General features: G+C 36.2%; 5 protein-coding genes, 1 long non-coding RNA gene and 2 pseudogenes across 6 annotated transcripts in view; 4 read left to right on the forward strand and 4 right to left on the reverse strand.

The window, feature by feature from the left end:
• The first annotated feature begins 17,624 nt into the window (after positions 1 to 17,624).
• On the forward strand, positions 17,625 to 19,960 carry LOC125204211 (heavy metal-associated isoprenylated plant protein 6-like). The gene is made up of 5 exons (XM_048102804.2): positions 17,625 to 17,838; positions 17,959 to 18,100; positions 18,673 to 18,884; positions 19,002 to 19,092; positions 19,188 to 19,960. Exons 1-5 carry the CDS (start codon positions 17,830 to 17,832, stop codon positions 19,688 to 19,690), a joined length of 957 nt encoding a protein of 318 aa, XP_047958761.1. The 5' UTR covers positions 17,625 to 17,829; the 3' UTR covers positions 19,691 to 19,960.
• Positions 19,961 to 33,061: 13,101 nt separating this feature from the next.
• Positions 33,062 to 51,510, reverse strand: LOC148923232 (uncharacterized; annotated as a pseudogene).
• Positions 51,511 to 57,981: 6,471 nt separating this feature from the next.
• LOC148923233 (uncharacterized) lies at positions 57,982 to 58,930 on the forward strand. Its single transcript, XR_016132405.1, has 3 exons — positions 57,982 to 58,186; positions 58,285 to 58,371; positions 58,742 to 58,930. It is a non-coding gene; the product is annotated as an uncharacterized LOC148923233 (long non-coding RNA).
• A 12,227-nt stretch (positions 58,931 to 71,157) lies between these two features.
• LOC125203086 (protein SMALL AUXIN UP-REGULATED RNA 16-like) lies at positions 71,158 to 71,659 on the forward strand. Its single transcript, XM_048101370.2, has one exon. It carries the CDS (start codon positions 71,199 to 71,201, stop codon positions 71,514 to 71,516), a length of 318 nt encoding a protein of 105 aa, XP_047957327.1. The 5' UTR covers positions 71,158 to 71,198; the 3' UTR covers positions 71,517 to 71,659.
• A 1,621-nt stretch (positions 71,660 to 73,280) lies between these two features.
• Positions 73,281 to 75,130, reverse strand: LOC125204534 (UDP-glycosyltransferase 86A1-like). Its single transcript, XM_048103220.2, has 2 exons — positions 74,599 to 75,130; positions 73,281 to 74,254 (listed from the first exon to the last, which is right to left on the reverse strand). Exons 1-2 carry the CDS (start codon positions 75,098 to 75,100, stop codon positions 73,365 to 73,367), a joined length of 1,392 nt encoding a protein of 463 aa, XP_047959177.1. The 5' UTR covers positions 75,101 to 75,130; the 3' UTR covers positions 73,281 to 73,364.
• A 20,019-nt stretch (positions 75,131 to 95,149) lies between these two features.
• On the reverse strand, positions 95,150 to 97,843 carry LOC125206207 (UDP-glycosyltransferase 86A1-like). The gene is made up of 2 exons (XM_048105493.2): positions 97,324 to 97,843; positions 95,150 to 96,256 (listed from the first exon to the last, which is right to left on the reverse strand). The coding sequence occupies exons 1-2, from the start codon at positions 97,838 to 97,840 to the stop codon at positions 95,340 to 95,342; spliced, it is 1,434 nt and encodes a 477-aa protein (XP_047961450.2). The 5' UTR covers positions 97,841 to 97,843; the 3' UTR covers positions 95,150 to 95,339.
• A 9,104-nt stretch (positions 97,844 to 106,947) lies between these two features.
• On the forward strand, positions 106,948 to 108,159 carry LOC125206208 (uncharacterized; annotated as a pseudogene).
• Positions 108,160 to 112,222: 4,063 nt separating this feature from the next.
• LOC125208117 (UDP-glycosyltransferase 86A1-like) overlaps positions 112,223 to 114,402 on the reverse strand; it is a 2,604-nt gene continuing 424 nt past the window's right edge. Inside the window, exons 1-2 of the mRNA XM_048107675.2 lie at positions 114,274 to 114,402; positions 112,223 to 113,279 (exon numbers count right to left, since the gene is read on the reverse strand). The exon at positions 114,274 to 114,402 is cut by the window's right edge and continues 424 nt beyond it. Of these exons, the coding sequence (XP_047963632.1) occupies positions 112,360 to 113,279; positions 114,274 to 114,402 (1,049 nt within the window). The 3' untranslated portion in view covers positions 112,223 to 112,359. The remainder of the gene's footprint in view (positions 113,280 to 114,273) is intronic.

Below are 114,402 nucleotides of genomic sequence, written 5' to 3' on the forward strand. Positions count from 1 at the left end.
TTAAAACTCTAATACTCCTCTATAAAGAAAAGGAGAAAATAAAATTTTATTATGATAGAGTTAGTTTGAAAGATATATCCTGGACTAATTAATACAATAATTTTGATTTAAAAAAATCTGTGTATGACTTTATTAATTTATTTCATTTTACATGGTATATCTTCAATTAACTTATTATTAAATGTTTGTTATTTAGTTTGTATTTATATTTTTTTATATTAGTACTGGTTTTATTAATTATACTAAACCAAAATTAATCAATTTAACTTATCAACATTTTCGAATTTTAAATGAATTATAATCAACTTTTAACCAATAAAATTAGTATTAAATAGAGATTTGTTGTAACTAATTAGTTAATTTAGAAAGTATTAGTAGAATTCCATAAATATATGAACAGCAAATCTCATTCATCTTAATTAAAAGAGATAACGGTTATAGACTTATAGGGATAAGAATGTATATTTACAAAATATTAATTTAATAAGAAATGAAATCCTATTTAAAATGACTATTTTAACATCTTTATGGCATTATGGCTTGGAGACATTATGTCTCTAAAACATTTTTCATTTAATATTTATATTCAATCTTTCTCTATCCAATTAACTACATTAATCAACTACTCTTAAAATTTCATGCCGCCTAAGAAATATGTCATCTTAACCAAGAATGAGGAGTAAAAGTTAAGAACCTATGTATGGTAGTTTAAAAAATAATATCCTTACAAAAAAATCTGTATTTATTAATATAATCACATTTCAGGTACTTTTTTACTAGTTGGAGTCTTTTATACCCTTTTGCCCTATTTTTAATGGTTAACAAAAAAAAACAAAAAGACATAAAAAACTCAAAATAGTTTAAAAGTATCTGAAATGTAATTATACCAAATGCATAGATCCTTGTGAGGATATTTTTAAAACTTAGGTGCATGGCATTCGAACTACCGTACTAGATCCTTGCTTTGCAGTTCAATCATAAATCTTTCCAAAAAAATAATCTTACTTTTAGCAATTCATCAAAACTAGTATTTATCTATTTATTATAAATATTTTGTCTATATCAAAAATATAATTTTCACTAATAATATTTCAATCACTTTTTTTCAATATCTCTCAAACTTTATCAATTTTGCATTAAAACTCATTATTTTAAATGAACCCTACCATCATTATTGTTATTTCCTTGTTTATTATCAGGGGACCGTTACAATTAAACTTTAGCAGTACAAAATTTTAAACTTTAGTAATTAACAATGCAAGTAATTTAATTCTGTAAAATGTCAACAGTTGCCTTACTTTGTCATAGTGGACTAGTAATTAACTTAGTCGTAGGATTTAAAAATTATTACTCCATTCGTTTCAAATTACTCAATGTTTTAAAAACCGGACCGGACCGATCGGTTCGACCGGTTTGGCCACGAACCGGTAGGCAGTCCGATCAGGTTTGCCCCTAAAAATCATTTGTAGGCTGACCGCACAGAATCGGTAAAACCGGCCGGCCAAACCGGTTAAACCGCTAACTGGAAACCGGTTTACTATATTTAAATGTTTATTATAATATTATTTTGCACCATTCATTCAACCATGAGAGCAGATCTAATAATTTGGGAACAGAATAGCTGAAAGAAGAAGGGTTTGAGAAGTAAAATGAGATAGAAAGGGAATGAGAAGTAAACCGAGAAAGAGAAATGGAGGGATTGAGAAAGTGAGAAACTGTATTGAGGTGAGAAGTAAAACAAGATAGAGAGGGAATGAGAAGCAAAACGAGAATGAGAAAGGGAGGGAATGAGAGAGAAAGAAACTGTATTGAGGACTTGAGGGAGTAAAATTAGGGTTAGGGGATTTAAATATATGGGTGTGTCGTGTGGGGTTAGGTGGAGTACTCCCTCCGTCCCACATTTGTAGTAACATTTAGTTATGACCAGTGTTTTAAAAATCGGTTTGGATCGGCCGGTCGGATCAGTTCAGCCGCAAACCGGTGACCTCTCCGGTCCGATTCACCATATAAAATCAGTGGAGCATTGAACCTTTTTGGACCGAGTGAACCGGCCTGTTGAATTGGAAACCGGGAACCGATCGAACCGATTACCAAATTTTTTGATTTTTAAAAATGAATTAAAAATCAATTTAAAAAAAATTTACACTAAACTTTCATTTCATATTAACCCATACTTGTATTGGGCCTATAAATTTATAAAAACTAGCTTAAAAAATCATTTGTGTCTTTCTTTTATGGAAGTATTCCACAAGATTGTTCTTTCATTTTTCAATGTGGGAGGAAAAGCTTATTTTATAGTCATCTTTTACAATCTTTTTGCCTTTACTTTTTCAATGTGGGATATAGTTTGTTTTGTTAATATGTACTACTTCATATTATATCAACTATCAACTATATACTAATTGTATATTTATAATTAAAAGCTATATACATATTTTATATCATAACTAAAATTAATAAATCTTAATTAACTTTCAAATAAAGTTTTAATTACTAATGCTTAGATTGGAAATAAAATAACAAGAATATATAATGGGAGAAGTGTTCATTACATGAAAATTAATACATAGTATAATAAACATATGAATATGTATTTTTACATTACTAGTATTACTCGTTAAGAATTGGTATATATATGCTTTATCTATACTTATATATATCTCTATATTATTTAAAATTAATTTATATATTGCATTAATGCTTGTTTATTTACATGTTTTGAAACCAAGTGTTTTATATAATAAATATGTATTTAATTATATACTCATTATATATAAATGCTACAATAAAACGGTTCGACCGATGGTTCGACCGGTTGGACCAGTTGAACCGTGAACCAGTAGCCTCGCCGGTTCGCTCGCCGGTCCGGTTTTTAAAACATTGGTTATGACACAGGTTTTAAGGAATTGGTGGAGTGTGCAATTAATGAAGTGAGGGGTGGATTGTGTAATAAATGAAGTGGGTTGGTAGAGTGAGATGATGGAGTGTGTAATAAATGAAGTGAGATGATGGAGTGTGTAATAAATTAAGTGAGTTGGTGGGTCCCTTTTTGACTTTTTGGTTTGTTATTTTTATTTTGATTTATTTTAATGTAGATAATGGCATTTGGGTGTAATTTTAGTGAATAATGAGGTAAAATTTTATGTGCGAATATGGTAAATTCTAAATGTTACTCCAAATGTGGGACGGACTTTTATGGCAAAATGTTACTACAAATCTGGGACGGAGGGGGTATATGGGAAGACAATTTTTATTTTATTAAATTTTGTTAAACTGGACATTGTGGTGCTTGCATTAAGAAAAAGATTTTACTTATTTTATTATATATTTAAATTACTTATATATTATACTTTTAAGTTATAATTAATAATGATGTAAATAATTATTGAATATTATGATTTGTATTTATTATTTTAATTTGTTGTTAAGTTTTCGTATTTTGTTTAAGAAAATTTGGTTATTAACAATGAATTTATATGTAAATGTGTAAATTTAATAACTAGTTTAACACCCGTGCTATGCACGGGCCATTAAATTATTTTTATATTATTTTAAATTTTAAAAATTATGTAAATTAATATAAATATGTATTCCAATATATTAACATCCCAATTCACCAACAAATTTAGTAAATTTTACCATATTAACATCCCAATTCAATTCATAATTAAGATAGAAAATCCAAATATAATTTTCACTTTATGCATTAAAAATCAAAACAAAAGTTATAACATGATTTTATAGCAAATATATGTTATTTATAATAAAACTCCCTTATTTTATATAACCATACATGCATGAGTTTCGACAGGTGAGAACTAAGGGGTTGTGAAATAAAGTGAATCTTCTAACATGGAGAAATTATTAGAGAAGAGTATTTACCGGCACTGATACTAAACTTTAATATTTACACATTGATGTGCACAATGCCACCCACTTTAAGACAATAGATATCCATATAATTTGGCCACTCTATCCAAACATCTAGAGAAGGTATTAAGTGGTAGCATCAAAATGAAAGTAGAAGAAAAAATTACTCCTAGAAAAAAGCTAGAGACAATACATGGATAATTTATTAAAGAAAAGTATTTGCCAGCACTGATACTAAACTTTAATATTCACACATTATATTGATACGCACAATGCCACCCTCAAGGGTCAAAATATACTAATTTAACAATCTAAAGAAGCTAATCAAAATAAGGTAAAGACGTTTAATGGTAAATTGGAAAATGAGATATCAAAATTAAGCAACGGACAAAATAGGAGTTTATATTTTACAATCTAAAGAAGCTAAATCTTCATCAACTGAAATCCCACAAACTGGACCATAACTGTATTAGCACCCCTTTGTATTTCTATTCATCAACTGTGTTATTTCCTCATCAATTGTATGCACCCATGACCCATTCGTCTCTCTCTTAGCTCTTGCCATAGTCTCTAACATACAAATACAGAAAGTAATACCTAAAATATGAGATGACTGAAATTAAATCTTTATCAATCCTTGAAATCAATGAAATAAAACATTCCATTTTTATTTTCTATCCTTACACTTAAACAACATAGGCCTTGCATGATCTGCCTTTCTTGAAGTCATAGGAAATCCAATATGAAAATCTGAGATCACAATATTCAAAATTTAGAGAGAGAAAGAGAGAGATTGAGGGATGGGGTTGGTAATTGTTATCATAAGAATCAAGAATCAAGAATCAAGAATCAAGAATCAAGAAAATTAGTCAAATTGTGAATAAAACAACACACAAGCATTATATAGACTGATTGAAAATGAAACAATAAATGAAAATTTCGCAGTATTAACAATAGTTCATATCTCATGTTTGTTGTAGAGTGAAGAATGCAATAGGGAGTATTTTTAGTGCAAGAAAGACAATTAACATCATATTCCAAAACCTTTCATTTGCTCCAATTATGATAATTTTTAAAATCTGTTTAACTTCTATAAGTTTAAAAAAACAGATTATATTCCAAAACCTTTCATTTGTCCCATGTAAGATTTAAAAGCCAAATTTTAATGCATTGAAACTAAAAACTTTTCACATCATTATGCATTAAGACCATCTCCAAGGGTACACTAAAACCTAAAATGGAATAGATATTTTGCTCCAATAGTACTCAAAAACCTATCCTATTTTTGGTTTTTGAGAAAAAAATACCTATCTTTAGGTTTACACTAAACTAATACCTAAAAGTTTTTCAAATTTTGTGAGTAAAAAAAGCATAATATAGAGAATATTCTTTTAAGTTTGAGTTTAGTGTAAATGGTTGGAGTAAAATCAATATTTAGTGTGAGATTTACACTAAAATGAGTTTGAGTTTAGAGCATCTCCAATGCCGGCTAGCCAACCGGCTAGCCGATTCGCGTCGCTAGCCGGTCGGCTAGTCGAACCATTGCAGCAGGCCAGCCCGAAATCGGCGAAAAACCGGTGTGGGCTAGCCAATCGCGTAGCGCTGGCCGCCATTGTGGCGTGCCGATCGGCCAGCGATCGGCCAGCGCCCAATTTCGAATTTTTTTTTGAAAACCTATATAAACGCGATTTTAGTTTCATTTTCATTTGCACCACTTGTTTTAACGAGTTTTCTCTCTCTCTAAATTTCTGTACAAGAGCATCATCGAGCGATGGATCACAACAACGAGTCCAGTCCAGCGACGAGTGGATCTCAGACTCCCACGGTACCCGTGGGTTCTGGATGGGGCCAGATGGGCGGGCAGATGGGCCCAGGGTTTAACGTCCCTTGGAATCAGCTGATGGGGATGATGGCCGGAGCGCAGGGGGGTGGGAACCAGGGGGGGATGCCGTGGGGTATGCCGGGCGGCGGACAGGCCAGCGGCGGGCAGGGGTGGGGAGGTATGCCCCCGATGCAGCAGCAGATGATGCATCAGATGATGGGGATGATGCCTCTCTGGCAGGGAGGGATGCATCCTGGGATGCAGGGGTCACCGGGGGGGACACGGTCTATCGTCCCACTCTGGATTTTTTGACGGCTTCGTCTCACACGTCGACCCAGGTGGAGACGCAGTTCACTGGCGATGACCTTTTGTCATTGCATGACATGGGGATCGATCTCGGGGATCCGGACACTCCCGTTCCAACAGGGCGGGCCACGGCGAAGAAGAAGAAGAAGACGAAAGGGAAGGCCAAGGCGGTTGGCGAGTCGCTGAAGATGCTAATGTTTTGGTTATGATAACGTGTTGGTTAACGAAAGAGTGTTCTTAAGAAAATACTGAAGAAAACCTTCGGTCCAGAGGATTCGCTAGACATTGGGTCTAGGAATTCAGAGAACCTCAAGCTACCTGTCGTTGGGCACACAATCGCAACCTTAATTCCCTCTTCAAAAACCCCCAACCCGTTTAACTAAAAGAAACTAGTACGTGGAAGTAGGGATCGAATCCACAGAGATAAATGCGCAAGTAAGCATGTTCAAGGATTTGGGTTGGTATAGCTATTTTTGGTTGGCTGCTGCCACACAATTTTAAGGTTGAGCTTTTAATCCTAGACTTGGTAATTGAGATATGCTATTCTAACAACTGGATCGAAAGAACTACTTCCTAAATTTACCTAGACCTGGGAAAACAACTGACGGTGGGGACCATTTACTGAAAAAGTAAAATACGGATGAAAAGCTGGAAAACAACTAACTAAAGTACTAACTAACAGCGACATCATCTTCTCCAACGATTGGATGAAACATCCAGTAAAAGTAACAGAGTGAGAACGTAATTAGAAACGAAGCAACAGAAATATAAGCGACAAAATCGAAGAACAATCAAAACTAAGGCAGATCTACGGCTATTAGACGAAGTAAAGTAAAAAGAAAGAAGAAAGTTCAAAATCCATGCACAACTCGGTTTCCCCTGTTCAGATCCACTCTTCGGATGCTAAATCCACTCCAGATCCAAGCATCCGAAACAAACTCCGTCCAAACTTATATCCATAACTACAGATTCGCCGATTCACCACAGATCAACAACAACAGCACAGATCCACAACCTATTTCCCAGATTAAGGACAGAAACATCCAAAACAGAGAATAACATTCAACCTTTGAGATAAAACCTCAAAACACAGAATCAACGTAAATCAACACAAAATGAACACCATCGTGACGTAAACTAAATGCATAGATAAACGGTAAGTAGCAAACAACCAATCGACTTCGGAAACGTTGAAGTTCGACGGAATAAAAGTGCAAAAACTGAATGTAAATGATCGTATCTTCGCCCTTCGTGAGGACGGTGTTGCAACAGAATTTTTTCCGAAGATGAAACCTCTAACTACCCCAGAATCCCCATTTTCCCAAGTGTGTGTGAGTGTGTGAGCTGAGAGCTAAATCATCTATGTTTCGTGTGTTGCATGCTCCTCTATATATAGGCGTGGAAGTGGGTCCAGCAGGGGCTCTCTTGTGTGAATAGTCTTCTTTGCCCTTAGCTTTTGACTCCCTTCGTCCAGCCATTTTCTCCTCGAATTCGCTCACTTTTTCGCCTTTTTTCTTCGCTGGTCCTCTGCCCTTCAGTTCTTCCTGGACCTAGCGACTTCCTTCACACACCTGGCTTAAATAATGCGTTAGACCCAGTAAATGGTGACTTTTCATCACATAACCGATGCATGAAATTAGCCTTATCAAACTGGAATTGAATGTAAAATTTCATTCAATTCTGATAGTACTCGGTAAACACAAGAAATATGGAATGGGATTATTTTTTCTTGATTGATTTCATTTCATTTGATTGGTAACTACAAATAATATAGAAATGAAATAAAATATGAATAATTAAGTTTAATTAATTGTTAATTACTAGAATCAATTTTTCCAGACATCTGATATTCAATTGGAATTCGCATGGAATTGAATTCCAAATTTGTTGTTTGGTAATGCGAATTCCAAATTTGTTGTTTGGTAAATAACCGATACTCCGTGAAATTGATTTTTAAAAAATTGTACTTATTCACAATAACTAAATACACACATTGCGCATACACACATAACATACACTTACTAGATATACACACTACGCACACAAACAGTCACATACATACATAACTCGTTATACATATACATACACATGCACATTACACCACGCATAATACACACGCTACATGTAGTGTACTATGTGTATGTATGTGTGTGTGTGTGTGTGTGAGAGAGAGAGAGAGAGAGAGAGAGAGAGAGAATATCTATGTGTATTCGTGTAACGTGTGTATTGCGACTGTGCTGTGTGGGAAGTACGTGTATATGTGTGAATCATTGTGTGCAATGTGTGAGTGAGTGCGTGTGTATTGTATGGAATTTTGTTCAATTATTAAAAAATTTAAAATATTACTCCCTCCGTCCACGAAAATAGGGCACATTTGCTATTTTTGGCTGTCCACGAAAAATAGTCCACATTCATAACAGAAAAGTTTTCAACAACTTCTCTCTTACTAATAATATAGACCCCACATTCTACTAACACTACTTCTCTCTTACTTTTTTTCCTTCTATCTTACTTAACCAAATCTACATTAAAATCCGTGTTATTCACAAAGTCTTCTATCTTACTTAACCAAATCTACATTAAAATCCGTGTCATTCACAAAGTCTTCTATCTTACTTAACCAAATCTACATTAAAACCCGTGTCATTCATAAAGTGCCCTATTTTTCGTGGACGGAGGGAGTATTTTTTGTTATAAAGTTTAAAATTATAAAATTGAGATGATATTGAATTGAAATATAAGTATAATATAATATGTTGTGTAATTTTATTGAAAACTAAAATAAGAAGAAAAGATAATGGAATGGAATGCCCGTTCCTTATCTAAATGAATGGAATGGATATTCACGTGGGGAATGAAATAATGATTCCTAAAGACAAAATATATTAAGTAAAGGAATAGAATGAAAGTAGGAATATCGTTGCATTCTCTTATTCCATTTCATCATACCAACTACCAAGATGCCCCTAAGACCAAGCCTGGTATGATGGAATGGAATGATGAAGGAATGAAATGAACATGATAATGTAACGGAGATGAGAACGAAATGCTATTTCCTTTCATTTCATTCTATTGCTTGGTAGAGATAAGGAATACAAAAGGAATGTAATTGTTATCCATTGATTGATTTCATCTCTATACTTGACGACTACAAATAATTAGAACTAAAATAAAATTCAATGAAATCTACATAATTAATATGTTGATTCCACCAATAGAACGTAATAAAATATAAAAATAATAAATATATTAGTACTTAATTCTATAAAAAAATTGATTCATTGAAATCTCTTTTTTCAAATATTTTGAATTATACTCCTCCTGTCCCACAATAAGAGTTACATTTTATCAATTCGGTCTGTCCCACAATAAGAGTCACATTTCACTTTTATCATAAATGGTAAGTAAGTCTCACATTCCATTAACTCACTTCACTTAATCACATTCTATTATAAAACTAATATAAAAAAGTGGACATCATATTCATTTCACTTTTCTAATCCACTATTCTTTACTATATTTTTTGAAACCCATTCTCATATCAAATGTGACCTGTATTGTGGGGGAGTATGATATACGCACAACAAAGATATCGTGGTTGGTGGGGGCGGGATAGCACCGGCAATAGGCAGCGAGTCGGGTCGGGAATCCATGGTGTGAGGTGGTGGACAGTCAGCAGGGGGTGGTTGATCATATGCAGCAGGCAGCGGCGTCATTGTTACGATTTTAGGCTCATCGGAGCTGCACGGTGGATATAATTCCTCAAAAGATGGAACTCGGTGGCCTTCGGAGCTTGCATCTCTATCGTCCTCAACTCCATGAATATCACAAAGCAAGGCAATGGGCGGATTTGATACACCAGCTGCATCTGAACCAGGAGCATCATAATCAAGTGCGTAATCCACTTTTGTCCCACATCTAGAGTCCATTGAAAGCGTACTTCTCGGATTGTCAAAATGCTCCTCCTCCATCATCTCATGGCTAGAAGAACATTGGATGTCCCAGGCATTATCACAAGAAAATTTAGTACGAGCATCTACACTCGATGGAGTAGACATTTCTTTCTCTCGTTCTCTCAAGCCATGCTCTCTTCCACTCAAAGAACTATCCGGCCTGACCTCAGTAGTTGGCGATTGTGTGTGAGTAAACTCTCCATAGCATCTATTCCCATTAGTCTCCCAACATAAACCTTCATTTACAAACTTCCCAAATGATATCGATCCCGAAAGAAAAGAGTCGCCCCTTCTCATTGAGCTTGGGACAGCCGCGACAGGCAGCGGTGGTTCCAAACGGAGTTGACTCGGCAGCCAGTCGATTGGTGATGATTGCTAATATTCCGGGTATCCCTGCTGGCCTGCTGGTTCCCAACAGGTAGGGTGGTGCATGTGCATCGGCGACGACAATGGCTGATGCTGGTCAAATTGTGGGTGTCCGAAGGGATCGCCTTGCCGCGGTGGACCCCAGCATGATGTCGGCTTGATTATTGGAAGCGGTGGAGGCTCGGGCAATGCAGCTGGTAGCTCCACACACGGCCTTGTTACCATGGTTGGTTGTACGGGGATGGGGTGTGTTGTTGGTAGAATTACGGATCAAAAGTCGACGCTGATCCATAGCCATATGGCGGTTGATGTTGGTCAGTGTGGTAGTGTTGCGGCCGGGGGGATGACTGATACCCGGCTAGCCAAGGCTGATGATCATCCTGGAAATACCTTGACTAACCGAATGGGTCTGGCCTTGTCAGCCCATAGGGTGGATTTAGCTATGGGTCAGGCCGTGCAGTAATCAGAGTTCACTCACACGACGATCTGTATCATCCACCTGTGCACCATGGCTGATCTCGGATGGTTGCGGCAAGCCAAGGTTCTCCTTTCGCCCTACTCCCTGGATGGGTTGAGGGAACGATAAGACGGGAATAGTAGGGGTGTCCAACTGTCCATATCCCACCGATACTTGGGAGACTAGATTTCCTCGAATATCTGCATATCGTCGATCAGCTAGGGGTTCGATTGGGGTTAATGGATGTAGGGTGAGCACGAAATGAAAGCACCAAATGATACGAGCGAACTCGTATGCCACCGAGATGAAGTATTCTGTCGCGGAGGATTGCTCCGTCGAATTCACGATATTCACATGCCAACGATTTGGCGGTGGAAGAAAGTTGCGGAAAAATAAAGAAGAAAAGATAAAAGAAGGATAAAAGATAAATTGATTTGATATTTCTTGAATGAATAATATGAGAGACTCCACACATATTTTTGATATTTCTTGAATGAATAATACGAGAGACTCCACACATATTTAAAATATATGGGGATATAATGATATCCTACCAAAATATAGCGAATCAAATATAATAATATCCTAATCAAAAAAATATGTTGAATCAATAAACTATGGAAAGAAAGTAATAATTCAATATTAAATAAATAAAAGGATATTGAAGATATTTCCGAAGATATGCTCATATCAAAGACTCCTATTTACTGAGAAAGTAGTTCATATTTTTAATATTTGAGTGAAAGCCAATTATTAACTGCTAAAAGTATCTTTGTTTAAAAGTCAATGATTAAATTTTCATAAATTATGTGTAAGTGAAGAGCTATATGTGTACATCTTTAATAAAGATAAGACACAGTTAATATTCCACATGTATATTTGGACGAATATCCACAGTTAATATGTTGATAATTGATTCCACTAAAAAAATTAATTCGTTCAAAAATATCTGGATTATATTATTATAATGTGTAGGTATGCATAGTGACACAGTGTGTGTGTGTGTTGCACTGTGTGCTGGTGTGTATATGTGTCCAATGGTGGTGGTTGCAGCGTGTGTTGGTGTGTGTATATGTGCAACAGTGTGTGTGCATAATGTGAGTGCATACATGGTGGTGTGAGCAACCGTTTGTGTTTGTGTGCTTGTGGGTGTTGGTGTGTGTATGTGCAATAGTGTGCGTGTTGCAGTGTGCGTGTTCGTTAAAAATTCTAAAACTTCAATTTATTTATAAAATTAAAAAATGATACTCCCTCCGTTTCTTCATAGTTGAGTCATTTTTCCATTTCGAGAAGTTTCTTCATAGTTGAGTCGTTTCCATATATAAAAACTTTTTTCTCTTTCTTACTTTACTCTCTCCTACTTTATTCTCTCTACTTTATTCACTTTATACTTTATTCTCTCTACTTTTTCCTATCTCTTATTTTTTATCTATTTATTTAACACACCCAACATTCATTTCTAAAACTCCGTGCCGAAAAGTTTCACCTCAACTATGAAGAAACGGAGGGAGTACTACTTAAAATTGAGATAACAATAAATTAAAATATAATATAATATGTTATACTCCTTAATTTGTTAAAATCTAAAATAAGCTTAGCTAAATAATGGTGATAAAAGAAATGGTGATTCCTAAAGAAAGATATATACTTCTCAAACAAAGAAATACTAAAATGAAAGTAGAAATACTATTCAATTCCATCAAATCAAGCATGACCTAAGAATTTAGGCACTTACTTGATAACTTCTTACTAGTTCAACCCCTGGATTTGATTTATTTACAGTACTCCCTCCAACAGTCATTAGGAGTCTCACTCCTTGGTGATACGATTTTTAAGAAATGTTAAAAAAGTTGATGGAAAAAAGTTAGTGGAATGTGAGACCTATTATCATTTATGGCAAAAGTGAACCGGGACTCCTATTCGCCTACAGACTAAAACAAAAGAACGAGACTTCTATTCGCAGACAGACAGAGGGAGTAACACATTTCAAAGAACCCCTGAATCTGATTTGTTTACAGTAGTAACACATTTCAGTAGTACATTTATTTTACAAGTCTAATGAGTGGAGTAGTAATAATTAAATAACATGTGTGCTAGCAAACTTAGACCAAACTTAGGTCATTCGTATCTATGTCTCTTAATCATCTTAATACCGTCTCATCCCTTCACTTTTAATGGACCTCACTGTACTTTTCACCCCATCTCTTAATTAAGAGAGAAGAGACAACACCTGCATCCCTCCATCTTTTAACATTCTCATCCCTTGACTATTCATTCAATTTCATTTTTTATTTTTATTTCCAATAAATTCAATTAATAAAAACACACTTTATTAAATAAAAGAAAATTACAATTTAAAATCCTAAAAAAATAAAAAGACATAATTTAAAATACTAGAAATTAAAAATTGCACACTTAAATTCAAAATCTCAAAACTCAAATCATAAAAAAAAATGGAGGCAAAGAAGCAGAAGAAGGAGTTTTCTAGTGACGATCATGTGCGTCTACTGAAAATTACAACATCCGAAAATACGAAAAATACATAATTGAAATCCTAATATTACAATTTATTTTTTGGGATTTTTTTTTAATTTTCAATTTATTTGGAATTAAAAAAAATAAGTAAAAAATACATTTTCAACGGATATAAACAACGCCCACTCGCGGGCCGGCGAGTGGGCGTCACGGACGAACGGGAGCTCGCCAGCTTGCTCTCCGCGGCGAGCTACGGGACGAGACGGAGACGAGATGGGAGCTTGCATCGTTGTCTTGATGCGGTCTCGTCTTGGAGAGACGAGATCGAGCCCGTATCGAGACGCGATGCAGATGCTCTTACTATCATTTGTAAATTGTACTACCTCCGTCCCCTAAAATTTGTCCCACTTTGACTCGACATGGGTTTTAGGAAATGTAATGAAAAGTGAGTTGAAAAAGTTAGTGAATTGTGAGTCCTACATTTATATATTAGTTTTATAATAAAATGTGAGTAGGAATGAATTAGTGGAATATGAGGTCTACTACCAAAAATGGTAAAAATGAAATAGGACAAATTTTGAGGGATGGATGGAAATAGAAAATAGGACAAATTTTCAGGGACCGAGATAGTAATACTTACGCTCTAATGATGTGGATAACTTTTATTATAGTAGTAATATATGTTCTCAAAAGTTACACAGATAAAGAGGATTCTTAAATAATTATTCCCTCCGTTTCATAAAAATATGTACACTTTTCATTTTTGTCTGTCCAATAAAAATATGCGCATCCATTTTTGAAAAGTTATACTTCCTCTGTCCCATAAAATTATGTACACTTTCCATTTTCGTTCGTCCCACAATAATAAGTGCATTCCATTTTTTAAAGTTAAATCGATTTAATAATGTAGGTCTCACTATACTACTTTAACTATCATTCTTCCATTCTCTCTTACTTTACCAATTTTTTCTTAATTTTGTGTCATACCCATTGCTCATATTTTTATTGGACAGAGGGAGTATCGATTTAATAATGTAGATCCAACTATTCATTAACATTACTTTAACTACTCCCTCCGTCCCAAGGTATTAGACCAACTTTCCTTTTTGGGATGTCCCAACATATTAGACTCATTTCATTTTTTAGCAAAAAGCATCTATCTTATTTTATTCTCCACCTACTTTTTTCTCTCTTCTCTCCCCTACTTTTTCCCCCTCTCATACTTTACTCTCTCCAATTTAACTATTTAAATATCAATTCCTTAAATCATGTGCCCAAAAGAAGTGAGTCTAATACTCCGGGACGGAGGGAGTATCATTTTTCTCTTACTTTACCAATTTTGTCTTAATTCTCATCTCTATCCATCGCATATAATTTTTATAGGACGGAAGAAGTATAGGTATATTCATTAGTTTTTAAACTACATAACCGCGAAAATAATTTTAATTAAAAATTTAGTATTACATGGAACAAATTAAAGAAAACGAATAAAATGGCCACGTTTTAGGCTATAAATTAATTTGATTATATGTCACGTCACGGGTTACCTACCTAAAGTCCTAAACCAATAAGCATACGCGCTACAAATTTGACCTTTAAAGTATTGCTTCCTCAATTACTCCCTCAGTCCCGAATAAAAGTTACTAATTTTCGTTTTGGTCCGTTCTCAATTAAGAGTAGCACTTTATTTTTACCATAACTGGTAAGTAGGTCTCATATTCCATTAACTCATTTCACTCACATTTTATTATAAAACTAATATAAAAAAGTGGGTCCCACATTCCACTAACTTTTTCAACTAACTTTTCTTTATATTTCTTAAAATCCGTACCCAGTTAAAATATTACTCCTAATAGGGAACGAAGGGAGTAATGAATTATTGTTCCGAACTAGGAGAAATTCAAGGTAACTATTCGTAGGGATGGACACAAGCAAATTTATAGCTACATATAATAATCAAGAAAATAGACCCAAGGGGATCAATTATTGAAATTTTGTAGTAGTAGTACTTTTTTTTTGTACGTGTAACATAGCCCGCTAATTTTTAGTAGTAGTACGTTATTGTATTCCTAACTCTCAGCAAATTATTTTGAGTACACAAATTTGTGAATGTGGTCAATGAAGTACATCTAATTATTAAAAAGATTTGTGTAGTACGATTACAACATAGATGAAATAGAAGATTCTATTTATTTGAATATGATTATTGATAACAACCAAATTAAAAGGTCACCAAACGCACGCTTAAGTGGCAATAATCCTCTAATCACATTTCCTTTTGTTAATTTTTCTACATCTAATTGTTGAAAGTTAATGCAATATAGTGGAGTATTGTTTATGAAGGACAAAAGGACGAAAGAATCGTTCTCATTCTCTTTTGTCTTATGCAATAATTTTTTTAAATATACTTGTTCTTTATATTTTATAATATAAATTGTGTATCCATATGGCATTAATCATGTGTGTTTATAATTAAAATACGTTAGTGAAAAAGACGAAGCCGGATATGATTTATATGCCGTCTTTTAGTACGAAGATTAACAAAAATGCAAGATGCTAGAGTAGAAAACTGAAAAAAGTAACCGGTTATTGTTATTTATTCAATATTTGAATTAAATTAAGTATGTCAATTAATTGTTATTTATTAGGAAAAAACTCACCGGTTACCGTCACCAAATGCACACTTAAGCGAGGCTCATTACTATAAATACTACTCCTTCCGTCCCATTTAAGATGTCCAACTTTTATTTTTTTTATTTGTTCCAATTAAAATAACCATTTTCTAATTTTGGAAATAACCTCCTCTCTCCTATCTTCTTATTAAAATATTCAACTATTTTTTTTTCTCCTATTTTATTCCACCTAACAACTCCTCCTAAAATCTCGTGCCACTTAAGAATGTGGTCATCTTAAATTGGACGGAGAGAGTAAAAAATAAGGGTGTCAATTTATTGAAAACTAATGAAAAAGAAAATTGATGCCACTTGATTGGGGTGGAACGATTATGACGAAAATTACTACAACCATGTCACATTAATTTGAGTATATGCCACGGTTCACATCAAATTCAGAAATAGTAGTCCTTGTCAATCATAATTCACTACACTGAGTAAGAATTCCCAAGATCTTTTGGTTAATAGACAACTAAAATATTTAATGAAATACAGTGTGTTCCTCTGTTACAATGCAAAGTGACGTAAATTGTAATCTTACGGCATCAAACTATTTCATGAAAAAGATGAAGGCACGTATGAGCACACGTCTTGTATTAAGCTTAAATAATTACTCATAAATATAGTAAATAATTCTAACCATTGTGGTTTAGCTTATACAAAAAAAATCACCTTACTAATGAAATACAGTGTGTTCCTCTGTTACAATGCAAAGTGACGTAAATTGTAATCTTACGACATCAAACTATTTCATGAAAAAGATGAAGGCACGTATGAGCACACGTCTTGTATTAAGCTTAAATAATTACTCATAAATATAGTAAATAATTCTAACCATTGTGGTTTAGCTTATACAAAAAAAATCACCTTACTTTTGTGCCTTTGGAAGCATGTGCAAAGTAATTAGTACCAAGTCCACCCTATTTCGTTGCAAAGGCTCGTTTGATAAGAAAGATGAGATATAAAAAGATTTGCAAAGTAAGATAACAAATGCAGACTTCGTGTCAAGATAAGTTAAAATACGGGTTTTTTCGTTGTTGTTTGGTGAGGCAGAAATGCTATCCAACAAATTTGTGAGATACATATCCTTATATTTTGAGAAAAAAACTGCGGGCTTGGATGAGCCATAGAGAAATAACACAAGCTTACATGATAGGTTAACTATGATATCAAACATTTAAAAATAATCATATAAGTATCTATATCTAGCTATTACCAATTTATCAAACATGCACTGGGTAGAAAGATATATTCCCTATGTCCCACTTAAGATGACATGTTTTCCTTTTTAGTTTATCCCAACTAAGATGACACATTTTTTTTTCGGTAATTTTCTTTCTTTAATTAATACATCCAACTACTTTTTTTCATCCCTATTTAAATATTCATCTTTCTTTCTCTCTCTATTTTAATACTTAAACCCATTTTTTATATTTCTAATTAAATACATTAATTAATAACTCATAAAATTCCGTGGCAGTTAAGAAATGTGTCATCTTAGCCAGGATGGAGAGAATAGTAATTAAAGGGGTCGTGGTCATTAGTAATCAGTGATTATAGTGAAAAACGGCTGATTTGCCACGTAAGCAGATTACAATCCAGTCTAATCCGGCGGGCGTTGCATTCCCAATCCAACATACGCTTATACCATGACTCCCACACACACATACATGATCCCACACAAAACACATTTTCAATCTCTATTCGCTCCAGATATTTTTTTTTCGCTTCGTTTTAATTTTGGTGGGCCTAGAAGTGGGCCCGCACCTACCAGTTACGCTGTTCCGGGTTTCTTTATATACCGCAGCGGTTGCCTCCATTTTTCCCTCTTCAAACCAATCCCCAGTTTCGTATTCACACTAATTTCTAATTTTCCCCAAATTAACTAAACAGAGGAGATTCTGTGAAATGGGAGAGGTAATTGATTGTAAATTCGAAATCTAAATCATAGTAATTTTATCAATTCGTGAATTCTACTCTACCTCTGATTGTTTGGAGAATTGGTGGTTTTGCTCACTTTTCTGTTCCCCTTTTCAGAAGGTAGCGGCTCCGGAGAAGAAGGCGGCGGAAGGCGGCGGAAGGAAGGAGGAAGCCGGGCCGATCGAGGTTCTGTTGAAGCTTGACTTGCATTGCGAAGGTTGCGCGAAAAAGGTCAAACGAGCCGTTAGCCATTTCGAAGGTACTCAAATTTCCTAAATTTTTAATTCATTCAATTTTTTTCCGTGTAAATTTGGAAAGAAATTCAGTTCAATAATTTTATATTGGTAGATTAATAACTTTAATTAGTAGTGCCGTAGCTACAAGTAAATTACCTGGAAAAAAATTGACCTTTTGTTTTCTTTGTAGATGTTTGAGAGATGAAATTGAACACGCTTTTCTTGATAATTTAGATGTATGAATGAAGTTTCCCAATTAATTTCAGTATCTCTTTCTGAGTTACTATTTGTTTTTCCGACCACACCTAATTTTCTGGGTTCAGAGGTAGTGCAACATTTTATTGTTATACGGTAATTATAATTAAAAAATTCGTACTATTACAATTACAAAAACTGTGAGCTACTACTATTTTTATGAGTTCGTTGCAACTAACATAGAACTTTCCGGAGATCTCAGGGTAAAAACTTTCAATGTATATCATTATTCAACGGCTCTTTTTCAATTCCCTACATTTATTGAAAACGTGTATTTTAAATATCAGCGTTATCAATTTAATTATATTTGATTAATAAATAGCATTGCACGTTTGTGAAGGTGTTGAGAAAGTGAAGACTGACTGTGAGGCTAAGAAGTTGACCGTCTCCGGCAATGTTGACCCGGCGGCACTGCGCGAGAGGGTTGAGTACAAGACCAAAAAGAAGGTTGAGCTAATCTCTCCTCAGCCAAAAAAGCCCGCCGCTGCTGATAAGAAGGCCGACGAGAAGAAGGCAGAGGAGAAGAAAGGAGATGAAAAGAAATCTAAAGAGGTGAATTATAGAACTAATTAATAATCTTTTTAAGTGACCATTTAATTTTATTTGTACTAGTTTGTTAGCAAACTTCATTAATCAATTACTAACTCTTTTGTATATTTGCTACTCCAGCTTGCGGTTAGTACAGTGGTGGTGAAAGTCAGGCTGCACTGCGACGGGTGCGCGCATAAGATGAAGCGAGTCATAACGAAGCACATTGATGGTGAGTTTGGTCACACTTAATAATCAATTAATTTTAATCTTGCTGTCTTTCATGAATGTGTATGTGACTTGTGAGTTGGTTTGATTTAATTATAGGGGTGCACTCGGTAAAAACTGACCTAGCAAAGGACCTGGTCACGGTAACTGGGACGATGAACGAGAAGGAACTCACATCATACTTGAAAGAAAAACTCAATCGAGGTGTAGAAATCGTTCCTCCTCCAAAGAAAGACGACGCCAGTGGTGACAAGAAAGGAAAAGAAGCCGGAGGAGACAAAAAGGAGGGCGGCAGCGACAAGAAGGGAGCAGAGTCGAAGGCAGGGGACGAAAGCAAAGACACTAAGGTAGAAGTGAACAAGATGGAGTATCGTGGTTCGAATTTACAAACGCACTACGCCATGCCTATCTACAATCAAAATTATTACAATCAAGATTATGGCCTCCCAGTTAACCACTATCAAGATTACCCACCTAGCCAGGGCTACGGTAACACGGGCTACGTCGTGCAATATGCTCAGGGACCTCCACCTCCACCGCCAACGTACATGAACGATCAAATGTTCAGCGACGAAAATCCGAATGGATGCTCCATGATGTGAACGTGAAGATGACACTCCATGATAACGTATATATGAGAACAAATTAATTAGAAAAAAAATACTCCATATTGTTACGGTATAGTAGATGAATGCAGACCCGGGCGGTTGCCGGTGTTTGGGAGGTTGATTTATTGTTTAAATGTTGCTATCGATCAGTTGTTAGTTAAGTAAAATAAATTCAAATTTTGCTTCGCTAATGATGTTTTTTTAGCTTATCTTCGGACTGATTATTTTGTTCAATTAATAGTGTGATGTGAGCCTTCCTCAGCATGCGTGAATAATTTGTTTATTACTCTATCAATTATTCAATTTTTTAACAAATAACAAGATTATGTCTTATTCAAGCTATTTCTTTTATTAATTAATAAAAGATAACTTGTTCCTAAATAGGATTATGTGCTATTGAATTAATTAATGTAGAGCAACCGGTCTTTGGACGCTTTCAGTCTTTCACCCTCAGATGCTAAACTCCTATATTAGTACTACTCAATTTCATAAAAGATAGGAGTACATTCTTTCCATTTTGACACGATCAAATAAAATAGTCTCACTTCTATTTTTGATATATTTTTTTCTCTTTAATAAGAGGTAGATCTATTCTATATTAATATATTTTCACTTTTTTTTTTTTATCTTGCTCCTGCTTTATCAGTTACTCCGTTCCTTAAAACTAGACCGCATTTTTCATTTTAGAATATCCTCAAAAATAGATCAATTCTATTTAAGCAAACTTTTTTTCTTTCTTATGGGGTGGGTGTCATTCTCCACTAACAATACTCCAATAACATTTTCCTTTCAATTTCTCTCTAACTTCACCAGTTGCACATTAAAATATATACCGTTTCCAATGTTGAAGAAATAATTATATGAAAAATAATAAACATATTTATAAGAAAATTTAACCCGACAATATATTAATTATATCATCATAACGTGAAGAAAATATATTGATATACATACAACATATCAATATTATGGAATATGGATATAAGCATATCAATACAAAGGGATTTGCGTTTGATTAGAGTTTAGGGTGGAAAACTATACGAGATATGAGATCCATTTGCCAACAATAATAAACGTGAAATGAGATTTGTAATGAGGATCAGACAAAAATGATAAATGAAAGTGGTGAAAAAAGTTATTGAAATATGAATCATACTTTAATGTATTGATTTTATAATAAAATGTGAATTAAATGATTAAGTGAAATATCAGATCTATTTATCAAAAATAATAAAAATGAAATAAGATTTTTAACTAGAACGAATGAAAAAGACAAAATGGGACTTTACAATATTCCAAATATTTCGTCATGTAACCGGTTATTCTCGTGTATATTATTATACTATCTCACAAACTATATTCGTTGATTGTAGCCTTTTTTTATGACTCTGAGTCCTATCACATATCTACTCTGTTGAAAAATGTTTATGGTCGAATTTCTCATTTTTTGTTGTTGACATTATAGTGCGTTACCTTCCGGGTTGCATGAAGAATCGAGTGAAAGGGAAATAGTACTCCCTACGTTCCAAGGTATCAGACTAACTTTCCTTTTTGGGATGTCCCAACATATTAGACTCATTTCCTTTTCTAGTAAAAAACATTTTTCTTATTTTATTCTCCATCTACTTTTTTCTCTCTTCTCTCCCCTACATTTCCCTCTCTCATACTTTACTCTCTCCACTTTAACTATTTAAATATCAATTCCTTAAATAATGTGCCCAAAAGAAGTGAGTGTAATACTCCGGGACGGAGGAAGTACTATGTTTCAAGGTATTTATTATTTAGCCTTATTCACTTTTTTAATTTTTGTTTTTCGAAACGCCACTTAATCTTATAAATAAAGCTTTTACTTTTCTTACTCTTGTACCTAAAAAACAGAGCAATCCTTGCCACTCGTCAACCACCACGAAAAGTCCTCTTTCGAATGTTTGTTGAAATTAGATCAGGAAAATTAATATATGCTATTAGGGGTGACATTATTTACATTGTAATAGAATGAGGATACATACAAATTCATAATTGTCGGACAACAGAATCAATTAGACAATGAATACATGAGTTGTTTCTTCAAAGAATTATGTTTCTTGCTGACCTTAAATTCCAGCAACTTGCTCATCTCTAATTTGTATTCCATTCACATTTGATGCTCCCGTTTATTAATTTGAAAATTAAATCCAATTATTTAAACTTATCCTAAAATAATCATTTATCCCAATTTTTATCCATATATGTGAATTAATTGTGATTCACACTAAATGGGTCTTACTAAATTATTATCACTATCTTAATGGATAACAACTATCTAATATGAATGGATGGATCCAGGGAATGGAACAAAAAGATTAAAATATATGAATAGCAACATTCTTCGTAAAAATGTCAATCGTAATTAAAATATAAGAATATTAACTCGCTTCATAAAAATGCCAACCAAGTTTAAATGGATATTATATTGACATTATCGGTCATATATGGACGTCAAATTTTAAAATATAATTTCCTAAAATTGGTAAGTTGTTATTATCAAATACTCTCTCCGTCCCACAAGAATATGGATTCTTTCTTTTTAAGTCCGTCCTATAAGAATGTGTATTTTTTAATTTTGAAAAGTCTTTTCTCTCTAATAAAGTGAGACTCACTCTTCACTATTAGTAATACTTTAGTTACTTTTTCTCTCCACCCCTCTCTTACTTTACCAATTTTACATTAAAACTCATATCAAACTCAAAGTGAATATTCTTTGGGGACGGAGGGAGTACATAGTTATATATTACTTCCTTCGTCCCAACTAAGTTGAGTCATTTCCTTTTCTAAATAAAAAACAAAACATCCAACCATTCTTACTTTATTCCACCATGTACTTTACTCTCTCTTTATCTTTTCTATTTTATTCCTCTCTAATACTTTTTCAATATAATTTCTTAATTTCTATGATCAAAAGATTTGTCTCACTTAATTGGAACGGAGGGTGTATTCGATTACATTGCCATACTAAATTTATTATCATGGACTGGCGCTCTGGAATCTAAATACTATTGTTTGATTACATTCCCACACTAAATCTATTATCATGACTATTTTTTCTTGGATGAATGAAGTTAGATACCTCTTAAGTATTATGTCATTGCTTTTATACCTATCCGTTATGTAATTACATTGGATCTGTTATAGAAGTATAATTATGTGATTAATGATTTATATATTTTGTTTGTAACAATAAGCTAAAGGGGATATTTGAAGTTGAACTTCGAATATTACAATTGACATTGGCCCATGAGGTATATGACACATTTGAAATCCAAGAAGACGAAATTACTTAAAGTTGTGAGTTGGATGCCTAGAACGAAACATTATCTCGCTTTACTGGGTTATATTTGAGTGGCGCGAGTATATGAAATTATTTGACTTTGTGAAAAAATTGACTGGTGCGAGTATATGAAATTATTTGACTTTGTGAAAAAAAAATGTAAGAGAAAAAATTAGTAAAGTATGAGTTATAATAATAGTGAGTAGAATGAGTTAATTAGTGAAATATGAGGTCGATTTACTAAAAATAATAAAATGAAATAAAATATTTATTAAAGTCTATTCAAATAAAAAAATATGAGATATTTAATAGGAACCGAATGGAATAGTATAGTTTGTGTACCCATTTTGTAATTGTTTTACCAATAAGTGTAGTAATAGATAATTTTGCCCATAAGATCGAAAAAGGTAAAATGAGAAAGAAACCCTCCCTAAAGTAAAAAGTAGTAGTAACTTAAATATAACAAAATTTTTTGTCCAAAAATCTCTATTGCTATTTATTTCCATGAGGACCACAAATATACTATCTTTATCTAAAGTTTTTATCAAATAACTTTGTTAAATTATCAGACTATTCGATTAGTTGAATTGACAATCCTAACTAAGTATCTTAATAAGGAGGAACTCTTTAAAATATGGACTTCCATTCTCTTGAATTGTTGAATTGACAATACTATTTCCTAACTATCTTAATAAGGAAGAACTCTTTAAAATATAGATTTCCATTCTCTAGAAAGCATGTCATGCTTGTTAGTTGTTTCACACCCGACTTAATGTGAAATTGATTACTACTAGTAAATAAAAAGAAACAAAATTAGTACTATATGAAGTAAATACAGTAGTATCATAGCATGGTCCGGTCATGGGATTGACGATTGAATTTGTGTTTTCAAGTTGATAACGAAGTCTTATTTAAAGCATCAGCCAATAATCAGTAGGCGTAATTCAGAAACTTGTGACGTATGTGCTTACATCATATCCCATGTTTAATAGCAACTGGTGTATTGCCATTAAATTGCTTGCTCGACTCTGAACCTTCGTCCACTTAAAACAACATCTTAACTTCGCATTGTTTTTTATAAAAAAAAGCGAAAGAAGTACAAATAAAATGTGAAGCTTATTTTTAGTACATATTTTATAATAGATTGTAAATAAAAAATTAATAAAATATAAATAAATCTTTAAACGATGGACGTTTAAAAATGACAAAATGAATCTTTAATTTTTACTGCCAAAATGCATTTTTGAGGCATCAAATATCAGTATATCATAAAAATGTTAGTAACTAATTAGCCCACCTAATAATAAATGTCTCATATTTTTTTGTTGGCAATTAAAACAGAAAAAAGTAACATAAAACTGTCCCACATCGGTGTTAAGAGAAAACTGAAACTAGTATATAAGTTTCATGTGCCCCTTCTCCTGTCACCAATTGATATTAGAATGGAACCCATTGATTTCTATGATTTTTATACACTATTCCAATCACATTTGTTTAAAAAATTAAAAATCAACCCGTTACATAGTTTTTTACTCAACTATAGTAGTAGTAAGTATTCCCTCCGTCCCATTGAAGATGACCCACTTTCCTTTTTGGTTTGTCCCGATCAAGATGAGGCATTACTTAAAATGGAAATCTCTTTATCTCTATTTTATTCCCTCTCTCTTACTTTACTCTCTCCACTTAATACATAAAATAAAGTTGTATAAAATCCTGTGCTGCCTAAGGAAGGGGTCATCTTCCTTGAGACGGAGGGAGTACTGAATAGGATGAATGATTCAAATCTAACTTAATTGATAAACTGGACGTGTAGATATCGAAGTCGGCGTTACTAAAATTTTATTTAATTGAATCAATAAATACAGGACATGGTTTCTCGTAGTTAAAGGGCTCTAAGAGCATCCACAATGGATGCCCGATCGCGCGCCCGATCGGCCGAGATCGGGCTCGGGCGCGGTCGGGCATCCATTGCAGCAGTCGGTCGCGCCCGAGCGCGACCGATCGGGCGTGAGCTCGGGCGCCCATTGCAGAGCCGCGCCCGAGCCCGAGCCCGAGCCTTTTTTTTTTTTTTTTAATTATTTAACCCTAATTTAAACCACTATAAATACTCCATTTTCTTCACTTTTCACACACCAAACCTTTCACTTTCTCTTCTATATTCTCTCAATATCCACACTTCCAACAATGGATCCGAGTCAATATCCGAGCCCGTATAATGTCGACGACGATATGCCGATGTTTGGAGGAGGAAGCGGCGGCCGCGGCGCCCGGTGGCCCGGCCACGAAGACTACCAGGTTGAGACGCCTGGATCTGTGGGATCCACTTTCGTCTTCGACTCTGAGTTCGATCCGTTCTTCGGCACCGAGGAGTATCGGGTTGAGGATATGGAGCCTAGTTGTGGGCAACCTCCTGCCCCTGTGCGGCTGCCGCCGAAGAAAGGGAAGAAGAAGATGGCGCGGAAAGAAAAGGCGCCATTGGTCCCAGTCCCACTCCCAGACGATGAGCCGAACGAGGAGTACGCAACAGGGCGTACTGACTACGAGTTGGATGAGTATCTGAAGGTGGCTCAGTGTTGGGTTGATGTATCGGAGGATTCGATAGCCTCCAACAACCAGACTTCGGCCAGGATGTGGGATCGCATTGAGGAACGCTACAACGAGGTGAAACCGAAGTGGGCGTTCAAGCGGACCAAGGTTCAGCTGCGCAAGTGTTGGGATCGGATCAAGCTCCACGTCAACAACTTCTGCTATATCTACAACAGGAACAGGGACGGAAGAGCTAGCGGTGAGAGCATGGAGGATGTCCTCAACAAGTCCTTGTCCGAGTACCAACAGCAGTTCGGGCAGTTCAAGCTGTACAATGTTTGGCTGATCTTGAAGGACAAGGGGAAGTTCAACGGAGGGATACCGGTTGGATCCTCGGCTCCGAAGCGGACGAAGAACACCGCCGCTGGCGATTACACGAGCAGCGGCCCATCTCCTGTGGATCTGAACGCTGAGCCGGAAGGGAGTTCCGGCACGCCTACGTCTACTTTTAGACGTCCCATTGGTACCAAGGCTGCCAAAGCCCAGGCCAAAGGGAAGGCGAAGGCGGGCGCGTCTGGATCAGCGCCCCCCCCGCAGGCTGCGCCTGCTCCATCTGTTCAGCTCATGGACAGGGCGATCGAGGAGTTCGGAGGTTATCGCGAGGTGGTTGAGTATAGGTTTATACTTGACGCCCAAAACAGCCTTCGTGAAGAAACCGATCCGGAAGCCCGACAGAGGACTAAGAATATGATCAAGAATTTGGCGCAGAGGTTGAATTTAGATGGCTAGTTTGCTTTTTCTTTTTTTTAGTATTTTAGTTTTAATGTAGTTTTTTTTTTTTAATCTAAGTATGATGTAGTTCCACTTTTCTATTAAGTAATGTAGTTTTTTTTTTTTTTTTTTTTGTATTTGTGGTGTTTGAAATAATATATTTTGATAATTTATAGTAATTAAAAAAAAATTAAAAAAAATAATGATTTAAAATTGAAATGAAAAGTGGATAAGAGATAGGGCATGCACTAGGGCTCCACCATTGCAGAAAGATAGGGCATGCTGACGTGGCAACCACTAGGGCTCTCACTAGGGCTTCCACTAGGGCATCCATTGTGGATGCGCTAAGTGTATGGATGTAAAATCATGTAGCAGTGCGTTATTACAATTACAATTACAAATCGATTCAGTGTGATTAGATTTAAAAATCGGAAAAACGGTGGTATTGATACCGACTATTTTGTGTGGCTCTTACAAATTCATCTACTTTGTGTGGCTCATACAAATCCATCGTCAATGTTCTCTTGGAGTTATATTATACATGTAGCAAAATTATCAAATCCAAATAATCTTACAGTATAAAATTAAAATAATGTAAGGATTTACATAATTAATTTATTGTATGACTTCCAATACCATTTGTTTACAAATGCATTTTTGCTTTTTTATTTTTTTAAAGTTACCATTTGTACACATTTGGCTCAGACATCTTAGGTTATTCGAACATTTGATCTATTTATTACTCCATAGAAAAAGCATCTTTATAATAAATTTATTACTATTCTATAACGTAACTAGTTCAGTAGTTTTTATTGTGAACTAATTGCAATATATTCGATATTTTTATACAATGAACAGCTAAAAGTAAAAAAACTAAGCAACAGATCGTAGTAACAACTATCAATACACAAACAAAAATAACACAAAGAATTTTGTGAAAACAGTACTGTGCTTAGTTCAGGAACTTCTGGAGTAATGCATTCAACATACTCCTAAATATAAATAAAAATTTCATCTTAACCTACAATGATAGTACAACGTTCAACTTCTAAAAATTTACGGAACTCGTATCAACAGTAAATTGATATAGTACAATAAAACAAAACGATCTAATTAACTAATAAAAAGAATAGGACGGCTATTTCAAAACAATATACTCCTCATTAGCCATTATAGATATATAATGGTTTGGATTGAATCATTGAAATTAAATTATGAAAATTCTGTAAACTCCAAAGATATTGACAAGAAGAAAAAGAGGTTTAAAATCTGATATGGAATGCCTCTGACAATGTATTTGATCATCTTGGGTGGTTCATTAAGCTTTACTTAGATTTTTAATTATCAACGCGATTTTTGCCTACTCCATTCATTTAAATAGTAGGAGTACATTGATTTGATGCCAAAAATATGTCAGTAATTAATGGAAGGTGTCATAAATGCACAAAACAATTACTATGAATATATTGAAATTTGGAACATTGTTTGGACTCCATACCCTCACGCACACGAACTATATACACTCAAACACAATTACACACACAGACAATACACACTACAGTCTACACACACACATATCTTGCACTCACTCCACACACGCTTACGAAAAATAATTCAAAAAAAAATTGATACAAAAAACACAAAATAAAAAAAAGAAGAAAACTATAAAAATATTTTAATTAGTGTGTATAATGTGTGTGAGTGTGCATGTGCTGTGTCTAGTTTGTGCGTAGTGTATGCATAATTGTGTGTGTGTGTAAATAGTGGGGATGTTCGGTTTGCAAAATTGTAACCCGGGATTAAATATGTAGTGTCTTTGGTTCATGAGATTCAATCTCACAACTCAATCCTAGATGGATAATCATGGGATAATTAGTCATAGCTAACCCTCTATGACCAAAATAATCTCACAACTTAATCCTAGATTATATCTTGGTATTGTTTTATCTAAGAAACCAAACACCACCATTGTGTATTGTGCATTGTGTATGTGTAATGTGCGTATTCAGTGGATGTGTGTGGTGTGTGTATTGTGTGTGTGGTTGCATGTGGTATGTGTATTGTGTTGTGTGTGTGTGTGTGTTGCATGTGGTATGTGTATTGTGCATTGTATATTGTGTATTGTGTATGTAGTGAGTGCGTATGTGTGCGCGCTCGCCCATGCAGTATGTGTAGTGTGTATTTAGTGAATGTATTGTGCGTCCAATGTGTGTTGTGAGTGCACAATTCCTTGAAACTCAATTTGATATCAATTTTCATTTTATCAAATAAAGGATTTGAAATTGAATCGTAGATTGATCCATTCTACATATATATTTTCAATTTTCATTTCAATTTTAATTTCATACTCAAACAGATCCTAAATGAATATGAAGGTCACAAGTTCAATCTTGAATAAGAAAAAATTTAAGTTCACTATTATTAGAATGAGTTAAACGAATACAAATACTTTCCATTTCATTCATGCTAAACACGTACTCTAGAACTCAAAACTCCCCTACACTTTCCCCACACTCACACTCGTGAACGAACATCATTTGACTCTCCAGCATTGTTACTCACATCTTTTCTACCTTCTTTACATTTATAGGCTATAGTGTTGGAATAATTGTGTGAACAATTACATAAAACCTCTCTACAATGATTAACCAAGAACCATGGAGCATGAGCACAAACCATAGAGCGGAAGCGTACCTTGATCCATCTAAAATAGAACAACGGAATTGCTTTGCAGCGGCTATGGATCTTCCAAACGATCAGAGACGTTCTTCACAATAGTCTGTAGAAGAAGTACAGAGATATCGAACAATTCTTCTAACGTCTGGGGACAATAACCACAACTTATATTTATAGAAAACATAAGTTCCTTTATTTTCTATTTGGTCCCTCAACAATTAGAAAATCATAAATTGGTATCTACACTTATTTCCATAACAAATAAATACACTTTAGTCCAAACTTTAATCTTTATTGGATCACTTTATATTGAACAACTGAAAGATAGCCATACACATTAAATTAGTCACGTGGAAGCCCAAATTTCTAACAATCTCCCACTTGGGCAACACATGACACCGAATAAATGTGTATAAACCGAATGAGCGCTCAATATGCTATCACATAGTGTATTTCCGAACAATCTTATTATCAACCATATCGGCATAGGACTAAAGAGGCAGTCACCATATTTTTTCATGATTAAACCTATCAGTAATCACATATGCAAATATAATCAACAATAGATCAATTATGGAGTGTAACATGGAAATTTCATGCAAGGTGATCATACTTGCCTATTTTCAACTGGTCCTCCCAAATCTTTAGTGAGATCAAACCAAAACCAAATTACACAAATAATGGACAAAACCATAATACTTTATTTCTGCAGAAAACAACATGAGTTTTATAACATGTTGAAACACATTATAGAGTATTAACAAAATTAAATACTCCCACTAAACGGAAGTATCCTCAAATGACAAAACACCCATATAGGCTACGTGCCCATGAAAGACCTTAGGTGGTAGTCCCTTAGTGAGCGGATCTGCAATCATCAAATCCATTCCTATATGCTAGAAATTTGTCCACTCTGAACCCTTTCTTTTACAACTAGGAATTTTATCTTAATATGTTTTGACTTAGCAGAACTCCTATTGTTGCTGGAGTACTATACTACAGAGTTATTGTCACAATACAACTTAAGTGGTCATTCAACTCCTTGAATAATACGCAGCCCAGTGACAAAATTTCGCAGTAATAACCCATGACAAGATGCCTGATAAGGCTCGTTTCATGCATCGAAAATTCTGTGCATTTGGGGCGCTAATGTGCGTTATTGAGTTCAGGTGCGAAGTAAATCTGCCGGACCCAGGAGTTGCTGTTACCGGACCTGGCAGATGCAAAAGAGATGAAATTGAAGCAAAATCAGAAGTCGTCGTTCGGACCTGGGAGAATCAAAAGTTGGCGACAGGAGCAGAATGGAGCGAGGACAGATTATTTTAAAGAGTCTTACTCAAGGGAAAGGGCGTAAAATCACCAGAGGGATACCCTAGGGATCAGAGCCTCACATATATATAGGGCTCGACCTTGAAGAACAAGACATCCGTGAACAGCCACTTCTACGCTCTCCTAGCTCTAGTTCTAGTTCCATACTTCAAATTTTCATCTTCGACTGCTGTGCACTTGGACATGGAGGATTCTGGCCACCGTGGTTCTCATCATCATCATTGTCATTTTGCTGTGTAACACCGCCTTGTGGAGGCGAAGAAACAATTTTATTTGCTTTCGTTTAGTACCTTGTTGGTTTTTAAGTTTCGCAAACTCTAGTTTCTTGCTTTGATCCACTAGATTCAGACCTATTTCTAGTTATTATGGAAGTTTTTGTTTGCTTTTGTTTGAATATCTCTGAGTTTACGATCATCTCTTTCTTTTAGCCTTTGTTCTTTGCTTGTTGTTGGATGTTTGGAGCTGAGATCTGTCGGTTTGTTGTTGGAGGTTGGGGATTTGCACATGGAGATGTTTGGATTTGTTAAATCTTGGTGTTTCGGAGTTGAAGTTTCGTATATTTGGTGTTTGATGTTCACGTTGTGCATGAGTATGACTATTTATTTTCTGTTCTTTGCATCCTTTAGGTCCAGTAGCGTAGATCTGTTAGTTTAGGCTTTAATTTCTTGTTTTAAGTCTAGATCTAAAGTTTGCTCTGTTTTCATGGTGTTTAAAACTCTGTTTCCTCTGCTATTCTCGTTTGATTCCCGAAGAAGATGAAGTTGTTGGTAGTTAGAACCAAATCTGCTATATGTCAGTACTTTTCAGCATGTACTTTGCTTTTTCTGCATGTCCCCTAGACCTGTCAGTACGATCCACTTTGTCTCTTTTACTTTTCTGCATGCTTTTCCAGACGCTGGTAGTTTAAGGAAACTTGTCTTGCTTTTTGCTTTATGCTTGTCTGTCCAAATTAGGAAAACCTTTCTAGTTAAGTTTACTTCAGCTGTTTGAGAACTTTAAAATATCGCAGTCTCTAAGTCATGTATGTTCCGTACGCTCTCAGTTCTTAGACCCAGTAGGTAGAGTAAAGTTCTCCTGATCTATTAGACCCAGTAGGTAGCGTAAAGTTTTGCTTATCTATTAGAACCAGTAGGTAGAGTTTAGTTTTGCTTATCTCTCAGACCCAGTAGTCTTAAGTTCTCGACCCACAAAATTGCGTGGCAGCAGCCAACCCCTTTTTCCAAAACATCCTCAAATGCAGTTTCGTAGCACCTTCGTCCTCGTGGGATCGATCCTTTAATTCCCTGTGCTAAGTTTTAGTATAGTGGGTTGAGGTTTTTGAAGGAACAGAGTGCACCCAACGACCCCTTTCTGATAAGTTTCATGATCTTCTAGCCTCTGAAGTCTAGTCGAATCCTCTGGACCTGTTAGATCGAGTGACACATATCACACTGCACCTGCACTGCACTCTCGAGCTCTGTCAATGCCTCATAATAGGCTATGAATTCTGCTGCCATGGTGGAAGGTGCCACAAGTGTCTGCTAAGCACTTCTCCATGAAATGGCTCCTCCAGCCAGCAGAAATACATAACCCGAGGTGGATCTCCTACTATCTTGGCATCCAGCAAAATCAGAATCAGAATACCCAATGATCTCCAAATGATCTGATTTTCTGTATTTGAGCATGTAATCTTTTGTTCTCTGTAAATATCTCATAATCCGTTTTGCTGCTTTCCAATGATCCATTCCTGGGTTACTGAGATACCTTCCCAACATGTTAACAATAAAAGCTAAATCGGGTCTAGTACATACTTGGGCATACATGAGACTTCCAATAGCCGAAGCATATGGATACTTTTTCATCTCATTAATCTCAAGACTTGTTTTAGGGCATTGAGCAGGACTAAACTTGTCTCCTTTAGCAACGGGGTGTCTATAGGCTTGTAACCATGCATCTCAAACCTTTTTAGCACTTTTTCAATATATCCCTTTTGTGACAATCGTAGTATATCACGAGAGCGATCTCGATGAATCTCGATTCCTAATACAAAAGAGGCTTCCCCGAGATCTTTCATGTCAAATTTCTTTGAGAGAAAATTCTTGGTATCGTGCAACATTTCCTTATCATTTGTGGCAATCAATATGTCAGCGACATATAGTACTAAGAAGATGCATCTGCTCCCACTGAACATGTGATACACACAATCATCAATAACATTCTTTTCGAAATCGAATGAGAGAACTGCTTCATGAAATTTGTGGTACCATTGACGAGAGGCCAGCTTGAGCCCATAAATGGATTTCTTAAGTCTGCAAACCATTTTCTTTGGGTCTCCGACCACAAAACCTTCTGGTTGCTCCATATAAATCGTTTTCTCAAGTTCACCATTGAGAAACGTTGTCTTAACATCCATCTGATGTAGCTCCAGATTAAAATGTGCTACTAATTCCATGATTATTCTGAATGAGTCTTTCGAAGAAACCGGAGATAAAGTTTCTATATAAATTTATCCACATTACCCTTTGAATCCCTTTTGGTCTTAAAAAATCCATTTGCAACCAATGGGTTTCACACCTTCAGGTAATGGGTAAATATCCCAAAATTCATTAAATAGCATTGACTTATATTCCTCATTGAAGGCTTGGATCCACTTCTCAAATTAAGGATCCTTCATTGCTTGATCAACAGTGACGGGGTCATTGTTTTTCAAACCAATATTATCCTCATTTTCAGCGAGAAAAACCACATAATCATCATGAATGACATTTCTCCTTTCTCTAGTGGACCTCCTTATTGGCATCAGTTCTTGAGGTTGGTTGAGGTTGAACTTGAATAATCTCATCAACATGATGTTGGTCCTCATTGAGATTATCATCTTGGAGTTGTGCATTTATAACATCATTTTCTTGAGGTTCTTGATCTGCTTCTTCTTCAATGTCAGAAATAGAAATCAGAGCATTGTTAGAAGCAGTAGTAGGAATGATTATAGATTCCTCCTCAAAAGTAATGTCCCTTATTTCATTCTTCCCCCCAAACTCAACATCCTCAAAGAACACCGCATTTCCCATCTCAAAAATTGTTCTTGTGGTAGGATCGTAAAATTTGTAACCCCTTGACTTTTCTGGACCAATAAAGTAGCTGCTCACAGTTTTAGAGTCCAATTTCCTTTCATTTGGCTTGTAAGGCCTAGCTTCAGCTTGACATCCCCAAATGTGAGTGTGACTTGAAGGATCTGGCAGCGGAAGCGCATCGATTTCATAATTTAAATAATTAATTGAACAAATAAATCACATAATAATCAGATCTATTTAGCAGATTATTTAGACAAATTCAAATCGCGTAATTCTCACATGTATTATGCTCATAACTTGAATTGATCATGCTTTAAGTATATAGAAACCTAAAACATGCTTTTCTACGGTGCAGAAATAATACATAATTAATTCTCCAAAGAATTGACGATGGCTATCGACTTCTCCACGTGACGCTTTGAATACTAGACCACAGATCTTCTCTCTGGTTCCCGAACTGTACTCCAATACCAGTGTGGGCTGATCTCACCGGAATACTAGGACTTAAATAAAGAAGACAGAAGAAATCCTTCTCCAATTAGGAGAAAATTTCGATCCCTACAGAGAGAGGGGGACGAAAATTTTAAGCAAATAATGAATATTATTTCTGTCTCCTTTATTCTCCTATTTATATTAAGTTCCTTTTGGGCCCAGACAGGGATCTATGGAAGGTTTTGGATATGAGCTCATCCAATTTACTTTTTACTAATTAAATTGAACCCACAATTTAATATAAGCTTTAATTGGAATATTACGAGCAGCCACTACAGAAGTAATATTGAACTCTCCCCATCCAAATCCAAAATTATAAGTAATCCGGGTTTCCGTTTTAACTTTCATTTCCCGCGCTTAAGATAAAAATGTCCATTAATTAATTAATGTCTGCTATGGACTTAATTAATTAATTTCTTATTAATTCCAAGAGCGGACTTAGCATGAAATGCTTATTTATTATTCATAGAGTGATCAAACTCCAACTAGCTAGGTTCCGAATAATAAAACCTTGTTTCGCGCTCCTCTTGGGGACATTATCACAAGAGACTCACCTCGTGCACGATTCAATATAATATCAATCCTAGCACCGCCAGATATTAATCACCACTACCCAATATATCAGGATTATTGGGTTACGAAAAACCCGCACCATTTGATAAGTCAAAGTAATGCATAATCAATACCGTATGCTCAATGCTAACCTACATTGATTAAGAAACAAATATTTATCAAGACCTCACCTTTCAGTAGATATCACAAAGACAAGTCTTGCTGTTAGATCCGTTCAGTGCTTTACCGCACCAATGTCATCTTATTTCAGTAAGGCTTAGAAATATGCGGATTGACATTGCAACCTTTCACGATTGATAGTCTAATTCCATCTAGGTCGTGAAATTCTTCTTTTTCTTTGTTTAGGACTGACCGTGTTACCTTAAAGTGGACGCCGCCCACAACCGGTCTATTAAAACAAAGTCTTAGACTTTGTTAAGTTAACTTATACATTTAAACATACAATTAACATCCATTAAATGTAAAATATAACAACATTATGACAAAAATAATCTGTTTTATTCCTTAGAAAATAAAATAAGAGTAAAATAAGAGTTTTACAGTATTCAATCACTCGAAACGTGATTTCTAGTATACAAACTCTAACAATCTCCCACTTATACTCAAAACACTTTCGAGTATACAAAAAAAATGTGCTAACGTCTAATTCTCTCACTTATACCGAAAGCGGATTGAGGTCTTGTATTAGTCGAACTCCCATTCCTTCAACATGGCTCTCCAATGGTTTGACCGCTAATGCCTTCGTGAAAGGATCTACCAGGTGGTTTTCTGACTCAATCTTGACCTCTTGTATGTCTCCTCTCTGCACTATATCTCTAATGATATCATACTTCCTCTCTATGTGCTTGCTCGCTTTATGAGCCCGTGGTTCCCTCGAATTCTCCATGCTACCAGAATTGTCACAATAAATGGTAATGCTCTTGGGCGTATTCGTAACCACACCTAAGTCCAGAAGGAAGTTCTTAAGCCATATAGCCTCTTTTGCAGCCTCCGAAGAGGCCACATATTCAGCTTCCATGGTAGAGTCTGCAATACACTCTTCCAAATTACAGCTCCACCTCCTAAGTTAAACACATATCCGAAAGTTGATTTTCTCGAATCTACATCAGCTTGAAAGTCTGAATCTGTATATCCTAAGGGACAGAGCTTGGCTGCATTGTAAACTAGAACATAGTCCTTAGTCCGATTAAGGTACTTGAGTAGGTTCCTTACGACAGTCCAATGTCCTTGACCCGGATTTGATTGATATCTTGCTACCATGCCAACAACAAAGCAAATATCAGGTCATGCACAAAGCATAACATACATGAGACTACCAATAGCCGAGGCATATGATATCCTTCTCATCTCTGCTATCTCAGATGCTGTCTTTGGACACATCTCTTGAGATAAATGGATGTTGTGTCTAAAAGGTAAGAAACCTTTCTTGGCATCTTGCATGCTAAATCGTATAAGTACTATATCGATGTAAGACTCTTGATATAAACATAACGTTCTCTTTGCACGGTTGCGAAGACCCTTGATACCGAGAATGTGTCCCGCAACACCCATATCTTTCATCTCGAACTGGCTGGACAACCAAGTTCGTACTGATGACAACATCTTTTAGAATCCAAAATTTTGAACAATTTGATCAAAACACTGGTTCCATGATCTAGATGCTTGCTTGAGGCCATAAATGGCCTTCTTAAGCTTCCAAACCATGTGTTCTTTTCCCTTTACCACATAGCCTTCGGGTTGTTCCATATAGATGGTCTCCTCAAGACTTCCGTTTAAAAACGTAGTCTTAACGTCCATCTGCCATACTTCCCAATCCATGTAAGCTGCTATAGACAAAAGGATACGGATCGATTTGAGCATGGCTACTAGGGAGAAGTTCTCATCGTAATCAATGCCTTCCCTTTGGGTATACCCCTTAGCCACTAGTCTTTTCTTTGTAACTTTCGATGTAGCATTGACTTCTGATTTACTTTGATTAAACTGTGTAGAAGTGATTGTGTACAGATTGTTTTCCATGATACCACGACAGATATAAGAACCGTCTTTCTTAATAACGCAATTGTCATTAAAAGAAATCGAATATCCATCAAAAGACAATTTAGAAACTGAAATTAAATTTCTTCTAAAAGAAGGTATCAACAAAACGTTCTTCAAAATCATAAATCTATTACTACTAAAACGTAAATAAACGTCTCCCACTGCAACGGCCGCCACTTTAGTAGCGTCGCCCAGCTGGACTTCGATCTCACGATCATGTAACCATCTTTTCACCTGCATTAAGTCAGGATTAAAACATATATGATCAATTGCTCCAGTATCAATAGCCCACATATTAGTAGATGCCGAAGCCAAAAATGACTCGACTACTAGAGCATGGTGCATACCTGTAGCCTTGCCATTTTTAGGACAGTCTGGCTTCCAATGATCTTTCTCTCCACACTTGAAGCATTTTCCAGTAGGCTTTTTGTTGGCCTTCTTCTTCTTCTTACCCGTAACATTCTTAGCTGCAACTGGGTTCGACGCCTTTTTCTTTCCAGTGCGAGGCTTAGAGCCAGAGGAATTAGGTGGCAAACTCAGCATAGCTACCTTAGCCTGAACCATGAGGTCCTCCACCGACTTAAGCTCAGTCAGCAGCTCAGCCAAAGTGTAATCCCGCTTGTTCATATCAAAGTTGAGCTTGAACTGCTGGAAGCTAGGGGGAAGACTCTGAAGGATTATAGTAATCTGGGACTCGGGATCAATCGTCCCTCCCAAAACCTCAATCTGGTTGAGGTGCCTCATCATCTCGAGGAAATGTTGCCTCAAAGATGTGCCTTCCTTCATAGTCTTCCCGAAAAGCTTGAGACTTAGCCGTTCGATTTTGAGTACCAAAAAGATTTGCAAGATTTTGCATAATCTCGGCGGCAGTCGCCATGGCAGAATGCTGATGCTTGAGTACTGAAGACATACATGCCAACATGTAGCACTTAGCCATCTCATTCGCCTTATGCCACCGTTTATGCACATTCTGAACTCCCACTGCTGCGTTAGCCGCGGGAACCGGAGGCTGTGGAATAGTGAGCACAAACTTATACTCTTCTGCTGTGAGAACGATATCCAAAATTTATTATTTGTCATTAACTTATGTAAGAAAATTGAGTATATTAACCATAAAACTTTTCAAAATCTTACAATAGCAAAATTAAAATTTTGTCCCTTCCATAAGAGGTTAATACGCATTAAAATTTTGGCAATTTTACTGGTCACAACACCGACGAATAGTCCAGAGACCACATAATGTTCCCTAAGCACGACCATCAGATTTTATTTCTACAACACACTCCCATGACAATGCTCATGTGCTGATAACAAAATCAAGCTATCTCATAAATTCTGATTGAACTCTGAAACTCGCAGTTCCTTAGGATTATTGTCCCCACATAATGGGTGGCGATAATATTAGGAACCACTTTCTAGTCCATTCTATTTATTATGTGAGAAGTCCGCCCTCGTGAACTTACTATTTCGTAGGATTATTGTCCCCACATAACGGGTGGCGATAATATTAGAAACAAGCTTCATAAAATTTGGCAGACCAACCGATGGAGATCATATATAAACTTTAAGTTCAAAATTATCGCTTAGATATTTGGGTTATGGTTTTTCATTAATTATCCTTAGCCTTAAGGCAGATTAAGTCTATTTAAATTCTATTGGCATTTAATTTACTGGATAATTAAATCTTTTATTATCTTTAAGAATCTTAGTTTAAGAATTAATTAATCTAGAATTTAATTCTTATTCATGTCATACTATAAGATGTATCTAAAATAAAGTACATTATTTAAATCTTAATTAGACATGAAAAATTAAATTCAAATTATATCCATGTTCAAGATTAGGAAGAAAAATAATTATATTATTTAATGTAATCTTACATATATATCCTAATTAGGATTATACATACTCCCTCCGTCCACGAATAAGAGTCTCGGTTCATAATTACCATAAGTGGTAAAGAGACCCCACATTCCACTAACTCATTCCACTCACATATCATTTAAAACTAATATATACAAGTGGGATCCCTATTTCACTAACTTTCTTCCACCCACTTTTCTTAACATTTCTTAAAACCCGTGTCATTTAGAAATGAGACTTTTAATCGTGGACGGAGAGAGTACATAATATTTAGGAAACTATTAAATTATTCTTATCTATATCTTCTAGGATATATAAAATTCCATAGATATAGAAAAGAATAAAAAATATTCCTAAAATCTAGGGAAATCTTCCCAAAATATTTTTCCAATAAATAATACTCCCTCCGTCCCATTGAAGATGACCCACTTTCCTTTTTAGTTTGTCCCAACTAAGATGACCCATTACTTAATATGGAAACACCTTTATCTCTACTTTATTCCCTCTCTCTTACTTTACTCTCTCCTCTCAACACACAAAATAAATTTGCATAAAATCCCGTGCCGCCCAAGAAAAGGGTCATCTTCCTTGGGACGGAGGGAGTATTATTTTAATGATATCTTTTAATTATGGAATTAAATAAACATTAAAATATTCTATCATCGATATCTCATCGTACGTGGTTTGCACAACAATGATCGACAAAGATACGCCAATGATTCGCTCAACAGAACGGTGATTTCGCCGTCCAGCGACCGCCGACAGCCCGCGCGAAAAACGCGGCTGCTTCCTCCTTCCTTTCTCCGGCGTTAAAACGCCGGTCACCACGAGGATGCTTACTGCATCGCTCGCTTCCTCCGTCGCCGTCAGCTGATACACAGCCGCCACCGCGCTTCTCCAACTGAACTTCCTCTGCCGTCAGTGACGTTGCCTGAAGCCTGCGACGCTGCTCTCGATTCATCATCACATGAACTCGGGTTCGACTAGGTTTAGGGTTAGGGTTTTCTCGACGGAAGATCAGCCGCTGCTCTTCCTTCTCCGCTGTCGATTTCCGCAGCGCCGGAGTTCCATGAGCGCGCGGTCAGGCGGCGGTGTGGACGAGCCCACGCCCGTTTTCACATCGCCGCAAGACCGCCGCCACATACTCCCACTACGATCGACAACCCTCTCTGATCGTATGTAGCGCGATTCATCCCGGCACAAGCGCCAACGAATCGCACGCCTCGTACGATCAAAAATTCAAGTTCTTTTGATTGGTAGTTCTTTCATCATGGATAAAATAAACAATAAAATACATTAACATGCTTCGTAATCTAAAAACACATGCATACATGAATTTTGCGAAATTTAAATCCATATAATCAGAGCCAAATCCTTCCAGCGGTCACACCGGCGGCACGCACGAGGTCACCCTCGTCTGTGCGTCGCCGTTCAATCGCCCTGTCGCTCCCACTCGCTCGAAAACCCTTCATCGATCGCATGTAGCGCGATTCGTCTCGGCGCAAGCGCCGACGAATCGCACGTCTCGTGCGTTCGAAATATGTGAGTTCTTTGTTTCGATTGTTCTTGAGTTTATCATGCATAATAAATAACAACTAAAAACAAGAACATGCTTCGAAAACAAAAACGCATGCATACATGAATTTCGCGAAATTTATATCCAAATAATCAGAGCCAAAGATTGGCTATGATACCAATTGAAGGGGTTGGCAGCGGAAGCGCTCACATAAATCAATTACATAATAATTCTGATCTATTTAGCAGATTATTTAGACAAATTCTATTCGCATAATTATCACATGTATCATGCTCATAACTAAAATAAAACATGCTTTAAATTAATTGAAACCTAAAACATGCTTTTCTACGGTTTAACCATTATACCTTGATGATTCTCCAAAGAATCGAAGATAGCTAGCGCCTTCTCCACATGAAGATCTTTAGTACAAAACCACAGATCTTCTGTCTGGTTCCCGGACTGTAAACTGATATCAGGGTGGACTGATCTCACCAGTGTACTAGGACTTAAAGAAATAAGATGGAAAACCTTTCCCACAAAGGAGAGAAAATCGTCCCTCTTCTAAGTAGAGAGGGGGCGAAAATTTTGATTAAAAAACAACTATTTTTCTGTCTCCTTTATTCTCCTATTTATAATAAGCCACATATTGGGTCCAGACAGGGATCTATGGAAGGCTTTAGATATGGGCTCCTCCAATTAGCTTTTTACTAATTAAATTATACCCAATTTAATACTCCCTCCGTCCACAAACAATAGATATATTGTTGTTCGGCATGGGTTAATTGGTAAAGTAAGAGAGATGAGGAGAAAAAGTAGGTAAAGTAAGAGAGATAGAGAGAAAAAGTGAGTAAAGTATGAGAGAGATAAGAAAAAGTGGGAAAAGTATGAGAGATAAACTTTCCATATTTAGAAAGTGAGTAAACTTTCTTATTTATAATAAGTCACATATTGGGCCCAGACAGTGTCTCGCTGTTATATCCATTCAGTGCTATACCACACCAACGTCATCTTATTTCAGTAAGGCTTAGAAATAATCGGACTGACATTGCAACCTTTCACGATAGGTAGTCTAAGCCTATATAGGTTGTGAAATTGTTCTTTTTCTTTGTTCAGAACTGACCGTGTTACCTTAAAGTGAACGACGCCCACAACCGGTCTACTAAAATAAAGACTTAGACTTTGTTAAGTTACTTATACATTTAAACATGTAATAAACATCCATTAAATGTAAAACATAACAACATTATGATAAAAATATCTGTTTATTCCTTTGGAAAATAAAATAATAGTTTTAATAGTATTCAATCACTCGAAAGGTGATTTCTAGTATACAAACTCTAACAATCTCCCACTTATACTCAAAATAGCTTTCGAGTATACAAAAAAAATGTGCATTACGTCTAATTCTCCCACTTATACTGAAAGCGAGTTGAGGTCTCGAGCGAACCGAACTCCGATTCCTTCCACATGGCGCTCGAACGGTTTGACCACTAATGCCTTTGTAAAAGGATCTGCCAGGTTGTTCTCTGACGCAATCTTGACCACTTGTATGTCTCCTCTCTGCACTATATCTCTAATGATTTGATACTTCCTCTCTATGTGTTTGCTCGCTTTGTGAGCTCTTGGTTCCTTCGAATTTGCCACAGCACCAGAATTGTCACAATAAATGGTGATGCTCTTGGGCAGATTCGTAGCCACACCAAGTCCATAAGAAAGTTCTTGAGCCATACAACCTCCTTTGCATCCTCCGAAGCGGCCACATATTCGGCTTCCATGGTAGAGTCTGCAATGCATTTATGCTTTACACTCTTCCAAATTACGGCTCCACCTCCTAAGGTAAACATATAACTAGAAGTAGATTTCCCCGAGTATTGATCAGCTTGAAAGTCTGAATCAGTATATCCCAAAGGACATAGCTCGCCTGCTTTGTAAACTAGAACATAGTCCTTAGTCCGTTTAAGGTACTTGAGAATGTTCTTTACTGCGGTCCAATGTCGTTGGCCCGGATTTGACTGATATCTTGCTACCATGCCAACAGCAAAGCAAATATCAGGCCTCGTACAAAGCATATCATACATGAGACTACCAACTGCCGAAGCATATGGTATTCTTCTCATCTCAGCTACTCAGACGTTGTCTTAGGACACATCTCTTGAGATAAATGAATGCCATGTCTAAAAGGTAAGAAACCTTTCTTGGTATCTTGCATGCTAAAACGGCTAAGTACAGTGTCGATGTAGGGTTCTTGAGATAAGCACAACATCCTTTTCCCACGGTCCCTAAGGACCTTGATACCTAGAATGTGTCCAGCGTCTCCCATATCCTTCATCTCGAACTGGTTTGATAACCACGTTCGTACTGATGACAACATCTTTTTATTGTTTCCAATTAGAAGAATGTCATCTACATTCCCTTTTTCGACCTTCTTGTACACGCAGCTCTCGTTAGGGAATTTTTCGAATCCAAACTTGTGAACAGTCTGATCGAAACACTGATTCCATGATCTAGATGCTTGCTTGCGGCCATAAATGGCCTTCTTAAGCTTCCAAACCATGTGCTCTTTGCTCTTGACGGCATAACCCTCGGGTTGTTCCTTGTAGATGGTCTCCTCAAGACTATCGTTCAAGAACGCAGGCTTAACGTCCATCTGCCACACATCCCAATCCATGTAAGCTTCTATAGACAATAGAATCCGGATCGATTTGAGCATGGCCACCGGGGAGATGGTCTCGTCGTAATCGACACCTTCCTTTTGGGTATACCCCTTAGCCACTAGTCTTGCCTTAAAGACTTTAACTCGTCCATCGGGTCCACGTTTACGTTTGTATATCCACTTACTCCCAATAGCAGTACAGCCTTCGGGTAGGAAAGATAAATCGTAGACGTCTTTGTCTATCATTGATAGTAGTTCCGAATCCATTGCACTTACCCATTGGCAATGATCGACATCCGCCTGCGCCTCTGCAAAATTCCAGGGATCTGGTACATTGCTGTCCGAGGAGTGATCCATAGATTCTCCCAAACCAATGTACCTTTCGGGCTCATGAGAGACCCTCCTACTGCGGCGCAGCACTACAAGTTTAGGTGTAGAAGTTGAAGGTTCGGGAATTGGTTGTACTATAGGTACTTGTTCTTGGTTAATGGAACTTGTGACTGAAGTGAGCTCTTCAAGAGCCACCTCACTGCTGGGTTCATGATTCATAACAAAGTCATCCTCTAAGAATTTCGCATGAGTACTCACAATGACTTTCTTGTCTCGGAGACTATAGAATTCATAAGCTTTCGATCCTTTGGGGTATCCTATAAACAAACATTCCTCTATCCTTGAGTCCAGCTTAGTTGGATCCTTTTCGAAAACATGAGCTGGACACCCCCATATCTTGAGATGCTCTAGTTGGGCTTGCGCCCCATTCCACAACTCATATGGAGTGGCAGGAACAGATTTTGACGGTAAATTATCTAAAATATGGCTCGCGGAAAGCAAGGCATGTTCCCAAAATGAAATAGGCAGTCGTTCATAACTCATCATCGATCGAACCATGTTTAACAAGGTCCTGTTCCTTCTTTCAGCTACGCCATTCTGCTGGGGTGTGCCCGGCTCAGTCAGTTGGGATTCAATTCCCTCTACCGATAAGTAGTCCAAAAAACTCGGCACTGAGATATTCGCCTCCGCGATCAGATCGCAGGCTTTTGATACGTTTTCCATGATGCGTCTCAGCATAAGCCTTAAACTCCTTGAACTTGTCAAAAGCTTCAGACTTAAAGCGCATCAAATAAACATATCCAACTTTCGAGTAATCATCAATAAAGATGATGAAATAGCGAAAGCCGCCTCTTGCCTTGGTTGACATTGGTCCACACACATCAGTATGAACGAGTTCTAGTACTTCCTTGGCCCTATTACCTTTCACCCTAAAAGGTCTCTTAGTCATCTTGCCTTCCAAGCAGGATTCACACGTGGAAAATGATTCAGTATCGAGTCCTTTAAGAAGGTCTTGATCCACGAGAGTTTGAATCCTCCTTTGGTTGGCATGACCAAGTCAAGGTGCCATAAGTACGTTTCATTCATTGAACTTGAAGGTTCCTTTCTTTTTTTTGAAATTTTCGATGCATTATTGAGTTCTAATTTGCGATTATTAAATTGTGTACATATGATTGTGTACAGATTGTTTTCCATGATACCACGACAGATATAAGAACCATCTTTCTTAATAACACAACTGTCATTAAAAGAAATCGAATATCCATAAAAAACCAATTTAGAAACTGAAATTAAATTTCTTCTAAAAGAAGGTATCAACAAAACATTCTTCATAACCAAAAATCTATCACTACTAAAACGCAAATATACGTCTCCCACTGCTACGGCCACCACTTTAGTAGCGTCGCCCAGTTGAATCTCACCATCATATAGCCGTCTTGTCACCTGCATTAAGTCAGGATCAAAACAAATATGATCAGTCGCTCCAGTGTCTATAACCTAAGTATGAGATGAAGTCAAAGCCAAACTTGACTCGACAACTAGAGCTTGGTGCATACCTGTAGCCTTACCCTTTTTAGGGCAGTCTGGCTTCCAATGCCACTTTTCTCCACACCTGAAACACTTTCCTGTTTGCTTCTTTCCCGACCTCCTCTTTCTCTTTCCCTTAGCTTCCTTAGGTGCGACCTGGTTCGTCACTTTCTTCTTTCCTGCGCCAGGCCTAGGGCCAGAGGAATGATGTGACGAACTAACCATCGCAGCCTTAGCTTGGTTAATGAGATCCTCTGGCGACTGAAGTTCAACCAACAACTCAGCCAAGGTGTAATTTCTCTTGTTCATCTCAAAGTTGAGCTGGAACTGCTGAAAGCTAGGGGGCAAACTCTGAAGGATGATAGTAACTTGGGACTCGGCATCAATGACGCCTCCCAAAACCTCAATTTGATTGAGGTGGCTCATCATCTCAAGGACATGGTCCCTCACAGATGAGCCTTCCTTCATAGTCTTGCACATGATACTCCGAAAGGCTTGAGATTTAGTCGTTCGATTCTGAGTACCAAAGAGATTTGTGAGGTTTTGCATGATATCGGCGGCAGTAGCCATGGCGGCATGCTGATGTCTAAGCACTGTTGACATGTAGGCCAACATATAACACTTAGCCATCTCATTCGCCTTATGCCACCGGATATGCGCATCTCGCACTGCCTGCGCAGCGTTAGCCGCCAGCACTGGGGGCCGTGGAGTAGTGAGCACAAATTTGTACTCATCAGCCATGAGAACGATGTCCAAATTTTGTTTCCATTCTATGTAATTTTGGCCCTCGAGTTTGTGTTCTTTAAGAATTGCAGAAAGAGGATTAAGTGACATGTTGACGATTTAGTTTGCACTGCAAAACAGAATATTTACTATTTGTCATAAAATTATGTGATGAAATTGAGGAGATTAACCATAAAACTTTTCAAATTCTCACAACTGTAAAATTAAAATTTTGTACCCTCAAGCAGAAGTCAATACGCATTAAAATTTTAACAATTTTACTGGTCACAACACCGACGAATAGTCCAGAGACCGCAGCACGGCATGGCCGCCAAATGTTGCCTAAGCAGGACCATCAGATTTAGCATTACATAATCTTGTTTCTACAACACACTCCCATAACAATGCTCATGCGTTGATAACAAGACCAAGCTATCTCGTAAGTTCTGTTTGGACTTCTGAAACTTATAATTTCTTAGGATAATTGTCCCCACAGCATGGGTGGCGATAATATTGGAAACTACTTTCTAGTCCATACTATTTACATTTGAGAAGTCCACCTATATAAACTCGCTATTTCTTAGGATTATTGTCCCCACAGCATGGGTGGCGATAAGATTCAGAAACTAGCTTCATAAGTTGTGGACCAATCGATGGAGACCATATACAAACTTAGTTCGTAATTATCGCTTAGATACTTAAGTTATGGTTTTTCATTAATTATCCTTAGCCTCAGTGCAGATTAAAGGCTTAATTAAATTTTGTTGGTATTTAATTGACTGGATAATTAAATCTTTTATAATCTTTTAAACATCTTATTAAAGGATGATATATTAATTACTAAAGTTTAATCCAAATTCATGTCTTCAATAAGATTTATCTAAAATAATTAATTATCTATATCTTTGACGGACATGAATAAATAAACTTAAATTTATTCCTTATTAAGATTCGGAAGAGAATAATATTATATTATTTAATGGAATCGTACATATCTATCCTTATAAAGATATATATAAAATAATCATGAAACTATAAAATTATTCTTGTCCATATCATCTAGGAATTAAATAAATATATTTATTTCCATAGATATAGTTAATAATCTAAATATTCCTAAAATCTAGGGAAATCTTCCCAAAATATTTTATTTCCATTAAATAATAATATTTTAATAATATCTTTTAATTTAGGAATCAAATAATCATTAAAATAACATTTCATCATTATCTCGTCGTACGAGGTTGGCACGCACTACGAACGATGAAAATCTACCGGCAGCGTCTTGCCGAACGGCGATTTCGCCGACCAGCTGTCGCCGGCAGCCCGCGCGACCGCACGGCTGCTTCCTTCTCCCTCTCCGGCATTTGAGCGCCAAGAAAAACCCTTTTGTCGACGTCGCCGATCACGCGGCCATAGCCGCGCTGCTCCGGCACCTTGCTTCCACCGACGGCGATTCGCCCTAAGCTAGCGACGTCCACCCATGGCGGCGAAGCTCTCGGCTCGGCGTCGCACATCCAGGAATCCGATTCGGGTTAGGGTTAGGTTTAGGTTTAGGTCTTTACGCGGAGGAGGTGATAGCCGCTGCTCTCGGACGAGCAGCGAGCTCCGCCTTGTTCCACCGCCGTCTTGTCTGGGGAGAAGGCCGAATCCACGGTCTCGTCGGCGGCGTGGACGAGCCCATGCTCGTATTCACGCCGCCACGTGATCGCTTCGAAACTCCCACTCGTTCGGCGCTATTGCTCGGAGATCGGCGGTTCTGGTGGTCACCCCGGACTCATTCGACGCTATTGCTTTGAAACTCCCATTATACCTTGATGATTCTCCAAAGAATCAAAGATAGCTAGCGCCTTCTCCACGTGAAGATCTTTAGTACAAAACCACAGATCTTCTGTCTGGTTCCAGACTATAAACTGATATCAGGGTGGGCTGATCTCACCAGTGTACTAGGACTTAAATAAAGAAGATGGAAAACCTTTCCCACAAAGGAGAGAAAATCGTCCCTCTTCTAAGTAGAGAGGGGGGCGAAAATTTTTATTAAAAAACAACTATTTTTCTGTCTCCTTTATTCTCCTATTTATAATAAGTCACATATGTTAGGTTCGGTATACTGAAAAGCATGTTTCGAGCAAGTTTCGCTCGAATAGAATCTTGCTTGTATACGTAAAACTCTATAATCCACTTTTAACCCGATTCAGTATTATTCGAGCAGTTTCGCACGAATAGAATCACTATTATTATTACATTGTGTTTGCTTGTGCATTTATAAGATGTTTTATAAACATTTAAATGTATAAGAAGCAAACAAAAGTAGACCGGTTGTGGGCGGCGTCCACTTTAAGGTAACACGGTCAGATCTATCCAATGCTTTGCAAAAGAAAAAGAAGAATTTCACAACCTAGATAGGCTTTGGCTACCTATCGTGAAAGGTTGCAATGTCAGTCCGCATATTTCTAAGCCTTACTGAAATAAGATGACATTAGTGTGGTATAGCACTGAACGAATCTAACAGCAAGACGTGTCTTTATGCTATCTACTGAAAGACTAGGTCTTGATAAAATACTATTTCTTAATCTACATATGTTAGCATTGAGCATACGGTATTGGTTATGCACTACTTTGACTTATCAAATGGTGCGGGTTTTTCGCAACCCAATAATCCTGATATATTGGGTAGTGGTGATTAATATCTAGCGGTGCTAGGATTGCTATTATGTTGAAACGTGCGCTAGGTGAGTCTCGTTTGATAATGTCCTCAAGAGGAGCTCGAACAAGGTTTTATTATTCGGAAAACTGGCCAGTTGGAGTTTTATTACTCTATGAATAGTAAATAAATGTTTCTTGCTAAGTCCACTCTTGGAATTAATAAGATGTTAATTGATTAAGTCCATAGCAGACATTAATTAATTAATGGATATTTATAAGCGCGGGAAATAAATAATAAACAAAGTGGAAACCCGGATTACTTGTAATTTCGGATTTGGATGGGGAGAGTTCAATATTACTTCTGTAGTGGCTGCTCGTAATATTCCAATTAAAGCTTGTATTAAATTGTTGGTTCAATTTAATTAGTAAAAAGCTAATTGGGGGAGCCCATATCCAAAACCTTCCATAGATCCCTGTCTGGGCCCAAAAGGAACTTAATATAAATAGGAGAATAAAGGAGACAGAATTAACACAATTTTTAATTCTTAAAAATTTTCGAAAATTTAAAAAATCTCCAGCTGTGGAGAATTTCGAATTCTTCACCTATTCTCAAAAGGATTTCTTCTGTCTTCTTTATTTAAGTCCTAGTATTCTTGTAAGATCAGTCCACACTGATATTGAACTACAGTTTGGGAACTAGAGAGAAGATCCGTGGTCTAGTATTGAAGATCATCACGTGGAGAAGGCGCGAGCAATCGACGATTCTTTGGAGAATCAAATCGGTAACTCTAAACCGTAGAATTCATGTTTTAGGATTTACTTTCTATGAGCATGAATTATTTGCGTTCTAGCATGCAATTATCGGTTTAAGATGTGAATTTATTTATTGCATAATCGGTCAAATAAATCCGTGTCTGATTTATTTGTTTTGTACTAGTCTTCCGCTGTGCAAGGGGCACCAAACCCCAGCAACATATTGGGCCCAGACAGGAATCTATGGAAGGCTTTGGATATGGGCTCCTCCTTTACTAATTAAATTAAACCCAATTTAATATAAACTTATAATTGGAATATTACGAGGAGCCACTACAAAAGTAATATTGCACTCCCCATCCAAATTCGAAATTATAAGTACTTCGGGTTTCCATTACTTGATATTTATTTCTCGTGCTTAAGATAGAAACATCCATTAATTAATTATTGTCTGCTGTGGACTTAATTAATTAATATCTTATTTATTCCAAGAGAGGACTCAGCAAAAAAATCTTATTTATTATTCATAGAGTAATTAAACTCCAACTAGCTAGGTTCCGAATAATAAATCCTTATTTCAAGCTTCTCTTGAGGATATTATCAAACGAGACTCACATCGCGCACGATTCAACATAATAGCAATTCTGGCACCGCTAGATATTAATCACCACTACCCAATATACCAGGCTTATTGGGTTGCGAAAAACTCGCACCATTTGGTAAGTCAAAGTAGTGGATAATCAATATCGTATGCTCAATGCTAACGTACATTGATTAAGAAATAACAATTTACAAGACCTCGTCTTTCAGTAGATAGCATAAAGACTGTCTCGCTGTTAGATCCATCCAGTGCTATACCACACCAACGCCATCTTATTTCAGTAAGGCTTAGAAATAATCAGACTGTCATTGCAACCTTTCACGATAGGTAGTCTAAGCCTATCTAGGTTGTGAAATTCTTCTTTTTCTTTGTTCAAAACTGACCGTGTTACCTTAAAGTGAACGACGCCCACAACCGGTCTACTAAAACAAAGACTTAGACTTTGTTAAGTTACTTATACATTTAAGCATGTAATGAATAACCATTAAATGTAAAACATAACAACATTATGACGAAAATAATCTGTTTATTCCTTTGGAAAATAAAATAAGAGTTTTAATAGTATTCAATCACTCGAAAGATGATTTCTAGTATACAAACTCGAACAGGTTTTGGATATAGGCTCATCCAATTTACTTTTTACTAATTAAATTGAACCCACAATTTAATATAAGCTTTAATTGGAATATTACGAGCAGCCACTACAGAAGTAATATTGAACTCTCCCCATCCAAATCCGAAATTATAAGTAATCCGGGTTTCCGTTTTAACTTTCATTTCCCGCGCTTAAGATAAAAATGTCCATTAATTAATTAATGTTTGCTATGGACTTAATTAATTAATTTCTTATTAGTTCCAAGAGCGGACTTAGCATGAAACGCTTATTTATTATTCATAGAGTGATCAAACTCCAACTAGCTAGGTTACGAATAATAAAACCTTGTTTCGCGCTCCTCTTGAGGATATTATCAAACGAGACTCACCTCGCGCACGATTCAATATAATAGCAATCCTAGCACCGGTAGATATTAATCACCACTACCCAATATATCAGGATTATTGGGTTACGAAAAACCCGCACCATTTGATAAGTCAAAGTAATGCATAATCAATATTGTATGCTCAATGCTAACCTACATTGATTAAGAAACAAATATTTATCAAGATCTCGTCTTTCAGTAGATATCACAAAGACAAGTCTTGCTGTTAGATCCGTTCAGTGCTTTACCACACCAATGTTATCTTATTTCAGTAAGGCTTAGAAATATGCGGATTGACATTGCAAACTTTCACGATGGATAGTCTAATTCCATGTAGGTCGTGAAATTCTTATTTTTCTTTGTTTAGGACTGACCGTGTTACCTTAAAGTGGACGCCGCCCACAACCGGTCTACTAAAACAAAAACTTAGACTTTGTTAAGTTAACTTATACATTTATACATGCAATTAACATCCATTAAATGTAAAACATATCAACATTATGACAAAAATAATCTGTTTTATTCCTTGGAAAATAAAATAAGATTAAAATAAGAGTTTTACAGTATTCAATCATTCGAAACGTGATTTCTAGTATACAGGTAAGTCCTCCGTTAGCTTTCAGCAGCCCAGGCAGCCCTGCATTGATAAACTTATGTGAGTAGTAGCACCTGAATCTACCCACCAAATATCATTAGGGACTGAAGCTAAATTAACTTCAGAATAGACCAAAGCTAGAACTGCACCTTTCTTAGCACGCCAAGCGTTATACTTGGCACAATTTTTCTTCATGTGATCAGGCTTACCACAAAAGTAGCAACCATTTTTCTTATGTTGCTTCTTTTGTGATGGCCCCTTGTCCACAACAACATTCTCAATAGGCTTTCGCTTAATGCCCTTTCCCTTATTGCTTGAGCTAGTAGCTAGTTGAGCAACCTCAACTCTATCTTACTTCAGTCTCTCCTCTTCGTGTACACAATATGAAATGGGCTCATTAAGAGACCATTTCTCCTTCTGGCAGTTATATCTGATCTTAAATTGACTGAATTGTGTAGGAAGAGAGAGTAAAACCAAATGCACAAGTAAGTCCTCGGGACTTCAAGCTTGTGCGCCTTCAGATTTGAAGCAATACGAGACATCTGCATGATGTACTCCCTTATGTTCCTCTTGCCCTTATACTTCATTGAGATCAAGTTCGCAAGAAGCGTACTTGTCTCAGACTTTTCGTTTTTAGCAAAACGCTCCTCAATTTTGGCAAGGTATTCACTAGCATCAGCAGTATCCTCAGAAGCCATGCCCCGAAAGGCCTCTGAGATGCCGCGCTTGATGATCATAAGACTCACGCGATTCGAGCGCTCCCACCTCTCAAAGTCCCGCTTAAGATCAGCGGTAAGATCAGCGGTACTTTCATCCGTAAGAGGGGCGGGTTTCTCGGTTATTAACGCGAGGTCAAGATCCATGCAGCCCAAAGTGATCAGAAGAGTGTCCTTCCAATCCTTAAAATTAAACCCATTCAACATAGGAATGTTTTGCATGTTGGTAGATACAGTAGCAGAAGACATCTTAACTGAACAAATAAACAAAACCAAAATACTGTCATGCTCACATTATAAAATTCAAATAAGAAGATAACATCTCGAGGTACCGGCACAACATTCAAATCAAGTCTTTAGACAGTAATATAAACTTGTAAGTGGCAACCTCTTTGTAGTGATCAAACACTGGCAATAAAATCATGTCAAACAATGTCCACCTTTGGACATCACACTACTCACACAATAAACTAGATAATTATCACGTATTTATCACCACAGGTATGTGTGTATCTCGTGCCAAATAATAATCTTACTTTGGGCCGACTAATATCCGCATTAAAATGCACACACACACTTCACCGTCCCAATATTCGCAATAAAGAAGTCTAGATAAGAGAGGTTACTTTTGCAACGTCATGTTTTTACTAATCTATTTTGAATATTAGTATAAACATACGGAACATGAGATGCATCATAATTATTGAATTTAAAACGTTAATTAAATTCTTAAAAGAATTCTTAATTCTCAATTAGTTAGCTAATTAGTTGAGAGACTTTATGTGAATTAATTATTCAAATTCTTGAATGTGTTTACGTTACGAAAATAAACGCACATAAATCACATTAAATCGAATAATTAATTCTCAATTCAATTGTACTTAATACAATTAAATTGAATAATTAATTCACAATTCAATTATACTTAAACCATATTAATTGAATAATTAATTTAAACCTAATACAATTAAATTAAATAATTAATTCACAATTTAATTATACCTAAAATAAATTAAATTGACTAAATTAATACACAATTTAATTGTACTTAATACAATTAAATTAATCATTAATTGATATTATTCCATGTAACGTATATAAACATTGCACATTTATATCAATTAATTTCACTCAATATCCACGCATATAAATAAAGCTCTCAGAAGACAATTACAGTAATTGTGCAGAATCAATGTTACAATAAGCTGATAAAATAATTAACAAACCATAGAGCGGAAGCGTACCTTGATCCATCTAAAATAGAAAAGCGGAATTGTTTTGTAGCGGCTATGAATCTTCCAAACGGATCAGAGACGTTCTTCACAATAGTCTGTAGGGGATACAGATATATCGAATAATTCTTCTGACGTCTGGGGACCATAACCACAACTTATTTATATAGAAAACATAAGTTCCTTTATTTTCTATTTGGTCCCTCAACAATTAGAAAATCACAAATTGGTATCCACACTTATTTCCATAACAAATAAATACCCCCTTCGTCTGCTATTAGGAGTCCCGGTCACTTTTGTGCATCCGTTTTGTAAAAGTGATAATAAATAGTTAAAGTGGATAAATGTTAAAGTAAGAGAGAGAATAATGTTGACAAGACTCTTCTCAACATTATTCTCTCTCTTACTTTACCATTTCTCCACTTTAACTATTTATTACTCCCTCCGTCCTCGATTAAGAGTCACATTTTTCCATTTCGGTCCTTCCCCAATTAAGAGTCACACTTCAGTTTTACCATAAATAGTAAGTAGGTCTCACATTCCACTAACTCAATTCAATCACATTTTATTATAAAACCAATATGAAAAAATAGGTCTCACATTTCACTAACTTTTTCAACCAACTTTTCTTTACATTTCTTAAAACCCGTGCCCGGTCAAAGTGTGACTCCTAATAGGGGACGGAGGGAGTATTATTTTTACAAAATGGGTGCGCAAAAGTGATCGGGACTCCTAATGGCGGACGGAGGGAGTACACTTTATTCCAAACTTTAATTTTTATTGGATCACTTTATATTGGATAACTGAAAGATAGCCATACACATTAAATTAGTTATATGGAAGCCCAAATTTCTAAGATATAGCAGTTTGTTATCCTCTCTCTCATCTTTGCCGCTCAACATTTTAGCTTGCAGAATAACATCTTAAACATTAAATTAATGCATCAATTAAGACCCCAACAAAGCAATAATCATAATTCATAAGTATTGTAACTATTTTAATAAATAATTAAAAAAGGTAGGTCACATTGTAAATTTAAAGATGCAAATGTGTAGTTGAAGATTGTGATAAATTCAAGAAAAAATGTCAAGCAAAACAAATGAAAATTTCTTCACTTGGTACTGCATAGAAAATTTGCAGTGAGTGTGCTCTCTGTGAAATCTCACAGGCTTCTTGGATTTATGCATGAATGCTCATTTACTATGAAAAAAATGAAGAGTTGATTCAAAATTAAATTATGAACACAATGTGTTTCACATCTTGCTGATCTAATCCTGAAGTTTTAGAAATGTGGCATCCGAATACAATATTTATAGTCTAACTAAAACAGTGTCAGAACTGCTTTTCAACACCTTTTAATTTCTTCCTCTCCCAAAATTTTACAAATTCCACAACTTTATAATATTCAGAGTATTCAATTTATCCTTAAAAGACCTTTTCACTTCAATTCCATGATTATTATAAGAACAAACGGTGACGTCTATTATGTGATTGAGAGAGTACAAATTAATCGTAAGCTGTAAGCATTCTTTTTGGGATTAGCCTTTTTTGACTTTTGGAACTAAACTAATAATTCAATAACTATGGGTGTTTTTCTCCCTATATAGATTTGTTAGCAGAAAATTAATTCAAAGCTTACCTTGACTTAATTGATAGAGTATACTACACATGATATAGCCCTCTTTTCTAGATTGTCATTTTTCTTTGATCAAAATTTCACATGTACATTTATTATGATGAAGCACATATAATTAATTTGACTTTCTAATTATTATTATTATTATTATTATTAAATAAAGTGATAGATTTAAATTATGAATTGGAGATATAATTCCTATCATTCCTATTTTTTTACTCCCTCCGTCCGTGAATAGGAGTCCCGGTTGAGTTGGGTGTGGGTTTTAAGAAAAGTTTGAGTGTAATAATTAAAGTGTGTGATAGTGGAATGTGAGACCCATTTATATTATTATTTGTTTTATTCTTTGGAATAATGAAATCTAACATCAAGAGAGAGAGTGAGAAATTGCAATCAAAGTGGATTAAAATTAATTGCAGCTTCTAAATTAAGGGAACAATGGGGTCATTTTTTATACTCCCAAGATAAAATGTCTAACCGGGATTCCTAATGGCGGACGGATGAAAATGGCCAATCGGGACTCCTATTCACGGACGGAGGGAGTACTTTTTAATTTAGACCAATACAGGCAAGGCAGATGCAGAAAAAGTTAGCAGTAAAGGTTGCAAGTAGGAATTTGTTCTTCAATAAATAGTGATTTGGTAAGGACTTAATATAAATTTTCAAAATTTTTAAAAATAAAAAAAAAAAAAAAAAAAAAAGAATTTGGGTAAGGGCTCAAGCCCGGCCCTACCCTCTTTGCAAGTGTGTCCGCCCCTAAGTACACATACTCATCTTTTATTAATTACTACATTTTCTCGATGATTTATGTAAGCACAATATCTATGAATAGATAATGGGTTAATAATACTTCTAAATTCTAATCCATCTTGGAACAGGAAGTAGGAGATCGGTCATATAGCTGTAATTAGAGCATCCGCATAGGTAGGAATTTTGGCGTCCGTCCGTCCGTGCCAGAGGCAAGGATGAGTTCGTCCGCCGCTGCGAGCTGTCCGTCCGTGCTAGCGGCACGGCGCTGCTTTTAGCTAAGAGCACGTCCGTGCCGTTGAGCAGCCCTACGTGGCACGATTTGATTGGCCAACGGCTAAGCCGTTGGCAAATTTGATATTTTTTTTAAAAAAAATCATAAATAATTCGAAATAATACCAAAAATAAAAAAAAAATATTTTTGGATTCCCAAAAAATAGAGCAGTTTATGGACGTTTTTTTTGGATTTTTGTGATATATTTTTTTTATATCCTAAAATCATCTATAAATACACACATTCATCATCCACTTTTCACATCAAATTATCTCCCATTCATACTTTTTCATACTAAATCATCTATATCTTCCTCTCTCACACAAACCCTCTCTAAAAAATTCAAAAATGGATTTCACCGATCTCATTGCGGAAGCGGAGCGTGAAGAACAAGAATATTATGAACAATATCGTGCCGCCTATGAAGCCTATGTCGGCGCCAATACCCCCGCCCCTCCTCCTCAACCAACTAGATCAAAACGTTGCTCCATCCCTCGTGATCGGGAGGGAGCCCACGAAAGGCTCGTTGCCGACTATTTTTCCGACCAGCCGCGGTATCCAGAAGATTACTTTCGGCACCGTTTTCGCATGTCAAAACGGTTGTTTATGCATATTGTCAACACATTGTCCACCCGTGTTGAATACTTTCAATCATGTGCAGACGCAACCGGTCGGTAAAGTCTCTCGGCGTTGCAAAAGTGTACTTGTGCCATCCGACAACTTGCTACTGGGCAAACGGCTGACCTCTTCGATGAGTATTTGCATGTCGGTGAGTCAACTGGAATCCTATGCCTCAAGAATTTCTGCGACGGCGTTCGTTTTGCTTTTTGGCGAGGAATTCCTTCGGGCACCCACCACCGATGATTGTCAACGGTTGCTTCGTCTTCACGAAACAGTCCACAATTTTTCCGGTATGCTAGGCAGCATTGACTGCATGCATTGGAAGTGGAAGAATTATCCGACTGCTTGGAGGGGACAATACTTAAGTGGTCACAAAGGCGGCGGCCCAACGCTTATCCTTGAAGCAGTCGCCGACTACCGCCTATGGATTTGGCACGCATATTTCGGTGTCGCCGGATCCAACAACGACTTGAACGTGCTATATTCTTCACCACTCTTCGATGATGTTTTGAATGGTGTAGCACCGACGATCGACTTCACCGTCAACGGAAATGCATACCACATGGGTTACTATCTCGCCTATGGTATCTACCCAAAGTGGTCAACTTTCGTGAAGTCGTTCAGCAATCCACAAGAGCCGAGATAGATACTTTTTGCGCAGCGTCAAGAGTCTGCTCGGAAAGACGTCGAAAGAGCTTTTGGGGTCCTTCATGGCCGATTCAACATTGTGAAGGCCCGTCTCGGCTGTGATACGTTAAGAATATCGCCGACATCATGTATACGTGTATTATCTTGCACAATATGATTATAGCTGACGAAGGACCGATGGCGGCTAACTTTCACGACGAGGATGACGCCGGAAGCTCAACCGCGAGGTCTCCCTCACGCCGAGGTGTGCATACGACGGTGAACGAGAGGATCGAAAGAAGACACATAATGCGCGATACAAGAGCCTACACTGAGCTACAAAAAGATCTAATCAATCACATTTGGGCGAAATTCGGCAACGAGTAGTGGGTCTTTTTAATTTTATGGATTTTAATTATGTAAGTTTTAATTTTTAGGATTTTAATTATGTAATTTTTAATTTTTAGGATTTGAATTATGTAATTTTTAATTATTTTGTAATTTGTAATAGTATTCTGGATATTTTTAATGCATTTTAATATTGTGGAAATGTTTTTATTTAAATTGAATAATAGAATGGTGAGACCCTTGAGCTTGTCCTTAGCTAAGAGCACGGATGTGGGCGTTGTAGAAGACCATTTAGAGTCAATGGTACCAGTTAACGGATAGCCATGGCTTATGCCAGGGAGTGACCCCTTTTTTTGAGTCGACTGTGAACGCTCTTAAAAAGAATAACTATTCTTCATCGTTTACCCTTCCTCATTCCTTTCCTTGAACATTGATCAACGCATGGGATCCTTACAAGCTAAAAGTGGATCCGGGCCCACTTCCGTACTCTTAGCTAATAGCGCGGATGAGGATGCTCTTAGTCCAAATTTAGTTCATATATCCTGGGGAATGATCAATTGCTAACTAATTAGCAATCCCAAACTAAGACTAAATCTTAGCCATTAGATTAGAAGATCTAGTAGTTGAAATAATGCCACATGGATTATATTTTTAATTAAGAAAATTAATAAATAAAATTAGAGGGTATTAATGTCAATTCTCTCTCATTAAAATCATCTTAAAACTTTAAATTTATGTAACTCTCTCTATTTAAATAATTTTTTCGCAAAAAATATATCAAACTAAAAATAATTTTATAAGGATTCCAACGGGATCTCAATTGCATATGTTCCGACGACATTCAAATGATGAAATTTGATATTTTTTTTATTTTAGTTTTCGTAACAAATACATCAAAAAATCTCAATAAAACCATGTAAAAATCTCAATAAATATGTGTTGATATTTTCTCGTACTAGTGTTGATATTCTTATGTCATATTGTTGATATTTAGGCTCCGTTTGATTGCCCTAATAGGGTAAGATAAGGGCTCCTATCCAGGGTGTATCTAGTCTTTGATTGCCCTGATATGCTTGCACAAGAACCCGGTATTCAACCACCGATCTGGATGCAATTAAGATACCAAGCAGCGCATTGAGTATAAGCCTACCCCGGTCTTCACCTCCAATATTCTTCTATGTCACAGATCCAGATTGTGTGAAATTGCGATATTGACTTAAAGACCCATCATTCACTTCGAGATTAGACTCATCATTTCCCGATTCAGAGGTTTGTACCGGCGACACTTACATCCCGCGCATAATTTTTTGAAGCCTTGCATTCAGTCGCAGATTCTAGGTAATGTCAGTATATAAATCTAACATTTTTTTTAAATTGCCTAATTTCATCTTATGCATTTTTTATGTTTGATTTTTTTGGTTAATTGAATGTCGCAGCGACGTGCACTTGGGTTGTGCGGCACAGAATTGGGAATTTCTAAGCTGAGTCTCTTTCCAATGGATAATGAGGATAACTTGCGTAAGGTACGTAAATGCACCACAGACCCACACCAATCCGAATTCAATTTCATATAAATCTGGAAAAAAATTTCCTGAATTGCAATTCACCATTTGTGTTGATGTGTGATGGCTTCGTTGAAAAATGTATTGTGTGGTGTGGTGTGGTGCTGTGTTGTTTGGCTATCGTGTTAAAATGGTTGAACGGGAGAGAAAACTAGTTAGTCTACTATGTGTGTGTGTGTGAGTATTATAGTATAGGTTAAATGTAGACACCTTGGATTTTGCTTACTTTTAAAGTATGCTAGAGCCATCAATGGTTCTGGATATTAGCTAGTCTCGTTATCCAGCACTCGACTTTGACATGCTGCTAATATTCGTCTTTTATTGATCACAGATAGGGAGGCATAGAGACAAGTTTCTCAACTACATGCTCTTCTTGAGAGTTACCCCAACATTGCCTAATCTTTTCATCAATTTGGCTTCACCAATTGTAGCTATCCCATTTTATATCTTCTTTCTCGCAACTGTCATCGGTCTCATACCAGCCTCCTATATTACAGGGACAAAGTTGTAAATATGAAAATAAGATGAGGGAAAACATGACAAACATCCTTGTTATCGGTAGTTCTTATGGGACAAATCAAAAACATGATAAGTTATCTAATAAACTATATCAGGGCAAACAAACAAAGGAATGAGATATAGCCTATCAGCCTTATCATGCAAACTCAAATACAACTACCCTATCTCAATCAATCCTATCAGGGCTATCAAACGAATTCTTATAATACAATATGTTGATATAAAAAAACATTCACAAAAATTATCATATGATAACATAATGACGATATTATTCTTTTTTTGATATTTTGTCTACTATTTATTGAGATTCGTAAGATTTAATCTAATCCACTCATTTTAAAATCTAAGGGTGGAGATTTGGTCTTGATTTTGAATTATAATGCTATAAACATTAGAATTCCTCATCCAAAAGATAATCTCATCTTTCCGTTATTATCCATCCAACTAAATTAATCAAATGCAAAAAATAAAAGGTTTATGTAATTCAATTTTTATCTTTTTTCTATACCCATTTTATCCTTCACTTTTATATTTTACAAATTTAGCATTATAAACCGTGTCTAAAAATATTTTGATAGACGAATATATAGTTATTTTTTGTTCAGTAGCAGAATGGGATTAGGGAGGGAGAAAATCAAAAGGGCTCCAGCCTCCAAGCCAGAATGACGTGGATGTGGGCCCACCGAATCCTAGTTTTGGCCACCACCACCTAATAAGATATAATTACGTGGATTAAAAAATTCCAGTAGATTCTCGAAGCATGATTAGCTCATTTAATAACCGATTCCCGGATTCCCATTACTATTATATATACAAAATGTTAGTATAGGTTTGACAAAATATATAATCATCCAGTTTGCTGTGGGGCCATAGTATGCCATACCATTAAACACAACTGGCATTGCCAGAAGTATTGACTCATCGGATTGCAGTTGACAATGGAAAATATAGAGATATGTTTTCTGTTGAAAATCCAATTAGTTTGGATTAATTTTGTTTGGTAATAATCGTGACAGAAAACGACATAAAAAAATGATTGAAGAACGCATTCTTAGGGCTCGTTTTGTAGCATGGATTGGATATAATGTGATTGATAATTTGGGATAAAATTTTCGGGCCGAAGATAGGATAGTGTATGGATAAGGTTTTTACAACGTTGTTTTGTAGATTGGATGAATTTTAAGGTTAAGGTTTGCAGAAAATGTAAATGACTACGTTACCCTTACAACAAATATTATATGGAGAAAAGAATTCAAAACATTTAACCCAAAATTCATCAAGATCATCCCAGCAGCAATTCATCAAAATTCACAAAAAAAAACCACATAAAAAATTACTAAGAATCAATAAATAAGCATAGAACTTAGATAAATGAAATCATAAAAATTAAAAGAGAAGTCAAATGTAACAAGCAACGCTGCAAAATCGATACAAATATTGACACAATTTTTTGTTAGCTAGAATTAGATCAGAGAATTCATCATCATCGCTAACCCATAACCAATAGATGAACCATTATCATCAATCGCCGCCTACTCGAAGATTGCAGATTACGCTGGGAGCTCGCATAGAGAATGAAACCTAAAAAATCGACTCACAAGCTCAAGAACGAACCCAGGAAATTTTCGGAGCAACAATCGCCACCACTATAGCCTGATCGCGAACGACGGCGGCTGATTCGTGAGGATCTACAGCTTGGTGGTCGAGGCCCATCGCTGCCACTACCGTCGGCGGACATAGCACGGAGGAAGGCGAGGGAGATATGAACAAGAGAGGGTTGCTTGAGATCAATAGAGAATAGAAAGGTTTCAGCGCAGAAGTTGCAGGCTATGGCGGAGACCCCATTGAGAGAGAAAGTAGGTAAGAAAGGGGGGAAGGAGGTAAGAGAAAGGGGTAGGAGGGGAAAACCTGTTGAAACAGTGCATAAACCCCCAAATTTTTTGGGATTAATTTACTGAGCCCAATAGTAAAAAATAGCACTATTCACGCGGGCCTGGCGGGCCGCCGGCTTTTTTTTCGGGCCTGGGGTTGCATTTATCCCGTCTACAAAACAAAGAATTAACCCAGATAATAAACCCTTTCCATGGAAATCCGGTCTACAAAACGGACCCTTAATGTTTGTTTTTATGATAATGCACATTGTCAGCACTCGGCAGTGATAAATCAACAAATTAATTATCATGAGTCGAACAAATTAAACAATAAATATATATATATTTTTAAAAATACTGTCATTATATATATTCTATTTTTAATAATTGTGTTTGATTTTTTCATTTTTTGACCAATCTTGTACTTACTCATTCATTAGTTCATAATAATTCGAAGTAGGCATTGAATCTAGCCACTTTATTTTTTAAAATTTCTAACATGACCAATATCCCACAATTGAAATTTAAGTTATTATGTAGGTTTCAGAAACAATACAATTTTATGAATTTTACTTTCTACAACATATATACTCCAACGAATAAAATATTAAATGAAAATGTCTTCTCAATCTAACAATACATAAAACTTTAATAAAATTATAATAAATATTCTTTATAATTTAAAGAAAAACTTTCATAATTTCATAGAAAATACACAATTTACAGTAAATACCCTTCATAATAATGTATAACTCTTGCAGTCAAAATAATAAATAAAGATATGAATTTATAGATAATAATACAGATTGGGCTAGTGAATTATTGGGCCAGGGGTTACAAGTTTTTGTAAACATATTGAAAGTGAAACTAGCCCAAAATAAAGTAACTAATCAGAAACCTATATCTTCGCAGAGAAGACGCAGCGGCAAAATAAAGACTACTGAAAGGACTACAGTGAGACAAGTCTTTCATATCTAATTATTATTTCTAATTATAAAATAACAGTAATTATACATCATTAATTTTCTACTACTTCGATGTGTGAATATGTGAGGATATTTGAACTAAAAAACTATTGGTATAAGTTCGTTAAATTAAACGAGCAACATATTTAATAAATTAAAGGACATTGGATATCTTAAACATGAGGAACTAGACAATAAATAGGTAGCCGAATTATTCGTAATTTGACACTAAGCCAGGAGATCAATATTAACTAAGATAGTAACATAGGTTAATATCATTTGAGCTAAGATTTAATGAGCTCAATTTAATAAGTAATCCCTCCGTCCCCGATTAAGAGTTACATTTTTCCATTTCGGTCCATCCCCAATTAAGAGTCACACTTTATTTTTACCATAAATAGAAAGTAGGTCCCACATTCCACTAACTCAATTAACTCACATTTTATTACAAAATCAATATAAAAAAATGGGTCCCACATTCCACTAGTTTTTTCGACCAACTTTTCTTTACATTCTTAAAACTCGTGCCTGATCAAAGTCTGACTCTTAATCGGGGACGGAGGGAGTAGTATATTAGCTTGACTAATGAGCACGAGTTTAAGCCTCTTTGGTCCATAACTTGGGCCAATTATTTTATAGCTAAATGAAAAGAAAACAATATTTTACGACAAAAATATCGTGTGTAAATACACCAGAGAAATAAAATACTTCTCGGAAAGTTATTACTATATGACAACCTCATGATCCGTTGTGCCAGTGACATGTAGGTACTAATCGAATTGGCCTAAGTGCCTAACACTCCTCCACACACCATATACCTAATTGTCGCCACACACTTCTACAAATTCAACACTCTTCTACAACGACGAAAGTTTGTCTCATCCTGTATAGTTGGAGTGTTGCTCATAATAATCATAGAGTCCTCCAACATGTTGTTAGAAACCCGCAGGAACAACGATCTGCACATATGAAATCTGCACTAGAAAACAGATGTCCCTCTTTGTGGCTTGTATGTAAAAGAACCTATTACGAGTCCTTCAATAACATCTTCATCCTCTTAGTACACATACATCTTTAGGAGAGGCCTCAACGACGCAGTTTCAGCTAGGGATGTCAATCGACCAACTCTATCAGATTATCGGTCTACTTGATTACGAGTCATTCCGGTTATAATATTTTTTGGATTATAAATGGTTAACTTTAATCATAAATCATCGTGTTTTGGGACAACCTATTGTGCCAATCAGGCTCAAATTTAATTTATTTTATTCACGAAACTTTCCAAAATTTTGTTTTTCTCAGTAACTATAAACTTGATATATAATATCACGAATCTAAGTAGTTGTTGAATTTTTCCACCGGTGATCAGATGGAATCCGGCTAGCATCCCTAAGTTAAAAAAGTTGCGATGTTGATATTACTAAAGGCTAGTATCCCTAGGTAATCCCTTGATAACACTGTTCTCCACATATAAATTGCTTTTTCTATGGATTTTGCTATTGGTAATTTGCCGTATTTTTTTTTAGTGTTAGTAACTTAAAATTGATTATAATACTTTTAAATTTTAGTACCAACTTTATTTAATTTCTAGTTCCATCCCTGTCCCCCAATTTCTATCGAAACCAAATTTCTTCCATTGGGATAAATTGACAATAGAGATAATTGAGGTATTAGAGAAAATTACATATATGTATGTGTGATATCAATACGGGTATATATGTTTGATGAAATAAAAATAAAAATAAAAATAAAAATAAAATCTGATAGTCAAAGGCATAACCGACCAAGACCAAAATGGAAGAACTATTAAAATTAAATCCAACTTTAATTAATTTTGTCGAATTAAAAAAAAGAAATGAATTAGGGTATGTGGCCGTTTCACTCTGCAGTGGCATCGTACCAGCCGTGAAGAGGCTCCATTGCGGTGGTGCCTTTAAATAAAAAATAAATTGAAAAAATGAGCATGGTCCCTGCCTCAGATTGTACCTAAAAAAATGTCCTTTTGTGGCCCCACACTGGAAGGCTGGAAGCGTTCCAAACGTGTCGGTGTGTTTCATTTCCTTAGTCAAAATGGAATTTTCATATTTGTCACAGTGACACCAAATTCTGATTTTTTTTTTATCAACTTGCAATCGCTGCTGCTCTTCTCAGAGCATACATTCAAGATATTCGGCTTTCAGGCGCAGTTATATGGGAAAATTAAATACTTGACCAATTGGAGAAATCATTCATCATTTTTCGTACAAACTACGATGTTAGTGTCGGTTCCTCTCTCATCACAGTTCACAATAGAAGGAATCGGGGTAAGACCTCTATGTACGTTTATTACCCCTCAATTTGCTTCTATAGCCTCTTCAGCTGCTTTTTTGTCCAGCTGTTGTTTATATAGTGGAGTATCATGTACTTGGGCATAAAGTGATCCATCGCTGCTCTCTATGCTCTCTTCATGTGGTAGCTAGCCCTTGAAAACAAAAAGAAAGACAAAATTAAAATAACACTATATAAAATATTACACTCCAAAGTATATTATTATTGACCGATTTACAATATCTGCTAAAATGCAATATTGTTGGCGAGCAAGATCACCAACAACTTGATGCACAATTTATTAATACTAAATTAATTGCAAGTATATATTGTAAGAATAATATAATCAAAGGTAAGCACAAGGTATTGAATCACAGAGAATAAAATGCAAACTGTTTATTATAATCGAGCTTCTATACTATCAAGAGAAACAAGGACTCTTGGTTATAAAACTAAGATAGAAATAAGTAAATAAGAAAATAAAACAAGTAACCGTTGAGATAAATCAGGTGAAGAGAGGAATTTAAGAGATATGATTTCACTAATTCGGTTTATCAATTAACAGTGAAGATATCAAATTATCAATTTCAGGGTTACTAGATCCAATCAACACACTACTCTAGGTTGCCTCTCAGACAGTATAGGAAAGTTATATTACATGCAAGAGTTTGCCATACATCATATCTATGTAACTTCGAACAATTACTAAGACCAAGTAAAATGATATCAGTAGTGGGTTTATCTTTTTTATGAGATATTCATTATAGTGCTATCAATTCCAATCTAATGTGTGTTTTTTTCTCGATTTCGCCACATATCAATATCATATGTAAATTGGTTGTCAAACAAGCAGAAACATTATTCCACAAAATGGAATTAAGTAAATGAAGTATTGGATATAAATCTAGTAATTAAATCATCATCAAGAGTTACTCTTGAATCTTTAGAGCATCCACAGTGCCGGCTAGCCAACCGGCTAGCCGATTCGCGTGGCTAGCCGAACTATTACAAGCGGGCAACCCGATATCGGCGAGAAAATCGGCGTGAGCTAGCCAAAATTGGCTGGCGCTGGCCGATGCGCTGACCGCCATTTTGGCATGCTGATCGGCCAGCGCCCTTTTTGGTTTTTTTTTTTTTAAATTTTTGAAAACCTATATAAACGCGATTTTAATTTCATTTTCATTTGCACCACTTGTTTTAACGAGTTTTCTCTCTCTCTAAATTTCTGTACAAGAGCATCATCGAGCGATGAGTAACGCGGGTGGTAGCAGTGGTGGTAGTGGTGGGGATGCTGAGGAGTACGAACGGCAGATGAACGAGGCTATGGAGGCCTACATGAACCGCGAGATGGAGCGTTACATGCGAAGGGTGGAACAGTAGGCGATACCTCGCCCTCCACCGGTTGTCCACCGCCGAGTAGTGATTGATCGGGATCACGTAGCTGCACATCAACGGCTATATGACGACTACTTCGCAGGGAGTTGTTTATGCATATCGTTGACGAGTTGGAACATCGATATCTTTATTTTCGCTTCAGGCACGATGCGGCTGGCAGACCCGGCCACATCCCTATTCAAAAGTGCATGACGGCAATCAGGCAGTTGGCCTACGGAGGCGCGGCAGACATGTGGGATGAGTACCTCCACATCAGTGAGACGACTGCTCTGGCATGTCTGAAGTTTTTCTGTCAGAGCGTGATAAACATTTTCGGTGAGCAGTACCTTCGTAGCCCTACTCCCCAAGATTGTCAGAATTTGATGCAGATGCACGGGGAGCAGCATGGGTTCCCCGGGATGTTAGACAGCATAGATTGTATGCAATGGGAGTGGAAGAACTGTCCGACTGCCTGGAAGGGGGCCTTGACAAACACGGATTTTGCATGTTTTTAAGGGCTAGATTTGACTAGTTTTAAATGTCAATCATGCAAATTATGTTCTTAAATTGCATATGTTATACATTTGGTATTTTTAATGTGTTTGTTGATAAATGATAGAAAAAGATAGAAAAAGGTGCAAAAAGACCAAGGTGCAGCAGCCTCTGTTCGAGCCCATTCTGCCAGCGAGTTTGAAGTCCAATCAGTGCTTAATTTATATCATTCTCTTCTTCTTCGAAAGAGCTTCGTGTGGACATCTCGCACGTCTCAATCGGAGTTTTGTGGAGAAAGTTATGACTTTTCTACGAACATTGCGCAGTGCAGTCAAAGCTGACGAAAATACAAGGAAGGAATAAATTATTGCTCAAACCTCTCCTATTAATTGAAGAATTCGAAAATAATATCTTTTATATTTCTTGGAGGATAATTTTTACCATTCCTAAACCCTTTTTCTAGCCTATAAATACCCAAACCTAATTCACAATCTCCATCTCAGAACCTCCAATCCTTTCCCCTCCATATTCCACACATCAATTCATCCATCTTCCATTGGAGCGGAGCTCTGCAGATCCAGGCAAGAGAGACTGAAGATTGAAGATTCAACCTTGGGTTTTATCTATTTCTTTCATGTCTAGTATTTTTATTGATTTTTACTACTTGTCTATGAGTAGTTAAATATCTTTTGTATGGTTTTTGGTGAAGACTATTATGAACATGTTTTGATTTATTGAATTGAACTTTTTCCTAGCTCTTGTGATTGTTTTGCTTGTTCTTGTGCTTTTATTGTTCTTTTGTCTGGCCAACTTTAGAACTATGTCCGTTTAACTAGATTAATCGAGAGATAGCTAGTTTTACGTGGTAAAAGGAATGGGTACAACACATAGGTTTATCTGCACTCGAGAGAGGGGACCCTTTGTGAGGGCTTGAGTCTTAGGAACGTAAGGAGTTAGAATCTAATCTATTAGAAGGAGACTTTGATAGTTATAGTCTAATCTACTGGATAGGTACACTCGAGAGGGGGCTTATCTGATAATCGCGACTTTCCTAATAATCCTAGAGACACATAAAGGTAAAGGTTCTATGAGATTAATCATCACTAGGTTATATTAGTTGGATCCTAAAACTCTACATTCTTTAGCCTGTTTTGTATTATTTTATTTTATTTTATTTATTTATATTTATGTCTAGTTTATAAAACCAAAAACCAAAAATAATGTGTGTCTCTAGATAGTATATGACGCTCTTAGTATATGATAGACAATTGCAATCTTATTCCCTGTGTTCGATATCCCGGTACTGACCTTTAGCTATACTAGATCTACCCTGTAAACTTGCAGGTATTTTTAGTGCTAATAAATAGTGCACCAGGCCTACACGACCGGCTACAAGTCAAAGAATCCCACGATGATCCTCGAGGCCGTAGCTGATTACCGGCTGTGGATCTGGCATGCGTATTTTGGGGTAGCCGGGTCGAACAACGACCTCAACATCCTCAACTCGTCGCCCCTCTTCAACGAGAAGTGTCAGGGCATCGGTCCAGCCGTCTCATTTGTGGCCAACGGCAAGAGTCGGCGCGCAAGGACGTGGAACGCGCATTTGGTATGCTCCAGTCTCGATGGGCGGCAATTAAGGGTCCAACGCGTTTGTGGGATGTCAAATGTGTTTCCCAAATAATGTACGCCTGCATTATCATGCACAACATGATCGTCGAAGACGAAGGCGTACAACTGACTAGTTGGGCCAATGACGATGAAGCTGGTCCAAGCCACGAACGGCCACCCCTAGCGTACGACGTGGTGTACCTCTCGATGAAGTCGGCCGCCTCAAGGAATATGCCGACATGCGCCAAGTGGATGCTCATATTCAACTCCAAAAGGATATAATTGAAGAGTTGTGGGCACGGAGGACTGCACGGCGATAGTTTTTTTTCTTTATTATGTAATTTTTTTTATCTATGTACCTTTTTTTAATGCAATTAATGAATTTTCCCGTATATGTCTCGTAAATTTAATTACGTAATTTAATCATAATTTTAATTCCGTAAATGTAGTATTTTTTGAATTATTTATATTGCGGCTGGCCTATGGCTGACCTAAATCTGATGTGGTAGGTGGATTTTTAGTGCTGCTGACGTGGCAGAGAGAGAGAGTCGCTGACCTATGGCTGGCCTATTGCCATTGTGAATGCTCTTATAATTCTATTGTTTAGCTACTCTTATGCAAAATAACAAAAACAATAATTAAAGCTATAAACATGATAACAACGAGATAAAACATGGGTTAAATCTTAAAGTTCCCAGTTCCTCTGGCCTCAATCACAACTTCATGATGAAAGATGAAAAATATGAAGAATGGATGTGGATGTCAGAAATTGGATCTTAAAATCTGAACTCTTTGAATGATGTATTATGAGAGTATTATAGACTTTGAGGCTCATTTTTTGATTTGATAATAACTAAGCTCGGAGAGATACCAATTGGCTCGAATTAGGATTTTTTGGAGTCGCCGAACGATCTCAGCGGACCATTGACTGCTCTCTGTTTTCTTGGCACATGGTTTGGTGACCGGTGGGCGTAAGGCTCGACAAGACGCTTTCCGAAATGAGACGGTAGCTCTTCCACGTCAACCACTTAGGCCATGCTTGGTATGATGGAATGGAATGGGGAAATTGAATGACATTCCTACCTCCATTCCATTCCTTTGCTTGGTAAATTTTTTCCTTAGGAATGGTCATTCCATTCCACATGGGAATACCCATTCCATCCATTTAACTAAGGAATGGTCATTCCATTTCATTTTCCTTTCTTTTTATTTTAAAATTTAACAAAATTATATAAATATTAGAATATTATATTTAAATTTAATATCATCTCAATTTTAGCATAAATTAAAATTTTAAAATTTTTAATAATTAAAAAAAAAAAAAAACACACACACACACACAACAACTCACACAAACACACACACAACAACTCACACAAACACACTCACAGAAAAACACACACACACAGAGCAACACAGAAAAACACACACACACACACACATACGCACACACACACCAAAAAACACAAGCACACACAGCACACCAAAAAACACACGCACACACAACAACACATACACTACATATACACACACACTCATTTATGTGTATAATTCAACTTAATATGATCCAAAATATTTGACAAAAATATTTTTAAATAATTTTTTTTTTATAGAATCAATATATTAATTATTCATATTTCATTTCATTCCATTCTTATATTATTCGTAGTTACCAAGTTTAGGAATGAAATCAATCAAGGAATAACAATTCCATTCCATTTGTAAACCTTACATTCACCAAGCACAAGAATGGAATGGAATTGTCATTCCATTCCCACCTTCATTCTATTCCCTCCTTATTCCATTCCATCGTACCAAGTATGGCCTTAGTAGTTCTAGTGAGTCCAAATGTTGTTTCTTCCATTTTAAACTATTTTTTAAAGTTTATTTCAATTCTTTACAAATACTAACAAATAAAATTGTACAAAATGTGCAATATAAGATCATAATTCATATGTTTATACATTAAAAAAGCAAATCTAAGCCTTAAAATCAGGCAAATTTCATGTTTATCAACTCTGTAAACTTTAGATACTCTCTCCGTCCCGGATAATTCAGGTCACTTTAACCGGGCACGGGTTTTAAGAATTGTAATGAAAAGTGGATTGAAAAAGTTAGTGGAATGTGGGTCCTACCTTTATATATTAATTTTATAATAAAAAGTGGGTATGAATGAGTTAGTAGAATATGAGGTCCACTACCAAAAATGATAGTAAAAGTGAAGTGGGACAAATTATGTGGGACGGACCAAAATGGAAAACTGAGACGAATTATCTTGGACGGAGGGAGTATTTGTTTTTTCCTACATAAAGCAAGAGAGAAACTACGATAAAAAAAATGTGATCTCTAAGGGTTAGACTCCTATTTATCTCAAAAAATATATTTCCTCCGTCCCAAGAAATATGACTCATTCCCTTGATATAAGATTTATATATTTTTATTTATGTGTTATGTGTAAAGAATAAAGTAAAAGATAAAAAATAAATTAAAAATAATGAAGTTTTTATTTTTAGTAATGAGTAATTTTGCAGGAGACAAACTAAAAAAAGTTAGAATGGTTGGACATAGCCACATAGGGAATAGTAGTACTACTAGATAAGAAATAAGCTTATCAAGACATAAATCACATCAAATAAAGTTATTATAGTATAATTTCATTACTCGTATATGACCTTAAAGCACATGCTCATAAGTGTTTATCATTTATGCTGATAGTGTATATAAAAAGAGTGTAAGGTCTCAAATCATGCAATATGCCGAGTTTACCATAAATTTGTTTCAAGTCTAATCTCCTCCCTACTTTATGTGATTTTAAAAAAAAATAGAAAACCCCTTTTATTTTATTGTATTCTTTGGAAAATTGAGAAAATATAGTTAAAAGTGACTAAACCACTGAATGCGATCAAAATTAGGAAGAGTCTTTTTATTTGAATGTAATATGGAGCAGATTCTTTGATAAAGTAAAAAAATATTTTTTGATAGTGACTAAACTTAACCATATATCCAGTTCAATAAAATACGCATACTTGAAAATTACTTATGTGAGAGATCTAAGTACCTAAAAAATTTACTAAATCTCTAAGTCAGGATTTATTAGGGTCCTCACAGTTCTTTAGTATCAAACATAATACAAATCATAGTCCCTGGATCCTTGGATTCGATGATTGTGATAAGCTATATTATTAGCCAAGTACATTATTAGATGACACGTGACATTAATTTAACTGTTAGATCACAAGATCTAATGGACTACAAGTATTTTAATTTTGAACAATATTTATCATATGAATATGAATACATCCCTCTAACATTAAAAAAAAAAAAAAAACAGAAACAATTACTAAAGCTGCTATGTGGGAGATGCTTGTTACAGTTAATCCAACAACATGCCATATTAAGAATGCATAATTGTCTCCATATAAATTGAAGAATTAGTCTCCGTATAAGAGCCTCATTTATTGAGATGTACTTATTCCCGCGTTCAAAGACCAACAAACACACTCCATAAATGCTGCAATCACATAATCCAATCCACTCCACTCCACCCCACCATCTACGAACCTTCATAATCCAATCTCTCTAAATCACGTATAAAATCCCATCACTTTCCCTCCACAACCAACTCTTCAAACACATTAACAAACAACAATTAATGGCAGCACCTCACAGGAGAAGTGGCCTCAAATGCTTGGTCAAGAAGCTGTCCAGAAGAGTAGACGCGTTGGCGGTGTATGTGTGCGAGGAAACGGTTCCACACGATGTCAAGGAAGGCCAGTTTGCTGTCGTTGCGAAGCAGGATGATGAGAAGCCTACACGGTTCGTGCTCGAGCTGTCTGTTCTAAAACACCCGCCGTTCCTCAGGCTGCTTCAGCTAGCTGAAGACGAGTTCGGGTTTCAGCACGATGGCGCCCTCAAGTTGCCGTGCCAGCCTCAGGAGCTCCTCAGGATTCTGCAAGACAGGACCTGCTGATCTACTTAATTATTCTTTTTAGATTGATTTGATTTCTTGTGTACAAAGACTAAGAAATTATATCATGGTGGATGCAACCGGCTTGTTTAGGTGGCGTTTGCTTTTTTTCTAAAAGGATTATACATACTCCTCATTCAAGTCAATACTGCTCAAACTTTGTTTCATGCTGCTGTTTGTTTACGTCTGAAATTCGAGACGGAAGTACCTGGATTTTATATGGTTGATTCTTGGCATGCGCCTTCTTCCAGTGACATTGTTCAAACAGCATAGCCTTGTGTTGCCAACTGCATTCTCATGGAAAATGTGCATATGAGCAGGAAGGATCCACAAAAGATGTGAAAATATTAAGACAATCAACCTTAGAAAAAGAAGTAGCAAGTCCAACTAAGATTAGCTTAAAGTGCTCTCTTTAAAAGCATTCAAGCAACATCTAACATGAAGAAGCAAAAGACCAATAGGCAATAGGAGACAAAATGCCGTTATTCTCTTCAGCGAAACAAATTATAAACTGCTTTCCATATTTTCTATCAACACTACTTAGACTTAGACTCGTGCTGTTTTTCTGCTGCGATTTAATCCAACGGTTTTGTGTAACGCTTTTTTCTTTGTTTGAATATGCATGTCACTGGCTGTTAATTGCTTATTATGCACTGTACACTTTACAAATCCTAAGTTCAATGTGGAAGGAAGTCCGTCGACAAAATCTATTGCAGGTGTGGTAGTTTTGGCATTACATCTTGAGTCCTCTTTTATCAATTGAATGTTTTCTTTGTGCTGCACATTTCCTGTCATCCATGCTTCAACTTGAAGTTTTTCCAGTAAAGCATGTTTCAGGGTTCATACATTTTGATGTATGATAGAAATCATGCTATTTACGAGAAGTTCATGTCATGCCTTTTATAACGAGACACAGAGTTTTGAAAGCTCTAACGAAAAAGGTGTTCAAAAGATATGTGATGATATGGCATTTTGTAAATTTTGATGTGTAAAACAGATTCCCCCTTCACTGTGAATTTATCTTATTCAAACTTGTGCCTCCATCTAGAAAATTTAGTGTGGTTTTCCATTATTTTATCCATGATCTGGAATCTAACTCTGGTCCTTGCTTATGTTTGACTCTTTTATAATCATTGTTATTTGCAGGCATATCCCATTTTGGTAGAGTGGAGTGTTGTCTATGTGATCCAGTGAGACCTCTAGTTGTTGATGTTGGAAGTAAGTTAATATTAGTGCTTGGCTACTAGCAGAAAATTTTATTGTTGTTCTCAAATGTTGTTAATCTGCTAAAAAATTTCTGTTTGTAACAAAATTTTTAGCAGCTTAACTAACATTACATTTCGATGAACAATAATCGCGCTTGCGATTAGCTGACCTTTCACCTTTCCTGAGAGATGGTCTAGCTCTCCTTGCTTGCAATCCAGGACAGAGATTCTGTTTAAGAGAAGGTAAGCTGTTTCTAATTGATCTAGAAAGTGAAGAAAAACTCCAAATTTTATTCGAAAACCAAAATTAGTTGAACATTTTATACGATTAGTTATTTTATCATTCATAAATATGTAATCTCAATTTCTTTTATTTCACCAGTATTTGCCAAGAAAGAATAACTATTGCTGATAGTGCATTAAGTTGACAAGAATAATCAACATTCAATACTGTATTCTGTATTGTCATTTCTTGTTAATTTCCAGTGATAAATGCTTAACTAATTTTTTGTTCAATTCAATGGGAACTGCTTCTATAACAGATTTAGAGGGAAAAATAATGTACATACAAATTAATGTTCAATTTAATGGAAACAAATTATTCTTCTTTAAACAGAGCAAAAGTTTTCTTTTAAAGATTGAAACATCACTCTGCATTGGAAGCTAATTTGGCATTCAAATCCTTCACAAATTGCTCAAAATTAGCCTCAGATGATCCATCATTTTCCAATGCATCATGCAGTTTCGCCCTCACTGTTTTCATCTCCTTCCTCAGTCTCTCCGAAACACCTCCATTCATGAACCGATTCATCTTCTCGCAAACTTCTTCCCTCTCAACACATCCACCTTCGCAAAGATTGATCCCGACCTTCCAGTCATCGACCACCAATTTCCGATTTGTCGGTTGATCATAATCCAATGGATGACAAATCATTGGAACACCGCACCACATGCTCTCCAGCACTGAGTTCCACCCACAGTGCGTAAAAAAACCCCCAACAGCTGGATCTGAAAGAACCTTAATCTGATTGCACCACGGCACAACCAGACCCCTTTCCGCGATCTCGTCCCTGAAGCCACTTGGTAGATCAGCATCCTCCCGAACCACCCAAACAAAACTCACTTTGCTGAGGAGAAGTCCATAAGCGATTTCTCCAACAATCTGCTTGCTGTCCTGAAGTGAGCTTCCGAACGAGACGTACAGAACCGAGCCAGGGGGCTTGGACTGGAGCCAAACAGAGCAGTCTGATTCAGACCATAAGGTCCTGGTGACAGAAGGAGGTAGATTTCTTGAGAAGCTTATTGGACCAACTGCGTAGTTCGGCTGGATTTTGTTAAGAGCAGATAATGTATCAGATTCCAGCTCATAAACTGTGTTGTGCAAGATGAAATCAGCCTTCTTCACTTCATCAAATGCTTTCATCTGCACCTTGTGCACTAGGGTTCTACTGCGGTATTCCTTGAGATACGGCATCAAATCCTTCGTGTTCATTGACTTAACTCCTTCTACGTAGTTTATCTCCTCCTCGACATGGTCTGGTAATAAAAACACAAGTTAGTGTATCTTAATAAGAAAGGTCCTGTTAGGTTGACAACTACCTTAAATTAATAACCGACAACTATGTCAGTAACCTACTTTATGGATGTCAACACGATGAAATTTGTATGTCTTCGGTTGACATCTGTATTTACATGTCAACTACCTTTAGTTGACATAGAAATGTGTTTGTGTTGACATTCATGACATAGGTTACTGACATAGTTGTCAGTTATCAATTTAAGATAGTTATCTATGTCATGACATAGGTTACTGACATAGTTGTCAGTTATCAATTTAAGATAGTTATCAACTGATCATATCCCAAAGAAGAAATATATACCTTTGCAAGGATAATGGCCATTTTCTCGTAGAAGTTGAGCGTGGTAAGTTAAAGAAAACACCAAAGCTGGCTCGGTCCAGAACGATACCCTCAAGAGGTTGTGCTTTTCGGCTACTGCAGTTTGCCATGTAAACAAAGTGTCAGTAACCAGAAATGGGACCAAATCTGGATCCGACCGTATTAGCTTGCCAACGAATTCATCGACTCGAATCCAAAAATTTAGCAACATGAACTCCCAGTACTGGTCGTCGTCTCGGTTATGATCCATTGGAAAACCATCACTGATGGTTGTGTAACGGATGTCGAGACCAGACTTCTGAGCCAGGGGGAAGGGGTCGGGTTCGGAGAGAGATGATAGAAGTTTGTGGTGTATGAATTCGAGGTGGACGAAGGTGACGAGGATGCCCTTTGAAGCGAGTTTCATGGCTAGATTCATGTAAGGAGTTATGTGGCCTTGGAATGGAAATGCGACCATGATTGCATGACCCCTTCTTGGCCTCATATTTGATCAATGTTTGAAGTGGTGAATGCAATAGTGATGTGTGTATATATGCATTTGGAAAATGATTCGTTGGCAATTGGGGTCTCATCACATTTTGTTTTATTGAGAATTATTCCATAGATTAGTCAAGACAAGCTTGGCAGCCACGGAAAAAAAAGTAGAATCAACATGCCTTTCAAATTACTCCCTCCCTCCGTCCCAATAAATATGAAACATTTGGTTTCCGGCACAAAATTTTATGCAAGTGTTGTTTTGTGAGTTAATGAAGAAAGAGTAAAGTAAAAGAGAGGGAAAAGTAGAGAGAGTGATGTTTCCATTTTAGAAAACGTTTCATTTTTAATGGGACAATCCAAAAAGGAAAATGTTGCATTTCTAATGGGACAGAGAGAGTATTTCACTTTATTTAATCCCTTTATTGGTTGCATTATTTTATACTTTTAATCCCATGAAAAGGATACACAAATATGCATGACTTCATATAGTGTTTCGACTTTTCCAAGACTTGTCAATCAAACATGAAAGGATACACGCTTTGTATACCTAAAAGTTAAAACTGAAATCAACATTGGCGACTCAAGCAGCTCTTATCGTCATTTATTGTCCATCACAACTTCTGGGAAAGCGGTGCACTTTTTTGATTGGTTACTGATACCAATAAAACGTGGCATGATTTAATTAAATATTGTATAATTTTAAATTTTTACTACATTTTTATTTAAATTTCTGTTAATTAGTTATTTTGTTAAATTTGCTTATACATTAAAAGACATGGGATCTTAGGAATTTTTTTCATGGAATTATTCCTTACCCGGAATAATTAAACAAAAGAAAGTAATTTATGAAATAGATAACACACTTAATTAATACTCTGTTTTAATTACTCCCTCCGTCCCACAATAATTGTAACTCTTTTCCATTTTGGTTCGTCCCACAATAATTGTCACACTTCATTTTTATCATAAATAATTAGTAGGTCTCATATTCCACTAATTCACTCTATTCGCATTTTATTAACACACCAATACAAAAAAGTGGGTTACACATTCAACTAAATTTTTCAACCATCTTTTCTTTACATTTCTTAAAACCCGTGTTCACAATAAGAGTGATAATTATTGGAGACGGAGGGAGTAATTTGCAATTCTTTTTCTAGAAATAAAAAATGGGCGAAGGGGTAGGATTTTGGGGACGCCCGAAACGCATGGGTGGCCGGGAAAAATCAAAAGTTAAAAGAAATTGATTATGATGCTTGCATTCTTTTTAAGTCCAAGGATTTTTGAGTCATGTACATTCATATATTATAATCTATCTGTCCTATTAGAAAAGAAACGTTTTCTTTTTTAGTTTGTCCCATTAAATTGAAACGTTTCTAAAGTAGAAACATTTCTATCTCTACTTTTTCATTTCTCTTACTTTACTCTCTCTTCATTAACTTATAAAACAACACTACATAAAAACTCGTGCCAATTCCCAAATATTGCATATTTAATGGGACGGAGGGAGTATTGTTTTAAAAAAAAGACTGTTCATGCGAGTTAAGGTCGGTGTGAGAAAGTCAAGTTAAGGAAATCAAGTAAATGAGGTGGATTTTTTAACCTACGTACTTACGTGGCTTTGCGAATTATGTTTCAAGCATGTTTTATATTGAAAATGATGTTACGTGTGGGCTTTTTTTTAACATATTATTGTAGGCTTTCTTCCAAAGAATGATTTATGTGCAAGTTTGTTTTCATGTGAAAAGGATATTACGTATAATGATTTATGTGCAAGTATGATTTATGAGAAATGATGTTATGTATAATGTAATGTGATACCATGCGTTGCTTTAAGGGGTGCTTATGAACCGCTCGACTTTGCCAATATGATGCTATAGATTGATCGGCTTTACTGATATGATGCTCGACTTTAACATCTATGATGCTCGGTTATGGCCGATGTGATCTCGGCTATGCCGATATGATACTCGACTTTGCCTACATGATGTTCTGTTTCATAAATGTTTAGATATGGTAGTATCTAGATGAACTTAAAGATTAGTCGAATGGTTATGCTTTATGAAATGTTTCAGTGTACTCGGGCCTTTTAAGATATAACCCCAAGCTCACTCACTGATGGCTTGACGAAACCTTCTTTTATGAATAGCATATTTCGGCATATGTGCATAGAGTATATCAAGTATTTAGCCCTGCATATGTTTAAAAATGTTCAGCTTGAGCGGTGATGACGATGGGCGGTGTTTATTTGAGGCAAATGTTCTTCGATACTATAGTGCTTGGATTCATCATGCCTCTATACATTATGTCATTCGCTCTTGAACGCTTTCGCTACTACGGTATTCCCTTTGAGTTCATGTGTTGTGGAGATACTATTTCTTTCGAATTTGTGTACTTGCTGAGATGACACTCTGATTTTATTCAAGTTATTTATTTTTTTTCAAAAGTTATGTCCTAGTACAAAATAGTTTTCCTTATTTCCTTGCTTCTTATATCCTCCGTTAGTTGCGAACAACCAAGCTTGTTATCCTTCGCTAAGGCGGCCATGACAAAAATGATCAAAGCTTAAGCATCCTAAAGTAACTATGCTTTAAAGTCTTACTCCCTCCCATAAAAATAGGAATAGTTTGAGATGACATGGGAATTAATGCATAGTTGGTAAAGTAAGAGATATAATGAGAAGAGTAGCTAAAATAGTGTTTGTAGATAGTGAGACCCATATTATTATTAGTCCCTCTGTCCAATCGAAAATGACTCACTTTCCTTTTGGGTTTGTCTCAACCAAGAAGACCTTTTACTAAAAATAGAATATCTTTATACTATCTTATTCTTTCTCTTATTTTATTCTCTTCACTCAACTCACAAAATTAATTTATATAAAACCCCATGCCGCTCAAGGAAGGGGTTATCTTCCTTGGGACGAAAGGAGTAGTATTTAACGGTGGGTTATAATGGTACAAGTTATAAATAAATTGATGTATATGAGTACTGACTTAGGAGAACTTTCAATAAATAAAAAATAATTATTTTAATAGGACGGACGAAAAAGAAAAGTGTCCTTATTTTTTAATGTTCCCATTCCTTTAGTAAGAGTCTATGTTGCTTTATAGAAGTGTTAATAAATGACTTCTATTATGACATGTATTTTCTAGGTGTTGTATTAGGATTTGACATAAATGTAGTAAAAACTAGCTGACTGATTGAATATTCGTAGTTACAGTTTTAATTAAGTGTTACGAAATAAATGTAGTTATAAGTCCTTAATAAACATGTACTCCTTTGTCTCATTAAAAATGAAAGTTTTTTTTTTGGTTGTCCTATTAAAAATGAAATATTTCTTAAAATGGGAACAACATCATCTCTATTTTTTTTTCATCTCCCTTACTTTATTCGCTGCTCATTAACTCACAAAACAACACCACAAAATCCCATCTCAAAAAAAATATGTTTCATTTTTAATGGAATAGAAGGAATATTAACATAGCATTATAATCATAATATTGCAAATCAAGCACACTTTAAGTTGTACGTATAAGCGGTCCAACCTATTATCATTTCTTTAATAAAAATTATAATGTATCTTATTTATACCTCATTCCTATCTTATCAAATAAACTAAACACCTATGTATATTGAGTTTATTGATTTATTAGAGGTACCAAATATCTATACTTAAATATAGTCTATACCACTTGAAAAATTAAACAACTGCAATTTTATTAATGCTTTAAACGAGAACAAAACATTTAGTTGAAGATATTTGATCAACCATACGATACTATATCTCTATAGTAGTGATAAACTAATAGTTTAGGATGGTTTTTGTGGGTGATTAACACATTATTTTGTTTATTTAAGGTGTTTAGTAGTAGTTTTTATCCATTTATGCACTATTTAGGTGAATTAATGAGTTTGTAGAAGATTTGAAGTGAAAACATGTTTAAACGAGCAAAAAACTGAGTGAATGAGTTGGGGAGTAAGTTCTCTCGGCTGGGCATTTTCATCCTAAGAAATGCCCGCCCGAGCGCTGTGGTGGAGCAGTCAAGAGAGTTCTCCTGGTCAAACGTTTTTCATTTGACAAAACACCCGCCCGAGCATTCGGAGCAAAACAGCGGGAGGTCGAGAGAACGCCCGGCTGAACGTTCTCACACTTACAAAACACCCGGCCGAGCGATGATAACTCCTATCCATTTTTACCCGATTTTCACTCCAAGTATAAAAGAGACTTCATTTGTTTCGAGCCCCAACTTCCACGCACACGAATTGAGCAAAAATTGAGTAAATTGAAGGTGATTTGAAGGTTAAGGAGTTTCCCATAAAAGAGATTGAAGGAGAAGACTCCTCACCATCATTTCTACCCATTGAGAGTTCCTAGTTTTTCTTTCTACTATGTTTTCTTCCATTTACATTTAGTTTTCTTATGTTATGGATTTGAATATGGCCTTCAAATCCTCCATAAATTGATCAAAATTCTTATCCGACGACCCATCAATTTCCAACACTCCTTCCCCATCGCAACTTTGAGTTTACTAGCTTCTTGCCTCAGTCTTTCCGAATAAGCCCCACTCATAAAACCTTTAATTTTCTTAGCAATTTCCATCCTGTCAAGAGATTCCCCATCGCAAAGATTCACTCCAAACATCAATTTCTCAATCACCAGTTTCCTATTGACAGTGTGATCATATGCTATGGGGTAACAGATCATAGGCACACCACACCACATGCTCTCGAGAGTCGAATTCCATCCACAGTGCGATAGAAAGCCGCCAACTGTAGGGTTAAAGAGAACACTCATTTGATTGCACCAAGAAACAACCAACCCTTTCCTCTCAATCATATCTCCAAACCCCTCCGGCAAAACATCGATGTCGTCGCAGCTGATCATACCAGGTCTGATCATCCAAACAAAGTCGACGCTACTGAGGAGAAAGCTATGAGCTAGCTATTCAATCACTTACTTGGTGGTGTGGATGAAGCTTCCGAAGGTGACATAGAAACCGAATTGGGCGGCTTGGACAGGAGTCGGTGTAGTCGGAGCTTAAGCTGTTGTTGACGGTGTAGGAGTGGAGACTCTTGGAGAAGTTGAGGGGATCGACGACATAAATGAGCTGGTATTCATTCATAGCTGATGGGGTTTCTGGTTCAAGTTCAAGCATGGTGTTGTCGAGAATCAGATCTGCAGATTTCACGGCGTCCAAAAATAAAGTAAGAGAGAAGTTTTTTGCTTAAAATGGAAATGGCTCACTTATGATGGGACATCCCAAAAAGTAAAGTGACTCGCTTATGCTAGATCGGAGGGAGTATTATTTTGCAAAATTTTAGCATATCACGTTCTTTCGAAAATGGTGATTTATGCATATCTTTTGAGGCCGAAACGGAAAATTGAGTTGAGGAAATAAGTGAACGAGGTAGACTCTCTTTTTAAATAAAGAGGTGAAAAGGAGGTGAAGTATGTTTGTCATGCCATGTTTTTGTGTTTTGATGGAACTTATCTAAAGTGACTTTTCCATGTATTTTTAATCGAATTTGGGTCCTAGTAGGGCCGCAAACCCTACTCGGACTAATGTACACCTCGTGGACAGGGAGCCATCTCTTTCGAGTTGGCCGGTCTAATGGCTTGGTTCGCGGCCATGTTCCTTGTCATGTATGTTCAGATATGGTATGGTGATGGTGGATGTGGATGGAAAATGGTTATGCAACCGAACATTATGATGATATGTTTTTAGTGTAATTTGGTTCTTTTTTTAATGTTAAAACCCCAAGGTCACTAAATGATGGCTTGACAATTTTATTTATAAAAATATATTTTGGCATGTGTTCACCAAGTATATTAAACACTCAGCCCTTCACATTATTTTAAAAAATGGACAGGTTGAGCTCCGAAAGACATGGTGGGTGTTGAGTAGAGCCAATGACGAAATATGTCTTGTTTAGTATTAAGGATGTGTGGTATCTTCATACTCGGCATCATTCCATGTCTTTAACGCTTCTGCTAAACGTCTCTTTCTTTTGGTTTGTTTTTTCATTGGGAGTCTCACATACTTGGATTTTGCATGGTTTTAGAGAGTCTTCTTGGATGATTTTAATTATATTTTATCTTTGTTTGACATGAATATGACTACATTTCTATATTTTGGTATTTTGATATGTTTGTTGAAATATGATAGGCCCAAATCTAATTAAATTAATAGAGGCCCAATTTATACTCCTTCCCCTATATGTGACTTCCCCCATTTCACTTCCTTCTCAAATTCCAATCCCTAAATGAGAAAGCATGGCAGCTTCTCTCTTTCTATTCCTCTTCCTCGGCGAAAATCATGGGCCCATTCCCATCTTCATATGGAAATACGTATATATTGGTGTCGCACTCTCCGTTGATTTCTCTATCCGGTGAAGTCCCGGTTAGGGAGAAGGCGTCGCCTTTCCCCTCAGCCGGTTCCTCTCTCGCTTGGCGAGCTCACAGCACCGCCGCCGACGTCACTCGCCGTCCGCCGCGTCGCTCAGCACCGGTTCCCTTTGCCGCTGCACAACTTCCGCTACCTCGCGGGAGCTTTCGGGGTTGCATCGACACTTTCCTGTCACCCGGAAGCCTCTCGCTCCTAAGCTAAGTTCTCCCTCTCATTTATTTCTTGTTACAATACTATGTTTCAAAGATGAAGGCTTGGTGTAGCTTATTGTGTGATGTTGGATCCATCTTGGGTAGTAGCTTAATTGGGGAAAACTTTGATGTCAAATCTTGCACATGAGGCCTACTGTGTTGATTTGTATTCTTGTTCAAAGTATGGGTTATAGCAGTTGATATTGCTAAGTTCACATTGGATTCTTGAGCATCTATGGTTCTAAGTTCTTGACTATCTATGATTGCCTATCATGATGCATTGGAGAGGGTGTGTATGGAATACCTCTCTTTGGCGATTCTCGGTTTACGGCTGCCTCTCCGTGTTGCCGCTGCCTCTCCTCGCCTTCTTGCTCATCCCGTTCCCTTGTTGCACTCCTTGATTTTGAGTGAATTTGTGGTGTCAAAAGGAGAGGGGAGGGGAAGGGTGATGGAGCTGCTTATATAGGCCTCTTGTGTTGGAAACTTGGGGACAAAGACTCCCATATTTGGCTGCTAACTCCATCTCTTTCTTGGCATCATATTTCTTTACTTAATTGTGCAAGTCTTGGGGGCAAAGGCTCCTATTTTTTGGGCTGCCAGCTTATCTCTTCTCTGTGTTTATCCAATTGTATACCATTTTGGTGTAAGTTGGGTCATACTTGCTATTTTGGGAAGTCTCCAACCTTGAGTCTTTGTGAAGCCTATTTCTAATAATCCTTTTGGTGTTAACATTGCAGGTACAAGGTTGGAATCTTCGGAGCCTTATGAGGAGCATTTTCTCGAGAAAGATGGGGGAGAAAAGAGAAGGAATCTTCGAGATCTTTGCTCGCAATTGTCTTATTAAATTCTTCTTTTGGCTATCTCCCAAATTTCTAAGCTAGAGATAGATATAGTTGTGCTCTCATTTTCATGTAATATTAGACATTGGAGCCCCTAAAGTAGAAGAGTAAGCATGTACTATTTGTATTTAAATTCCTCCACACGTTTATTTAATAAAAGCATAGCCTTTACTTTTATCCTTGAAATGTAAATTTCCTTGCACCTTAATTCCAAACGTCTTTTCGTCCAAATTTTTTTTTATACTCGAAAACTAGTTCACGAAAACTCGGGGTGTTACACTTAAAGCATGAGAATTCCAGAAAATTTCACCTGGGAATTGTCTTTTTTCCACTAAGTCACCCGAGCAGGTGAAAAACAAGTGAATTTGTGCAGTTTTAGGCAAAAACGGAAAAATAAGAAGGAAAAGAGGATCTAGGTTTCATCATTCACTACCAGTCGCCTCCTACACCTACTCACACCCCAAGAACACATTTGAGAGAGAGAATTGGAGATTGAAGACTCTACATTAAAAGATTGAAGCTTATTGTTCCGTAGGAGTTCTTAGTATTTGTCCTTTATGTATTTCATTGAATTATTTGTGTTAAACTTGGTTTTCATGAAGAACATGAGTAGCTAAACATTTTTCTTGTACAATTCTTGGCGATGATGCAATAATTTCATAATTTTTATCCAATTGATTTTGTTCTTAATTGGCTCTTTTAGTTGTTTGATTATTTTTGGTTTTATTCCTTTCAATTGCTTGATCACCACTTGATTGGTTAGGATTAATTAGATTAATCGGGAGATGAAATAATTAATCTAGAAATAAGAATAATTCACACCTTAATACAATAGAAGTCATGAGAGTTGAGGTTTTGATACGGATTGGAGGAGTGGAAATAGGGAAGTGGTTGGGCCAACTAATTAGGTATAGGAGATATCGCAGCAACCAACTGAACCAGAGATTTTGGGGGAAGAGCTGACTGAGTAAATCAGTTGCAAGGGCTGGAGGATTGCGGCACACTTAGTCAAACTTGCATTTCAATTTCGAATTTTTGTTACCTTTATTTCAGCATCTTAGTATCTATAAATAAGGAGTCTTTTATCAGTTTAGATATCTTTTGGAGAGATCAAATATTGGACGAAGTTAATCCGTAGGCGGAAAAATCCGTGGCCTCGCGAGAGGAGTGTTTTCTTTCTTTTATCAATCATTCTCTTTGTGTTACAGTTCTTGTAACAGCCCGAATTTCTAGGATATAATAAATACGACAACTGCTACCAAGGCGGACTTAAAAGCAATAAGAACATAGGCTAGGGTTTCATTTAAAGAGATTTGACCAAGGTATTAAACGAACTATCAAAGCAATAAGTCAACGGTTTAATAAAGAAAATCAATGAAGAATAGATACCATAAACTATGATCAAAAGTCAAGGGTTTGACATAAATTTAACAAAAGCACAATATGTCTCTATCTTCTAATTCAAAAGGAATAAGTTCAAAACAACCAAATGATAATAAGTTTCATAATTCAGCGGAAGCAACCAAGAGAAAGTGAAGCCATGTATGAAGACACGACTACACTCGAAGTTCAAAATATCCATCTTATTTAATTAAATTTGCTCAACACCGCCAACCGCTCGTCGCCGCTCAACCTGCACATAAGGAAAACACATGCAGGGCTGAGTATTTTGAAATACCCAGTGGACTCGTGCCAAAACATTTTATTAATTATGCCACCCTTACCATAGTGACTCGAGTTTTGCAATTATCAAAATAAATATCATCGAGTATCAAAAAAATATTTTCATATACTGGCCAGTCAAACAACTCCCCAATTTCCTCATCAATTTCCACAATCACAACATTTTCATAGTGCAACGAAAGTGTGGCCACACTTTTCGCCCACGAGACCGACCGACTAGCAAGGACGGCTCCCGATCCCACCGTGTACACTAGCCTGGTAGGGTTTGCGGCCCTACTCAGACCCAAATTCGTTTATACATATCCATAGCCCTATAGCCCAATGGAGCGAACTCTCAAACTAGGCATCAGGCGCACAACATCATCAAAGCAATCACAAGCATGGCATAACAGTTTAAACCACCCTTATCTCTCCACTTTTATAAATTTGCAACATAAAAGAGTTTAAGAATAAAGCCCATCTTGACTGCTTAGATTTCAAGTACGTTTCTCCCTTTTGTTATCCGGCTTCGCAACCAAGGTTTCACCTTTTAATCACATATGCACATATCATGTATTAGTTTCAACATCAACTCCTAAATCATGCATGTCTCAACGCTTCCCCTTTTTCCCACCGATCCGTTTTACATTTATCATTCAAAACCAAGACACGTTCATCTTATAAGTTTATACACTCAACAATCTTAGATCTATCATCAACTTATGTCACACATGAGCGTTATTTATACGTCATATACACACGCACGCACGCACGCACACGCACATGCACTTCCTATATACCATTTATCCCACTTTCACTCAATTTAGATGCATGAGGGTTCAAGAACACCGATTAATCGGTTAGATGAAGAAAGATTAATATATAGGTACCTTTTCTTGCTAAAACGAACGGTAGAAACAAAGTAGAGACTTGATTCTTCAACAATTCTTGAGGCTCAAACTCTAATTCTTCTCAAAAGATGAAGAATTATTGGAGAAAAGTAGAAGAAAATTGAGAGAGAGTGGAGAAGAGAAAGGAGGCGTGTGATATGGGGGTGGGGCGAAAATTTTGTGGTGCTAGGGTTAGGGTTTTTTTTTCCTCTCCTATCTGTAGGGTTCAATAAAATCTTTAGGAAATTAAATAGAATATATGGGAAGATTTGATTCTCCACAATTAAATAAAATAAATATTGTGAAGTAGAGGAGAAAGGAAAAATGGCGTAAATTAGGGTAGAGAAATAGGAGATATTTTTCGAAATCTTGGCTATTTAATTAGCCAATGATTTTGTTTGGTATTTTATGAAGTAGAATAAAATATCATAGAGCAAAATAAAATAAAGAAAATCTCGCATGTAGAAAGGAAAAGTGGCGTGAATTATGGGGAGAATAGGGAGTAGGCGATTTTTTTGCCTATAATTTATGTGTAGGATTTATTTAAATATTCACGGAGAAGAAAGATATCACGGAGCAGAATAAAAATAATAATTCTCCCACCAATAATAGGAAATAGGCGTCAATATTGATTCCTCCATAAGGAATCAATTTAAAATATTAACTAAAACAAGATATGGCAAGATCTCCTTGAGGTATGGTAAGATTTGCTAGAATATTTATATTTATTCATGGAAGAGAATAAATAAGGGATCAAATAATATAATTAAATAATCTCATCTCCCATAAATAGGAGATTTCAAAAATCTCCTTATAATAGGCATGGGGGTCGAAATTTTATGAAGGAAAATAAGGAATAAACGGACTTTGGATTTAATTTAGGTAATTATCCCAAGCAATAATTAAATCCAAGAAAAATAGAATTCCTTCTCCAATAATAGTAGGGATCGAAAATTTCAAATAATTAAATAATGATCCTATTAAATCTCACTCACCCCTTAGGTAAATAATTCACCACAATATTATTAACAATATTGACTATTTAATAGCCACGTCATAACATCAACAAGTTTGACTATTCAACTCAAACTCAACCCTAGGCACAACTTGGTCATAAAAACTCATGCAATAAATTCATTCATCATTTAATTCACGTCTCCCACGTCATCAATATTATTAAATATAAATTCATTCATCATTTAATTCATTCTCTTTTATAATTCCAGATTTTATAATATCCTTCTAAATTCTACTATAATATACTTCTAAAGCCTTTTATCGAGCACGTCTTGTGTTCATTGTTATCGACAGCCTTTCCCTCCTATCAGGTTTTGAGTGAAGTCTTTGATCTCATCGTGTTTTTGGGAGTTAGGGGTTTAGGGTTAGAAGGGGACTTCAATCTTAGCACCTAATCTACATGTTTTTCACCTCTGGAGGGGGTTTAATCTATAATTGTGGTCGACTTAATAACTCTAGAGACACTAAAAGGTAAGGCAAATAGATTGTATAAGAGCTTGGAATTGTGTATCGGATCCTTGATTTCTACATTTTCTCCATATTAGCTTTTCATTTACTTGATTTTATTTGTTACTTGCTCATTATATGCTTTTATTAGTTGTTAGAACAAATCAAACATTCTCCGATTGTCTAGATAGTGGTTAATATTTGCTCGTGGTACTTTAGTTGATACAAATTTGTTTCTTTCGGATACGATACTCTTGCTTACTAATTGGTGCATTACTCTCGTACACTTGCGGGTATTACTTGTATTAAAATAAGTCGAGTCAGAGTCTAACTCTGTTAAGTTGTTTACCATCGAGTCTTTGTTTCCTTGGAGCCAGTATTTTGTTGAGATGATACTCTGTTGTTATCAAATTATTTAAGTTATTCAAATGTTTAGGTCAAATATGTATTTCCCCCCTTCTTTAATGCGATCAACTGTATTTTCAATACTTAGAAAGTGTGGTCGTGACAACAAATTACCCCCTAAAATTTCCAACATAACTTTAAAATTTCTTACTCCAATTCTATTTTTACCCAATTATGCAACCGTCACTTCTTCAAACACTTCAACTACAACTGACTAAACCTTTTTTTAGGTAACACCAAACCTTCCAATAATTCCATTAACCATAACCAACTACGGACCCAGCTGGGGTCGGGTAGGGTTGGCCGACCCTACCGCTGGTCCACAAGTGCCGCCGAAAACAACATATTCGGCTCGCAGACCCATGCCTTCGACCCCATGGTAGACCGACGGGAATAAAAATTGGGAGGCTAAGAAAAAAATAGATGAATAGAGAGGGAAGAGAAGTACATGAGTGATAGTAGATTACAAAATACAGAACATAAAAAATTAATCTGAAGAAAAAGATTGCAGAAGAGGGGAGTGTATCGGAGAAGAAGAGGGGCGATTACTTTTAGAAAGTAACTAGGGATTCTAGCCTATTACTATTAAGAGAATTCGGAATAAGGGATTAATTTCGCTGACCTCTCGAAATTAGGGATTAAATTCGCTGACCTTTCGTAATTTGGGATCGTGGCATGCGTATTTTTTAGAACAATGGATTTCTGACTTTTTCTCATTTTTCTATTCTTTTTTAATATTATCTCCCTCCCTCCATTTATCAATTGCCTAAATCACCCCTCAAATATTTTACCTAAATTACAAAATTTGCCGTCTCTACAAATTGCCTAAATTTGCCTAAATTTTCCGTCTCTACAATATGTATACAAAATTTGCCATGCTCTACAAAATATGTACAAAATTTGCCATGCTATACAAAATATTTTACGTGAACTTTAGTCTTTTAAATAATAATTTTGTTCAAAGACAATTATCAATTACCATACCAATCCATAAACATGTATTTATCATATACCATCCAGAAACATCATGTATTTAAAAAAATCCAAAAAAATTAACCATTAAACTCCCCCTATATGATTACTTCTACAAAAACATGGATTTAAAAATCATAGTTTCATAGAATACTTCCAAAAAGTTATAGTTTCACAAAATACTTCAACAAGACACAAGAGCATAGACAATCCATGAACATGTTCTTCAAAAACATAATTCCTCAAAATACATTATCACTAAATTGGCTTCCTTGGAGTGAGCTTCTTCTTAGTACATATTTTCACTGTGCGTTTTCTAGGTTTATGCTTTCCTCTACCTCTGTGCTATAATTCATTTGGCTGAATTTTTTTTAAACTAATGTCAGTTTATAAAAAATAGTAGGCTCCATGCTACAAATTCTACACAATTAATTCTTTCATACCTCATTGGTTCTTCAACTGCAACTGCCCCCTGCTTTTGGCATGTACTACCACGCATCCCACCTAAAGGTCGTCCCTTTGCACGACTCTTCCTGCAACTCAAGTAAACAAAACAAAATTAAGACTGAGATAATAAAATAAAGAGTAAGACGCAACTCCAAGTAATTACCTTTTCTTTGTGCCATTAAAAACATATTTAGCTGATGAATCTCTATGACCAAATTCTTTGCATCGCTTACATTGGACCTGCCACATTCCTTTTGTCCTAGATTTGTTTCCTTTGCTTTCCAAGCATCCAGGTATCCTATTTTTCCTCGGTCTTCCGGGAGCTCTTTTTGCCAAAGGAGGTAACACCTTGAAGCCCAAGTTCATGCTAGGCCACTGCGACTTGTTAGGAAATGGGCTAATTATCCCTGCATATGCTAGCCTAAATAGTCTCACTAAAAAGTAAGGATGTAGATAATCTTCCATTTTAGGATTTCTATGTGAAGTTATCACTGCTAATGCATGTGGGCATGGTTTCCCTGAGATTTCCCACTCCCTACATGAGCAAGTGTGTTGCTCAAGATTCACCACATGTCTAATTACCTTGTGTTTATCTGTGATCTCAGTCACTTCTGCCTCACCCATACCACCTACTTTGACCTTCAAGTGGCCCAATTTTCTACTAAGAACATTGAGATGGCGAACAACAATTGGAAGCATGGTGTGGCCTTCCAATCTTTCACCTATATCTCTCCTCCTTGCATAGAGCTCCATGAACTTCGATCGCAGGCAGTCAACTGGCTCGGCTATTGGAAGGTCCTTGTAGTCCTTCACCCATTTGTTCCATACCTCTGCATATTGTTTGTAATATAGTCACATTTGATATCTTCAGAAAATTTGCTCCTCATCCAAAGTTGCTTGTGATATGTCTCTAAGAATGCTTGCACCCTGTCATTTGCTTCGTACATCTTGTGCATTAGGTGCTCATGATAAATTGGACAAAATGTCCTAGCTGCAGGATACATGTGTCCAAAAATTGGACCTTGAAACCTCTTTGAAAAATTCTTCATCAAGTGGATAAAGCACTCTCTATGCTCTGCCAATGGAAACACCGCCTTCACAGCATTCTCCAACCCTTTGCACGCATCTGAACAAATAGCTAAATGAGGTGGACTTCCAATTGCCCTCCTTAGCTGCTCCATAAACCAAATCCAATCTTCATTGGTCTCACTTTCAAACAACCCAAAATCAACTGGAAACATCCAGTTATGGCCATCTATTGCAGTAGCTGAAGCTAGTTTTCCATTCCATCTACCATTAAGAGCTGTTGCATCCACACTTAAATATGGCCTACACCCATTTAGGAAGCCATTGATACTAGGCTTGAAGCAACAAAAAAATCTTTGAAGTCTCTTTCAACCCTATCTCAATCACACTCCCTGGCATTTTAAGCTCAACCATTGCCTTAAAGTTAAACAAATTCCCAAAACTGTCCTCCCATGTTCCATACAATTTTTCACGTGCAATCTGCAATCCAGCATATATAGTAGAATAATGAATTGTGGTTACATACTTATCCTGTAGCTCATTTTGCAATTTCTTTGCTCCCATGTTTGGATCTTTCTTTAAAAAAGGGATTGCTTTTTCTCCAACCCAATGATACGATGCCATCTTAGTCCTCACTCTACCAGTGGATGAACAAAAATGCTTATCTTTATTCGAAGTAACCTGTCCCAGTGATACAAATATATTAGTTAGAAAACACACACATAATTAAAAATGAGCAAATATATTACTTACATAATAGTACACATGATTAACGAGGTAGCAAATATATACCTTGACGTGCTTTTCAACTTTCATGAATCTAACAATAATTGACCATGGACAACCCTCAGCTTTGCAGAAGCCTCTGAACAAATTTGGACAGGATTTCTCTATTACTAGTTCAAATTGATTCTTTATAGCATGTTGCTTCACTGCTCTCCTGAAATCATTCATATTTGCATATATGGTTCCAACATCCATCGAAGGATCTTCCATATCATGAAATATATTCTTTTCATTAGGAATACAATCATCAACTGTTATGTCTATTATCTCATCAACAATTGGATCATATTCATTCTCTCTCCTGCATCACTAGGTTTCTCTAATGTTAGACCAACAAAAGCAAACATTGTTCATCCATCAAGATCTCAGGAGCACCAATTTGTGATTCTTCAAGTGGAGTAATTTCTATGCTATCCCAATCAATACTATCAGTTTCATTTATGTGATCCATCCTACCAAATAACAAAAAAATTAAATATATCAAAATTGTCAATATAATTGTACAAAGTTCCAAATATATATATATATATAGAAGAAACGTATATATATGTATTATATATGCGTGTGCATTCTTTCAGCACAAACAAACATGGATATATATGTATATATATGTATACTCTGCTGCACAAAATTTTAAACAAATGTATGTCAAAAATTTCAATTACGTAAGCAAAGTAACATAATCTCTCCACTTTTTGAGACGTATATATACGTCAGACAAACAAAAAATATGTATGCATGTATAATGCATATGCAACAAAACAAAAAAATATGTATGTATGTATATTACATATACATATACATATGTATATGTATTTTTGATTCCTTACAGATTCACGCTGTTTTGAGTTGGAGCGACGGAAGAGGAGGGTGGAGGCGCCGTGAAGGAGTGTGGAGAGGAGAAGCGCTTGGAACATAAAAAAAGGCGGGTGTTTGGAAGTGATAAAAAAAACGGCGCTGATTTTGTAGAATTTAGGTAAAATATTTGAGGGCTGATTTTGTAGAATTTAGGTAAAATATTTGAGGGGCGATTTAGGCAATTGATAAATGAGGGAGGGAGATAATATTAAAAAAGAATAGAAAAATGAGAAAAAGTCAGAAATCCCTTGTTCTAAAAAATACGCATGCCACGATTCCAAATTACGAAAGGTCAGCGAATTTAATCCCTAATTTCGAGAGGTTAGCGAAATTAATCCATTATTCCGAATTCTCTCATTACTATTCCTAGTTTCATAAACGTAAAATAAAACACTTTCTTGTAATTTCTCACATTATTTTTTAGGGAGTTTAATAGTTTATTTTGGACTATTTCTTTAATTTTTATTTAACCCTATTAAAATTTAGAGTAAAACATAAAAAACGGTTAATATTGTAAGTCATTATTTTAGTTTTTTATATAATTACAATACAGATAATAATAATTTTATTGGTAGAATAAAAAATAAAATTAGATGATACACTAAAATGGTCAAAAAAAAATAAGTAAAATAAAACTAACAGTAAATTATAAATTTACAATAAATATATTTTGAAATAGTACCAAGTTTTGAAAATAGCAAACAACTAAATCATATTATATGTTCGTTATAATTCAAAGATGATAATACTATTTCAATTATAATAAATATTTTTAATATAATTATTTATATTTTTATATTTTATTTTTAAAAATAATTATTTAAATATTATTTATTTAATTTATTCGACCCCACGAATTTGACTTTCTGGGTCCGTCATTGACCATAACAATCAGATGTGCCGCCGATTGATCCTGCGCATTAGAAACGTCCAAATCTCCGGCATCCGGCTTCTTCACCACCGCAACGCTGTTGTCTAATCTGATACATGGTAATCTCGGGAACCGGGAGTGCCTTAACTATTCAGATTGCTGCTTAGCTCTTCTCTTTTATCTAATTCATTTTCAAATTTCTTAATTTTTTACTCTCCAGCAGACTCCGCGCCTCTGTTCTCCATTGTCGAGCACACTGCGTATATTTGTTATGTTGAAAACAACTGCAATAAGTGTTTTCTCATCGGATGATGTTTTTATTTGGGAAATTTGGAGGCAAAGTTGGGTTGTACTCTTCTGCAATCATCTTTTCTTTTCCCATAGAAATCTTAAATTTTTCTCTTTGAATTATCTTCTAAGTCGTCATTTACCAAACATGTTAGATTTGTTAATGACGATTTGGGATTTTTATAATATACTTATTATTTTTCTATAACATACTCCCTCCGTCCCCAAAATTTTAACACAGTTTACTATTTTGGTCCGTTCCCCAAATTTTGACATACTTCACTTTTTACCATTTTTTTATAGTGTACCCTATATTCTCCGTGGCAGACACAGGTGGAGGAGGTGAGGGGCTTAAGCCCTTCCCAAACTTTTTTTTAATAAATTTCTATTATAAAATTTTTCGAAATTATTAAAAACCATCCTTTAGCCCTTTCCAAATTAATATCTTTGGGATTTAATGAGAAGAGATTTAGTGGAAGGAGGGTCTGAAATATAAAATTACAGAGAAAACTTATTGGAACAATGGCCGCCGCATAAAGTTATTTAGGATGACGAAGAAGATGAAATAATAAAACCTCTTAAATTGTTTCCTAAATTTGACGCTAATGTTTTTATTCAAACGAGAATTCCAACTTGTAACTGGAGAGGTGATGTCAATTTTTTCCTTTTCTTTTGTCATTCTCTCCATTTTTTTAAAAATAAAATCTTTAAAAATAATATAAATTTTAATATATAATTAGTCTAGTAAAAAAGAAGAAGATAAGAGTAATGATAATAAAATTAAAGGATTGTGGAGTCCATTTCTTAAATATAGAGTTTTTTTTTTTCTGAAACAAACTAAAAAGAAAGATTTTCTATGTTTAGGAAATGAAGGGAATAGTTTACAAAATTACAGTGTATTAGATAATTATGCATTTTTATGTATTAAATATTTATTGCTTTAGCAAAATAAAAACAACTAGAACATGAATCCTATTATTCTTTTTGTTAAACTTATACTGGATTAATTTTATATATTAGATATTTATGTATTTTTATAAGATTGAACTTAAAAAATGGTCCCTGGACTATGGGTTTATCTCGAAAATGATCCCTGGACTTTAAAAATATCACCAGTAGTCCCTGGACTAAGGGTTAATATCAAAAATGGTCATTTTGCACTGTTTCGAGACGAAAATGCCCATTTGAGGGGTTTTGGGGGATTTGAGCAATTTGGTCTTTTTACACTTTTAAAATTTTAAATCTGATATTATTTCAGTTTTGTACTAAATCTGATATTATTTCAAAATTATCATTCTTCTTCCCTTTTGTCATCCTTCACTTTGTTTCTTTATTTCAATATTAGATTTAATTTATAAAATTAAATTTTTAATTTTAATTTTTAAATATCAATAAAAAAATTTTAATTAAAACTATTAATTCATAGACACTATAAATATTGATTAAAACTATTAATTTTTGTTATTTAATATAATATTCGGTTGAATTGAAGAAGTATAGAAAAAATAATATTAATCATAATGGAAAAATAAAAGCTATTCTATTTTGTCTTCGTTCGATTGTAATAATTGCTTGTGATTGAACATTATGGAGTTGACTAAAATTTTTATATAAGAGTATTTTGAAACTTTCTAGTCATTTTGATTGTTTTCAAATTAATAAACGAAAATTATATTAGTCTTACATTAGGTGCATATTTATTTTAGAATAAATCGTGTTATATGATCTATTTATGATTAAAGCTATTAAATATTAATTAAAACTAAGGCATTGTCATATTTTATTGATTAAATATTAGGCACTATCAAATATTGATTATGACTATTAATTTTTGTTATTTATTAATTTTTATAATTAAAAAAATTATTGATATTTAAAAACTAAAATTTAAAATTTAATTTTGTAAAATTAAATCTAATATTGAAATAAAGAAACAAAGTGAAGGATGACAAAAGGAAAGAAGAATGATAATTTTGAAATAATATCAGATTTAGTACATAACTGAAATAATATCATATTTAAAATGTTAAAAGTGTAAAAAGACCAAATTGCCCAAACCCCTCAAAAGGGCATTTTCATCTCAAAACAGTGCAAAAGGACCGTTTTTTATATTAACCCTTAGTCCAGGGACTACTGGTGATATTTTAAAAGTCCAGGGACTATTTTCGAGATAAACCCATAATCCAGGGACCATTTTTGAAGTTCATTCTTTTTTATAATTTTTACTCCATTCGTCTCAAAGTGGTTGTGGTATTTTGTTGGGCACGTGATTTAAGAAATTGATGTGTTAAAGGTTAAAGTGGCGAAAATAAAATAAGAGAGGGAATAAAGTAAGATAGATGAAGAAAGTAAGGTATAAGAGATGACAACACAAAACAATAGTCTCGTTTGTGGACAGCGCGAGTTTTAGTGAGAAATTAATAAATTAAGAGAATAAGAGAAAAAGTAGGTAAAGTAAAAAAGATAGAAAGAAAAGTAGATAAAAATATAAGAAGAAACTTTCTAGTTTTAGAAATAGGATTAGCGGATATCCAAAAATGACAAAATGAGACTATCTTCATGGACGAAAATGAGTATTAAAATTTTTAGTGAAGCCCCTGCCAAATTTTATTCCTGCGTCCGCCACTGCATATTCCACTAACTCATTCATGCTCACATTTTATTATTAAACTAATACTTTAAAAGTAGGACCCACATCCCAACAACTTTTTCAACTCACATTCCATTATATTTCTTAAAACTCATGCTGGATCAAATTGTGTCAAAATTTGGGGGACGGATGGAATATTTCATGTATGTGATTTAGAATTGGGAGGAGGCAGTGAATTGGAAATTTAGCGAAAATAGAATTGGAGTAAAAAATATTAAAATTGTGATGAAATATTAGGGGATAATTTGGTCAATTCGTTAATATTGTTAGACAAATAATAAGAAAAAAGAAGATAAAGTAGATAAAAATTCATAAATCTATTATTCCGAAAAATTCACTAAGCCACAATAGATAAAAACAACTGCAATTTAATTAAAGCTTTAGAGGAGAACAATACATTTAGTTGAAGATATTTGATTGACCATATGATACTATATCTCTATAATAGAGAATATGATGCTGTCATTTAAATTTGAAATCACCCTAGCAATCAAAATTTGGTCTTGGCATCCATCTTGGCCTTCAAATTCTCCAGAAATTGATCAAAAGTCCTATCCGACGACCCATCAATTTCGAGTGCCTTCTCCATCGCCACTTTGAGTTTACTCGCCTCTTGCCTCAGACTTTCCAAATAAACCCCACTCATAAAACCTTTAATTTTCTCTGCAATTTCCACCCTGTCAAGAGATTCTCCATCGCAAAGATTCACTCCAAACTTCCATTTCTCAATCACCAGTTTCCTATTGGTAGTCTGATCATATGCTATGGGGTAACAGATCATAGGCACACCACGCCACATGCTCTCGAGAGTCGAATTCCATCCACAGTGCGACAGAAATCCGCCAACTGCAGGGTTAGAGAGAACACTCATTTGATTGCACCAAGGAACAATCAACCCTTTCCCCTCAATCAAATCTCCAAACCCCTCCGGCAGAACATCAGCGTTGTCGCAGCTGAGCATACCAGGCCTGATCACCCAAACAAAGTCCACGCCGCTGAGGAGAAGGCCATGAGCCAACTCTTCAATGACTTGCTTGGTGGAGTGGACGAAGCTTCCAAAGGAGACGTAGAGAACCGAATTGGGCGGCTTGGACTGGAGCCAGTCGGTGCAGTCGGCTTCAGACCTTAAGCTATTGCTGATGGTGTAGGAGTGGAGACTCTTGGAGAAGTTGAGGGGACCGACGGCGTAATTGGGCTGGTGTTCGTTGAGAGCTGATAGGGTTTCTGGTTCGAGCTCAGGCATGGTGTTGTGGAGAATCAGATCCGCAGATTTCACGGCGTCCAATGCAGCGGCCATAGCATCTGTCACAATGCTTACCAGTCCGGATTCCTTCAAGTATGACATCAAATCTTTTGCCTTTATTGGCTCCACCCCTGGAATATAGTCGATTTCTTCCTCCATGTCATCTGCACCTCAACAAAAATTATATTATTTGTGTTCATATGTGAATTCTTCAGGTACAACTCTAATTATCAGTTACAAGTTTTGTAGCGCCTAACAAGTGTTTTCATTTTACTTGAGATAACACCAAAAAATATTACTCCTATTTTGAGATAGCAACAAAAATTATTACTCCTATTCTGAGATAGCAACAAAAATTATTACTCCTATTTGGAGATAGCACCAAAAATTATAAGTTGGAGATAGGTTAAATTGGAATTACCAGCACCGAGCAAAGCTAATAATAGGTGTGCATTTAATGTTTTATTGGATATATTCTAAAAACAGTTGTAAAATAAAAATCATATCAGTGAATATATGAACAAATGCATATGTAGTTGTTTAAATTTTTTTCTAAATAAATTGCAGACTCGCCGGTGTAAAAATATGCAATCTTAAGAGGGTGTATAAATTTAGTGTTCTAACTATGTTTTCTAACTCTTGTTGATGATTATGAAAATCAATTCTCATTTCTTATGCATCTTACAAAATTATAAGAGAACTAAATCTATTTTTATAATTACATGCTCTCTCTAGTCCTATTAATTATTCCATCTTGTCAACTTCTTCTTATCCCTATTAATTATCTAATTTTACTCTTCTATTTTTAGCAAATATACCTCATATTTCATTAAAAGTTCTTAACAAACTTTATTAATTCTTTAAACCTGCACGGATAAACTATGGGGGTGTTCGGTTTGCAAGATTGTATTCGAGATTAAATTTGTAGTGTGTTTTCATTAGATTCTACCTCACAACTCAATCCTAGATGAATAATCATGGGATAATTAGTCATAGCTAAATAATCTCACAACTCAATCCTAGATTGTATCTTTGTATTATTTTATCTTGGAAACTGAACACCACCAATGAAACAGTTAATGAGGATTGCAGTTAATGAGGATTGGGTGAGTATGAATTATTTGAACCAATCATTTAGCAGCATGTATATGATTCAAATATAAGTCTATAACACACATGCACAATCCTTGGCAATAGTTAGTAAAGAAAAAGTGAGGGGCATAAAAAACACCTTTGCATGGAAAATGGCCATTTTGCTTGAGAAGATGCCAATGGTAGAGAATGGCAAATGTCATCGTCGTCTGTGTCCAAAAGGAAACATTAACGAGGTTGTACTTGCGAGCAACGGCGGGCGGCCACGTATAATTCGTGTCGGTCATCAAGAAATAGTCGAAATCGGGATCTGAACGTATCATTTCCCCCACAAAGTCATCGACGAGGGCGGGAAAATCGCGCATGATAGCCCCCCAGTGCACCTCGAGATGGAGATCGCGGTCAAACTCGAGAGGGAGGCCGTCGCTGATGGTGGTGTAGCGGATGTCAAGGCCAGACCGCCTTGCCTGGGAGAAGGGGTCGGCTTGGGGGCCGAGTTTGGAGAGGAGCTTGTGATGGACGGATTCGAGATGGACAAAAGTGACGGTAATGCCCTTGGAAGCGAGCTTGAGAGCAAGGCAGATGAATGGGTTGATGTGGCCTTGGTGTGGGACGGATATCATTATGGCGTGCGCCTTTGCCTTTCCCATTTCCATTCTTCTCTTTTTCTTTGCTCTTGGGTTTGGATGTGTGTATGCTTTCTTCCACCTTTACTCCTCTATTTAAAGACTTTTGTCTACCAGTGTTGGGTATCTATTGACTTTTTTCCATTATTAGTACGCATTTATGCTCTCTCCGTCTCAAAAAATTTGGCAACCGACATGAGTTTTAAGAAATACTCCCTCCGTCCCAGATAATTCGGGTCACTTTGACCATGCACGGGTTTTAAGAATTGTATTGAAAAGTGAGTTGAAAAAGTTAGTGGAATGTGGGTCCTATCTTTATATATTAGTTTTATAATAAAATGTGAGTAAGAATGAGTTAGTGGAATATAGGGTCCACTACCAAAAATGGTAAAAGTGAAATGAGACAAATTATGTGGGACGGCCCAAAATGGAAAATTGGGACGAATTATCTGGGACGGAGGGAGTATAATAAAAAGTGGGTTGAAAAAGTTAGTGGCATATGGGTCATACTTTTATATACTCCCTTTGTCTCACAAGAATATGCACTTTTTCCTTTTTAGTCCGTCCAGCAAGAATATGCATTTTGCAATTTTAGATACTCTTTTCTCTCTAATAAGGTGGGGCCTATTCCTCATTAACAATACTTTAATTACTTTTTCTCTCTACATTTCTCTTCCTTTACCAATTTTGCATTAAAACTTGTGCCGAACCTAAAGTGCATATTCTTTGGGGATGGAGGGAGTATTAGCTATATAATAAAATGTGAGTAAGAATGAGTTAGTAGAATATGAGATCCACTGCCAAAATAGTAAAAGTGAAAGGTGACAAATTTTTAGGTACGGACGGATAAGCAAAGAGGTGATAAATTTTCAAGGACAAAGGGAGTGCTATTATTCTTTCTCACTCACATTTTATTATAAAACTAATATATGAAAGTAGGAGCCACTTGCCACTTCCCTTTTCAACCCACTTTCTATTACATTTTTTAAAACCTGTGCCGAGTTAAATGGCGATAAATTATAAGGGACGGAGGGAGTATAAAATCAGGAAGATACACTCATACAAGAAAAATCCCATATTTTACATTTCTTGCCTAATAAAAAAAAATTAGAAGTTTATAGTAAGAAGAATGACTACTACTTCCTCCGTCCTTTTGTACTAGAAGCATTTTTTTTCGACATGAAAATTAAGAAAAAATGTTCATGTGAGTCAAGTAAAGGAAAAATAAAGTAGGAAAAAAGGTAGAAAGTTGAAGATGGAATAAAGTAAGAGAGAGTAAAGTAAAAGAGAATAACGGTGTTGCTTTTTGTGCTAAGGAGGAAATGATTCAGCTACAGTGGGACAATTCGAAAAGCAATACGACTCAACTACAGATGTACGAAAGGAATACTATTTTTTTTTATTTAATAAAATTTTAATGAAGCTGTATGTTAAGTATTATACTCCCTCCGTCCGCCATTAGGAGTCCCATTCATGGGCGGCACGGGTTTTAAGAAATGTTAAGAAAAGAGGGTGGAAAAAAGTTAGTGGAATAGGGGTCTCACTTGTTTATATTAGTTTTAAATGAAATGTGAGTATAATGAATTAGTGGAACTCCCTCTCGCCCTCATTATAAGTCTCATTTTATCATTTTCGTCCAGTCCTCAATAGAAGGTCCATTTCATTCTTACTATTTTTGTCAGGTGGATCTTACATTCCACTAATTCATTTCAACTCACATTTTATTATAAAATTAATATATACAAAATAAAATCTACATTTCACTAACTTTTTCTTCCACTTTTATTTATAAAATCATATATTTCTTAAAATATATGATTTGAAATGAAAATATAATTTTAAACCAATAATTATAGGATTTCTAATTCAATTTTATAAAATTTTAATTTCAAACACAATTTCCAGTTCATGATACCCAACAAACATGTGATTGGGCCATTTACTTCATAAATATTTTAATTAATTCTCTCCATCCTACTATAAATGAAGCATTTTCACTTTACTAATAAATTTTATATAGTGTTATTTTGTGAGTAAAGTAGAGATAATAAATAGAGGCAAGAAAAAAGTCAAAAATAATGTTTTTATATTTTAAAATAATGTTATTTAGAATGACATATCAAAAAATAAATATATCATTTAAATTGGGATGAAAGAATAGAAAGGAAAGTTGAATTTAATGTGTCTTACTAATTTACACATAAAGGGAAACTGAATTTAATGAATCTTACTATCGATTCATTTCGTGTAATTAATAGGACAAAAAGGAAAATTGATTTTAATGAATCTTATTATTGTAGATAGGGTTCAAGTCATCGTGGGGTAAGTGGAGAACTATTATAAATTCTTTTTGAAAATAGAAATTAAAAAAATATATATACCGGCAATGATAACTTTATATCAATCCATCAACAACCTTTCCCTTAACATCCATATCTTCTCTTAACTATTCATAAGCTTCATATCAGTCACATCTCTTTTAAAGAGATAACACTCGCAGCCCATCATTCATTTCCTTTTCTTTCTTTTTTTATGATTAAATCAATTGAATATCATCAAAAATAATGTTTGTACATCATACACTCGGGCATACCCGAGAAAACAAGTCATTGACAGAAAAAACTAAAGAAATTAACAGACGTCAACACCAAACGGCGAAGGAGAGGCAAAATCTTGACCCACCCTTCTAAACCCAGGGTGGGCGGGACTCGTTAAAACCCATGAGGGAAAAGCTGTTGGGGTTTGAATCCCCTTGCACAACGGAAGAATTGTATACAAAAAATAGCTAGATCAGACATATGATCTATTTGACAGATTATGAGATTAATCAATTCACATGTTAACACAGAATTGCATGCCAGAACGCAAATAATTCATGCTCAAAGAATATAAATCCTAAAACATAAATTCTACGGTTTATGGTTACCGATTTGATTCTCCAAAGAATCGTCGATTGCTTGCGCCTTCTCCACGTGATGATCTTCAATACTGGACCACAAATCTTCTAATTGGTTCCGAATTGTATTTCGATATAGGGTTGACTGATCTTATCACACGAAGGCAGAACTCCCACACGAAGTAGGAGAAAATTTCGACTCCTTCTTAGAGAGGGGGGAGGGGGGGGGGGGGACGAAAATATATAGAGAAAATAATAATGATTATGTCTCTCATTTTTCTCCTATTTATATTAAGTTACATAAAGGGCCAAATCAGGGGATCTATGGAGGTTTGAATGCAGATCACTCCGAATTAGCTTTTATCTGATTAAATTAAACCCCAATTTAATATAAGCTTGAATTGGAATATTATTATAAGCCACTACAGTAATAATATTGATTTACCCATTCAAATCCGAAATTACAAGTAATCATGGTACTCTTCTTTAATACGTTATTTCTCGTGTTTAAGATATAAATGTCCATTAATCAATTAAGGTATGCTACTGACTCAATTAATTAATATCTTATTTATTCCAATAGTGGACTAGTTTGAAATTCTTATTTATTATACATGGAATAAATTCCAACTAACCAGTTTCCGAATAATAAAACTTTATTTCAAACTCCTCTTGAGGACATTATCAAACTAGACTCACCTAGCGCACGATTCATAGCAATAACAACAGATATTGATCACCACTACCCAAGATATCAAGATTCTTGCGTTGCAAAAAATCTGCGTCATTTGATAAGTCAAAGTAGTGCATAACCAATATCGTATGCTCAATGTTATGTCAACAATGATTAAGAAATAACAATCACTGAGACCTCGTCTTTCAGTAAATAGCAAGAAAGACTTATTTCAGTAAGGTTTAGAAATATGCGGACTGAGATTGCAACCTTTCGTGATAGGTACCTAAAGCCTATCTAGGTTATGAAATTCTAATTTCTCTTTTGCAAAGCATTGCATAGAACCTACTGTAGTTACCATAAAGTGGATGACGCTCACAACCAGTCTACTAAGCAAAAGACTCAGGCTTTGTTTGCTTCTTATACATTTAAATGTTTGTAAAACATCTTATAAATGTACAAGCAAACACAATGTAATAATAATACTGATTCTATTCGTACAAAACTGCTCAAATAATACTGAATCAGGTTAAAAGTGGATTGTAGAATTTTTGTATATAAACAAGATTCTATTTGTGCTCGAAACATGCTTTTCTGTATGCTAAACCTGGCAATCTCCCACTTATACTCAAAACATGCTTTCGAGTATACCAACTGCCAAAAAACTCTCCCACTTATACTACAAGCAGGTTGTACATAGCTTCTTCGATTTGGAAAATAATTCGAGCCACGTCCTAGGCTTTCCTGTCGAAGATGACAGCATTTCATGACTTCCAGATAATAGAGACCATGGCCATAAGCGCGATCCTTTTCGCTACTTGTATAACCACCGAGCCACGAGATTGCCGTTTTGCCCATTTGATTACACTTTTGATGGTGGTTGATTGCCGAGCAGTGCAAGACAGATCAAATTTCCCCCCAAACTGCCCAAGTTTTTTAACCTTTGAAAAAGAGGAGATCGGTAAACTCATCGTATACTTCATAGATCGAGCTGTCAATGTCCATGAAGAGTAATTGGTCTCTTGTAGCAAGCCTGCCCCTTAGTGCAAGCCAAGTGATAGAGTATTTTGGAGGGACCATATCCTTCAAAACATATTTTTCCTAGACATGTCGTTTGCCATTCATTCAGAAGAAACCATAGGTGCCATGTGTCCCTTTAGCAGCAAACCATGTCGTCCACTTCGAAATTATCTCTTGTCTGGTACAGGTCTCAAGCATCTTGTCACGGATGGCCAAAGGTCTCTTGATCAACATCGAGTCATTCATCTTGTGAGTCGTCCAATCCCATAGTGATCGTGATTGAAGGTACTCTCCATGTATCCATCTAATTCAAAGGGAATCCTTTTTGATATGGATGTTCCATAAAATCTTTGCATGCAGGGCCAAATTCCAAGTCTTGAGATCTCCAAGGCTAAGTTCCCTTCCTCCTTCGGCAAACAGACATCCTTTCATGCAACTTGTGCATACTTCTTACCCCACAAGAAGGTCCAAGCTTATCCAATGAGACGATCCACGAATGTGTTCGGGATAGGGAATGCCTGAAGCCAATATGATTCGGCACCCTGCAAAACGGATCTAATAAGTTCAAGTCTACCCGCACAAGACAAAGTCTTACCTGACCATTTCTTAATGAGCGACGCCATCATGTCAACAAGAGATCCATAGTTTGAGGAGGCCATGTGCTTAGAAGCTAATGGGATGCCTAGATATTTGATATGAAGGTTTCTTTTTGGGAACCCAAACAACGGAAGAAAGTTTTCTTAGGGAACACGAAGGGTCCTTGCAATTAACATATTAGATTTGTCGTGGTTGACCTCTAATCCCGAGCATGCCGAGAACTCCTCCATGGCACATGCCAATACCTGCATGGAATGCATATCTCCTTTGCCAAAGAGCATTAGATCATCTGCAAAGGCAAGGTGAGTGATACGAGTCCTCTCGCATTTACTGTGGAAATTAAATACCCCAGTCGTGCGAATAGATAACAAACGAGAAATATATTCCATATAGAGATTAAAAAGCTAGGGAGACATTGGGTCATTCTGTCTCACACCTCTTTTACCTCTAAACTAACCATGATGGCTCCGATTAACTAGTGATCGTGAAGGTAGGGATGTCAATCGGGCCAGCCCACCGGGTTTCGGGCAAACCCTATTCGGGTAATGCATCAATCGGGTGCGGGCTAATCGGGCCGTGATTTTTTTTGGATTATAAAAGTTCAACCCTAACCCTAAAAGCTCGGGTTTCGGGCTAGCCCAGCGGGCTAATCGGGTTGCTATTGATAAAATTAACATGCGATCAATCCAATAAATAATTGTGAAAATTAGTTATATTTATAAAATGTAAAATATTTAATTATGATAAATTTGAGTTATATGCATAAACTCAAACATAAACATGATCAAATACTAATATTTGAGATTTACGCAAAATAAAACATAAACATCAAGAAATTTTAAAACATATTTTAGAAATAAATATATTTTTAGTGAATTTGAAGTTTCTAATTTATATATCCATTATTATGTTAATAAAAATTTAATATATAATTTATATATTTAATATACAAAATTGAAAGTTACATTTTTAGTAATCTATATTATAAAATAACCAATAAAGTGTCGAATTAGAGTCAAACAAATAGAACGATAGAAATTATATCGGGTTTCCGGGCCAGCCCATCAGGTTTTCGTGTCTGGCCCTAACGGGTTGCGGGTTAATGGGTGCGGGCTAATCGGGCTGTAATTTTATCGGGCTAGAAATTTTCAGCCCTAACCCTGTAAATTTGGCGGGATATTTGGGCTGGCCCACGGGTTGCGGGCTACATTGACATCCTTACGTGTAGGAAGGTGATGAAAAACACTCTATAATCTAAACCACAAAATGTGGGTGAAAATTTAGCCCAACTATAACATCTCTGAGGAACCCCCAATATACCGTGTCATAGGCCTTCCTCAGATCAATCTTAACAGTGCACCTAGGAGACCCTCTCTTGATCACGTAGCCCCTCATCATTTCCTCCGCTAGGTGAAGATTCTCCAAAATGCTCATGCTACTAATGAAAGCTGACGTAGAGGGACTAATGAGCTTAGGAAGGAACTGCTCCATCCTCTTTGTGATGATCTTGGTAACGATTTTGTAGATGACATTGCAACAGGAAAAAATCTCTAACTCTGGGATAGTTGACTGTCTTCGGTATGAGGGAGATAGTTGTAGAATTAATGCTTTTGAGGAGGACTGCGTTCACCACATCACCGCCCAAGTAGTCCCAATGTTTCCTATAGAAGGTTGATGAATAGCCATCCGGTTCTGGTGCTTTTATCTGTTGATGTTAAAAGAGAGCAATCTTGACTTCTTCTGCAGTTACTTCTCTAGTAAGGTCTTCAGTATCCTCCGCACTTAGTCGATAACCATGTTCGATTACACTTTGACTCAGCGGTTAGACTGAACTGTTCGTGCCCAGCAAGCCCTTGTAGTATTGGACGAATCTTTTAATGATTTCCTCCTTGTCCTTGGCCACCGAGCCATCTTCCCGTTCAAGAGGTGTGATCATATTCCTTGGATTATTTCTTTTAACCAGGGAATGGAAAAAAAGACGTGTTTCTATCACTCTGGAGCAGGTGCTTGAGTCGGGCCTTCTGTGCAGAGAAGGTCTTTTCCGAGTCGCTATAATGTATCACCTTTGGGATCAATGACTGAGCTAGCTGTGACCCAATCTGCCGGCAACTGTAATTCATCCAATTCCTTCGAATATTCCTTTACCCACTGGGATAGATTGTTGTACTCTATAAAGTTGAATTCCTTGAGTGAATTTTTAAAGGCCTCCCCCCTCTCCACAAGCACGAACTCCTTACTACCACACATCGGAGTTCTCCAATTATCTCTCATTAAAGGGGCAAACCCTGCATGTGTTAGCCAAAAATTAAAGAATCTAAAAGGTTTAGGGTCAGTTCGCCGAGGAGTGATGCAATGACTGGTGAGTGGTCCGTTAGCGCTCCTAGTGGCGGGAACCGTGCCGAAATCAAGAATCTCGCATTAGGCCATCCCTCGTTAAATTGATCGGTCGATTTTGCTGAATACCCGACCATTTGTCCATGTAAACTCCTATCCCATTGCAGTGACGTCTTGGATTCCCAATAAAGCACACATGTCGACCAAAGTTCTTGACTCCTTGTTCGGAGTTGGCCTGGTACCCCCAGTTCTTTCCTCCGGGGACATGACGCAATTGAAGTCCCCACTTATCCCACTTATAAGGAACAGCTCAACCTGCCCACAAAAATTAATGACCGCAGACCAGATACAATCTCGGTCGCCATTTGTGTAGAGACCGTAAAAAACTGAAAAATTAAATTCATTCAAGGTACGAAAGCACCTGATCTTTGCATAAATGACTTGTTTCTCTATGCTGACGATATCTGCATGTGTTGCCCATGGATTCCAGAGGAAAAAGATTCTCCAATCGTTAATGAACGCTAGGTTGTTAGCGTGATGCCAACTCGGGCAGTAGGAAACTAGGAATTTATCTATTGTCTCCTGGTCCATTTTTGTTTCCTTAATCTCCATCCCACACCTTTCCACTCTATTCTACACTACCAACTTTCAAGTTCCACCTTTACACATTCTTACGTTGTCCCATTATTTGCCACCACCAGTTTACCACTGCCAAAGTTAATCAAGACAAAATTGAGAATTATTGCATCAAAATCTAAATATATTAATCGTTTTAACAATTATTCATGTAAGATATGATTTCTAAGTTTCGTAAAGAATTGATTATGATCAATGCAAAAATATTGACACAAACATAAGCTTTAAATCAAATTGATTGCTTTTATTTTGATTTATCTGTATTTATGTTGTAGTTGATCAAGATGAAAGACTCATCTCCAACTATGAGGAAAGCCACGAAAATTTGAAAATTTAATACTCCCTCCGTCCCCAAAGAGTATGAACCGTATCCTTTTTCGTCTGTCCCTGAAAAGTATTAACTTGCTAATTTTGAAAAATTCAAACAACATATTACCCCTACATGATTTTATTTACAATAATGTGGACCTCATTCTCCACTAACATTATTTCACTACCCTCTCTCTCTCTCATATTAAAACTCTTACCGAACGCATTGTTCATAGGACGAAGGGAGTATGATTCTATAACTAAGGGCATCCGCAATGGGGCGGACGATGCATTGTCCGTCGCATCGTCCGCCACTGCAGCATCGCGGACGATGGGTAACCCATCGTCCGCGCCCGATACATCGTCCACGGACGATGCGCGGAGGATACCCATCGTCCGTCTTATCGTCCGCCACTGTGGACGACGCGGACGATGGGCACGCGTTTCCTTTTTTTTTTGAATTTTTTGAATTTTTTTTTCTTATTTAAACATTACTATTCACTACCATTTCACACACTCATCTCTTCAATTTCTCTTCAATTATTCTCTCTCATCATCTCAAAAATGAATCCCGACGACTACTATTTGAGTACATCGGATGGCTGCAGACGGGTCTTGACTCGAGCCTTGTTCGATGCCATTAATGAAGCCAAGGCGGAATGCTTGGAACAAATGCAGCGGGAGCAGGCGGCGGCGGCGGCGCGGGTCCCTCGCCTGATACGACGTCGGACGTTTGTCCCCCGCGAGCACGACGTAGCGCACGAACGTCTGTTCGCAGATTATTTTGCCGAGAATCCAAGGTGGGGCCCGAACGTTTTTCACCGACATTTTAGAATGAGCCAAGATCTTTTTCTCCGCATTGTGCACATGTTGGAGGGACGTGTTGAGTACTTCCAGTATCGGGAAGACAGGATCGGCAGACCCGGACTTACGCCGTTGCAGAAGTGCACGGTTGCGATCCGCCAGTTGGCCTACGGCACAACAGTGGATATGTTCGATGAGTACCTTCACGTCGGGGATACAACTGGCCGCGAATGTCTGAAGAAATTTTGTAAGTTAGTTGTGGAGGCTTTTGGCGACACATATTTGCGACGCCCGACTGCTGATGATTGCCAGAGCCTGATGCGGATGCACGAGACGGTGCACGGCTTCCCTAGGATGCTAGGGAGCATCGACTGTATGCACTGGCAGTGGAAGAACTGCCCAACGGCCTGGAGAGGCCAATTTACTAGCGGCTACAAGGGCAGCCACCCGACGATGATCCCAGAAGCCGTCGCTGACCACCGCCTCCGGATCTGGCATGCCTACTTTTGTGTAGCCGGGTCGAACAACGACATCAACATCCTCAACTCGTCCACCCTATTCGTCGATCAGTGCAGGGGCCGCGGTCCGGCCATTCAGTTTACTGCCAACGGCCGCGCACATCATATGGGGTACTACTTGGCCGATAACATATACCCTAGGTGGCCTATTTTTTTGAAGACGATCAGCTGCCCAATTGGTGAGAGGAGAGTCTTGTTTGCGGCAAAGCAGGAGTCCGCGCGGAAGGATGTGGAGCGGGCTTTTGGGGTGCTCCAATCGCGGTGGGCAATCGTGAAAGGTCTGGCGCGTTTCTGGTACAAGGAAGTCATCGCCGACGTCATGTATGCGTGCATCATCATGCATAACATGATAGTCGAACAAGAACGTGGCCATGTCACTAATTGGGTTGATGATGAAGCCGGATCTAGCTCCAGCACGGCGACCTCACCGATCACTCGAGGATTACCGACTGGCTTAGGTGCGGTTCTAGAGCGACAAGCCTCAATGCGCAACCAACAAGACCATACTTAGCTCATGACCGACATGATTGAAGAAGTTTGGAACTGGAACCGCCGCCGTTGAGAAATTGTAGTTTTTTTTTCGTATTGTAATGTTTGAATTTTAATGAAATGAAATTAGTTTTCCAAATTTTGAAGTATTTAAATATTCAAATAATAGAAAAATGCTTAGGGCGTCGCTTAGGGCGGGCTATAGTCCGCCCCACTGCAGGTGGAATAGGAGGAGGATAAAATGCTGACGTGGCGGTGCATAGGGCGTCGCTTAGGGCGCCGCTTAGGGCGTCCCATTGTGGATGCCCTAAGAAGACAATTTTTTTTTTAAATATATAAATATAAGTACAGTACTTCAAATACACCCTCCGTCCAAAAAAAAAAATTCTCATTTGTGAATGACACAGGTTTTAATGACAAAATTGGTAAAGTAAGAAAGAAAGAGAAAGTAGGTAAAGTAAGAGAGAAAGAAAAAAAAAATAGATAAAATATGGGAACGAAGAGCATAAAAAGAGTAAAGTATGAAAGAAAAACTTTCTATTTTTAGATATGAGACTATCTTTTATAGATATCCCAAGATGATAAAATGAAACTATTTTTCATGAACTAATGAAGTATATTTTTTCAAAAACATATCACAAAATAGCCTTAACTTATATTTTTGCGCGATAATTAATTCATACAAGCATCCATATCTTAAAAACAACTCAAAACTATTTCATTAGATATAGTAACGAACATTTCCCAATCTTTGCATAATACTATACGATGTTGTTCAATCAATGTCTCTCATTTTATTTTACAATTCTGGTCGGTGTAAAATAAAACATTGTACGATACTCCTACTTTTAGTTTTATTTGAAACATTAACAAAACAATTAAATTAATTTAAGAAATTAATAATTTAAATTTCACATAGATTCAATTATATTTTATCATGAAAAAATTCATATTGACTACTAATTCTATTAGAATATAAATGCACTCTTCGAATAAAATTCTGTTTTCTGAAAGATCCTGATTTTCGTACTTTGGTGGGTTTTCGAGATCTTTTCGATGACTTATATTGTGTTGAAGAGATATCTATCTAATCAGATTGATTGCGTAAAGCCCACGATAACGGAACTGGGAAGGTAAACAAAAAGGGCAGTTACCATTATATTTTATCATTATCTAAATGGTGGGGTTACCATTATCCTTTTTGTAGTTACGAATCTTGTATGTACTCTTCAGATTTAAACAAAGAAATTTTTCCGTTTTTCAGGGTCTCAAAGAGGGGAAGAAACATGTAAGAACTCTTGAATGGGAAGGAGATGTAAGTTTTATAAAACTAAATATATGTATAAAGTTTAATATTATTCTATTAAAATACAAAAATTAATTGTCGCATAAATTAAACGAAGTAAATTTAATACGACCAGTAACAGTTTGATTTTTGTAAGATTATTAATAGACAGATTTAGTTCAAAGTGCATGGCATGAGATTTCAGAAAAAAAATACTTAATTCATAGGCCTTTTAGAGTATGAGATTAAATTCACCGATCTTTTGGAAGATGAGATCGTGACAATGTGAATTTTTTTGAAATATGAGTTTTCTAATTTTTTAACTGTTTTTCTCAACATTTTTTTCTTAATATTTGTCTCATAATAATTACAGATTGACCAAATTATCACCTAATATTTTCACCATAATTTTAAAACTTTCACTCCAATTCTATTTTCACCCCAATTCTGCAACCGTCCCTTATTACTTCATCAAACACTTTAACTAATTCCATTAATCTTAACAATCAGACGCGTCGCCGATTGATCCTTCGTATTAGAAACGCCCAAACCTCTGGCATCCGGCTTCTCCACCACCGCAACGTCTAATCTGGCACATGGTAATCTAGAGAACCAGAGTGCCTTTTACTCTTCGGCTTTATTTTATTATCCAGATTGCTGCTCAACTCATCTTTTTTCTCCAATTCCGTTTCAAATTTCTTAACTTTTAGCTCTCCGGCAGCGTCCACGCCTCTGTTCTCCATTTCCGAGCACACACACTGCGTGTTACGCAAAATTTGCGTATATTTGTTGTGTTGGATCAGTAGCAAGTTGTAACGGTATTATACTTGAAATCCTTCACATTTAACTACCATGGAGTATTTTGTTTGGTATTATAGGGAAACAACGACAATCAAGTGTTTCTCAGATGATGATTCTGTTAGGGAAATTTGGTAGAGTTAAGGCGAAGTTGGCCTGTACTCTTCTGCAATCATCTTCTGTTTTTCCTTTGAAAATTTTGAATTTTTTTATATTTTTATTTTTGAATAAAATCATCTTAAAAAATTGTCATTATGAAAGCCTGTTAGATTTGTTATACTTGGGATTTTTATAATATTATCTTTATATATATTTCATGACTGTCATTTAGAATTTGGAGAAGCCGGTGATCTGCAGATTTAGTGAAAATAGAATAGAAGTAAAAAATGTTAAAATTGTGGTGAAAATATTAGGGGTAATTTGGTTAAATTGTAAATATAGTGAGAGCAACAAAAAAGATGAAAAAATAGATAAAAATTCGTAAATTCCTTGTTCCCAAAAGTTCGCATGCCACGATCTCATATTTTGAATGGGAAGTGAATTTACTCTCAAATTTTGAAATACCTGCGAACTGAGTCCCTCTTTGCGAAATCTCTTAGTGTAGTACTACCCTAGGCCCCACCCCAAAACTGTTCCGTCATCTTTCTCGCCCTAACTTCATTTCTTTTCATCTTCTTCTTCCCCTATTTTAACTTAGGCTATGTTGAGAACATGGAATTGAAGGTGTGGAATTCGAATTCGAATTGGAGCTTTCAATTCCAAATCTAATCTTTGGTACCACAAAAATATTTCAATTTGAAATTGAACTAAATCTTTCAATTCCACAATTTGAATTTCATATCAAAAGTAGAAAACTGAATTCCAAATAATTATAAAATTAAACATTTTCACTATATATCCAGAACATATACTTCACACACTACACATATTTCACACACATTTCATACATTTAACACACACGGCCACTTGACACACTTCACACACACTGCAAACTTCACACACGGCCACTTGACACACTTCACACACACTGCAAACTTCACACACTTCACATACTACACACATTTCGTACACTACACACACCGTACACATTTCACACACACTTCACGCTACACAAACTTCACACACTAAGCACATTTCACACACTACACACACTGCACACATTTCACACACTACACACACTACACAAATTTCACACAATACACGCTACACACACTACACATTAATGGATATATAGTCTGTATATATTGTGTGCACACTGTGCAGTGTTTGTATTTTTTGTAAAATGTGTGTAGTGCGTGTGCATTGTATGCAGTGTGTGTATTTTGTGGCGTGTGCAGTGTGAGTATTTTGTATAGAGTGTGTTTAATATGTGTAGTGTGTATTTTGTGAATAGCATGTGTAGAGTGCGCAATGTGTGAAGTGTGTATTTTTGTGTCTGTGTGTATAGTATGTGTATTTTGTTTAAAGTGTGTGTGAGTGTGTATTTTGTGTATAGTGTGTGTGCAAAAATTCTTCAAATTCAATTCCATATCAATCAGTGTTCATTTTACAAAACATAAGATTTGGAATTGAATTAGAATCAATTCATTCCAATTCAATTCCATAGAATTTGAATTTCAATTCAATTCCAATTCCAATTCCAATTCTGTATATCAAACGAAGCCTAATTCGATAGTCTCTTCTATTTGTATACAACCCCAATTCTCGTTACTCGCTATTCAACCCTTCAATTGAGCTCTCGTGCAGTTAGGATTGGGACGTAGCTGCTAAATGGTATGATCGACGATAACTATAACCCAAAAAAATAACTCGAATAGACCACACTCAAATTGCACAATCTAAGTGAGTTGACCCGATTAAAATCGCTACTCATTACTATGTTATCAGATAATCTAAACACCTATATGCATATTGAGTTTATTGATTTATTAGAGGTATCCAATATCTATGTTTAAATCCATATATATCGATTACTATTATTTTTATAATTTCATTAACTAACTGCTATCACTTTTAATCACCCCCCAAGATTTAGGAATAATTAACTATACCATTTAAAAAACAACTGCAATTTTATTAAAGCATTAAAGGAGACTCATACATTTGGTTGAAGATATTTGATCGACCATGATATGTCTCTAGAGTAGAGATCTTGATGTAGCCATTTAAAGTTTTAAACCTCCCTAGCAATCAAAATTTGGTACTCTTGGCATCCATCTTGGCCTTCAAATCCTCCATAAATTGATCAAAAGTCTTATCCGACGACCCATCAATTTCCAACGCCTTCTCCATCGCCTCTTTGAGTTTACTCGCCTCCTGCCTCAGATTTTCCGAATAAGCCCCACTCAGAAAATCTTTAATTTTCTTAGCAATTTCCATCCTGTCAAGAGGTTTCCCATCGCAAAGATTCACCCCAAACTTCCATTTCTCAATCACTAGTTTCCTATTGGCAGTCTGATCATATGCTATGGGGTAGCAAATCATAGGCACACCGCACCACATGCTCTCGAGAGTCGAATTCCATCCACAGTGTGACAGAAAACCGCCAACTGCAGGGTTAGAGAGAACACTCATTTGATTGCACCAAGGAACAATCAACCCTTTCCCCTCAATCATATCTCCAAACCCCTCCGGCAGAACATCGGTGTCGTCGCAGCTGAGCATACCAGGCCTGATCACCCAAACAAAGTCGACGCCGCTGAGGAGTAGGCCATGAGCCAACTCTTCAATCACTTGCATGGTGGTGTTGACGAAGCTTCCAAAGGAGACGTAGAGAACCGAATTGGGCGGCTTGGACTGGAGCCAGTCGGTGCAGTCGGCTTCAGACCTTAAGCTATTGCTGACGGTGTAGGAGTGGAGACTTTTGGAGAAGTTGAGGGGACCGACGGCATAATTGGGCTGGTGTTCGTTGAGAGCTGATAGGGTTTCTGGTTCGAGTTCAAGCATGGTGTTGTGGAGAATCAGATCTGCAGATTTCACGGCGTCCAATGCAGCGGCCATTGCTTTTGTCACTATGCTTGCCTGCCCGGATTCCTTCAAGTATGACATCACATCTTTAGCGTTTATTGGCTCCACCCCTGGAATATAATCGATTTTTTCCTCCATGTCATCTGCACTTCAACAATAAATTAATTATTTGTGTTCATATGTGAATTCTTCAGTTACAACTTACAACTCTTATTTTCATTTGGTCAGTTACAACTTAAAAGTTTGTTAGCGCCTAACAAATGTTTTCATTTTAGTTGGAGACAGCACCAAAAAAATTAGTTGGAGATAGCAACAAAAGTTATTAGTGAATATTAGGTGTGCATTAAATATTTTTTTGGATATATTCGAAATACAGTTGTAAAATACTCCTAATAATCAAATCAGTGAATATATGAACAAATGCATATGTATATGTTTAAATTTTTTTCTAAATAAATTGCAAACTCGCCGGTGTAAGAATATACAATCGTAAGAGGGAATATACTTTTAGTCTTCTAACTATGTTTTCTAACTTTTCTTACTGATTATGAAAATTAATTCACATTTCTTATGCATCTTACAAAAGTGTAAGATAATAAATCTATTTTTAGAATCAAATACTCTCTCTAGTCCTATTAATTTTTCCATTTGGTCAAGATACCTATTAATTGTCCTATTTTCTTTTTTTAATAAGTGTACCTCATATTCTGTTAAAAGTTCTTAACAAAGTTCAACAATATTTGAAAACCTGCACCGATCAACTATGAACCAGTATATGATTCAAAAATATCTATATTAGTCTCATTATATAAACACACATGCACAATCCTTAGCAATAGTTTATAAAAAAAATGTGAGCGCACCTTTGCATTGAAACAAAAATTATTTGTTGGAGATAGGTTAAAGTAGAACTACCAGCAGTGAGCGAAGCAATTAAGTGTGTATTAAATGTGTAACTATAAGATATATTCGAAATACAGTTGTATATAAAAATAAAAGCAGTGAATATATGAACAAATGCATATGTAGTTGTTTAAATTTTTTTCTAAGTTAATAGTTTATGAGCATCTCTAAACACACATGCACAATCTTAAACTATAGTTTGTAAAAAAAAAAAGTGAGCATCATAAAAAGCACCTTTGCATGGAAAATGGCCATTTTGCTTGAGAAGATGCCAATGGTAGGGCAAAGCAAACGTCAACGCCGTCTGAGTCCAGAAGGAAACATTAACGAGGTTGTATTTGCTAGCAACGGCGGGCGGCCACG

The sequence above is a fragment of the Salvia hispanica genome, chromosome 6 (assembly GCF_029641045.1).
Source record: "Salvia hispanica isolate PSC_SH4W2 chromosome 6, Shi_PSC_v1, whole genome shotgun sequence".
Lineage (NCBI taxonomy): Eukaryota > Viridiplantae > Streptophyta > Magnoliopsida > Lamiales > Lamiaceae > Salvia > Salvia hispanica.

Bases quoted from the DNA above. Each gene is read 5' to 3' on its own strand.
- LOC125203086 (XM_048101370.2), top strand. From the start codon at position 71,199: ATGGCAGCACCTCACAGGAGAAGTGGCCTCAAATGCTTGGTCAAGAAG.
- LOC125204211 (XM_048102804.2), top strand. The intron at 18,101-18,672 runs GTACTCAAATTT...ACGTTTGTGAAG, and splicing joins AGCCGTTAGCCATTTCGAAG to GTGTTGAGAAAGTGAAGACT. The intron at 19,093-19,187 runs GTGAGTTTGGTC...ATTTAATTATAG, and splicing joins CATAACGAAGCACATTGATG to GGGTGCACTCGGTAAAAACT.
- LOC125206207 (XM_048105493.2), bottom strand. From the start codon at position 97,840: ATGGAAATGGGAAAGGCAAAGGCGCACGCCATAATGATATCCGTCCCA. The intron at 96,257-97,323 runs GTGTTTTTTATG...GTTGAGGTGCAG, and splicing joins TGGCCATTTTCCATGCAAAG to ATGACATGGAGGAAGAAATC.
- LOC125204534 (XM_048103220.2), bottom strand. From the start codon at position 75,100: ATGAGGCCAAGAAGGGGTCATGCAATCATGGTCGCATTTCCATTCCAA. The intron at 74,255-74,598 runs GTATATATTTCT...TTTTATTACCAG, and splicing joins TGGCCATTATCCTTGCAAAG to ACCATGTCGAGGAGGAGATA.